This window comes from Mus caroli, unplaced genomic scaffold, assembly GCF_978045245.1.
Source record: "Mus caroli unplaced genomic scaffold, Mus_caroli_1 scaffold_20, whole genome shotgun sequence".
NCBI lineage: Eukaryota > Metazoa > Chordata > Mammalia > Rodentia > Muridae > Mus > Mus caroli.
This window is the reverse complement of record NW_028227275.1, coordinates 26,528,259-26,672,437: the sequence shown is the minus strand read 5'-3', so window position 1 is coordinate 26,672,437 and position 144,179 is coordinate 26,528,259. Positions and strand designations below refer to the sequence as shown.

At 42.4% G+C, this 144,179-nt stretch overlaps 2 protein-coding genes across 5 annotated transcripts in view; both read right to left on the bottom strand.

Moving 5' to 3' along the window:
* The window catches only part of Slc16a12 (solute carrier family 16 member 12), a 78,975-nt gene extending 57,775 nt beyond the window's left edge, over window positions 1-21,200 (bottom strand). Inside the window, exons 1-2 of one of the 3 annotated variants that reach the window (XM_021151694.3) lie at window positions 20,048-20,168; window positions 18,533-18,653 (exon numbers count right to left, since the gene is read on the bottom strand). The gene's annotated coding sequence lies outside the window, so the exon portion shown is untranslated. Of the gene's footprint in view, window positions 1-18,532; window positions 18,654-20,047; window positions 20,169-20,793 lie in introns of those variants that run through there. The other 2 variants (XM_021151692.3, XM_029472554.2) reach the window with 2 other exon arrangements.
* Window positions 21,201-76,458: 55,258 nt separating this feature from the next.
* Pank1 (pantothenate kinase 1) lies at window positions 76,459-143,855 on the bottom strand. 2 transcript variants are annotated; one of them, XM_021152494.2, is made up of 7 exons: window positions 142,963-143,855; window positions 106,725-107,077; window positions 92,851-93,104; window positions 87,586-87,762; window positions 86,975-87,098; window positions 79,288-79,413; window positions 76,459-77,974 (listed from the first exon to the last, which is right to left on the bottom strand). In XM_021152494.2, the coding sequence occupies exons 1-7, from the start codon at window positions 143,519-143,521 to the stop codon at window positions 77,915-77,917; spliced, it is 1,653 nt and encodes a 550-aa protein (XP_021008153.1). In that variant the 5' UTR covers window positions 143,522-143,855; the 3' UTR covers window positions 76,459-77,914. The 2 variants fall into 2 exon arrangements, with proteins under 2 accessions (XP_021008153.1, XP_021008154.1); XM_021152495.3 differs by lacking the exon at window positions 142,963-143,855 and adding an exon at window positions 142,140-142,352.
* Between the last annotated feature and the right edge of the window lie 324 nt (window positions 143,856-144,179).

Sequence of the window (144,179 nt, the reverse complement as noted above, 5' to 3'; positions counted from 1 at the left end):
TAAAGAGAATTGCCATAGAATCCAGCAATTTCCCTCCAATAATTAGATGCAGGCCCTCAAACCATCGTGTTCACTGTATCACTATTCCTAATTGGCCCAGAGTGAAAGCCACCAAACCCAAATGTGTATTGACAGGTGACTGGTGGACAGAATGTGTTCTTTGCACACTATGTGACCAGCTTTAAAGGGAAAGAAATGCTGAGAGATGCTGCAGAACAAGTGAAGCATAGAGGATGGGGCTAAGGAGAAAGGGCTTCATGGCTCCAAGGGGGTGGTGTGTCTGCAATAGTCAAAGTCATACATGCAGGAAGTAAAACGAAAGCTGGAAGGAGAGAGAGAGAGAGAAGGGAATGGGGCCAGTGTATGGGGTTTCAGTTTGGAAACATAAAAAGGCTCTAGAGATGGATACTGATAAGGAATACATAACAACAGTATGAATCTGTTCTTGACATAATAAGAAAACTATACTCGGTCCCTGCCCTGGTTTCCTGGCACGCAACTCTTAAAACACTTGACATTTTAAGAAAACAAAGATCTTGGAAACCATAAGTTCTTGCATGTTAATGAGGTGACTGTTGGTGGGAGACTCCGGGGGGGGGGGTGCCTCCAAATGGAACTGGCTGCCAGAAGAATTAGCTATGTGATTGGAGGGTTGCTATATACTTAGACACCCCACCCTTAACCCTGGAAAGAGAGAGGGTCTGACGAGTGTCTTAATGATCAGAGACTAATTATTTAATCGACCATGCCTAAGTAATCATGCCTCTATAAAACTGTAGAAAGACAGCATCTGGGGAGAAGGAGACCCAAAAGTGCATCCATATACACCAGTTGAGTGTGCAACCTCATATCTCCCCGGGATGTGCCTGCTCATCCTGAGCTCCTGACTGTACCCTACCCTATCTTTTCAATTAGATAATGGTCTATATTCTTGAATGTATCCTTTGGGGTAAACACTTCACATAGTCAAGTAAAGCATTGTCCTACATCACGTGAACTGTTTTAGCACACAAAGACAAGAACCTTTGGACACCCTGACTTGCAGCCAGACTGCTCAAAGCATAGATGCAAAGCTGAGCTCAAAGGGAGGCCACACATCCCTCCTGTAGCAGCTTCTCTGAGTTCAAAATTTCCATCTTTGAGGGAACTGAAGATACCAGATGTTACAAAGGAAGTGAAACAAAAGGATGTTCTCATAGGAGGTAAAGTTTTCCATTCTGCTGGGAAGCTTGTTAAGCTCTGGAAGTTAAACAACTCAAAAGCTTTAGGAAGTCCATGAAACTGACCAGAATCACTAGATTCCTTCTTCTGGCATGTAAACTGTATATAAACTGTAAAGACAGATGCCAGATTCTTTCAGATAAACTAAGATGCTAGAAGAGACCAGTAAAGTCACCTGAAAGAAACAGAAGATCAGCCAAGCTGCCTCGGGATTGGAGGGACAGAGACCAACAGAGCTGCCTAGAAGATGCTCAGACCGACTGGACCAGTTGCTTCACCTGTTTAACTGCCTGCAGGATGTGCTGTTTGGTGCAGGTTTCCCGCTTTTATGAGCTGGAGTGGGCTTTTGGTGAAGCAACTGTCTGAGTCATTTCTGCTCCTGATAGTAATTCTTCATCTATTCTACAGTAAGTAACATATACCCAAAATAAACTGGTTCACCACGGTGGACAATGAGGGTATCTGTACGTTGGTTTGTGTTGTTTGCCTCTCTGGGGTGAGTAGACTTTTGTTAACATTTCCCTAGGAATAGCATTGGACATGTATAAATCTGTTAGGCTGAGAACTTGTTCTGTGGGCACCTTACTATGTCGAGGTAGAGTTAAAAGTTATTGTAGGATCTGAGTAGGCAGGTACAGGAACTCCTTAGAATTCAGAAAAAGCCACTCACCAAAATCAGCCCCTGGCTATGGATCAGAAGTATGATCTTCTATCATTGTCTTTCCCTTAAAAGTTACTCAGTCTGTGGTACTGTGTTACAAGCCATAGGGGAATACACTAGCATAAACAGGTCAATATGAATAAGTTACAATAAATATGTCTTTAAAAGTAGACCATCAGAATACTTTGTAGATAAACTGGACTAGATCACAAGAGGAAGATGGGATCCAGACGCTATGCCTTGCCTCTAAAGGCTCATGTGCTAAGAACTTCGAAGCTGGTGCTACAGTATTGGCCATCGGTACCATTATAATACGGAGTCTGGTAGAAGATAATTAGGTCACAGGGCACTACCTTCATAAGGGGTCAGTTCTCATGTCATGGGAGTTGGTTAAATCCCATAAACTACATTATTTATCACAGGAGAGGTCTGTATAAAATGAAGCCACCCATATACTTGGCCTTTTTAATGATCCCTTTTCTCCTTTCCCTTCTGCTCTGTGTTATATTGCGGCCTGAGGTACCCTATTAGACCGCAATGTTATACCACTTACTTCCTTTATAAATCTTCCAGTTCTGGGCACTTTGTTACAGTAACACCAAAACAAACTAAGACATGATATGTACACTTGGAGGTTGGAGCATGACTGCTCACAGAAATCTTAAAGAACGGGACTGGTTTAACTTCCACTAAAGGACACCTCAGATTTGTCAGCTTTGCATAGACACTGAGATCAACACTTCTAGCAAGCGCCAAGAGAGGCCTCTGTTGGTCCAGGAGCTACACACATTCGGGAGCAGATGTCCTCAGGAGCAGGTGAAGAAAGGGGGAGATTCAGGTTTCAGTAGCTCATGTTTCAAAGGGAGGTTTGGGAACAAGATGTATGGAAATTGAGAACTTCCAACCAGAAAGATAAAGAAGCATTGAGGGCAAGCATCACAAAAGGGCAAGGAAGAAAAAGGTGACCCCTGGGAAGGACTGCAGCTCTCACTGTCTGCTCAGGCAGTCACAAAACAAGTACCAGAGGTGGTGGCTCCAATGGCGGATCTTCCTCTGCATCATTCTGGGAGCTTGGAGGGAGAATTGTGAACCAGAGACCAGCATAGAGGCTCTGGTAAGGGCTCTCATCCCAGTTTGCCTTCTCAGGATGTTCACCTCTCCTCAATGAATGCACTTGCTCAGTGGAAAGTAATATTTCTCCTCTTCTTCTCATAAGGACATTAATCTTAGTTTGCACTCTCTACTCCATGGCCTTGTCTAAACTGAGTAACTTCCAAAAGCGCCCCCACCCACCTCCAAATGCCATCACATTGTGGAGCGGTAAATAGAAGTACTTGAAGACATTGGTCTGGATCAACCCAGCACAAGACCTAGCCAGCCAAAGCCATACGGAATCCCTTGTCCTCAAGTTCTACATCAATAAGCAAAACTAAGTTGTTCGTGTGACTTTTTTAAAAAAATTCACACAAGGGAAACCTCTTAGCTTTGACATGTAAAAAAGAAGTAATTCTGAGTCAGGCATGGGGGTGTGCATGCTTGTAGTCCCAGCACTTAGGCATAGAAGCAGGAGAAACTTGAGTTTGGACCCAGCCTGGATGACAAAGCAAGATTTTTGTCTGCAGAAAGTCAGGGAATGAACCATGCCTTGGTTCTTGAAGAGCCGGTGAAAGGCCCTGGGTTTGATTCTGCACTCAATCAACTCAATAAGCAATCATGTTATGCTGTAGTGTTCAAACAACCAAATCCTCTTTGCTCTGGTTCTGCATTCTATAGAAAAGCATCCTCGGTGGCTGGTTCATCTGACCGCACATTCTGTTTTATTGAATGAGATTCTGTCTGAGTCTAGAGTCAGACAAAGAGGAAGCCAGTTAAGATGTCTCACCTAAATTTGTTGTCAATTTGACTTTTGAAAGTGGGTAGGACTTAAACACAAGTGCCCCCCTGAGCTTTGTGGAGATGTAAAGACATATACTAGGTATTTGGCCCAATAGAAACTTGGCAGCAATTTCAAGGAATTGGGACACATGGATTCCCGAAGGCCATTCCTCTAGCACAAATAATTTCCATGCTTCTAATCGCTCTACAGCAGAAAGTCCCCACACTAAGGAGTGAGTCTTAGGTCTGGCAAAATGCATGTACTCCAGGTACATATCTAAAAAAGCTCTTGGCATAGGAGCCCAAGTAACAAATATCTGCACCCTTACTACAGACTTGCTAGAAACATGAAACCCTTGTAGGGTATGGAGGACTGAAGCAGGACTACCAGAGACAGCCAGTCCATACGAGCCACCTCTCAACACTGACTTTCCTCTGCAACTCAGCAGAATTCCCACTCATTGAAGAAGACAAATAAAGCCACCTATGCTCTGCATCTCCATTTTTTTACAAGCAGCTCAGAGAAGTATACTGCTTATAGGTCCACACCGTTAAGTTTATTGTGATAATTCCACCCATACCCTGCTATAGAAAGCCCTGCCTGGGCACTTTAGACTTAAAGCCTCTTCTGTTTCCATGCTCTGCTTAGTCTGAACAGAATCACACAGCACAGTATTCTCTTGCCACCTTCCCCATGTCCTGGTCATGCTTTGTGGTCCACGGCACTGTGCCCCTTCATGGCAGGTGTGGCCCTGTTCTTTTCTCTTTCTTTTGCCATATCTAACATATTGGGTATTTAAAAGATAAGTGGGTGTCATATTATAGGCAGTATGGTCCCAAGTATGACTTTTATATTAAAAAAGAAAAACTATTTAGGGAGCTGTAGTGATAGCTCAGAATGTAAAGTGAGCATGAGGGACCAGCTTGGTCCCTAAAACTCACATTTTAAGCAACAAAAAGTTAGCAGTGGGGAGGTGGAGATAGTTGGATTCCTGGGGCTCACTGGCTGGCCCACTTCATAAATTTCCAGGCCATAAGAGGTCCTGTTTCAAAAAGCAAGACAGAGAGCATTGAGGAAAGACAGTTGAGACTGCCCTCTGGCCTCACATGCATGTGCACACACATATGCACCTGCACACTTACAAACATGTGCTCTCACAGTTACCTAGTAATAGTGGCAGGACCTATGGCTGGTTTTCCACTCTTACAAAGCTTTGCCAGCAACATTTCTTGAGGTAGGGATGAAGGAAGAATTAGCAAGGCACACCAGGCACTGCTGAAGGGATTGTATGGACATCAAGTCACGCCAATGAAAGTTTTAGCCTCCACCACAGCTCCAAAACAAATATCCCGAATACACACTTGGTCAGCAAAACTTGGAATCTCCCACTTCACGTTTCCCATCAAATTACTCACAAATGGTTTCAGAATATAGCAAGGGATCCAGCATGAGAGCCAGGACATTGAATGAAGAGCAGATGTGTCTGTGAAGCAGGCCTCCAGGGAGTCTGCGAGCACAGGCCTAGAGCCCCAGAAGGAACTCACACTAAGGGAAGGGTGAGTCAAGACACAATTTTAGCTTCTCCCTAGAATCTGAAAGATTAATGGGAAGGAGTTGATATGGGTCATATTACCTTAAAGTCTAGAACAGACTGAGCCATTAAACCAAACCATAAAAAACCCACAAAACATTTTTTTATAAATGTAAGGGAGATGAGAGGTAAGTTATATGGTATTAGAACAACTCAAATTTTCTGGGACTATTTTTGATTACAGTAATATAAAAACATCACGAACATGAAAACAGCATAGTCCAACCATGACATTATTAATGTATGGTGTTTTGTTTATCAGTTAAAGTCACTTGTGCACCAAGTGGCCATCTAGACATAAGGAAAACAGGTGAGCCCTTTGACCTGGCTATTCTTATGGAAAGACAATCTTAAGAATATCAACCAAATATAGAGCAGATTTATATCACAATGGCGCTTAAAGCAATTTGTAACAACAAACATCAGTTCGTCATTTCCTAACTTCATGCCTCACTGATGGCTCCTCTCTGTCACTAAGTCTAATTTAGGAGTGACTTCTTTAGGAAGTTCAAAAAGAAGAGACACACACACAAAAAAAGAGTAAGACCACAAGCCCTCAACCATAGACACACAGGTAGCAAAGGAGCTCTGAGAGCAAAAATAGTGTTCTTCATAGAAGAGCGACCAGTTGGGTATCCAATACCAAATGGTCAGCCCAGAACAAAATTACAAATACCATTATGTGAGCTGAGAAGGTCATGGTTATATATTTAGGTATATACATAGAAAGAGAGAAAAGGGGAAGGCGGAAATAACAAATGATGTGACTATAATCTCAAAAATTGAAAAATTATTTAAAAATGAACAGGCAAATATTAATGGATCATAAATTTCTCTTCTACTCCAAAAGCATAAACATAGAAAAAGCTCATATCTGTTCCATGCAAAGAAAAGCATCAAGTATTTTAAAAGCATTCACACTAATACTCACACGGACACACACACATGCAGACACACATACAACGTACACTCATACACATCTACTATCTACACCACTATATACATATATACATATATTGCTCACATAGAACATACACACAAATACATAGACACACATACATATATATGCATACATATACAGACATTAATACACATGCACACATACAGATATGTACATATGCAGAGGAACACACACATACACATGGCTGACTGGCCCAGATCTTATCCTGGATTTCCCAATACATGAAGGAACAGAAGGTAGGCTAAGCCCAGGTTTCTATTACTTGCATCCCCAAACATCCCATCTGACAGATTTTCTGTTCATGTCACGCAGGTTGATGTCAGACCCAGCCCGCAGTCTGTATCTGTATGTTTGCTCCACAGCCTCTCATGTGGGATTGCTCACAGTTAGCTCAAACCGAATTCCCATACTTCAGAATTCCACTTGGACAGAGCAGGAAGGGAGACCATAGTATGTCCAGCTGTACAAATGGAACACAGACTTCTGATTTCCCATCATACGGCTAACTATAGAAGCAGAGGACACCACACTGCGTGACACTGAAGCTTCTGGCCTTTCTCCCATGACCCCTGCTTCCACATGTCATAACAGTCCCACAGCTGGAAACTAGATGGTCTTCAGATGCCTCTCTCTACCCGGAGAACATCATGCTGCACATTTCCAGGAGAAAAAAAAAAGAAGTATGACAAAAAAAAAAGACAGGAGATTCCTTCAGAGTACAGACTCCTCTTAGAACAATGAAGATGTTTGACTAAAGCACTCCAAGTTACTTGTGCAATGTGTTGTTTTTCCAAGTCAATTCTTCTAGGTCTTCTCCAAAGATTAAAGGCCAAGATGTAAGCTACTGGACTGTTGTTCGACAAGAGGCTAGCTAATCTGTACATCCTTCCTGATAGCTATACGTGACTGAGTTGCAGCATTCTTAGGTCCAGACCAGCCAAGAGTCATTCTTCAGTGACAGAGAGACTCCACTTATTATCCATGCTCTATCTCTGAGGTCACAACTTAGCTGTGTCTTATGAGCTTTCTCTGAAGCCCATCTCAGCCATGCATGAGTAAGTCATACTGTCAACTGATTGTCACAGACAGCAACCCTTCTGGAATCTAGGGATGTTATGAGCATTGAGCATTCCTCTCAGATCTTTTCTTCTCAGCTCTCAAGCTAGGTAATTCTCACTGTATTTGAGTTTCAACTTGCTTAAGTTCATAAGCCCCTTCCTCACCATTCTTCTCCCCACCCATCCTCCTAGCTGGCCCTGTTCTCTCTTTGTCTCCTTAGAGAGTGTATAGACAGTGGTGCTCAAGTTTCCTAACACTGCAACCCTTTAATACAGTTTCTCTCCCACTACTGTAAAGTTCATTTTCTTCCCTTCTGGAGCCTAACCTCTTTTGTAGCTGTCCATAGCCTCTCCCTGCCCCTTTGCCCTTTTACCTCTGTGGAACAGTCTTTGTTTCTGCCTTCCCTAAATGCCACTCAAGCTGGTTTTGACTTTATCAATTACCTTTCATGTCTGCTGGTTAATTTATGTTCTTCACCAGTTAACATTTCTGTAGTGTTGCACTTGTCTCTCTCACTGAAACTGCTCTCCTAAATTCCATGACAGTTTCTCTTATTTACCCTTCCTCCCTACAAAGCCATACTTCTTCCTTCTTGTGCTAAAGTCTTTTCTTCTGACCACTCACGATATGTTGTTTTACTTATTCAACAGACATAGCACTTAACTATAAGTCAAGGAACCAAGTCTGTTTTCTATTGCTAGATAACAGTGACACAGACTAAGAGAGTTATAAAGAAAGGAAGTCTTATTTGGCTCACAGCTTTGGTCCAAGGTCAGAGAGCTACATTTGGTGATGGCTTCCTTGATATCAGAGCAGTAAAGCAGTTAAGAACATCACATAATAAAGATGAAATATGGTAAGAGACCTAGCCCAACTGGATTGTATAGCAGACCCATCCTAGAGACAACCTATACATCCATTAATTTATGAATTACATGATAGATTAATCACTTCATAAAGGCAGAGTGCTAGTACCTCCTAGAGATGCCATGTGGGTCCATTCCTCTGTATCTCATAACAGAAGTGACTTTGCATTGATTTTGGGGACAAGATATATTCAAGCCATTGCATGTACCATGTCAGTTAACAAAGCTGGTTAAGTAGGAACCACTGAAATTCTCTGAAGGATTATACTATTCATGGCACACATCTACAAAAATTTCCCTCCAACGTTCTTTTACAGTGACACTATAAATAAGATAGGGTCTCTGCCCCCAGTCTTGGCTCAGTGGAAAGGGTCAACATATGGCCAGACTGAGTAGTTTTTAAAAGTATAATGGCCAAGACATGGCCTGGGTGTAGTAGGGATGCAGCCTTGTTATTCTCTTCCATTCTCTCTTGGAATTTCACCAGCTAATCACAACCAGGTGTGTGACTTCAACCAACTGTATTAGTACATGGTGCTCAAAATTTGCCTTCCGTGCTCAGAATATCAAACTGCCCATTGATGTCTCTACTAAAAGCCCTGCAGAACAGTGAGCATCAAGAATATAAAGAGAAGTGTTACTATCAATCATTAACTTTAGTTCCTCTCTGCCCAGGTTCAATAGACACCTACCTCATCACCCTAGTGGGCTTCTCTAAAATCCTCATTCAGAGTTATTAGTCTGAAACATGAGCTAATTTTTTTTCACTCCACATCTTTTAAGAAACTATCAAAAAAAGTTGGACATGATGGTGCTCACATTTAATCCCAGGAGCCAGAAAGCAGAGGCAGATGGAGCTCTGAAGGTTCAAGGGGAGCCTGGTTTACATAGTGAGTTCCAGGGCAGTAGAAAGATTCGTCAGAGAAAAGGAGGAGGAAGAAGAGGAGGTGGAGGAGGAGAAAGAGGAGGGAGAGGAGGAGGAAGGGGAGGAGGAGGAAGAGAAAACAAAGATGAAGAGGAAGAGAAGAGAAGGAGCAGGAGGAGGTAGAAGAGGAGGAACAGGAGGAAGAAGAGAAGGAAAAGACAACATAAAGACAAAGATGAAGAAGAGGAGGTAGAGGAGGAGGAGCAGGAAAAGGAAGAGGAGGAGGACAACCAGGAGGACGAAGAGAAACAAATAAACCAACAAACTACCAAAGCAAAATTGAAAGATTGTATAATATACAAGATCCTAACCAGGGTCCTGCCTGTTCCCTAGGACCCTAGCTATGTGCCCTGCATGTGACCCTTCCAGCATCACTTTGAAGAACTATAAGCACTTTCACTCAGTGTGTGCTTTTCCAGCCCAGTGCCTTTGTACCCACTACCCTGCATGTCTAGAATATTTCCCTCTGACATCTACATATCCTTAATGGTTTGACCCTAAAGGCTATCTGAAGTGCCTTGGGCCCTGAACACCCACACAAGGCTGGTGAGTCATGCAGGTTGCTAAACCTGGTTGTTCCTAAGGTGGAGGCCTGCGGGCTACCCACATAGCAAAGAGCCTGGAGCTTGCTGGGCAGGCATCGGCCATCTACCTACTGAGCAGATAAGCTCATTCAGCCACATGAACAGTTGGATCATAATATTTTACTAGAGAATTGAATTTTCACCTGAAATACTAGTGGGAACTTCATCTCTAAAAAATTAGAATATAGAGTTGTCTGAATTATATTTTTTTCTGAACACAGAAAATAGAGATGGCAGCCTAAAGAAGCCAGACGGAAAGAAAGGAATGCACAACACTTAATTTTGATGCAGTGGTCAGTTCTATTAGGGAGACACTAAGACTACTAAGTAAACCGCTCTGGGTGTCTTATTGATAGAGCATATTTTTTACCTTAGTGGTTAGGCTTTTTCTAAAATATACATAAATTTTTGTTTTATTTCTGTTTTTGAGGCAGGGCTTCACTATGGAGCCCTAGGTGGCCTGGAACTCACTATGTAGACCAGGATGACCTCTGAACTCAGGGAGATCTGTCTGCCTCTGCCTCTGCCTCCTGAGTGCTGGGATTAAAGGCACACACCATTATGTCCAGCTCATTGACCACCAGTTTTTAAGTTAACGTAGTAGTAATGTAGTGGCTGGTGATCCTTGCAACTACAATTTCAAGCAGGCTGTAAACACCAATGTGTCTGGGTCAATGAAACACAATAAATCACAGACACACAGAGAATGGGGACCTATGCCAGGACCCCATGGGATCATACCCCAGGCCCAGCAGACCCCATCCTATTAGGGTGAATTTAGATCCAGGGTTAATGGATAAACCATACTACTACTTAACATCATTTTATGTGAAAAAGCTGAATACGACAATGTCCATGTCTGTGTCTCAATCTACCTTTCTGCGTGTCAATGAACATTAAGAAGGGGTCCCAGAGATTTTCCCAGAGATCAGGGTTTTCAAACAAGCGTACTTGCTTTTATCCCATCATGTTACTATACATACATACATTAGCATACACAGTACCATCCAACTTTTTTGACAATTATATACACATATAAATGGGAAAAATAAAAGAATAGCGTATGAGTTAAGTGTGATGACTTATGTAGCTGCAATCCTTGTACTAAGGAGATGGAAACATGAAGGTTGGCGTGTGAGGCTTATCAGGGCTACACAGATTTTTAGGGCATCTTGGGCTACACTGTACGACCTTGTCACTAATCTTTAATTAAAAGTTAAAGTGAGCTCTGTTGACCAAACTTTTGCATTAAGTTAATATGATGTCAGAGAATGGTACCCAGTTTAGCTCAGCTAGTACCCAGAATCTTATATTTGAACCATCTTATTTCTGTCTATAAATATTCTCTCATAAGATATTTATCTTAGACAGAACCTCTATACTTATCAGTCAGATTTTATACTTATTGTCCTGAATATCCAACTAACTACTAGTGCCTCTCCCCACAGATCCCAATTTACAGTCACTAATACTAGAGTCTCCCTGACACTTTTCAACACCGGTGCACATTAGCATCTAGAAGCAGAGCCAATCAGAATCCAAACCAAACTGGACAGATACACACAAAAAACCTGAAATGTAGAAACATGGCCCAGTTACTAAAAACTTGTTTTAGCTGAGAAATTGCTTGTTTGAGAAACACCTTACTCAGAAGCTGAGTCTGTGAAAATTTGGACATCACACCTTCACAGGCTGTAAGGGGACACAAGAACCAGCCTAAGGCCTGAAGCCAGGCTCCTACCCAGGCTCTAGGAATCCTTCAACATATCAGTAATCTGTAAAAGGCTGTTAAACCACCAGACAAGATCCATGAAGATACCACTTTTTTACATTGTATTTATTCGCTGTGGATGTGTGGGGACATGTGGAAGTCAGAAGACAACCTTTAGGAGTTAATTCTCTGAATCCCCCATGTGGATCAAACAGAGCAGAGGTCAGGAACTGGGGCAGCAAGAGCCTTCACTGGCTGAGTCCTCTTACCAGTCTCAAGCATTACCTTTCCATTAAAAGAAACAAAGAAACAGAACAGCTATTCTTGGTTGTATGGTTCTTTTGTTCTGCCTTTGCTGCTATTCTCTGTTTCCTTTGGTATTAGGATCAAAAGCTGGGCCTCAACACTCGCTGGGCAAGCACTCTGCCCTTGAACATATCCCCAGCCCCGCAGTTAATTCTAAGTAATTCCATTAGCAAGTTTTTGATTGTTCTTTGTTTGTTGTTCATTTTCCAGGTTCTGTGGGAATCACCTCGCCACATTTTCTCCAAGATGGAAAGCCTAAGGACATGCACAACCTAAAATCAACAGATCGTGCTAATCACATAGCACAGTGTTTAAACTTCTTTCCTATAAGAGCACAGTATATCTTTTGCATATAAATCCTATATTTTGAAAACCTATTTTGATGCAATCAAATAAAAGAGAAGGTATGCAGAGATAAGTTTGACCAATCAGGTTTACAACTCAGTCCATTTAAAGAAATATAAGGCAAAAGCCAGGCAAGGTGGCAGATACCCGTTATCCTGGCACTAAGAAAATTGAGGCTGGAGTCACAAGTTAAAGCCTAGCCTGGGCTATACAATGACTTGGCAGGCATCCTTAGCTCATGTAAAACCCTGTAAAAGAGAAAAAAGGAAGGGAGGGAAGGAAAGTAGGAAGAAATACCTTAAAGGTATTTCAGAGGAAGCAATTGTTACAGAGACAAAGGTCAGGGTATTAGTCTCAGAATTATGCCTGTAATGAAAAACAATTACCAAAGCCATGTAATGGAAGGCTGGCCAATGAATTAGTTGGTAAACTATGATTATGCAGTTTGGCTAGTGCAATGGTTAAATGAGAATTGTACCCCCCCCCAAAACCCATGGATCTTCAGTGTGACAATATTAAGAGGGGACAGAACTACTCCAAGATGGAAGGAGATAGGCCATTGGGAGCTCTTGGAAACGATTGGTGCTGGTCTTGTCGAATGAGTTAGTTCTGAAAGAGTAGTCTAGTCCTCTCCTGCAACCATTCTCTAGCATTCTGTCAGTATCTCTAAGTGCCTTCTCCTTCTCACATGCAATCCAACCGTGGTACCTTACACCATGATGTGATGACGACCAAATAATGTTTACCGATCTTGGACTTTTAGGCTCCAAAACTTTCAGCTGAATAAGCCATTTTTTTCTTTACAAAGTATCCAGTCTCAGTCATTTTGTAGCAATGGAAAATTTGAGGTTCAGATCTTATATAAAAATTAGCTTAGTGAATGCCACAGAAGAGGAAACTTCATCCCACCACTGAGCAAGGCTTCCCACATGCTGAAAAGACACTGTATAACAAAAAGAATTTTTTTTTACATAAAAGAAAATTTTTACTTAATTTTTATCAGACATGTTTTAAAATACCCCCAAAAAGACATGTTTAGAAAATATCTTAGCAACTGTTTGTTTCAATAATTTTTTCTGAAGTAGAATAAAATTTTTACATGTATAGATCAGTGATCCATATATGGTTACATGGGAGTATTATAAACTCCTGATACCCTTACCTTACCTCAGAGCTCTTTAATGGGAAGATTTGGGGTGGGAACATTGATAGTTTTGCCCCTTCTGGTGATTTTAATGTATAGACAGCACTGAGAACCACTGGCATGGAGACTTGAATGGACACACGGACACAAAGGTGTTACATATCAGCCAGAACAAACAACCGACCGTGATATCAATTAATTACGCCTGTGGCTTTGAATTCCCCTATTGTAAGAACTGAATTCTGACCATTAAGACTGGACATGATAGTTGTCTACCTGAAGTTCTCTTTCTTAAAGCCATTTGGATTGCTGTGAAAGAAATTTTGCATCTTGGTGGCCTCCTCCGTGTGCCACTATATGACTGTTTTGAGATTCCAGATTTAGAGAGCTGAAATTGCTATTTCGAGAAATGCAGCTGTTTTCAATAGATAAATATGATCTCATTTCCATGGAAAGTATTTCATCAAGTGAAGTAGAGTTGCTAAAACAATACTGTTTTTTCCAGAAATAAGTAGTTGTACTCTCAGTTTGTAATATGGCAGATAATCCAGGAAATGCTAAACTGCACTCAAGAATATATTGAAGAATTACAGTGTATGAAGATTGGGGTTGTAAGTTTTAAGGGTTGGTGTAGTTCACACATTATGCTGATGTTCTGTGTCCACACTCGAATGAGGGTGTCACCACCCAGGGTTTAGAGAGAAACACACTCCTGGCTTTTATAGTGATTTATAAGTCTGAAAGACTGGGTTCAGGACTCCCATATAATTTTGAGTGCATATTTCTGTATCCTTGAGAGGTCGGTAAACAAGAAGGCCCGTGCAGATGCCAAAACATGAGCTATTCTAGGAATATACAGAGAAAGCTCAGAATCAGACACTACACAATCTCTCCACGGAAGCCATCAGACTACTAGAACTTAATAGAAAAGCTGATATGATATATTTTCAGCTTCTTATTCATTTTTTATGTAAGTGAATGTAAGTTAATTTGCCAGCCTTTGTATATGTAGTCATGAATGGTGTTCTGTGGGCAGTTGGTTAAACCAAATTCATATTTCTTGGTTCTATTTCTTTAAACAGTGAAGTGGAACCTTAAAGAAATTGTAAAAAAAAAATAAGTTTCTGAGTACAAAACCCTACATATTTTTACTCTGCTTCTCAATTATTTTATAGCTGACCACTCTATGTCTAAGTTGTAGTTTTTCATGTTGACTTGTTTAAACTTTATGATATGTCATTGTATGTACTCGTTCATGTACGTGCAGGTGCATATGTATGGGGGTGTGGAGGTCAGAAGACAATGTAGGGTGCCATTTCTCAGGTCCCATTGGATATTTTTTTTAGACAAGTCTCTCACTGGTATAAAGATTGGCTGGTCAATGAGCCCCAGTGGTCCACCTGTTTGTAACTCTCGAGCACTTGGACGGTAGGTGCATACTACCACAGGCAGAGCGATTGACATCAATTAAGGGGATTTGTGTTGTAACACATATTTGCAAACCAAGCACTTTCCCTATCAAAATATCTCCCCCACTCTTTTCTTAAATTGAGATAGAAAAAAACATAACAGAAACTCCAACTTGATCATCTTCAATTTTCGTTTTCTCATGTCACCAAGAACTGAGCCCAGAGCCTTAGTTATGTCAAGTCATGCCAAGCAAGTATTCTAACACTAAGCTGCATGTCTGATTCCAGCTTAGCCATTTTAAAGTGCTCAATCCATTAGCTTTAGTATAATCATAATCTCTGCAAACAGCTTCACCATCAAATTCAGACCCAAGGCATCATCTCAAGGAACCCTGTACCATTTCCAGTCTCTGCCAGTTCCCCCTACCTCCATTACCTGGATACTACAAACCAATTTTCAATTCACAAATGTGTTTCTGTGAACATCTGGAGTCATACACTGGATGGCCTCTTGTAACTTGCTTCTAGTGTTTTCTACAATGGTGCACTGATGCTCTGTTAGTTTGTCTGACTTTCTTGGGTCGTTCTAATCTCATTGTTGATCAGACCTACAAAGGTCTAGGAGTTAGAGGTTTGATCTCTAAAGTTCTACTAATAGAAGGTTCCAGAACAATTGACAAGTGGAGTCTTATAAGATATCTTTAAGTCTTAAAGGATATCTTTAGGTTACTAGAGATGTGTCTTGAGGAGCATTGTGAAACTCTACCCTTTCTTTGGTTTTGCTTCTATGAAGTGAACCTTTTTCTTTGCCAGCTACCATGCACACCCACATTAGGACACTCACCAATAGGTCTACTCCATTTTGGACTACCATCTCCAAAACATGTAAACCAAAATAAACCTTTCTCTTTATAAGTAAATTTTCTCAGGTAGAACATAATAACTTGAAGATGGGTAAGGCATGGGCCCATGTAGCAATCAACTTATTCATGGTAATAGTACTTTTCATTTAATACTAACATGAAATTAGTTCAGGGACTGTTTAATTCAACAGCAAATTTATAGCAATATATTATAGCCATATTATATAGCAAAAAATTGTAGCAAATCCAGTTGGCATACACAGACTAAATAGCACTCTCGGCATGCACCTGAGTGAGAAGGACCATAGCATACCAGCTTACAACAATGATACTCCAGAGCAATGTCTATGCTTCAAGCAACAACCAGTTTGTATCTCCAAATAAAACTGTTAGCCCAATGAGTCGATTCAGTGTTAGTCAATACTTCATTGCCTGGGATAGGGAAGCATGCTCAGGGTACAGAAGTGATGTGTTTGGAGTACAACCCAACACAGTACCAATTACTCTCTAAAAGACAGTCTTTATCTGTCTTCATAATGAAGCAAGTCAGTCAGGTGTGGTGGCAAACACCCTTTATTCTAGCAGTTCAGGTGGATATCTCTGAGTTCAAGGTGAGCTTTTTCTACATAGCAAATTCAAGACCAGACCAGGCTACATAGTGAAACCTTATCTCAAGACAAACAAAACAAACAAAAACCAGCAAGTGGTCTTATGCATGTTGCTACTGCCCGGTGATTCATATGTGTGACTCCCTGCTGTGTCAGAAAACACTGACTCACTATGGTCATTCACCTCCCTTGGCTCCTACCATCTTTCTGTCCCTGCTTTTGCCTTTTCTGAGACATCCCGTAGGTCTTTGGTGAAGAGGTGTAGTATAGATGTCCCATTTGGGGCTGAGTACTGCACAAGATCAAACTAACAAAATTTCGAAGTGAAAGGGAGATGTGGGTATGAAGTCCCATCTCCACTTGGGGATCTATTGTGAATTGATAGCTATCAAGAGAATGGGCTTTCTTTAACGGTGTGTCCCTAGGTAGGTTAACTACCTACCATTCCAGTGAATGGTTGCATACTCAAGACTGTATTGGCAACACAAATTGAACTCCATAGGTTAAGTGTGTGTGTGTGTGTGTGTGTGTGTGTGTGTGTACAAAGTTGGGTGGGTCTGGAATAGGGGGTGGATCTGGGAGAAGTTGGGAGAGGGGTGAATATAATCAAAAATATAATATATGAAATTGTCAAATTAACTTTTTTTTAAGTAGAAGAAAGAAAGTGGGACTAGTGGGTGGTTCAATCATTGGGTGCTGGTGCAGCAGGTAAGTCTTGGGGTTCAATCTCAGTACAACAAAAGAAAAAGGAAACAAAGCTTTTCCATGCTATTGACCTTTTGTGGAGCCACCCAGTGTGTCCACATTTCTGTTGAAGTCTTCCCCAGCCTTTAACTCCTCACAGCCTACACACAGGCTCCTCCCTTCCCATTCCCAAGTTATCTATCTGTCATGGTAGCCCGGATAAACCTTCAATGTCTTTTCTTCCAGGCCAGGCTGTAACCCACTTCAGCCTTCAGCTGTGTATTCTCTTTATAACCCCTCCTGCCACCAGCAAAATACAGTCTTTACACAAATTATTACTAAGTAATCCAATAAATATCTATTAAGTCAACATATTAGTGTGCTTATGGAATAATTGGTGATGTGCAACATTCTACCTGACTACAACAACTCACTCCTTTGGACCATCTACGATGGAGCAAATTGAAGTAAACAGAGAAAACAGTCAGGCATGGTCACACACACCTTTAATCCCTGCACTTGGGAAGCAATAGGCAGATCTCTGTGAGTTTGAGGCTATCCTGGTCTACATAGTAAGCTCCAGGCTAGCCAGGGCTACATAGTGAGGCCATGTCTAAAAAAAAGAAGGAAAAGAAAAAGAAAAAGAAAAAGAAAAAGAAAAAGAAAAAGAAAAAGAAAAAGAAAAAGAAAAAGAAAAAGAAAAAGAAAAAGAAGAGGAAGGAAGGAAGGAAGGAAGGAAGGGAAAGAAAGAAAGAAAGAAAGAAAGAAAGAAAGAAAGAAAGAAAGAAAGAAAGAAAGAAAGAAAGGAAGGAAGGAAGGAAGGAAGGAAGGAAGGAAGGAAGGAAGGAAGGAAGGAAGGAAGGAAGGAAAGAAGAGACAAACAGTGTAGCAAACACCAAAAATTGTGACCTTACCTAAGCATTTCATAAAGGCCACTTAAAATAGTGCCCTGTTAGATAATGAGATTTCCTGATAGACTTGATGTAAAGGAAATTAAAAATAGAAACAAGGGACTGGGGAGAGGGCTCAGTGGGTAAAGTCCTTACAACTAAAACATGAAGCTCCTGAGCTGGGATCCCTAACACCAAGTAAAAGCAGAATGTGACAGTACTTGTTGGTATTCCCCGTGCTAGGCAGTGGAGACAGAGAGATGCCAGGGGCTTGCTGGACAGTCAGTCTAGCCCAGAGGGCAAGCTCCAAGTCGTGGAAGAACTGCTTCAAGCAAATCAATCAATCAGTCAATCAATCAATCAGGTAAAAGAGATGCATGGGCAAGCTCACCTGTACAAACCTAAACCCGCTAAACACACACACACACACACACACACACGAAACAGAGAATCTTTTTTCGGCTCAAATCCTCCAACATATTCCACTGTGATTTGATTATTCTCACTTAAATCTTACCATAGCAATGGTGAGTTTTTAGATAGTCATGAAAGGTACTCACAAGAAAATACCTTACAGATTGTAACAAAAGAAAAAAAGAAAAACCTAAAGATTAAGTAAAGAATGCAAAAACAGCCCAAACACTGCATTTTTTTTTTTTTGGTGCGGCTCTTTATGACCAAAAACCTGTCAAGTTCATTTAGATCATTTCGATAAGTCACTATTAACAACTACAGACATGCCTGAGCTTGCAAACTGTGCTTTTTGAAGAAAATGCAGCTGAGAGAATGTTAAATCTGGAATGTGTGTAATTCAAAGAGAAAAATTACCATGGTGACAGGTTTACCAATAAGTCACATGACGGTGTAGCCCAAGTCAGTTCATGAACATCAAAGCAACTTTGAGAGCTGTTCGTTTCCCATGATTATAAAATCAGCCATTTGACTGGATCTGAAGACAGAACATTCACATTTGTTTCCCTTTTTAACATAAAACTGAAATTCCCTTCCACCTGGCTAACAGAATTCCAGGGAAGTTCTTGATTAATGAACTTCAAGTTGAGCTCTTCAGAGCCAAAGTCCTTCATTTTGTTCACGGACACCTACCCCATTCTCAAAACAGCACTGAGCATACAGTTGGCACTCAATAAATACCTATTACATCGAATTAAGTTGAAGAAGCATGCAATATGCTGCAGTGGTATTCGCTGATGTATCAGCCTACAGCTTTAAAATCTAAGCCGTGACTTCTGGTCCAGATCACCGAGTTACTCATGACGAACCTCCGGGCCACGCTTCTTGCGACAGCTCAGCATTGCAAATCACTCAGATCATGTCTTCATTACTGGGCATTTATCACCAGAAGGAGCACAGAATCCGAACTCCAGAGCCAGTAAAGGAAACTTACTCCAACTCATCCTTGCCTTTCCTGGGAGTTTATTTGGGAAGTATCCACATATGCATCTTCATATGGGAAGAATTTTAAACATCACTTAAACATGAGGCTACATCTTCGTCCCTTCCTTCCTGCTTTTTCTCCATTTGTCCCTTTTTTTTCTTCCTGTCATCCTTTCTTCCCTCCATTTCTTTTTTTTTTTTTTTTTTTTTTTTTTTTTTTTTTTTTTTTTGAGATAGAGTCTTCCTATGTAGCCTTCACTAGCCTGACAGTCACTATGTAGCTCGGGCTGACCTTGAACTCCCAAGAGTCCTCTGCCTCCGTCTCTGATGTGCTGGAATTACAGCCATGTACCCTCATCCCAGGTTTAAAGTGTTCTTAACTTTTAACACTTACACAACAAAGGCAGTTTGACTGAATCGACCTCTCATCTAGTTCAGAACTCTCTCAGGTTAAAAGCAGATGAGTAATTACAAGGATGAGAAAATTATATGCTTGGGCCGGTCTAGTCATATGGTGCCGGGTTGTTGTTAAAATGCATAGAGGCAAAATGCCCTGAACACTGACCAGGAAGACAGGGAGAAAGCCTGGATTTCAATATTGGTCCCAACTACACTTAAAGATATAACTTTTTTTTTTTTTTTTTTGGTTTTTTTAACAAACCTTGCAGACATGGCTCTGAGCTTCCCAAGCTATTCAACTGAAGGGTTTGAATCTAATAGATTCTCTAAAACTCATTTCAAGTCTAAAATCCTGTAAGTAATACGTGATTGTGTCCAGTCTCTCAGTAACTGATCCAAAGCTCACACTTTCTACAGTCATAAGCCAGGCATCACGGGTGGCTATCACACCATAAGCTGTAGTTTAGTGTGACTTTGTTGGGGTGGGGGGGGGGGGAGAAATTACACAGCCAGCAGCTGCAGATTTCAACAGCTAGTGAGCTCAAATACCTGTAGCCACAGGGTCTTCCTGAACTTGGCAAGCCCGAAGATTTTTTTCCTTCTGGGCTAGGTTTAGCAGAGACGCTGGAATGCCCACATAGCTCTCAGCAAAGCTAGGAAGAACTAACCCAGCGGCCAGACAAAATGCAAGCTAGTGGCCCAGAACGCTGAATCACCAGTTTGCACCAAACATACAAGACTGGCTGCTTTAGGGTAAGGAGCGACTGGAGAAATTAAGCTTAATTCATTCCAAACGGGAAGGCTGGTGTGTTCTGAAGAGATCACATAAGGATAATAAACGATTGGTGGATAGGAGAGGGTTAAAAAGCAAGAACACCGACAACCCAGGGGGAAAGGCGGTCTGTCTTGCCTGGGAAATGCGCATCTGGAAACCACAGGACACAGATCAAAGCCACTCTCTCCAGCCACCTGCCTGGAAACCCAGCCAGACACTCCAGAACACAGGACAAGTGGGCACGTGCTTCCATTCTAAACCCAACAAGTGGCCAGACTTAGGATCTAGACACAGCTGAGCTCCCGGATAGATGTAGAATGGAGCGCCTGCATCCTTCCCGAGGTCTAGGTCCAGCTCTGCCGCCCAACCTGGATTCCTAGCCACCTGTTCTACCGAGTTGGGAAACCTTAAGGACAGAAGCAAAGCTTTCCGCACTGGGACAGCGCCGATTCCGGCGAGCGCTCTGCTGTCCTCTGTCCGGTCTCCGCCCGCCCGCATCCCCGGACCCACGGGTGCTCACCTCGCGGGGACAGCTGCAACGCTGGCGACGGCGAGCCCACATGTCCCCTTCGCGGCGACCCCTTCCCACGGCTCTGGAGTCCGGTCCCGGCTGAGGGGCGGAGAGCGCACAGGGCGGAGGCGCCGTAGGGGCCGGGGCCCGCAGGCAGCGCCCGCTGGACACTGTCACTAGGGAGATCCCACCGCCCCGCCCCGGAGAAGCAAAGCTCTCAGTCACGGCAGCCCCGAGGGTGACTCTGCCCTGCTGGCGGACGGGCTTTGTCCCCGGATCCGCTCTGCGCTGGGGGCTTGACCACGGGTGAGGGGCGCGGGGAGGAGGGGCGCCTCCAGGTTATGTAATGCTCAGGCCCGCGAGTCCTGAGCCAGCTCGCTGGGGACTGCAGGGCTCTCTCTGTAACAGTCTTGTGTAGCTGGGACCTACACTAAAGGAGAAGGCTGGGTGTTCTCAAAAAGATATGTCCCTGCATGGTCAAAGAGTAGAAGCTGTACAAAGTCTCCTGCACGTGCATCTTGCAAGGACCGGGACCCTGGTCAGACTATTACACAGAACAGTCAATCCTAAAGACTTGAGTTCAACTCACCCCGCAAAGCCCCATGACTTTGGGCAGTCAACTTAACTCTGAGTCTCAGTTTCTCTATAAAATAAAAGAACATTTGCTTCTCTCTCTTTCTGAGAGGAGAAAATGGGTTCATTAACAGGTTCATTAACAGTGTGTGTGGGGGGGTGTAAATGGTGTTTGCCCCGCCCTCCAGGAGGCACTGTGTGCTGCAGGTTCCAGGCTAGCCATCCCCTCAGGCATCCTTCTAGGCAAAAGCAAAGTCTCTAAACTGACGAGGTCAGACTCAAGCTCATAGAAGTTATCGCAATTCAGAACAGTCCTTCGGACGGACACAAGCTAGGAACTGGTTAGAAATGCCAACCTCTAAATGTCTTCTTTTCAACAAAAGTCCTGGCTGATTATGACGAACGGCAAAGTTAGAAAAGAAATTAAGCTTTCAGGAAAAATTGAGAGGAACGGGAACCCACTGGTCAATAATAGGCAATATTGTACTTTGAGTTTGTTGTTGTTGGGCACAAAGGTTCTGTGTTTGAAGAACATGTGATACCATGTGGTCCTGAAAGATCCTGACAGAATGTAAAAGGACACAGAAGCCCTAAAATTGGCAAGATAGATGTCAGTGTTAGCAGAACTAGCTTCACTGATTTAGAAAAATAGAGGTGCACAATGCTCTGGCCACTCCTTGAACCTGTGTGTCTGCCAATGTTTTGACCGTTCCTTGAACCCATGTGTGTGCCCACTGATGAAGCCCATTGCCAGGTGTTTGTGATAGTGGTTGCTGAGAAAGAGTCAGAAAATCTCCCCAGCAACCACAGCCCGGCCAATCCTGAGTTGCTACACTTGCACCAGACTCTTTCCTTGTACCCCTCCCATACCCATTTCTTGAGAATAGACATTGTTTAGATCTGGAAATCCCCTACTCCCCCCTTCTCCTTTCTCCCCTGAGGGCCTATAAAAACTGGGACCTCTTTCCCCTCTAGGTTGACTCCTCTACCCCTGTGTGGGATATGAGTCGTCCCTAGAGCTCTGGCTTTCCCCAATAAAGCCTCATGTGGTTTGCATCAAGCTTGGTCTATTGTGAGTTCTTGGGTGTCCGTTATTGTCCTGAGGCCTGAGCAAGGGGCTCCTCTCGGAGTCTTTCAGTCCAGGCTTGCCTTTAACTCCCAGTCCTTCCAAGGTCAGTGCCCTGGTGCTGGCATTCTAAAAACAATCCAGTAGAGTGAGGGAGCAAGTGCTCTACCCTAGACTTTTAAACAGATGTTTCTGAAGCTCTGGGTTCCATCTCCAGTACTGCACAAACAAAATTCCTGCCTGGTTAAGGCCCTTCTCATCCTGCAGGCTTCTCTGTAAGTTTGTTTCCCTCTCTGTTGACCTTCCTACACATTAAGTCTAAATCTGAATTTAAGGACTATTTTCACTTGTATGAAACTAGTTTAGATCTAAGGGATTAGTAAATGTGTGTTTAAAACACATACAAGAAGGAGAATTCATTAGCATTAATCATAAGCTCATAAATGCAGGGTCAGCAGTGAGCCCTGAGCCCTTGGCTATGGAGGTCTTTAGGTCAAAGGCTTGGGAGCTCTGTCTTTGAGAAAAATCATTCTGCCAGTTAAATACTGTTCTTAGGGGCAAATCGGTCTTGTCTTCTATTTCAATAATATAGGACAACCAGTGCTTTTGAGAAGTTCTGGGGAATAAGAGGAATCTTCAGACCTCCTTCAAAGTTACCACTCACAGGGCAGCTGGGAAAGCCCAGAGCTATTTTCTTTATTGGTTTCAGAGCTATGTCTCTGTTGTTTTATCCTTGACAATATTCAGATTTTGTTTGTCTCTGAATGCTCCCTAGCAGGAGTTGTTAACCTTTAGGACTTAAGAATTGGTGATGTGTTCATGCCAATAATTGCTACACTTTGGAGGCTACGGCATGGGGATGGTGAATTTGAGTGCAGTCTGGGCTATATAAGAAGAACTTTGACTTTAAAAAAGACAAAACAAGCCGGGCGTGGTGGCGCACGCCTTTAATCCCAGCACTCGGGAGGCAGAGGCAGGCGGATTTCTGAGTTCGAGGCCAGCCTGGTCTACAAAGTGAGTTCCAGGTCAGCCAAGGCTACACAGAGAAACCCTGTCTCGAAAAACCAAAAAAAAAAAAAAAAAAAAAAAAAAAAAAGATAGCAGCAGGGAAAATTAGGTTAATTCCTAGGATGTGCATGATGAAAGGAAAGGATTGTTTACTGTTTCAAGTTATTCTCTGACTTCCACAAAGTACACATGAGATAGAAATATGTGAAAATACATGAAATACACGAAAATAATAAGCCAGGTTCTGATGTAGCTCCCTTGGCTGGATGCTATTTACCATACACAAAGTCCTGGGTTCAATCCAAGCACCAAATAAGTCAGGTGTGATGGTGCCACATGATCAAATTCCTTGTGTGTGTGAGACAGAAGCAGAAAAATCAGACATTAAAGGACATCTTCAGCCTACTGGTGGATGCTAGCCTGGACTACACAGACCTAAGCTCAAATAAACAAACAAACCAACAAACAAACTAGAGTCTTAGGAATGTCACTGATTTAATAGGCTGTTCTCAAATCAAGTTATTTAGCAGAAAAATCTACAGCATTCCTACTTAGAACCCAACCTTGTACTGTGCAGGAAGAATAAGCTTGGACCCAGGTACAGCATCTCTGACTTCATTTAGCTTATTTCTAGACTAGAAGGCAAGGCCTGTTGAAACACACAACACCATATAGAGGGTGATAAGCCCTCTGAGATAAATAAAGCAGGGTGTGAGGATGGAACACTGACAGGGTGATTATTTAGATGATGAACACAAGGTGGGTCTTAAGTAAATGTGATGTTTGACCACAAACTTAAATGATAATGTGAGTGAGCCAAGGATATCTGGATTGTGAACGCTGGCAGAAATGGGTAGTGCAAAGCCCCATCATCATGGTGCTGCCTTTGACATCATAATGTTGCATTTTACATAACAAGGCTGTATTGTGACATCACTATGCAATGCTGTGCTATCACAGTGCTCCACTATGATATCACACTGCTCTGTGTAACATAACGATGCTGTATTGTGATATTACAAGGCTGTGTGTGCATCATAATGCTCTATTGTGACATCATAGCACTCCATTGTGAGATCACAAGGCTCCACTCTGTCAGAATAGCATTACATCATGACATCCTGATGCTCCTTTGTGACATCACAGATCTCTACTTGAGATCACTGTACTCTATTTATGAGATCACAGTGACTGTCATGCCATACATACTATGACACATGATAGTATCCACTGTGACAAGACAGTGCACCCTTGTGACATCATAGTACATCGTTATCAGATTACAATGCTCCACTGTGACAGAGGAGTGTTCCATTATGTCATCACAATGTTCCATTAGGACAGCAGAGTGCTCTGTAGAGATTGCAGATCACAATAACTGTCCTGTCATACTGTGACATATGACTGTGTCCCCTGTAAAATGACAGTGCTCCGTTGTGACATCATAGTAGTCCATTATGAGATCACATGGCAACTCTCTCTTCAAGTAACACAATGCTATCTTGTAACATAGCTGCTCAATCATGACATTACAGTGTTCCATGGTAACATCACCGTGTTTCCCTGTGACATCATGCGCTCTTTTGTTGCTAGCACAGAGCTGTCCTTCACTATGACGATGCTGCACATGGACATCGCAGGGTTCCACTGTAACATCTCCATGCTCCTTGGCATTAAAATAAAGTAAAAAGTGTTGAGTAATCGTGGGTTGCTCATAAGTGTAACAGGAACAGGCAGAGCCCATATAGAAAGCCACTTCCAAGGGCTCCCCCTTCAGGCTATTGAAGCTACTACTGCTATGGCTGTAAACCATATGGAAGGGAAGGTACAAAGAGGGAAGAAATCTCCTTTCCTTTAAGTTGAAGAGTAGGGAGTTGCTGGAAGTGGGGAGGGAAACCCGTCTGTGGTGCAGATGAATCCAAGCAGAGAAGGAAGCAGCGATGTGGGGTGGAGCTTTCTGCAGTGATGGAAATGTTCTACATTCACACTGTTCAACAGCACTCCAAAATGTGGTCTGTTTACACATATATTTTAAACAAGAGACTAACTAAATTTGGGTTGGGCATACTATTTGTTTTTAGTGCTAGTCTGTTTTGTGGGCTATATTCCAAGGGCTCTAGACCAACCTGTGTCTTAGTGTTTTCTGTGATGGTCAGCAACAAAACACATCCCTCCCTCCTCACAGCAGGCTCTTTAGTCAGTAATGTTTACAGGTGAGGGTTTAGGTGAAGCGGTTAGACCAGATTTGGCACTTTTCTGAGACGGGTCACCTGTTCAAAGGCAGTGCAGAGTGTTAACAGGCCTTGTGATATTTTAAATGAGATAATACATAAAAATGTTCTTAGTGGAATAAGCATGTAAAAATTCTTTACCCATATTACACTTGTGATTGACAAAGATTCTTTGCTGAGCTAATTCTGAACCCCCTCACTCTGCCAGTCTTCAACAGGAATCCGGTAAGTTGGTTTATCTAAATTCTCCTTTATCCCTGGTGTTTTCTCTCAGTGCTTTCCAATTATCTGACCTCCATCCCATACCCTTGCCTATAAAATCTGCCTTGCCCATAGTATATTGAAATGTATATTGTATCTGTTTCTTCCATTGTGATACCCTGTCACAGTGGTCCCTCAACCTGTCAGTATTCCTGAACAAAATCTTCCTTATGATGAATGATTGGATAATGTTTTCTGTTAACAGGAGGCATGGTACTATAGTCAAGTCAGTATCAGTTAAGCAGTCTGGCACTATTGTGATCAACTGACCAGAACACTCAACTGTTCTTCCTCTTCCTCTTCCTCTCCAGCATGGAGCACTGCCTGTGCTCTTCCAACCTGGAGGCTCAGCATACCTGTCAAAAGTCCTACCACTGATATCAGTAAGTAACAAGTGTGATTATTAATGAAAATTAAACTGCATGTAGCTCAGCACAGTGGTTCTCAACCTGTGAGTCATGACCCTTGGCACCAAAAGACTCCTTCACAGGTGTTGCCTAAGACCATGGCAAAACACAGAGATTTACATTACAGTTCATAACAGTAGCAAATTACTGCTATGAAGGAGCAACAACAATAATATTATGGTTGGGGGTCATGATAACATGGAGGACTATATTAAAGGGTTGCAGCATTAGGAAGGTTGAGAGCCCCTGGCTTAGTGCAATTAATCTGCAGAGGAGATTCTGAGAAACATGACACCTCCAGTATATCCATTATGGAAAGAGTATTTGTTCCTGTTACTTAGTCAAACAGAATGTGTGGATTCAGCAGAGTCAAAAGAGAACATGGGCCCCAGACAAGGAACACGCACAGTGTCAACATCAGAAAGCCACCATAAGGCTGGCTAGGGGAGGATAACATTGAGGCTTTTGTCTGAGTAGAATTTGAAATGTTATTTTCAAGGCTAATAAATGTGTTAAGGATAGCTATAAGCATCATACATACAATGAAAAAAATATGCCATCAATTACATCGAAATGAAATTGGTAAGAGAAAAGAGTGAAAATTTTCCGTGGACTCTGTGAAATATCTTTTTGACTACTATCTTGTCAAGAGTCTATTCATCTGGCTTTTAAAATGATATCATGACCCTTGGACCTTTTCCAGATCCCATTTATTGTATTCATTAATTCCAGTTCTACGCTTCACTTCTATTCTTATGAGGCTTTTCCTAGAATTCAGCTTCTACTTTCCTGTGCTCCTGTTCTAGCACATCCCAGGCCCCCTCTCATTGCTGTGGCTAAAACCTGCTGTCAGCAGCATGACACTTACAGCCCTGACCTCCCGCTGAACTCCAGTTCTTGTCACCGAACACCCACTAGACGTTTCCACTTGCAGTGTCCCCACTCCATCACGTCAAGTTTTAAAATACTTATCACTGCAGTTGTCTCTTAGTTTCCCAACAGCTCTTGCATTTTTTCCTTCCATCACTCTGTCTTAGTCTCTGGCACTAATTTTTTTTTTAACCAGGACTAGAAACCATGGAACCACTTCAATCTATTTATCTTCTTCCTGGAGTCATGATAAAATGGAAAAACAGAAAAACATTAGGCTTGTAATAAATCTGTTTCTGCCACATTTTAGCAGTACAAACTCAAAACATCATAGTCCATATCATTCAGATTTCTCATCTATAAAATGGTATAATCAGTACCACATAAAAGAAGAAGATGAGGAAGTGGAGTAAAAAGAAGGAGAAGAAGAAGGGAAAGGAAGGAAGGAAGGAAGGAAGGAAGGAAGGAAGGAAGGAAGGAAGGAAGAGAGAAAAAGGAAGGAAGGAAGGAAGGAAGGAAGGAAGGAAGGAAGGAAGGAAGGAAGGGAGGGAGGGAGGGAGGGAGGAAGGAAGGGAGAGAGAGAGAGGGAGAGAGAGAAAGGGAGAGAGAGAGAGAGGGAGGGAGGGAGGGAAAGAAAGAAAGAAAGAAAGAAAGAAAGAAAGAAAGAAAGAAAGAAAGAAAGAAAGAAAGAAAAAGAGAGAGAGAAAGAAAGAAAGAAAGAAAGAAAGAAAGAAAGAAAGAAAGAAAGAAAGAAAGAAAGAAAGAAAGAAAGAAAGAAAGAAAGAAAGAAAGAAAGAAAGGAGAAATAAATTTACCCTCCTCTGTATTAACTGAGTAAGACTCTAACTCTTCGCACTGTGAATGTTTGGTCCTAATCTATAAAGACACCCTGTGCCTTATAGAATGTTCATCAGTATCTCTGGCCTTTGACCATTAGATGCCAATAGAAATCCTTCTATTCATGTCAAAAACTGTCTTCAATACTGCCAGACAACCCCATGAGGTCAGAGGAGAAAGCTAGGAGGAACTATGGTAGCTTACTGTCTAGATGCTTCACACATTACTTGAGGTGATTAATGGACAGCCGCTGGTGCAGTCCTTGATCAGGGCCACCATCTGCAGAATATGGGTGTCTACTCATCTATGAAGCTCCATCAAGGTAAGGTGTTCTCAAAAAAATTATAAGCAGACACCTTGTAAACATCTTTAAAGGAGAAAATTAAATTGTGTTGACCTGAACTACACATTAGTAAATATTTTGTTGGAATTCAAGGAACACTAAAAGAAATTCCTCATATTCTCTTGCTATGACCTGAATGTCAAGTGTCCCTCAGTCAGGCTTTACTGGAACACTTGGTCTCCACTGGTGGTGCTAGTGGAGAAAGTTCTGAAACAGTTAGGAGGTGCAACTTTGCTGGAAGAAATGGATCAGTACAGATGGATCAGTACAGATGGGCCTTAACGTTTTATAGGTCAGCCCCACTTCCTGTTCACCCTCAGCTGCCAGAGTGTTGACCCAACACTACCACTAGCTTCCTGCTCCTGCTTCGGTTCCTTCCCCTGCTTGCTGCCGTGCCTTCTCAGGCATGATGGACTGTGACACCCCAGGAACCGTAAGCTAAAATAAACCCTGTCTTCTTTAAGTTACTTTTGTCAGAGCACTTTCCTCACCACAACAGGAGTTGAGATGAAGCCCTCTCTGGATGGTTCTATATTCGTGTCTGCTGTCCCTGCACTTTGAGGGTCACTGGAGCTGTTTTCTTTCCTTTGCTTCAGTCTTCTCTCACTGCTTAACTTGTACAACCAACTGGTGTCCAACATCCTTTCTACCACAAACTGTTTCCCCATGTGCCCCATCTCATTCCCTTCCTTCCCTCTCTCTGCCTCTGTCTCTGTCTCTGCCTCTGCCTCTGCTTCTGTCTCTGTCTCTGTCTCTCTTTTGCTTTTGCCTTTAGACAGGATAGCACAATAAAGCTAGCCTTGAACTCACAATCCTCCTGCCCCAACCTCCTGAGTGCTAGGAGTATAGGCACATGTCATCTCACTGACCCTATTTTCTGTATCCAGATGACCCTCATTTGCTAGGTAGCAAAGTGTCTTCCACTCACCCTTCAAGACTGTGCTCCTGAAATGTCACCCTTTGTCAAAACTTGAGCCTCCCCTCTGAACCTAGGGCCTTCCATACTCCAACACTGTGCTTCCTCCTCAATCTTATCACAACATTCTTGTCCTATGAGATCTCTTTTGTTTCCCCATCTCAATGTTCTTGAAAATGTCTAGGGGCTGAACTTTCCTCCCCCTTTCTTTGTCCTACAGAGATCTGACAGCACTCTTCACAGTGCAGTTAGAATCTCAACTTCTGTTGATGCTTGCAACTTCTTTTGAAAGCCATCAGTATGGGAAAAAAAGGATGGCTAATAGAGAGAACTGATAGACAGATATAAAACAAATCACATTCAGTAAAGTACTAATTTAGAATCTACATACTAACCTATAAACACTCACAGTGTAATATTTTCTTTTTTTTGTTTGTTTCAAGCTGTCAAAATAGTCAAATAATAAATAAATAACAAGAATAAACTGAAATTAAAAATAAGCATCTCAATTTTTCCACCAAGCCTCCACCACCCCAAATCTAGTATAGTCATTTAGAAACCAAGTGTAGATATCAGACAGATCTGAGTTCAAGGGCCAGGTCCACTGTTTGTCTGTTGGGTGACCTTGGGCAAGGGATATGCCAACTTTGAACTTTGGTTGCTTCATTAATTTATCTTCCTCATAAGACTGTTGTGAAGGTTAACTGGCAAATATAACTGTGAAGTACTTGGCACAGTAACTGAAGCTAGGACTAAATACATTTTATCTAAAATTACACACAAACATTTTTCCTGTGAACGCCGACAGCATATGGTGCTTGATGGGAAACAGTTCCTTGGCCTATGGACTATTCCTCGCACGCCTACAGAGTGTGTTTTGTTTTATTATTATTATTATTATTATTATTATTATTATTACTATTATTATTATTCACCCACACAGTATATCCCACTGCAGTTTCCCCTCCCTCTACTCCTCCCAGTTCCTCCCCACATATCTCCCCTCTTCCCCAGACCCACCCCACCCCCTGCTTCCCTTCAAAAAAGAGGAAACCTCCCAGGGAAATGGCCTAATGAATTACAATAAGACCAGGCACAAACCCTCACATCAGGACTAGGAAAAGCACCCCAGTAGGAGAAAAGGGGTCCCAAGAACAGGCAAAAGAGTCAGAGATATGCCCACTCCTACTATTAGGAGTCTCACAAAGCACCAAGCTAGCAACTATAGTATATTTGAGAGGACCTAGCACCTTTGTGGCATCTATGAGGCCCTGGGAGCCTTCCTTAGTTGATTTCATAGGCCTCACTCTCCTGATGTCCTCAATCTCTCTGGCTTCTACAATTCTTCCTCACCCTCTTCCTAGATTTCCCCAAGCTACAAGGGCAGGGGCCTGATGAAGATCTCCAATTTAGGTTCCTTCTCTGTCTAGTGCTTGGCTGTGGGTAACCGAGTACAGAATTTAATTAATCTCTACAGAGTGAGTTGTGCAACAAGTGAATACTAGTTATGAATCATTTCTCCTGATGACCTCTGACACTGCTCTGGCAGATCCATTCCACTAGGATTTATTAAGCCACCACTATGCACACTGACAACCCTATGCAAAGCTCTGAAAGGCCTACTCCTAGCCTAATTATTTTTTAGAAATTAGAAACTTCCAAGCTGGGTGCCTCTACATAGTTTCAGTATTCTCTGACAAGGATAAACCCCTTTTGATGGTAATTCTAGACTGAAAATATGTTTATCTGTAGCTTTGTCCCAAAATCAAATATGGAAATAATGAAGCCAATTCCCCAAGGCCTGAACCATAGACTTTCAGATCGATTTTTATTTATCTCACTAGATCCACACTTGGGCTTTGTATCAATGCAAGAGTCAATGACATTGGGCTTAGCTTTCCCATTACTACGCTCAAAATATGCCATTTTGTCTTTTCTCCAAGTATGTGTTTTATTTTAGTATTTTGTTTCTCACACTTTATTTAAATAAAGTTATTTAAATTCTTTAGTGTCAAGAACACCCCTTTAAAGGTAGACTTGTGAAGTATTTATTAATATTAATGTTGAGTGCCTGTGATGTCCCATGCTTTGTGTATATGTTATTTTATTCAATGTTCACAATAACTGTTTGCTATTGATAAAAGTAACTCCAAGTAGTTAGAGAAATCATACAAGATTGGGTGGCAGGTAACAGTGCTAGTCTGTGAAATGAGTCTAACTCTGAGGTAATCAATTGCAAAGACAACTGAGTTCTCTCTACTGTCTTTGCTTCCATACCATTTGCAGTGTATGCATACCCTTTGTAGCTCCTCCAAACAAGAGCTGGTACCTATTTTTCTGACCCTTACATACTGGTTAAACTTGTTATTGTATTAGCAAATAAGGATGAGATATGACAATGGAGCTGACCTATTGGACTATTAGCTATCACATGGGGGCTAGCTTGAGTCAGCCCACTTGTTCATTACAAGGCCCAGACACTGAGTCCAGCCAAGAAGAGCATAGCTGTTCTGTAGCAGACAGCAGGTCCATGAGTGAGTCCACCAAGATCTGATCAGATCTACAGACTTGCCCAGCCGACTAACTATTCATGTGCACAATCAGTAACCACCAAGATATGGCTGTTTGTTGTACAACACTATTGATTTATGAAGTGGAAAACATACATCACACAGCTTCAGGCAGTAAATATATCTTAGAACAGTACTAAGAAAAAAACTTTGAAAACACATCTATCAGATTTTCTTTCATGTTTCCTTTTCCATGTCTTTATTATTCTCATTTATTTATTCAGAGACATGTCAGGGGACAGATAGGGAGGTCATAGGACATCTTGCATAAGTCAGTCTCTCCTTTCACTGTGTGGGTCCTGAAAACTGAATTCTGGTTGTCAAGACTGGAAGCAAGGGTCTTCACTCACTGAGCCATCTTGTCGGACCCTCTTCCATCTGTCAATCATGCTCTTATATTCTTCTCAATTACTCTAGTGTGAAATAAAGCATCCTATGAGTGACATATTAGAAGAGAAGGGATTTGTTTGTCTCTAATGAGCCATTTAATGTGTGACTAACTTACAAACAGAACTACAGCATGTGGCACTCCATTGCTACCATTGGGTGAACCCTAAACAAACAAACCAGCCAATATTCTGGAGCGTATAGTCTCTCCAGCACCCACACATAATACAATGGCGTTTTAAGACATGGTTCCTTCCTCAAGGAATTTATCATCTTTTTGGAAATCTCAACAGTTGTGCAAATAAGAGAAGCTAAATGATAATAAAATATTTTTTAAAGAAATTGCTTTAAATAAAAAAGGGAATATGATCATTTTGTTTCAGAAGAAAAGCTATTTGATCATTTTGGTACAGCAATGCAACTCTTGATAGGAGAATTCAGAGAAATACCATGAATTGAGAACTAAGTCTGTAAGATGGATGCTGGCTTGTTTAAATACTTCAATAAAGTGGGCAAGAAAGCAGTCTTGAAATTGGGGGTGATGATACTTGCAGTGGCAAGGTGCATGGTATATTTGAGAGTGAGTAAACAGCTCATTTGATGCGGACAGAAAAAGTCAATAGAACCAAGTGATGGAAATAGATACAGAGTGGACAAGCCAGGAGACGCCAGCAGGAGTGTATTGATCATTAACAGCCTGTGAACTGTTTAATATTGAACAAGTGGAGTTTAAGGTAGGAGTTAGCAGTTGGGAATTCAGGCCAGCGTCCAGGGGAGAAAGTCCAGGTTTCAGGTATGGTTGAAAAATCTTCAGTATCTGAGAGGTGAGATGAAGCTAAAGCAGAGGGGAGAGGCTGGCCGTGGGAATGCCAACAATGTCTAGTGGAGGAGATAAGGAAAGTGTACAGCTGACAGCTAAGCAGGATGGAGCCAGTCGGCGCCATGTGAGTTCCATAGTGTGGTGACCTCGCAAAGAAGGAAGAGGCATGTGCCAGCAGAGAGGAAACATGCTCTTTCAAGAGAAGAGTAGATGATAAAGAGCAAGACCTGCTTCCAGCAATGCCAGACGCCTTTTCTAAGTCTTTGGATGGTTCCCACGGGACGACTCACGAAAGAAACAGTGGAGACTGATTGGACCTGTTTGGAAAATGGACACAGCCATCTTTGTCTGGGACTAATTTAGCCTTCCAGATTCTCTGTGGAGATTTTAATGAATTAATTCCCCTTTCTTCATTTCATACATTTTGAAAGTACACATTAAAGGAAACAAAGTCTTGGAAGCTGGGGATATAGATCAGAAGTGTTGATCACAAACCCCAGGGGTCAACACCCAGCACCACGAGAGTATCCAGTTAAATGAACAATGGCCAAATCTCCTGTTAGCTTCTGTGACATTAGTACATCTTTTTATAAAGATTTGTTTATTTTTAGTTTTGTTTACTACATGTGAGGTCCACAGAGACCAAGAGAGGATGTTGGATCCCCTGGAACTAGAGCTAACAGACAGTTGTGAGGAACATCCAGAGGTGATTAAGAGGAACTGAATTCTAGAAAGACAATGAATGCTCTTAACCACTGAGCCATCTCTCCAAGCCCCTATAAATATCTTAAGTCATCCAAATGATACAGTCAGGGCATTGTATTTTAATAATAATGATTATTATTATTATTATTATTATTATTATTATTATTATTGACTTTCATTATTTTAAAACAGCAAATTACTGTTCCCTATTATGTTGGATTCCTACTACGGAATATATTATTATACATAATAATACACAGAATTAATTCTTATGACTTTTAATAATATTATGTAAATAGAATAGCCACTCAGAGTGTTTCTACACACACACACACATTTCTACTGGTGTGTGTGAGTGTGTGTGTGTGTATGTGTGTGTGTATACATATGTGTGTGTGATAACTGCTGTTTATATTTTGGTTTCAGTGAAACATGACTAATGAAAGACAACATGAAAATATGCTCCTATGTTCTCAGTTCCTTCTGATACCTAACACAGCCATGTTGACCATTCTGGTCCTGTGTGGTTCAATACTCCACTCCAGGATCATTACATCATGAACCTGCATCTTACAAACTTTCCCAGTGATTCATGTGGCACAACACATTCTGAAGCAGTGTCCTAGGTGTTCTGCAGGGAGACATGGACCTTTGGAAGGGAAAGAGTGTTCTAGTAGACCCACGTTTCCCCCTTTCCCATCGTCTCTTTAAGAGTCAAGCCTGACTTCACACATGAAACCCATCAGCCAGTCAGGCCAATTATCTCATGAAGGTAAACCTCACAATCAGCCTTCCTTTCAGTTAGCTCTCTTGCCCACCTTCAATCCACTTGCCGTGTACTCTGCCCCAGCACTGCTGACCCCTCCTACTGGATCCACTTGCTTCGGTACTTAGTTTCTGTTATCCTTAGGATGTTCTCAAAACTCCACTTGGATGACCTTGCCTACCTGGGATGACAGCTGAACACTACTCTGGTTCTCAGCACACTGTGACAGTCTGCACAGCCCTGTGCTGATGTGCTAGCAGTTGGCTTTCTACATTCTCTATTCATCAGATGCCAGGATTCTTGTCTTGCCACATGGCATTTCACTCAACACCAGGTAAGGCGTGCGGGGGACAGGAAGGACTGCTCCACTTGCCCAAGACAGCCTTCATCCTTGCTACCAAAGCCTCATTACCAATGTCTCTTTCCCAGAGGATTATTTAACCCCATTCTTTTATGCTTAGCCCTCTTCTCTCCATTCTCCCACACACATCAGAGCCCTTTTTATTTCCTTCATAATGTTAATCACAATGGAACTAAAAGAAAGAACCATGTACTTATTTGGTTGGGAGCTACATATGTGTGCCATGTTCTGCGTGTGGCATTCAAAGGACAGCCTTTGGGAGGGTTCTCACCTTCCGTCATGCAGGTTCCAGATATCAAACTTGTCAGCCTCGGCTTGTCCTAGAATTTTTTTCCTTTTGTTTACCCTCAGACACACCCAACCTTTTGACATTGAGACAGGAAGTTATCCATCTACAATATTCACACACAATAACAACAATATGGAACGATCAAAAGACATTATCACCCAGTTGGAGAGATGGCTCAGTGTCTAGGGACCACAGCTGTGTTCTCAGAACCCACTTTGCACAAGTCACAAGTACCTTTGTAGCTCTACCTCCAGGAGATCCAATGCTCTGTTCTGGCTTCTGAGGGCTTCTCCATACATAGATTATTCACTCATACAGCCATAGATAGATAGATAGATAGATAGATAGATAGATAGATAGAAGTAAATAAATATATAAATACGCATAAATAAAATAATACAAAACTTTAAAATGTTGAAATCACCATAAAGATCATGACATTTTAAGTAAACTTATGATTTTGTGCTTGGCATCATTCATATCTATCCTGATGCCCATGTCAGCTTCCGGTCACAGGATGGACCTGCAAGTAAGACCTCAAAAAGAACAGGAGTAGTGCCCATTGTGGTCTTCACTGTGTTCTCGGAGCCTAGGATGATGCCCAGCATCCTTACGGACTGAATGATTAAATGAATGAATGAAAGAACCATATATTCTCACAGTGATGAAGTCTCTGAAATGGGCAAGGTAGAAACTTCCTCTCAGCATGATAAGTTTATGCACTGTAGAATTAAATGGCACTCCAGGGCTACAGGTAGTGACTGGGGAACTAACCTAGAGTCCACTGTTCTACTGATCCAGTAGAGATGGATCGCAGTGCTTTTGGGAAGTTTCTATGGTGATCAGAGTTTGCTTTGAGTTTGCTTTGTCTTATTTGGAAAAGATATATCAATGCTCTTCTCTATGTGGGAAAATATCACAGCAAGGAAGAAGGGTTTTATGTGGAAGACTGCCAACTGACTATATAAAGCAAATGTTATTACTTATTGTGGTTTTATGAAAACATTGTTCAGTGAATCCATGTAGCCTCATTTTCAAAATATAGACTTATGGCCTTAAATACTCTGGCAATCTATTTTGAAGTTAATAAAGAAACCACAACATTTCTCCCCCAAGTATAAAGATGGAGATGAGGACAATCAAAGCACAAGGGAATTCCCTGTTCATCTGGAAGCCAGACAGAGTTGCAAAGGCTAGATAGAGAGCTCTGCTCATGCCCAAACATCGAGTGTAAGTGCTTCCCAAGGCTTACTCATCAGCCAAGAGACAGCAGCACCAACTGCATGTGTGAGCAAACATCATCCTTGTGACAGTTCTACCTCTAGACTAGACCCTAAAATGAGTTTTAATTTTTCCCATTGCTTCTTTAAAACATACTGTGGTCTATTGAACTGCAACTGAATCCAGGACTCCAACTACCCCACTGCTATGGATTGCTTTACCCCTATTGTATGATTACTGTAAATTTTTATAAGCCTGACTCTCTCACTCCTGCCAGTCCAGGATGGTCTTGAACTCCTGAATAGTAGGATTATAGATAGGTACCACTCCACTCCACCTGGCTTGTGGTTCTTCTTTCTTGTGACTCTATATTTCATTTTAGGAATCTGTGACAGTTATAAACTAATGATGTTGAGGGAAATTACATCTGCCTCCTCTTCAGAATTATCTGCAAACAGTCTAGAGTAGTGGGGTTGAGTTAGATCTGGCTACTCTCCAACTGTGGCAGAGAGCATATTGAAGTAGAGAAGGGAGGGGTATCAAATTAGGGAGAGCAGAGGCGGGTAGATGATGAAAACTAGCTTTCAGGACCCTTTCAATTGTTTCTGATAATTCAATTCCATCCAAGTCAAGACAACCCAACTACACAGTTATCGGAAACTTTCCGAGAGTCAGGAAGTAAGCTGAAAACATGCCAGTGAGCAAGCTGGGCATTAACTCCACTCTAATAAAATCAAAAGCCAGCAAAATGAAGAGGAGCCAAGATTAAGCTAGATTAGATGGTAACGTCTTCATGTGGCTTTCCTACCTCACCACCAGCCTGACATAAGAATTAGCCATGTAGTCAACATAAGTAAAGGAGATTCAAAGAGATGTGGCTTTTTAAAAATGTTACCTACTCTTCTACCCATAAAATAACCATCAAATGTATTTTAATAAGCTCTCACATCCACAGCCTTTCATCTGCTCATTCACATCTACATGTTTATTGAATTTCCTATGTGATATTGCACTGGTTTTTTTTCTTAATTTAATAGTAAGGTTCATATGCACTCCTTTTATTAGATTTACGAAACAGAATTTTTGGCTTGCCCAGTACTTCTTGCGACGTCATCTGATAGCTGTTCTCCAGTTGATTATCATGTTTGGAGTTGTAAGTGTTTGACAGAACCATCACAGTGTCTGCGTAAGATCCAGTTACTGTGGCACGTCTTTTGCCTTCTAATTAGCTCCTCTAAGATAATCATCATTTTCCACATTGAGTACCACTGTACACACAGCGTTTGTGAAAATGACATCCTTTCAAATAATTACCCAGTTGCGTGGAAATCCTTGTCCATCTTCAGTTGGTTGCGGTTAACAGTAGTGGTCACCATATTTGTCAGACACATTCCTGTGTTTTGCAGAGATTGTGTGACTAAGTGGGAAAAGTAGATTTTTATAATAATGTAGAGTAAGGTCATCAAATTTCTTGAGTCTGGGACTAAATGTTAACAATGATAATTTTGTGGACAGAGGCAGAGGCAGATCTCTGTGAGTTCTAGAGGCTAGCCAGCTAGGGCTACACAGTGGAAACTTGTCTCAAACAATGATTATTAAAAAATAATCTCATCCACTCATAGCTCTGCTACCTTTTATTTTTTTAATCAAGTAAGTGTCCCTAAAACTCCAGATTTCTTTTGAAAGGTAAAAATTCCAGTACTCTGAGTAAACTTGACATTTTTCTCGTTCTCCTTGTACCTCCTCTTCTTTCCCCCTCTATTCTTTCTTTCTCAATTTTCCTTCTGATATGCTTTTCCAAGGAACACAGGCTGGCCTGGTTTACCAGATCTCTGTCTCAGCCTTGAGAATTTCATACATGCATACAATGTATTTGAGCTTGCTTGCGCACACACACACACACACACACACACACACACACACACACACACACTTTTCCCTCCAATCCATGAGGTCCTACTAACCCATCTCCCCCGAGTTCTATGCTTTCCTTTTTTATTATTAATTTTTATTATTTATTCTTATAGCTCCCCTCAGTCCAATTTGCACCCATGCTTGTGGGGCCATCAGCTGTGGCATGGGCACCCTATCAGAGGCTAGGTCTGCAAGGAAGAGTGACTCTTCCTCCCTTAACAGCCATGCTCAGGATCCTCCTCTCTACCCATGCAGGAATTTTGACCATCTTGGTCTTGTACAGGTCTTTACTTCTCTATTTTCATTTAGTTAAAACTACTTCCTCTCCTCTCCACTCGCCTCCCTTTGCCCTTTCTGCTTCTTTTGTGCCTGTAGTTTCTTTTCTCCACCAAGCCAGTACTCACCAATAGTCATATTGTGATTCTTTTTTTACTTTCTACATGTACTCAGTCTTCTTTCTGCAAACAATTGGCACTGAAGAAGTGGGTGTTTTTATTTAACTATGACTATATGTCATACTAGGCCTATGTGTTGACAATGATAATTTTACAGACAATATTCTACACTTGAAGGAGTATCACATATTGAGACTAGAGCCAAAACAGCAGTCTAGTAGAGGAAAATTATGTCTCAACTCTACTATAGACCATTCTCTTCTGAATGTTGCTCTTTCCTGGAGTCATGAGGGTGAATTTAAAAAAAAAAAACTAACCAATTACTAATCCTAGATATTCAAAAATCAGTGCAAAAACACAAGAAACATAAAAAACCAAAGCAATGTGATTCCTCTAAATATTAAAAAAAAATCATGATAAGGGTCTTCAATGAGAGGGAATTAAATGTAATTCCAGAAAATGAATTCAAAAAAATACTTTTTTTTGGCTGTTCAAAGAAGTCTAAGAAGCTATGTATAAACTCATGAACGAATTCCAAGAGAACACAAATAGCAAAATGAAATAAAAGAACTAAATATAGTATATGAATGTGAAATTCAATAAAGAAAAACAAATACTAAAAGTACTTTGGAAATTAAAAAATTCAATAAGTCAAATGAAAGCTTCACAAAAATCCTCACTAACAGAATGGATCAAGGGAGAGACAAATTACCAGGCCTTAATGAAAAGTTAAAGGAATTGGACCATTCAGACAATGATAAAGATATATTAACAAAGACAGACCAAAGATTCACTGTCCATGGAACACTGTGAAAAGAACAATGACATAGAAAGATCAGACTTTCTCGATAAAAGCCTAAGATCTAGTATATATCTACTATACCAAGCAAAGCTATCTGTCATAGTTAATACAGAACTGCTTTCTAACATTAAAAAAAAAATCACAACCCCCAAGCCAGCTTTTCTAGAGACATATGAAAGAGGCTTTCATTCACAGCAAGATAAACACATCCAGGAAGCTGCAGGAAAGAATAAACTAGAACAGAGTGTGAGTTAAGCAAACAAGGAATAGAAAGAAATTACAAAATGCTGAAAGTTACTATACACCTCTAAATAATAATTATAAATGATAATATCTTCAGTTTTCCTCACCAAAAGACACAGGTTACTCGATTGCATTGAAAAATGACCCATTTGTTATCTCCACGAAGTGCACCTGAACACCAAAGACAAAGGAAACCTTAAGATTAAAGGATGGAAACGGTATTCTAGGCAAACAACCTGGAAAAGAGCCAGGTGTCACTGTCCTAATATGGTACGAAATAGACTTTAAACCAAAACAGGAGAGATAAAGAAAATCAATTCATAACTTGTTAAGGGGAGGATAATGAAGAAGATACTATAATTTTAAACATATGCACCAAATGGAGGTGCATCTGATTTCATAAATCAACATAGTAATGTCTTGTATGGCATGCAGGTGGCCAATACTACATACTAAAAAGAACTCAAAGGATTTTACCTAAAATTGGGAACAGGACAAGGTGTCCAATTTCTGCCATTTATACAATATAGTGCCTGAAACGTTTGCTAGAGAAATAAAACAAGAGGAAAGAATTAAAAGGAATAAAAACAGAAAGGAAAGTCAGAGAAACTTTTTAGCAGATGATAAGGATCAAATGCATGAGACTCTCAAGACTGACATGAAACTACTAGAGCTGATATTCTCAGCAAAATTGCAGGATACAAAATTAGCACAAAATTAGTAGTTTTCTTATCTACTAATGACAAAATTGCATTAATTTATATCTTGTAACATATATTGTTAAAAAGCTACATTAATTTATGTATGTGTTAATATACCAATAACAAAAAATACATCAAACAATTGCACTAACAGTTGCCTCAAAAATATTTTGGAATAAATCTTACCAAGAAAATAAAAGACAAAAAAAGAAAAAATGTAAAAGACTTCTATACTGAAGATAAGTAAACACTGAAGAAAGAAATTGAAGAAGACACAGAATGAGGAAACCCTCCCATGGTCAGGGATTGCTGATCTAATATTATAAACATGAGTTTACTACCAAAAGCAATCTACAGACTCAATGTAGTTACTACAAAATTCCAATGCTATTCTTTACTGATAGAAGGAAAACTATCTTAAAATTTATATGGATGTGGAAAAGACCCCAGACAAAGACACTGACATGGGCAAAGACGGCTGAATAGGACTTCAGTCACTGAAGCAATAATATCAATGACTGAAAGTAAAAGGCTTCCACTGGGCTAGGGAGATGGATATACAGATAAAAGCACTTGCCACTGCAAACTTCCCTAGGAGTTCCCTCCTTGCAATTCACATGGCAGAAGGAATAACTGACTCCTACAAATCATCCTCTGACAAACACATGTGTAACCAATATGTGTTGTTTTGATACACAACAAAGAAACATGTGTAATTTTTTTTGAAAACGGAAAGCTCTACATCAAAGGAAACAGCTAACTAAAGAAAGATACAATTGGATGAAATCAATATTTCAGAGATGCTTACACATCGATGCTTATTGTATTTCTTGAAACAGGGTTTTATGTATGCCACAAACACTCTCACTCTGTAGACAAAGATGACCCTAGACCCCTGATCCTCCTGTCTCCACCTCCCAAATCTCCTGTCTCTACCTGACAAGTCCTGGTATTACAGGCATGCGCCTTGTTTTGGGGGTGCTGAGATCGTGGCCCAGGTTTCCTGAACGTCAAATGAGCATTTTTCCCATGAGCTACATCCTATCTCACTCCAGTACTTACTGGAGCATTAATCAGAATTGCTATGTTATGGGACTAACCTAAGGTGCTCTAAAAAAGAATAATGGGAAAAGAAAGCATGATATATATACACACTGGATTGTTTTGCCAGCCATAGAAAACAAAGCCAAGGCATTTTCAGGAAAATAGATGCAGCCAGAGATGATTACACTCAGTGAGTTAAAGCCATTTTTCCTACATTCTGTACTGATTACACAGAATTGTGTACATGGGATTTGAGAGCAGAGGCAGAGCTATCTAGAGGAATCAATGGAGTAACATTGGGACATGAGGAAAGGTAAACAAAGGGAACATGGCAACGGAGAGAGTGTGGTCATCATAGGATACATACTTGGATGAAAACACAGCACAATATACAATTAATGTACAGAATGAGACTCGGAAAGAAAGGAAGACAAACAAGAGAAATCGAGCTGCTAAATGGAGCCGGTTGGAAATGGTAAATGCTGCTTCATGTGTTCATGGTTAAAACTTTTGTCCCCATCATATACGTGACCTGTACGTTTTCAGCACTTAACCTTTCACTAAGCGTAGGGTGGGAGTAGAGGGGTCAACAAAGCAAAACACGGACATCTTGGCTACAAACACATGGTGGAGAGATAGATAGATAGATAGATAGATAGATAGATAGATAGATAGATAGATAGATAGATAGATAGATAGATAGATATAGATAGGTAGATAGATAGACAGACAGATATATATATATATATATATATATTATATATATATTAGCAAGAGATATGGCTCTGTGACAGAGATCTTTCATGCTTGTGACCCTGCCTTCCTTACTCAACAGAGCAAAGAAAAGACAAAATGAAAAATAAATATCAGTGGTCCCCTAGACTTTGGGTAGAAGAGGGGATATACAGGTGGAACACAGGGCATTTTTAGTAAAAAGAAGCTTTGTGTCATAGTACAATAATACCTAGATTTTTTTCATTTGTTAAAGTGCATAGAATGCACAATAGAAAGGGGCCCCTAAGGTAAACCATAGTCTTTGGAGGATAATAATGTGTCTCTGTAAGTTCATAGAGAAATGTACCACTCTGATATAGAGTGATCACAGTGAGAGACTGCTTTCTGGTCAACTCTGCTGTGCACCTCCAATTGCACTGAAAGACTACTCATTCATTATGTCCACGAAAAAAAACCCAGCAGAAGGCATCCCATGAATTCCTGCACATGTTTGTACTACTGGTCGTCTTGGGAACATTCATAATAATATCCATAATAATAAAGTTCAGATGAGAGCAAGAATCAAAGTGCTGGAGAAAAGCACACAGTAGGATGCTACGTATCTCAGCTGCCTCACTTGACTGCAGACTTCAGAACAGACTGGGAGCCAGTGCCAATCACCTTGCTGAGGGAAACAGAGGTCAAAGATTGGAGGCCTTTCCTGTTACTACAAAAGCCCACCAAACAAGTAAGGGCATGGCAGTCACTGGACTGAAGATAGTAAATATAATCATGGGAATTAAGAAGGGGATTCCATACTCTCTTCACTTCAGATAATCTCAATTGTGTTTAAATATCACAATTCTCTACAAGACCACATACATGGGGAGCATTGTACAAAGGACCCTCTTCCTTTCAAAGCCTCACACATGAAATCCAACCCTCAAGACTGTCAAAGGTTTGATGTGCACAGTCTTGTCCTGTCCGTGATTGAGAATGACTCTATTTGTGTAACGATAGTAGCTCATGATGAAATACATACATTTGTCATCACTGTTCTGAATTGCACTTGCATTCCCTTATCAGGACCCACTGAGGGGAATGCTAGTAACAGCTCCCGTACAGGCAGAGAACCAATGCCCAGGGAGATATAATAATTTTCTCATTAAAATCAGGTCATGTGGTAGGAAGTCGTCCAATGAAATAATGCCATTTAGTTTATATATTTTGTGTGTGCTCATGTGCACGTACACACGCACAAAAGCTTTTTGTTAATTGCCTCATTTTATCCTGCCTGTTCAATTCTCAAAATCACACTGCTTTCTAAAAGAGTGTGTTGCTTTCTGGGGCAAATTTAGGCCACTTGAGCCATTTGTAACCAGCTATGCACAATACTTGTCAAATAATTACTACTTCTTGGGTGACTTTAACTGAGCAATTGCATCAGCTCGAAGAAAATACATAGCTTTAAAATAGGCCAGTAATAATTTCAGAATATAGTTTAGACTTTTTAAAACTCAATACTATGTATTTTAATAGGATGATACCTGTCACTTCTTTGTTTCTTTGGGGTTCACGAAGGAAAAGTAGACAAACAATGACAATTTGTATAACGTCACTTGAAGAAAATGATATCTCCTATGAGTTTATGTATGTGCTCCTTTAAAATTCTTCCAGTGTCAAATTCTGAATCAACCCTAAGTGTACAGAGAGGCTATGAACTGTGATCATCAAACAAGACAAATGTTTCTATATCCAAACCTATTTTCAGAGTTGACGAGGCAGTCAGAGATGGTGACTTGAGTTCACCCTCTGGACCCATAAAAATATGGAAGTAAATGGAAGGAGAAAACCAACTTCTTTCATCAAGTCATCCTATGGTCTCCATACATGGACCACGGCATACAAACACATGCACCTGCATGCATATTTGTATATGAGTATTTAGAAGGTAGTTTGGCAAAATGACAGTAGTAGCCCTCCCACTCCACTCCTATCAGGACCTGTGGCTTTTGACCAAGTTTTTCATACCAGGCATGAATTCTCTCCAGTGAACTGGGCGTCTAATCCAACATGAAAGAAGTTGGTTGTCTCCATAAGATGTAAACCACTATTGCAACAGTGGACACATCTTTGCCTGGCATGATGGTGGTATAGGAAGCAGTGTTCACAGCTTGAATGAGACTGTTGATGGCTGTTCTCTTCCAGCAAGCTGCCTAACACCTTCCAGCACTATGGGAACTATCCAATTGGAGAAACTTGTAGCTTTATTCAGGGTTGACAAGGCAGTCAGAGATGGTGACTTGAGTTCACCTTCTGGACCCATAAAAATATGGAAGTAAATAGAAGGAGAAAACCAACTTCTTTCATCAAGTCACCCTATGGTCTCCATACATGGACCACGGCATACAAACACATGCACCTGCATGCATGCACACAATAATTTAATAATAATAATAATAGTAACAAGTGCTTTTTAAATTTACTTGCAGAGTCAGCAAGATTACTCAGTGGGTTCAGATTTCTCCATGTCTTGTAACTTAAGTGTATGATGTCTTCAACAACAATAGGGCCTTACTACCAAGTTCTTGTTGGCAACCAAGAGCAGTGGCAGTGGCTTCTTTGGGGGCCTCCTGACTCACAGGGAGCTACCCTTCATTTGACTCTGTGGTTTCTGTTTATAACCTATGGCGTCTATATTTATAACAGGCAGGATGTCTCCATTCAGACTGTTTTTAAATTATGCTTTTAATAAACTTATGAAATAATGGGTTTCTATATGACTTTTTCACAATGTTTAAGGTTGGTTATCTGTCCTCCACACTCTCCTCCCTCCTTCTCTCCCATGCCCCTCCACAAAATGTTTGCACACCCAGAGATGTCCCTTTCCACATTCATGTCATTTACAAACTGCCCTCTCCAATGATGGTCTGAGAAGATGCTCAAAATGTCATTTTGTTTCAGGTCATAAAATGTAGGGTACGTCTACATATCATATCATTTGTGATATGACTTAATTATGCTGAGTACACTAAACTAATATACTAATACCAACACGAATGTGAGTTATTAAATCCCTGGGGAGCAGGGCTTCCCACATTACAGTGCCTTTAGATGCTCATAAAACCCCAGAAAGAAGCTGTTGCCTATTTTCAGCCCTTTGTAGAGACTTAAGAAAGTCTAGTGAGGGACTGGAGAGATGTCTCAGTGGTTAAGAGCACTTGCTGCTCTTACATGAGACCTTAGTTCAGTTCCCAGTATACTTATAGTTCATAACTGTCTGCAACCCAAGTTATAACGTGTCTCCTGGCACCTGTGGGCACCAGGCATGCACACAGTTCATGTGCATATAGGCAAATATCCATATACATAAAATAAGAATAATACATATTTTTAAGAAAAATAAAAGAAAGAGAGCCCAGTGAGGTTACGTTGCCTAAAGTCCTTCTGTCGATGGACAGAGCCAGGTCTTATATAGATTTCACTATGGCATGGGGAAGCATTACAAAAAACCCAATACACTGTTTATTCCAGTCTTGATAGAAGTTATTCATTGACAGGTTTCCAAAAAAATCATAATACAATAATTCTTTCAAGGTGAACGAGAGAAATATTTGAAGTATATCCCTCAAAAGTATTCGCTTTTATAGAAGACACTGTTGCCTTTAGCTCACATTTATAATAACTATATCCACAATGTGTGCTGTGTGCTAGTGTGTCAATGTACCCAGTGACTTATCTTTTAGGTAGGCCCCAGTCAGCATTGCAGTGAAAGCAGTTCTTGAGTCAACAAAACTTTACTTTTGTTTGTGGTGGTTTCACTAACTAGCCTGAGGGAAAACAGAGAATTCCTAGGAAAGTGATGCCATCTAGTGGTACAACTAGGCAGAGGGTCACATCCCTGCAACATAAAATGCAACTATTCCGCCTTCTCAGGGAGTGAAATACTAGATTCTAGTGAGATATAAACTGTTGCCTTCACGAATCACCATAAAGCCACACCTTCGTACCTTCCCTGTCGTGATGAACTGTATCCCTTAAATCATAAGTCAACATAAATGTCTCCTCCTTTGAAAAGTGAGGAAAAAAAAAAAATAACAGGGAGGAACAAAATACCAAGCCGTGCTTTAAATGTGCAAGAACCTTGAAAACACTGTACTAATGGGAAAAGCTAAATATAAAAGTTATATGGGACATGATTTCACTTAGGAGTGATGTCTGGAATGGGTAAATGCATGGAGACAGATGCGGGTTTGGCAGGGGCTGAGAGTGGAGATTCTCAGGAGTATGACTCTCTTTTTCTGATGAAGATGTCCTAGAACTAGATCCTCTACAATGTCCTAGCTACTGTTCAATGTTGCATTCTAGGTGTTAGAAAAACATGAAGGTGTAAAAGCCAGTTTCTGTGCTTAAAAGTTAAGCTTCAGGGGCAAAGATAACAACAGTAGAAGACAGGATGGGATCCTGGCACAGGGATACAAAGAATAACTTCTCTGGACAACTGGGACAGGGAATTGGCACTTCTCAGTAGTATCCAGGCAAAGCGTTGTGCAGAAAATCTTCTGGAGAATGGATCCTAAGGGAACCAACACTCTGCAGAACCTCAACTCGTTTCAGAAGCCCCCATACGTCCCTCAGTTCACTCCTTCCTGCCTGTTGGTGCAGTTGGGGAAGTATTGCAGAAGGCTCTTACCTCGCTGCCATCATGTCTAAGCCAGGGTCGTAGGAACTGGAAGTCCCAAGGAGTTGGAAAGCTGCCAAAGCTCTTCTTTGGGGTGCTGAGCTTCAAGGGGATTGATGAGTCTCATGAGCCATTTTAAGCAATGGTGAACCCTCAACAACTGTGTGGTAGTCAGAGATTCCAAACATCAAGTGATGCAGGGGCTTTGGGTTTGTTGTGTAAGCCATTGTGGAGGAAGTGGATGCATTTTTTAATTTAAGAGTCACACAAGGTCAGTGGAAGAGTAGAGGAACCAAAGAGAGCTACACCAAGAGAAGATTCTCCAAGGCCAGATGTTGCCCTATGCCTGAAAAGATCTTAGTTAGAGGTATTAGAGAAGACACCCAAGAACATCACAGAATGGAGAAACTGAAGTGATTAAAATCATGACTGACAAAGTGGAAAAAAGAAAGACTTTTCTTTTGTTCCCTTTGATGGCCATAACGCCGTGGGTAAGATTTTCATTCAGAAACACCATACTGTGTTGGCCACAACTATGAAGCAAACAAAAGCCTCGTGGAAGCAAGAGTTGTCTAGTGTTTCATCCAGCCAAAGAATCCAGATGTTTCCAGAAACTTTGGTGGTGGTCCTGGAGATGGTTTGGGTGGTAATAGCCATTAATGTTGAGGGAACCTCAGCGTTCATGATGGCTTTGGTGACAGCCAGGTGGTTGTGTATGTGACAGCAGTGAGGATGTCTAGAATGGAGGTGATAGTGATGGTGGTTATAGAGGAGGTGACCTTGGTTACTTGAGAGGCAGCAGAGGCTATGGAAGTGGTGAGCAGGGTTATGGAAACCAGGATAGTGGCTATGTCAAGAATGGCAGCCATGACAGTAATGGAGGAGGTGGAGGACTTTGACTGAGGTGGTGGAGATGGTGGAAGCTCCAATGATTTTTGGCAATAACAACATGCAGTCTTCAATTTTTGGACCAATGAACAGGGTGGAGATGGATTGTTAGGGGCAGAAACTCCAGTCCTGATGGTGGGGAAGGATGGTACTTTGTTAAACCACAAAACCAAGGTGGATGTCGTAGTTCCAGCAGCATCGGTAGCTATGGTAATGGCATGAGTTCTAATCATTGCCCGGAACCAAAGCTCAGCAAGAGACAGGGAAGCCACAGGTTACAGATGATTTGTGAACTCAGCCAAGCACAGGTGGCAGGGCTTAGCTTACAAAGAAGACATGTTTTAGTCAACATTCATTTAATTGGGGGGAAATCCTGCAGGAATGTATTTGTGACTAATTATACAGCAAGTTATTTTTGCTCCTGTTCTGGTCAAAGGCATAAAGCTTTCTCACAAAGGGTTTTAATGTAGAACTTTTTTCCACCCATGACGTTAATTGCTAAACATATAATCTTATGTGATGCCAAATACAGGTGTCTTTAAAAAATTAAAAAAAAAAAAAAGGTTTAAAAACCCCACAGAGTAGTAATGTGCACCTATGTTGGTCTTTCAGCAGCGATATCCAAGTACCAATAGTCTGCTCCTACCTTGAAGACACATGGACTTGCTTCAGTTAACAATGAGAAATAATTTGTGGAGTCCTTCCATACAGTCATCCAAAGAGTATGGGCTGAAAAGAGGAAACGGAAAGGAAAAGGTTGCAGTAGAGAAACCAGACAATGATTTTGTCCACCAGGGTATCAGAGGCAATATTATTGCTGTGAATCAGGTTGGGAGTTTATACCTTGACACAGTATGGGAAAGATGATGTTCTGTCTCTGGGGTTTCCCTCCCCCAGTCCCATAACCCCAGCCTACTCAGGAAGCAACAGTCAATCCCAGTTGAGAGACAGGCTACAAAACACTTAGCAAATATTTCCCTAGTTTTCTCAGTCTTTGAAAACAGGGAACCTCTGAACCTGTCACAGCTCAGCTTCATCTAAGAAACAATGACTAACCACAACATGGCAGGATCCTGAAATGTAAAAAGAAGAGTATGTTAAAAGGGTGCAAATATGAATAATGTATGAACCTTATGCAGAATATACTGATAATGGCTTGATAATTGTGACAAACATGTTAGCCTAACAGAGGATAGTAATGGAGGAAACCTATGTCAGGCATGAGGGATCTTCACCATCTTCACCCTTTATCTAAATTGAAGACTGTTATAAAAATAAATATATTTAATGTATACTAACATAAAGCATAGTAATTTCACCTCATATCTAAGTCTAAGAACAAAAAAAGAAAAAAGAAACGCATCCTTTCTCATCAACTATCCTCAGTATAGTGACATCATCTTTAAACCCTGTGTGGCAGTCCCTGACACACTTCCATGATACTCCTGAAACTTACTTCCATGATATACTTCCATGATACTTATACTTATACTTATACTTATACTTATACTTATACTTATACTTATACTTATATTTATACTTATACTTATACTTATACTTCCATGATACTCAGGGTGACCTGGAAGTCCAAGTACTTACTTAAAGTCACACAACTTCAGAGCGATTAGCCAAAATGCACTTGTGGGGTAGACTATGTAGTGTCCCAGCAGATGCCACAGACCTGCATGCCCCATAGTAGGATAGTTATGGTGCCACTAAGCAGGAATGCTAGGATGCCCAAGGTCATCCATCACATCTCAAATACGGTGTTTTGTCTGCAGGTTCGTTGCCTGACTGCTGCCTGCCTGGGTGGAAGATTCTATCCTAGCAGATGCCAGTGTGTACTGGCTTTGACTGTAGAAACTCGGAACATCTTCCCACTTGCTGAAAAGGTCAAATCCTTCTCTATTGATCCATCCCTGTAGCAGTCATCTTTGAGTCTGCTGCCAACACAGCTGCTCCTGTGCCCTCAGCCAAAACTAGAGTCAAGGACTCATCTGAGGATTCAGATGAGGATATGGGATTCATTCTCTGATTAATCTTCCACAATCAACCACTCAGCCAGCTTTATTTGGGAAACAGAGAAACAAAGGTCTACTTCTCTTTCAAAAAGTAGATGATGGGTGCTGGAGAGGTGGCTCAGTGGCTAAGGATACAAGATCCCCTGGAGACCCAATGTCCACTTCTAGACTCCTAAAGCACTTGTGTTCACATGCACAAACATACACACAAGCACATGCATAGACTCATAATTATTAAAATAATAATAAATCTTAAAAACAAATGAAATAAAAATATTTGTCTACCCCAAATTGATTTTACTTCTTACGATTCTTTTTCAGTATTAGAAATTGAACCCAGGACTTGGACATGCTAAGCCAAACACTACCACTTAGCTAGGTCACCATAACTCGTTTTATCTTTTGTCTTGAGACAAGGTCTTGAAGTGAAAATTTCAGATTTCTTTGGAGACTCAGTTGTGTCATATGATGTTTTTCTGGAAACTGACCTTTGAGAGGATGTTTTGCTGAAGCAGACACACAGGAGAATGTTTTGCTGAGAACAAAAATCAAAAACATGGTGTTTTTCTGGAAGCTGCCTGGAAAAAAGGCATGGGATGTTTTGCTACAGTGGATACACACACACACACACACACACACACACACACACACACACACACATATAAACAGACAGTGGACAACACTATGCCATTGGGTCACCTTGCCTTCTTCACTGATCATTTATTGTGACTTTGTAGAGAGAAATGCACCAAAGAACTTCTTGTGATATTCCAGTGGCTTTGTTCTGCAGACTGAAGCTGATTGGAAGAGCCTCGCTGTTTCTTCTGGATTGAACTGCTGTTGCTGATTCACGACAACAAAGATTGGAGTCACTGCAAAGAACTATTTGGAAACAGTTCCACATTCACCTTTGCCCTATTAACTTTTCCTGTCCACTACCTCTGGTAGGTGGAGGGATAGAAGGGAGCTTTAAATGTTTAACAACTCTTATTAAAGTAGATTTTGAAAAATTTAAGCCTACAGGGTCTTATCACAGTGCCCAAGCTAGCCTTGATCTCACTGTGTAGCGTAGGCCTGTCTTGAACTTGCAATCTTCCTGCCTCGACTTCAAGAACAATAGGATCCCAGGATAGCAACAAGCACAGCTTAAATTCTCAATATTTGCCGCCACCTTCCTTTCATCTTCTAAGCCTTTTTCTTCCTTTCATAGGCTTCTCTTTCATGTCTTGATTACAATTTCACACTTTACTTACATTTCTAATAAATGTGGGTATTTGCAATCAATTTATGGTGTAAAAATTTTGTATTTCCATAAATATTTGTAAACTCAAGTACACAGGGAGAGAAAAAGAAAAAGAAAAGGAATTGGATTAACCCTAGGGTTTACCTCAGGAAGGAAAAAGAGATGGGGAAAGAGAGACTAGAATAAGCAGAAAGCAGAATCCTCATCTGGCATGTTACTGTGATTACAAGGCAATTGTGTTACTTTCATAACTAAAATTAAGTGAAAATGAGGAAATACTATTTTGGTCACATCATCTTTCTACTCAGAAAAAGAAAACATAATTGACATTCCTCACCTCCCCCATACCCTGCAGCCAGTAGCTCTCATTGAACCTTTATCAGTGCCAAAATCTTAGGCATGCTAGTCCTTAGCGTTCCTTCCTGCCTATTAATTAAGTGGTTTCATGCTGGACCACACATTAGAATCACTTAGTGAGACTGTTAAGTGCTGAACACTCACAATAAATTCATTGGATCTTCTTGGAGATGGAGGCAAAAAACAAAAGCAAAAAAAAAAAAAAACCCACAAACAAACAAACAAATAAAAAAACCCAAACAACAACAACACACCAAAGCACTGTATTTTCTTTGCTCATTAACATCTACATCATACACCAAAAGTTTAGATAGACTTGTCACATGACAGAAGGCATCTGAATAGCCTTGGCTTCCTTAGGAAAGCGAATATTCTGGGCTGTGAAAAAGCTACTGGTTGTCAATTAGAAAATGATAATAGGACCGAGGCAGGGGTTCCAGTGGTGGGACTGGGTTGTACTGAATTGATATGTTGGCCAAGGGGGTCCCATGGAAATCCCCAAAGAACCTATGCTGATACTAAGACAAAGGTTCTCTTCCCGAAAACTGACATGGGTGGGTGACGGTTTCCAAGGGCAACATCATTTCAACTCAGTGAACATGGAGAAGTTGATCTAATGCCTAGATGGAGCTTTCACCCCATGTTCTAGTGTCTTTGCTGTAGGAAAGTACTCTGGAAGCTACCAAAAAAAAATGTGGATACCAAGCCAGCCAGAAAACCTTTAATCTGTCCTGCCTGCAAAATATGCTAGGGCAATGATGGGAGAGACCTTGTTGGATTAACCAACCCATGTCTTATTTGACTTAAAGCCGATGCCACAAGAGGGTCTGACACTGCTTGGGTAACAACCAAAGACTAGATAGCCCAGAGACTAGATATTATAAAACCAAAAACCTCAGGAAATCCTGAGAAAGAGAAGGGGATGGAACACCAGGAGAACACAGAGCTCTGAAGCAACTAAGCAAGGTACATTTGAGCTCACACAGACTGAAGAAGCAAGCACAGGGTCTACATGGTCTACACCAGGTCCTCTGTGTATACATTATAAGTATTGGCTTAATGTTTTTATGGGACTCGCGATTGTGAGAACAAGTGGGGCTCTGACTCTGGTGCCTGTTCTTCAGCCTCTGCTCCTCTTGTTAGGTTGCCGTGTCCAACTTTGATATGAAAGTTCTTTTTGTCTCATTATATTTTATTTTGTCATGTTTGGTTGCTATCTCTTAGAAGCCTGTTCTTTCTAATGAAAGATATTAAGGGAGTGAATCCAGAAGGGAGGGCAGGTTAGGAGGAACAGAGAGGAGTTGGGGGAAGGGAAACTGTAATGGGAATATATTGTATGAGAAAAGAATCTATTTTCAATTTTTAAAAAATGAAAAGAGAATTATGATTAGAAATTTTCATGTTTATGTTTTTAACTTTATTAGTTTCTATGTCTGGTGAGGGTGCCCACAATCCACATGTGGACGTTAGAAGGGAAATTTGGGGAGTTAGTTTTGGCTTTTCACCTTTTGTGAGATTGGATCTCTCTTGTGTCTGCCTTTGTGCTGTGTGCAGAGCCAAGCTGTAAGCTTTAAGTCATTCTCCTGTCCTCACATCTCATCCCTCTGTAAGAGCACTGGGATTGTAGGTGCACTGAAATCAGGCTTTTCCCCCTCATAATGTGAGGTCCATGGATCTGAACCCACATTGTAAGGCTTTCTTAGCACTTTCATTTACCAAACCATATTCCTGGGCCAGAAAAAAAATGTGACTATTTTTATGATACAGATCTGTGCATAAATGGCATCACATCCTTATAATCCCAGCTCAGGAGGTGAAGACAGGAGGGCCTAGAGTTCCAGGCAAGCCTGGGCTACACAGTTAGATACTGTCTCAAAAGCAAAGCAAAATAATAATAGCACGGAAAGGAAAGGAAGGAAGGAAGGAAGGAAGGAAGGAAGGAAGGAAGGAAGGGAGGGAGGGAGGGAGTGAGGGAGGGAGGGAGGGAGAAAGTGGAGTAGAAAAGAGACATTTCCTTCACAAGTTAAAGGCTAGTATTCAGATAAACAGAAAGCAGGATCATGAAGACAATTCTGCTGGTCACACCACACACGTTTGTGTTTAAGGGATGTGAAGTGGTTGAAACAGACAGGCTGAAAAAGATTGGCAAAAAGAAAGTATTCTGCTTTCCATGAGTGAACAAAATAGGAAAACAATTGACCTTTCCATTCTATTCTGCTTCAAAAAGTCTCCTGCACCAGGCGTACCCATACAACCTCAACAATCCAGAGGCTGAAGCAGGAGCATTGTCATTAGTTTGAAGCCAAACAAAAAGGTTTTCTACTCTTAAAACAAAACAAAACTTTACACTTAGGTTACATATTGGATTTGGAAATAATATGGCTTTAAAACATGCTATTAACCAAATTTCATTTTGTCATCTGGTTCAAATATTTCTTGAAGAATATGTAGTTACAGCACTCATACTTTAACCCAGATGACCGGCTATACTGATATTGTATGAATGCCAAAAGTAGTCTTTAAATTGTTATACAAAGTTGTTACTTAAAAGCTTGAAGAACTTCAGTGTAATTTCCCTTATTTGACCCTTTTCTTAGGAGCATGCAGTTTTATATTGCTGACTTAGCAGTAAGGACTCCAAACATGCACACAGCTGGTCTGGAGAGAGAGTAAGCTGCCAAGTAGCCCTGGGCTGAAGATCTGAGACATACTAAACATAGTAAAGGTAATATGTAGCAAGGATCAACTTCAATGGAGAGAAACTCAAAGCAATTCACTAAAATCAGGAATAAGGCAAGGCTGGCCATTTGATACAGTACTTGAAGTCTTAGCTAAAGCAGTAAGATAACTGAAGGAGATCAGCAGAATACAAAACTTATGTTATGATAATATACATAAGTGACCCTAAAAATTCCCCCCCACACACCCGAGAATTCCCACAGTTGATAAATACTTTCAGCAAAGTAACTGAATGCAAGATTAACTACAATGGCAGACTGAGAAAGAAATCAGGGAAATAACATCTTTCACAATAGCCTCAAATAATATAAAATATCTTGGGGTAACTTTAACCAAGCAAGTGAAAGACCTGTAGGACAAAACACACACACACACACAAAACATTGTGTTTTTAAAAAAGTAATTGACAAAGGTAGCAGAAGATGGAAAGATCTTCCATGCTCATGGGTCTGTAGGATTAACATAATAAGAATAACCATCTTACTAAAAACAATCTACAGGTTCAGTGCAATTCCAATCAAATTCCAAAGCAATTCTTTATAACCTTAAAAGAAAAATTAAAACCAAAAAAACCTGAAGAGTTAAAACAATCTTGAACAATAAAAGAACTACCGGAGGTCTTGCTGTTCCTGCTTTCAAGTTGTACCACAGAGCTGCAGTCATAAAAATCACATGGTATTGGCAGAACAGACTCATTGACCAATGGAATAGAATAAGAGACATGAACATAAATCCACACACATATGGACACCTGATATTTTATAAAGAAGCCAGAAGTCACACTGGAAAAAAAAGACAGTATATTTAACAAATGGTCAAGCTAAATCTCTGCATGTAGAAGAATGCAAAGTGACCCATACTTATCTCCCTGCACGAATCTCAAGTCCAAGTGGATCAAAGACCTCAATATAAAGCCAGATACATTGAGCCTGATAGAAGAGAAAATGGGGAATAGCCTTGAACTCACTGACAAAGAATATTTTCTTTTTTTTTTAAGAATATTTTCTTAAGAGAACACCGTGAACCCAGTCAATAAGATCAACAATTAATAAATGGGATCTCATGAAACTAAAAAACTTCTGTAAGGCAAGGGACTCCATCATTCAGAAGATGCAGCCTATGGAATAGGAAAGGATTTTTACCAACTCCACATTCGATAGAGGACTAATATCCAAAATATAGGAACTCAAAAAATTAGATATCAAAACCCAAATAATCTAATTTAAAATGGGGTATAGATCTAAACAAAAAAAAATTTCAATAAAGAAAACTTAAATGGCTTAGAAATACTCAAAGAAATGTTCAACATCCTTAGCTATCAGAGAAATGCAAATCAAAACTACTTTAAGATTTCATCTTTCACCTGTCAGAATAGCGAAGACCATTAACACAAGTGACAATTCATGTTGGCAAAGATGTGGAAAAGAGGGAACACTCCTCCATTGCTCGTTGAAGTGCAAACTTGTACAACCACTTTGAAAATCAAGATGGCAGTTCCTCAGAAGGTTGGGAGTTGATCTACCTCAAGATCCAGCTATACCACTCTTGGCATATGCCCAAAGGATGTTTTATCCTACCACAAGGACATTTGCTCAACCATGTTCATTGTGGTTTTACTCATAACAGGCAGAAACTGGAAACAAGCTAGATGGTCCTCACTAGAAGAATGGATAAAGATTTCCAGTGGCAGGACTACATTGCATTCAATTGTGTTGTTGGCCAGGAGGGTCCCATGGAAATTCCTAAACAACCCAGGTTGTTGTTAAGACAAAGTTTTGTACTCCACAAAACAACAGTGTGACCCCATTTGCTAACAACACCCACACAACTCATTGAACATAGATAAGTTGAGTTGATATATTCATGGTCTCCACACCCATATGTTCTAGTTTCTCTGGTGTGGGAAGGTACTCTCTGGGCTACTGAAAGTGAAACATGGGCATCAGCCCAGCCACAAAACCTTTGACCTACAATCTGTCCTGCCTGCAAAATATGCTAGCACAATGGTGGCACAGAATGTGTAAGAGTTGCCAACCAATGTTTGATTTGACTTAAAGCTCACTCCATGAGAAAGAACCCATACCTGACACTGCTTAGGCAACCAAGAACCAGAGGGGAAAAGACCTCTGATGATATTCTGCTGGACTCCTAAATTAATCAGTTCCTCATGCAGTCACCATCAGAGACGCTGTAGATAGGAACAGATGCAGAGACCCACAGCTAGACATTACCTGAAAGGGAGTCTGAATGGTAGGTCTCCATCAAATTCCTCCTCTCAGAACTCAAAGAATCCAGAAGAAAAGGAGGCAAGAAAGATTGTTAAGAGCCAGAGAGGATAGAGGACACAAGGTCAACATGGCTCTCTGAATAAACTAAGCAAAGCACATGTGAATTCACAGAGACTGAAGCAGAAGCACAGGGCCTATCTGGAACAGCACATATACTATAGCCATCAGTTTAGTATGTTTATGGGACTCCTGACTATGAGGATAAGTGGGTGGCTCTCTGTCTCCTGTTCCTACTCTTGGGACCCTTGTCTTCCTGTTAGATTGCAGTCAATAGGATAGTTTTTGCTTCATCTTATTATATATTTATTTTGTTGTACTTGGTAGTTATCTCTTTAAAGTTGTCTCTCTAATGAGAGACAGAAAGTGAGTGGATCTGGAAGGGTGGAAGGTGGGAAGGAACTGGAAGGAGTAGAGGAAGGGGAAATTATACTTGTGACATTATATGCTAGAAGAAGCCATTTTCAATGAAATAAAAAAATAATAAAGACCCTCAAACCCCCCTTCCTGCCTCTCTTCCCTCCCTTTCTTTCTTCCTTCATTTTCTCTTTCTTTCTTCCTTCATTTTCTCTTTCTCTTTTGGAATATGTGAACCATGATCTCACTCTCGTCCTGTGGCCTAGAACTTTATGTAGATGAGGCTAGGTTGAAAAAAAATTTAGGGTTTTTTCCCCGATTCTTTATGTCCTTGTTATATGCAGGGGGTGGAGGTGGGCTTTCATTCTGGATAAAAGAAATTACCCTAGAGAAAATACTTAGCAATTAGCTAATAAAAGCTAAGGACAATATGTTTGTATGATTTTGTTTTGCTTGTTGTTTGGTTTATTTATTTATTTATTTATTTATTTATTTATTTATTTATGTTAGTATGTGGGTATGTATGGGTGTTTTGCCTGCATATATGTCTGTGCACCATTTGTGTGCCTTGTGCCTGAGGAGGTCAGAAGAGGGTGTCCATCTTTCAGAAACTGGAGCTACAAATGGCTGTAGACTGCCATGTGGCACTGGGGATCAGACTGGTGAGGTCCTCTGGAAGAGAGCCAGGGCTCTTAACTGTTGAGTCATCCCTCTAAACCCCTGATATGTTTATTTTTAAAGTCTTACCCAAGTGTGGTTCAGGTCTTCTCAAGATAACATGGTTTCAGGATTCACCTGCTGTGCTTTGGTGGAGCTCTCTAAAGCTCATCTGGATATGTAAATGAATATGTGACATTCAGTCACCTGGGGATTTTGATATACCAGAGCCTGGAAATTTAAGGCACAACCACCCTCTCTACTATGCATGGGGAACACTACTTAGTTTTTCAAATATGTCATGACTTCTTTTTTTTTATTAGATATTTTCTTCATTTACATTTCAAATGCTATCCCAAAAGTCCCCTATACCCTTCCCCCACCCTGCTCCCCTACCCACTCACTCCCCACTTCTTGGCCCTGGCTTTCCCCTGTTCTGGGGCACATAAAGTTTGCTAGACAAAGAAGCCTCTCTTCCCAATGATAGCCAACTAGGCCATCTTCTGCTACATATGCAGCTAGAGACATGAGCTCTGGGGGTGCTGATTAGTTCATATTTTGGTTCCACCTATAGGGCTGCAGACCCCTTCAGCTCTTGGGTACTTTCTCTAGCTCCTACATTGGGGGCCCTGTGTTCCATCCTATAGATGACTATGAGCATCCACTTCTGTATTTGCCAGGCACTGGCAAAGCCTCACAAGAGACAGGTACATCAGGGTCCCTTCAGCAAAATCTTGCTGGTGTATGCAATAGTGTCTGCATTTGGTGGCTGATTATGGGATGGACCCCCGGGTGGGGCAGTCTCTGGATGATCCATCCTTTCATCTTAGCTACAAACTTTGTCTCTGCATCTCCTTCCATGGATATTCATTCTCCACTGTGTTCATAGCATCCCTATTTATAATAGCCAGAAGCTGGAAAGAACCCAGATGTCCCTCAACAGAAGAATGGACACAGAAAATGTGGTACATTTACACAATGGAATACTACTCAGCTATTAAAAACAATGAATTTATGAAATTCTTGGGCAAATGGATGTATCTCGAGGATATCATCCTGAGTAAGGTAACCCAATCACAAAAGAAGTCACTTGATATGCACTCACTGATAAGTGGATATTAGCCCAGAAAGCTAGAATACCCAAGATACATCTTCCAAAACACAAGAAAATCAAGAAGGAAGACCAACTTGTGGTACTTCATTCCTCCCTAGAATAGGGAATGTCATAACTTCTTAAGTTAATTCTATGATTCAATTTTGGGGAGAACATAAAGAGGTCTTGAGATAACCAGGAGGATTTGGGGGTAGTCAGCTTTGGAAACTAAACACAGAGTCTGGCTCCTAACAGACAATTATAAATACTTGTTAGCAGCCCTTTCATGAAATGCAGGTGAACAGACAAGGGGTCCATCCTAACTCCTGTCAGAGACCTTTAGAAACATGTTCTGCAGCTGTTAGAAAGCTGAGGGTTTGTCACACATTTTTGTTTTCTATTGTTGAAAGAGTATGGGAACCCCTAGGTGAAAAGGACTGTGTGATTCAAGATGTGCCCTCTGTTTTACTATAACCTCAAATATCCCTAAGAAAACACTCCCCCTGCAGTTCAGCATAACAGTCTGTTTGCAAGAAAAGAAATCTTAAAATCACTTTGCAAATTGTCCTTCAAGTTTTTAATGTGCTGGAAGGGCATGTCCATAATGCAGTGTGTTTACTTCTCCCGTCTCTGGAGATGGCAGCTGCAGTAGGGCAGGCTGATCTGGTGTGACCGTCTTCTGTCACTTCTGAACGTGAAGGAAAATGGCTCACCTGAGATGAACTCTGGATCATCTTGAGCAGAGTAAGTACCCACTAAGCAATCCTTCCCCCCTGCAAACTTAACTCAGAACATCGCCTTCCTAGCACCACAGGAGACATTAGAAAAATGAAGACAAACCCCAAACCAAAAATCACATCAAAAAGTTATATTCACAAAATCATTTTCAGTAAGATATAGAGGAAACAATTCATCTCTCTTATATTAAGAGGCACTAGTCTCACTAGCCTCCATTCAGTGGATGTGGTTGTTTGGCAATGACATGCTGGAATCAGCTGAACACAGAAACCAAGTTGGGCTAGGATGTGTAGCTAGTAGCTAGCCATCAGTAGAATCTGCTTGCCTACACCTAGATATAACTTGTCACAGAAACAAGGAGTATTTTGTAGATATGGCTAAAGATTTTCGGGATGGGTTCTAGGGTACTCAGAGACTATTGCAAGCTAAGAGTATAAATTCTACTGCTGAGCTATCCGTATAGCACCCTAGATATGGCTTTTAATTTAAAAGAAGAGATCCAACACAGTGTTTAAGAATCAACCATCTATGGAAGCTTTTAAAGATACTGTCTGGAGCCCCACTCCTAGAGATTCAGACTCAGTAAGTAACATTTTGTATAAATTTGTAGGTTTTGCTAAGATGCAAGTGTAAAGCACACTTTACTCACAGTTACCAGCCTTCATCCCTTCAATAAAATTGACTTGACATAGAAGGAATGCTCGCTTTAGCTGTGGCATTGGGCTAAGATGTTGGGAACACAAAATTCAATTTTAAAATGAAAAGTAGGGTTGGTGAGAGGGCTCGGTGGATAACCGCAATGGCTGCCAAGCATGGAAATCAGAGTTTGTTCTCTGGCATGGATGTGGTATACGAAGCTATCCTGCTGTGATACACACAAATAAAACCATGCTTAAAACTTAGCAATAACTGTCTTCAGTTTACATCATTCTTAGGGACCATGAATAAAAACAATTTCTGTTTAAACTATTTTTGAAAGATTGTAATGAATTCAGGAGATACATTTCTCACAATACAAATTGTATTCCAGACCATTTTAAAAATTAATTAGGGTACCAGAGAGATGTCAGTAGTGAAAAGTATGTACTATTCTTCCAAAGGACCAGAATTTGGTTTCCAGCACCTGTCAGGTTGCTCAAAATTGCCTGTAATTCCAAATCCTAGGGATCTGACACCTCTGGCTTTCATGAGCACCCATACTCACAAGCATACACACACACACACACAGACACACACACACAAACACACACTTCAAAATATGTATAATATAAAGTAAAATGTAATGAAATTTTATTTTATATTGATAAATATAATGAGATTCATATGATTAAAATACATCGTATAGACCTGGACCAGCAGGTCACTCTTTAGTGACAGAATCCTGATCAGAAGATCAAATGATGATCAGAGATCAGAAGATGAGAAAATAGATAAATCTGAGATCAGGAGGCCCTGAATAAGCTATGTTGTATGCCAAGCAAGCTTACCAAGAAGTATAGTATTTTATGTGTTATTTCTAGCAGCAAAATATGATGAAGTCAGCAAGAACTACCATACAATGGAATTAAGTCAATATGATATATATTATGTATGTATGTATTTATACATAAATACATACATACATAGAGTTAAGCATTGTGATCTGCCTCTGTAATCCTAGTACTGGGGGAGGTGGAAGCAGAAGGATCAGAAGTTCACTCTCTTTGTCAGATACATAGCAAGTCTGTGGCCCACCTGGGCTATGGGATACTGTCTTCTCCTTCTTCTCCTTCTCCTCCTCCTCCTCCTCCTCCTCCATCTCCTTCTCCTTTTCCGCCTCCTCTTTCTTCTAAGTTAATTAATCCTTTAAAGGAATTGCTGAAACCAAAAATCACATCACACCCTGTCTCAACCTCCTGAGTATTAGGATGCACTCTGAAGATCTGAACCTGAGTTCTCCTTCTTACATGTTAAGTACTTTCCTTATTGAGCCATCTCCCCAGATCCACCTTCAACTCTTCAAAAAGAATTCTGGTGTAGGTCTTTAAAGTGATGCAAGTATTTCTTCCTGGACAAAACAAAACACACATTAACTTAATCCAACAGCAACTTAGTAGGTTCACTTTGCTGTTGTTTTACTTTTTTTCTTTTTTCTTTTCTTTCTTTCTTTCTTTCTTTCTTTCTTTCTTTCTTTCTTTCTTTCTTTTTCTTTTTTTTTTTTTTTTTTTTTTTGAGACAGGGTTTGTCTGTATAGCCCTGGCTGCCCTGGAACTCACTTTGTAGACTATGCTGGCCTCGAACTCAGAAATCCGCCTGCCTCTCCCTCCCGAGTGCTGGGATTAAAGGTGTGTGCCACCACGCCCGGCTTGCTGTTGTTTTTTCTTATGTACACCTTGTTAGGTTCTCATCTATCACCAACATTTAGAGTGTCAGAAGTCTGAAGAGGGAAAGAAGAGGGGTGATATTAATGTCAGCTACAGTGCAAGAGGAGGAAGGAACTTAATCCAGGACCCTGGCACTGATCCTCAGGGCAAAATGTTAGCCTGAGTATGCCAGACATTTTGATCTGGTAAAAACATCAAGTGTGTCATACCTTGTGGAGGTCACACCTCGATCCTGAAGGTCATTGTCTTTATGAGGCTTATCCACTGCACTTGGGAGTTACTGCCTCTGTGATTTATCCAAACACTGTGAGCTCAACTACACAATCCCTGATCAATCTCGGAGGATTGCGCTCTCACTCACTCTCCCCTGATAAACAATAAAAAGAAGTTACGGAAGTGACATGTACATGTTGAGAAATGGTTTCTGTATGTATTCCTCCCTTCTGGAGGATCGAAGATGATCTCTAGAAATTTTAATTTTCTTTTTAAAATTTTTTAAAGATTATGTTTACTTATTTTGGATAGTAGGAGCTTGTGTGCCTCAACACCCGTGTGGAGGTCAGAGGAAAACTTATAGAACTCATTTCTCCCATTCTATCACGTGGCTCCCAGGGATTGATCATCTGTGTGGCAGCAAGCACTTTACCCACTGAGCCATGTCACCTTCCCAAAACCTAACTTATTCCAGAAGGCTGCTTGAGGTCTCTTGATTACTTATTAACATATATGAATTATGCACAACAATGGGTTTCATTATGACATTTTCATGGGTATATAAAACGTATTTTGATTATATTTACACCTGACTATGCTCTATTGTCCCCTTCAGACTCTTCTTGTTCCATTTCTTCTTCCAAAGCTACCCCTTCTCCTTTCATGCCACTCAGGAGGAGGTGGACATGGAGGGGGAGAATTTTACAGACACATGGATAACATCAGTGGCCACGCCACTGAAGAAAATCTCTCCCTCTTCATCAGTAATCATGAAGAGCCAAATGCTTAAGGTGGCAAGTGGGAAGAACAGCTAAAGAACCCCTTCTCTCTGGCAACAATTCAGTGCATATCATTTCTCAGAGAGCAGTACAGCTTTGTGAGCCCCTGCCCATCCATGACCAACTACTGAAGAGTCTGATTCTGTGAAGATTTTATGCGTCACAGTTGCTATGAGTTCAAAGTTAGATGTCCATAGCCTGTCACGTCTTAAAGACAGCCTTCCACATGATACCTCTCTTTCCTAGGTCTTCTCAATTTTTTCTATTCCCTCTTCTGCAATATCCTCAGTTCCCTTAGCCTTGGAAGAGGGTGATAGTGTCTGTCCTAAGCATTCAACAGTCACTTATTCTCAGGACTTGGAGCAGTTGTGAATCTCTGCTGTGGCTTAGCTCCCACTGGAAAAAGACTCTCCTCTAATCAAAGCTGACAGCGACATTCGTCTGTGGGCATAAATATAAATATTTAAGGCACTTTGACAAGCACATAATTTCCTAGAGTGGAACAGACATTGAAGGTCGTATCTGATCCAAGCTGGACCACTCCATCCAGTGCTAGGTCAGAACCCATAAGAGTTGAATGCAGAAACCTTCTTCCCTTGCTGACACTCTCTGCAGGGCTGTTCAACTTTTACTTTATTTTTTTATGGGGATGGCTGAGACACTCAGAGCTGAGCATTCAGAGCTGAGCACTTGCCAGGTTCCCAGTGTGAAGACAACTCTTGTTAGATTACTCAGATCATATCATGTAAGCTAATGATTTTCTTATTGATGTACATTCATTCTTTTTTTTTCTTTTATTGGATAGTTTCTTTATTTACATTTCAAATGTTTTCCCCTTTCCAGGTCTCCCCTCGAGGACCTCCCATCCCATTCCCACTATGAGGGTACTCCTCCACCCACCCACCCACTTCCCACCCTGACATTCCCCTACAATGGGGTATCGAACCCCCTAAGGACCAAGGGCTACTCCTCCCACTGATATCCAACAAGGCCATCCTCTGCCACATACACAGCCAGAGCCATGGGTCCCTCTCCATGTGTACTCTTTGCTTAGTGGTCCAGTCCCCAGGAGCTCCTGGGGTGGAGAGTGGGTTGACATTGTTGCTCCCCCATTCCATGGGGCTGCAAACCTCCTCAGCACCTTCAGTACCTTCTCCAACTCCTCCATCGGGGACCCTGCGTTCAGTCCAATGGTTGACTGCAAACATCTGCCTCAACTTTTATTTACAAAATTTGAACATTAGAAAACTCGGATGAACATAGTTTCCCTACTCTTACTTGACAGCTCTTCTTTGGCAGAAGCCATTAGCATGGTTTTGCAACTTACCCCTTGGTGATAAAAATCTGCTTCTCCTAAGTTGAAGTGTGAAACATTTATCATTTCCAATATGTCTAGCAAGACTGGGCCAATCAGCAAACACTGACACTTATATACATATAGCGGTTATTTGATGATTAACACTATAGAGGGATTGGTAAACTATATCTTCGAGTTTGCATGGCAACATATTTAGGATTTCTGTGCCATTCCCAAACTATACAAAAGTCTGGAACTTTTAACAAGACAGATATTGGTTAAGGAGTTGGCTCAGTCCATAAAATGTTTGTCACATAAGCATGAAGACCTGAGTTTGAGTCCCCATCACACACATGAAAAGCAGGATGAGGTACTATGCCACTATAATCCCAGAGCTGGAGAGTGTGTGAGTGAGTGTGTGTATGTGTGGTGTGTGTGTGTGTGTGTGTGTGTGTGTGTGTGTGTGTGTGTGTGTGTGTGTGCAGAAATAGAAAGATCCTTAAGATGTTCTGGCTAGCCTTCCTAAGCTAATTAGGCAAGTTCCAGCCCAAAAGGAGACCCTGTCTCAAAAGGTATGGTAAAGAACAATTGAGGAAGATGCCTGATGTCTGTCTCACTCCTTACTGACCACCCCGATCTTGTGCATGCACATCTGTGTACACATGAGCACACATACAAATCTGGGGGACTGGCTGTGTAACTTGATGGTACAGCTGTTCTTAATATACTCTGAGCCTCATCCAAGCCCTGGGAACATGCATCCCCCTCCCAGTTTCAAATCTTAATGCCATGTTCCCTTTTAAAAAGATTAATTTCAATGTTTATGTAAAGTCATATTATTATGATGTCTCTACTGATGATCAATAAATAACCACAGACAAAATTATCCTTAAAATCATCTGAGCTCAAGCTTGACGATGGATGCGGATTCTCACAGCTGGACTTGGCCAAGACAATCCTCATGTTTATTTCATGAGCACAAAGGACTGTTTGGAGCCAATGTAGTCAAATGTGAAGTTCAAAACACAGGCTAAAGTACACAAAGGACTGCGCAATTACTTACACATTCTGGGCAGAGGAAACAGAACTTAGCTGTTGTAGACAACCAGCTATTTGCTCTGCTGTTTTCAAAAGCGCTCTCTCTCTCTCTCTCTCTCTGTGTGTGTGTCTCTGTGTGTGTGTGTGTGTGTGTGTGCAGGCGTGGGGGGCAGGGAGCTATAGATAGATAATTGCCTCACTTCCCCATTTCCTTCTGCCTGTCTAAACATTTCGAACTTAGCTGCTTGCTGTCAGCACTCAAGCTGACAGTCAGGAGAATGACTGCTCATTTTAGAATTTAGAATCTAATATAAATGTAATCGAACCCCAAAGGAGGATGTCTAAGAGTGCTGAACTTAAAATTCATGAGGGTGTTGACTTATCTAATTTCAGCCCATGAACTTACAGAATTTAATACAAAACCACTCCCATCTTATAGTCAAAATAATGTGGTGATTAAGTAACTATTCAGGTATTACATTTGAAAACATGCCCTTCATCAGGTGTGGTGGTGTACACCTTTAATCTCAGCCCAAGGGAGGCAGAGACAGGCACAACTCTAAACTCAAAGCCAGTGAAGAACCAGCCTGCCTCCAACTTAGGCTTAAAAGTCATCTTACAGTAAAGACAAACTAGGTTTATTCCTATTTATGCATAAACTTATGATTTTGAAGAATTGGGCTAAGCCTGTAACCATAACTACAAATGATTCTATACTTCATGTTTCAGGAATGGCAAGCATGTCTTTGTTTCAAAAAGTTGTAATCATAGGTGGTCATACAATGTTTTAAACCAAAGTAGGGTTGCAAGATGGTTATAAACAACTTTTGAAACAAAGACATGATTGCCATTCCTAGAACAGGCAGTACAGAACCACCTATATAGATGTGTGTGTGTGTGTGTGTGTGTGTGTGTGTGTGTGTGTGTGTGTACATGCTTTGAGTAAAATAGTTCTAGTATAAATTATACATCTGACTCTTCTCCTGTTTGTTCTTTCTTGCCAGCACGTCTGGTGGAACCTACTTCTTCAGAATTAAAGCTTATACACATGAAATGCCTAGCCTCATGGGACTGAGCAACTACTACATCCTTGGATTTCCCATTCACAGCTGCCTATTGTTGGGTTAGTTGGGCTGCAGACTCCTCCTTCTGGCCTGGGCCAGTGGCCTGAGCAGATCTTAGTTGTGAACTCCTTAGCCAGTCCCACAACACCCAGAGGAAGATCCACTCCCAGGTGGTCTAACACTCCCAGGATCATAGGATCAGAGGTGAGAAGGACACACATCTGCCCCAACACTGGAAGTAATTGGGACCAGCAGGACCCAGGCACCCAGGAATTCCCCCTGACCAGTGGTACAGGTTCCTTCTGGTCTGAGAAGATCTTAGGTGTGAACTCTGCAGCCAGTCCCACAACTCCCAGGAAAAGCTCCACTCCCAGGCACTCTAACAAGCCCAGGATCCCAGGAGCTTGGTCACACCAGGATCTCAGGGTCCAGGGGCAAACTGACTCCCAGGAGCTCTGAAACACCCAAGATCTCAGGATCACAGGATCCCAGAATCACAGGATCACAGAGACAGCTGAACTCTGAAGAGTTCTGACACAACCAGGATCACAGGAAGGACAGACTCCAGTCAGATATACCAAGGGCAGGTAGCACTAGAGATAATCAGATGGCAGGGGGCAAGCATAAGAACATAAGCAACAGAAACCTAGGTTACTTGGCATCATCAGAACCCAATTCTCCTACCATAGCAAGTCCTGGATACACCATCACACCGGAATAGCAATATTCAGATCTAAAATCACTTCTCATAATGGTGATAGAGGACTTTAAGAAGGACATAAATAACTCCCTTAAAGAAATACAGGAAAACACAGGTAAACAGATAGAAGCCCTTAAAGAGGAAACACAAAAATCTCGTAAAGAATTACAGGAAAACACAATCAGTCAGGAGAAGGAAATGAGCAAACCATCCAAGATCTAAAAATGGAAATATAAACAATAAAGAAATCACAAAGGGAGAAAATCCTAGAGTTAGAAAACCTAGGAAAGAAATCAGGAGTCATAGACGCAAGCATCACCAACAGAATACAAGAAATAGAAGAGAGAACCTCAGGCACAGAAGATACCATAGAAAACATTGACATAACAGTCAAAGAAAATGCAAAAAGCAAAAATCTCCTAACCCAAAATATCCAGGAAATCCAGGACACAAAACACCAAATGCACTAAACAAATAAAGAATATTAAAAGCAGTAAGGCAAAAAGGTCAAGTAAGATAAAGACTTCTCACCAGAGACTATGAAAGCTAGATCAAGGACAGATGTCATATTGACGCTAAGAGAACACAAATGCCAGGCCTGGCTACTACCACAAAACTCTCAATTACCATAGATGGAGAAATCAAGATATTTCATGACAAAACCAAATGTACACAATATGTTTTCATAAATCCAGCCCTACAAAGGATAATAGAAGATAAACTCCAACACAAGAAGGGAAACTACACCTAAAAAAAGCAAGAAAGTAATCTATCAACAAACCCAAAAGAAGATAGCACATAAATATAATTCTACCTCTAACAACAAAGATAACAGGAAGTAACAGTCACTTTTCCTTAATATCTCTTAACATCAATAGGCCCAATTCCCCAAAAAAGACATAGACTAACAGACTGGATACGTAAACAGGACCCAGCAATTTTCTGCATACAGCAAACGCACCTCAGTGACAAAGACAGACACTACCCCAAAGTAAAAGGTTGGAAAGCAATTTTCCAAGCAAATGGTCCCAAGAAACAAGCTGGAGTAACCATTCTAATAGCAAATAAAATCAACTCTCAACCAAAAGTTATGAAAAAAAGATAAGGAAGGACATTTCATACTGGTCAAAGGAAAAATATACCAAGATGAACTCTCAATTCTGAACATCTATGCTCCAAATGCAATGTCACCCACATTCATAAGAGAAACTTTACTAACGCTCAAAGCACACATCACACCCCCCACAATAATAGTGGGAGACTGCAACACCCCACCATGCCTTTTGCACAAATATTACAGCTTTCAGTTTAGTATTTTTGTGGGGACTCCTGAGTGTGTGAATGGGTGGGTCTCTGATTCTTGTATCTTCTCTTGGGGCTCTTTTACTTCTTTTGGCTTGCCTTGTCCAACTTTGATGTGATGTTTGTTGTTTTATCTTATTTTGTTATGGTTTGTTGTTATCTCTTAGAAGCCTGTTCTTTTCTAGTGAGAATCAGAAAGGGAGTGGATCAGGATGGGAGAGGAAGTGGGGAGGAACTGGGAGTGATAGAGGGAGGTGAAACTGTATCAGGGTATAGTATATGAGAAAATAATTTACTTTAATAAAAGTGGGGGTGGGGATCACTAATTGATAACTTCAAGATCTGTTTTAGCCAAGCCTGGTTGCAGTATGTGATTTCTCGGACTTCTGCTTCCTTCCTGTTTCTGGGAAGGTCTTGCAATCTTTTAAAAGCTACCCAGGAAGAACTGAGTAATAGAGACAGAGATAAAGATCCTGTAGTGTGAAGTATTATGCCAATTTGGCTAGGACTTGACCTGTGTTTACCTCCACCCTACAAAGTCTCCATGGCTTATTCACTACAGTTACAGAATGTTTTGGGTCTCCTGGAAACTAGTTAACCATGGAGAGTAAAGGAGAGAGTGTTCTCCCTTTTAATCCATTTGACCAGGTTAGTATAGCCTCCAAGTACAGTTGTGTAACAAGCCCCAGACCTTAGCACACTGGACACCATATTCATGCTACCATTCTGATCTTAAAACCCAGAACATAGGTTCCAGCAACTGCCAACATAGGAACAAAGACCTACTCCATCAAAGATATAGTCCGTATTCCAGGGAATGTACTAACCTTGCTTTCTGATTTCTGCAGTTCTGCTCCTTGCTAACTGAAGAGTGACAACCAGGATGTGAGTTTTGTGCATGAAGAACAAAGGGCCCATAAGGCTCAGGGTTGCATGATTTTTGAGCGAATTTCCCATGCAGCCACTGGCCAGCAATACTTTCCTTTTGGCTTTAAGAATGTCTGAGTGGTAGCGTCTGGTGGGCTTACATCACCCCAGTTGCTGACCATGAAGGTCAGCATTTTTTTTTTTTTTGGTTTTTTCGAGACAGGGTTTCTCTTTATAGCTCTGGCTGTCCTGGAGCTCACTTTGTAGACCAGGCTGGCCTCGAACTCAGAAATCCGCCTGCCTCTGCCTCCCGTAAGGTCAGCATTTTTAAGTATTGCCTTCCAGAGCATCCTCTGGAGATGTAGTCATTTTTTTTTTTTTACTGATGTGGATGTAGGTACCAGTTTGGATTACTTGGTCTAACTGACCTGACTCTTTAATACCCTGTGATCTTAATAAATTCCTAATCTTATAAGATCCATCATTAAAGCAAAGCAAAACAAAATAAAACACCTGGAGTAATATTCCTATTAATCCTTTTTTTTAACTCAAATTTACAATCTCTAAGCAAGCATGGTAAACACTCAAGGGGCAAGCCTTTCAAAGATGAGTTCCAGCCCTCTCTCACACACATTGGCTGTGGAATGCTCAGCATGGCCAGTTCTGGGCCCAACATCCACCAGCCTCAGTTCTTCGTCATGTCCCACTTCTGTGCTTACCTGGATAAGAAGCACAGCACCTTTGGATGAGTTGTTAAGACTTTGGACATGCTAGCAGGTATGGAGAATGTAGAAAGTGATCCTCCAGACTAATTTCCCCCAATAAATGTGCATCTGTACAACCAGTGTAGATTCCTGAGGTGACTGATGCCCAAATACCCCAGGAGCAGAAGACACAGCATCAGGAGCTTGCAGGAGCCAAGGTCAAAGTGGGTCAGTCCAGCCTAGTTTCTAGTAAGGTCCCTCAGATGTACTTCCAGGGGTTAGGCAAACACTTCCACTCAGAAGCAAAAGAGACATCGACTAGCACAACTGTCCACGTGGCCAAGAGAAAGCCGGGCCAAGTTTGAGGGACTTTAGCACTTGGTCCTGATTCCTCCTGTTTCTAGGGTGTTTTCTGTTTTCGGCAGGAGCAACTGTTGATATCCTTCCTTCCTGGCATGGCAGCTACATAGCAGGTAGGTGAAAAGCCACAGGGAGGGTCCGCCTTTAACGGCCACTAAGCTGTGGAAGGTCAACCTGGAAAACTCCCGACTTTCCCCTTTCCATCTCCTATCTCTACTAAAATCCTAACAAAGGCAGGGGTGCTGAGGATTTTTTTAGTCAGAGCTTAGAAATGAAGCCTCCTGGCAGAGTACTCAGTACTAGTACTTCTAGAAGAGTACTGAGGCCTAGTAACACAGAGGCTGTGTGAGTCTCTGAGTGGTGACAGTGGCACAGGATAGCTGCACCTCAGCTCTCTTGTCTGGCAAAATCAGCAGGGCCCACACAAACCAGCAAATTGCTGGACATGAGCTGTGCATATAGAAGAATACCAGAGACCTGACCTATGGCTGAGCACCAGGCTTCAGCTTTACCTTACAACATTTTTGGCAAGAAACGGATCTCTTTGCCCCAGGCTCTGATCTTGGCTTAGTGCTATTCTTTCCTCTTTAAAAGTTTGCTGAAAGGACCCTGATATAGCTGTCTCTTGTGAGACTAGGCCGGGGCCTAGCAAACACAGGAGTGGATGCTCACAGTCAGCTATTGGATGTATCACAGGGCTCCCAATGGAGAAGCTAGAGAATGTACCCAAGGAGCTAAAGGGATCTGCAACCCTGTAGGTGGAACAACATTATGAACTAACCAGTACCCCGGAGCTCTTGACTCTAGCTGCATATGTATCAAAAGATGGCCTAGTCGGCCATCACTGGAAAGAGGCCCATTGGAAACTTTATATGCCCCAGTACAGGGGAACGCCAGGGCCAAAAAGTGGGAATGGGTGGGTAGGGGAGTGGAGGGGAGGGTATGGGGGACTTTTGGGATAGCATTGGAAATGTAATTGAGGAAAATAAGTAAAAAAAAAAATTAAAAAAAAAGGTAAACCCATTTAAAAGCCCTTTCCTCCCCATGTATTCTGTTTGGGAAGGAATTCTATGCAGTTTGTTACCAATTGTGGATAACAAATGCTTAGCTATTTTCATCTAGTAAGCTGTGATAGTCACATCTTTGAGCAGTTGCGCACTAGATTATTTTTTTAAAAGAGTTTTAGAGACAGTAATAAATTAGAATCTAGAATATTGGAGACATTTTGGATGGTGAAGAGAGTGTCACAAGTTAGTAGAATGGGTATGAGAATGTGTTCAGAAAGTGAGTTTATTATGTGAACAAAATTAAAGAGAGATTCTTTCCTTACACCATGAAAGACAAAGACAAATCTTAAATAAATGAAAGCTCTAAACAAAATGTAGGTAAGTTAGGCCAGTGAGCACCCAAAGATAGGCTCAGTGAGTGTAGACCCAGCATGATGGAAGTCACGTTCTTAGAGTCCTATGCCCCCCCCCAATGAAAACAAATTATGCCTCAGCAACAAGTCTTTGTGTCTCTCTCTTCTTATCCTCTCCTATCAAAATGACATGAGAGTAGGGCCTGGAGATTCAAACATGAAGATTACCATTTGAAAGAAACCAGACTGCAGAGTCTTGAAGCCCTACCTCTATTGGGCATGATGTATAAGCTTGGTTGCCAACTGAACTACACCTAGAATCAACTAAAATCCAAGCAACTGGGCACATCCAGGAGGGATTTTCTTGACTAGATTATTTGAAGTGGGAAGACGCACTCTAAAATCTGAGTCACACCTTCTGCTGGCAACACAATACACACACACACACAAGAGAGAGAGAGAGAGAGAGAGAGAGAGAGAGAGAGAGAGAGAGAGAGAGAGAGATAAGGAGGGGAGGGGAGGAGAGGGGAGGGGAGGGGAGGGGAGGGGAGGGGAGGGGAGGGGAGGAGAGGGGAGGGGAGGGGAGGGGAGGGGAGGGGAGGGGAGGGGAGGGGAGGGGAGGGGAGGGGAGGGGAGGGGAGGGGAGGGGAGGGGAGGGGAGGGGAGAGGAGAGGAGAGGAGAGGAGAGGAGAGGAGAGGAGAGGAGAGGAGAGGAGAGGAGAGGAGAGGAGAGGAGAGGAGAGGAGAGGAGAGGAGAGGAGAGGAGAGGAGAGGAGAGGAGAGGAGAGGAGAGGAGTAAACTTTTGCTTTTTTGCCTGCTTATCTTCACACTCAACAAGAGCATCTATCCTGGTGCTTCAGGTTTGGACACAGGCTGAAGACCAGCCGCTCTTTAGGAATGCCCTGGGACTCCATTATCAAACTGAAACTGCAGAGACATCCAGTCTCATGATTTGAACAACTATCAGAATCTTGGCGTTTCTGTCAAACAATAGCCACTGTTGGACTTCTCAGACCCCAGCCTGTAAGCCACTTTAATAAATCACGCATGCGCATACACACACACACAATCAATCATCACTGCCCCTTTGCCTTTTCCTGGTAAGGCACTATGTTGAAAATGATTAAATAAAACAAACAAAAACAGCAAGAAAGGAATACTTGGCTCCTCATATTTTTCATATTTAGTGCATCTATTCCCTATTAAACTACATGCATATAAAATTGTGTTGTTTTTTTTAAAAAAAATGCTTAAAACTAAAAAGAAGAAGAATCCTTGGCAACTGGCTGAACAGCTTGGTGAAAACGCTGAGTCATTCAGCTAATTCTGGATGGGAAGATTCTTTATTTATCTGAGAAGACCCAGTAAAGAAAGAGTCAAACACTTTTAATGCAAAGTTTATGTTTATTTTTTTCATATTGCAATTGACGAATCCTTGAAAAGCAGCCTTCCAGGGTTGCCTTGGAAGGGCTCTACATAAATCGTTACACCGGATCGCTGGCAGAGACCTTTCAGAAACTGTAGTAACTGAGTTCATTATGAGTGTAAGTGCTTGTGGGACGGTTGAGGAAGAAAAGATCAACATATCATATATAAATCCACAAAGTGCTGAAGTTATACATGGGAAACTCCGAAGTGACTCTGAAAGTAAAAGCATCAACAGTGAAGATTCAAGTGAACAATTCAAACACAACCGTCCCATGAAAGGATTCATTTAAAAAGGAAACCAAGGAGAGCATGCTATTCCCCCCAAAGACCAGACCGTGACTCCATCATATCTGCACATCAGGGCCATCTGACCAAGCGGGTCCCTCTCCTCCCCCATCATTTCAGTTCCTTCCCCTTTTCAGGGCATCAAATGCTCTGAAAGTTTCCTGTGTCTTGTCTTATACACATAATATCTACCTCCCTACCAGAAGGAAAGCCCAAGAAAGCAGGAGTCTGCAGTCTTGTTCTTGGCTGAGGTTACCCTGAGTGTTGCACGGTGCACCCCGAGTCATGAGCTTCCAGTAAAATTTAAAGCATGGGAAAGCGAATGAAAGAGCACCTAGTTAGCCCAGTGAACACAGGACGGTATACAAATCTTTCTCAGAAATTGCAGTCATCTGCTGGTCACTGGGAGAAAATTTCTTTCCATACAACAATCCTTGCAAGTGATTAAGAGTTTAGGGTGAACCCCTGGTGCCAGAACCTTCTTGTTTATTCACTGACCTGGTTCATGGTAGAGTTGTAGCCCTTTCAGTAACTACAGTGAGAACAATGTGGTCCATCATGCAGATTTTGCTTGAGACTTGCATAATAGGAACAGTGAGCCAGATAATGGGATGGTGGTGTGTGTCTGTTCAGTAACTGGCTTATAGATTTCCCTCCGGAGGACAATTTGCTCTGTTACTTCGAAGGCAGGCTACTTCTAGCTTCCCTTGACTTGAAATGCTTCAATAGCCTCATGCTGACTACAGAGAAGTCTAAAATCTTTAGCACGGGATAAAAGCCCTTTCATAAGCAGATGGCTGCCTCTCTCCTAGCACCCAGTTTCTTGTCTGTAAACCAGGCAGGCAGGCTATTTTTTCCCTCATTTAGCTTCCTTTAGCTGAGACTCCCTCCCCTCCTGATCCACACTTGGTTAAAATTTCACAAAACCTCTCTCAGCACTATTACTGAGGAGAAACCTCCAGCCCCATTTCTCCCAGTGTAGCCCTGTCTGTTTTCTTGTAAGTCCTACTCTGAGGAGGACGTGGTCCAGGGATGCTCCCGAAACTGAGTTTCCCAGCCCTCTGGCAATGATTTACCCTTTATGACAAAGCCTCTTACAGATCCCCTAAACACCCACTCCTATTTACCTGGAGTGGGAAAAATATCCCCACCCCCCTACCCAGTGGATCAGTATGGTTCCATTTTCAATTAAGTCTCTGCTCAGGCCATTTCCAATGAGAGGTTGTCTTTGATCAACTTCATCAAAGAGTCTCCTCCATTCTCTTTTCTATCATATAACTATTCTCCCCAATAAAAGGAACATCACCTTAACCTACTTTTTCCTTGTGGCAGTGATGTAACATGACATTATATATTTATTATGTATTATATAAGGACCTATTTTTTCCTTCTAGAATGTAACGTTTGTGAGCATGGGACCTCCCTTCGTTTATTGCTGCATTTGGGAAGAATGAATGTCTCTGTCTCATTACACACTTTGCCTTGCAATCTTGCTGTCTATTCTGCCGGGCAGCGGGGTTGTATCCTGTTCATCTTGGTTTCCAATCCCTCCCCAGTTCTTTTAAGTAACCTGGAGTAACTCTGTAATAATCTTCATATGATTGACCTTAACAGAAATTCTCAAGACTACCCATCCTTTATAAAATTCAGAACCATTTTATCATTTACCACGCCCAAAAGACTGCCCTGAAATCATACATTAACAGTTCTGTTACAGAGTATTGGAGACGTCTCATTGTTATAATAATGCCCAAGCAGCTCTGGCCGCCAAGTCGATCATGATGGCAAACTCTGAGAGTGTGGGATTTTAGAATTGTGGTCACGTTCCGTCATGGGGTTCTTTCTGTACCATGTCTCTCTTCACAACTGAGAAAGCACGAAATGACTTATTTAAGTCATTGATTTAAAGTATCTTTAAAAAAAAACAATAAACACAGATGACACATTTTAATGCATATTAAAACATGAATGTAAAACTATTTGCTGTATTTTACAGGTGAGCAAACTTGAGTTTAAAGAGAATTTTGGCAACTTGTTTTCAGTTAGTCATTGTCTAAGCTGTATCTGAACCGGAGCTATCTCACAATAACAAGCCACACTCCTCAGGGTCTGACTCTCCTGATTCACATAGCACAAGATTTTTATTTGTTTGTTTGTTTTTAATTCTTGTCATATTCCTTTGTGATGGTGAATCTAAGGAAAGTCATTTTAAAAGTGTGAAAAATCTTCAGGACACAAGTCCCTCATAATAAAAACAAGTTAGCTCTATATAACCAACACTCTGGGTTGATAATTTAATAGAAAATTTACTTCTTCATCTACACCAGTGGTTTTCAACCTTCCTAATGCTGTGACCCTTTCATACAGCTCCTCATGTTATGATGACCTCCTCCCCCTCATCATAAAATTTGTTGTTGCTACTTCATAGCTGTAATTTTGCGACTATTATAAATCTTAATGTAAATATCTGATATGTAGGATATCTGATACGCTACCCCAGTGACTCGTCTGACTCCCAAAGGTGTCATTTACTCCCAAAAGGTTCACAATTCATGGATTGAGAACTGTTGATTTATATCAACGGTGTGTGTGTGTGTGTGTGTGTGTGTGTGTGTGTGCGCGTCAGAAAAAAAGAGGGAGATGAAAAGAAAGGGAGGAAGAGACTGAGGAACAGAGATGGGTGGACGGAGAAAGAAATAAACTGGGTGGGATGGGAGTGGTGTGGGGTGCATATGAAGACTAGCCTGGAACTCCATATAACCCAGGCTAGCCTTGACCTCACACTGATACTCTTATCTTAGCCTCCTTTGTGCTGGGATTACAAATGTGCACCATCACACCCAGCTCCAGGCTTCTGGATGTTGGTAGGGAGAGACCAAGTGATTTCAGATGATTAATAAACATAGGCACAGTTACTTGCCCTGGTTTCCTTTGCAGGACCACGACCTTCAGGTCTCAGGTCTGCTGTCCCCTGAAAGACTAAAGAAGGGAGGAGAGACCATTAAAAGGCACTAGGGTAGATAATACAGAGATAATGTCTTTCAAGAATACTGTAGTTGAGTGAATCTTTTAAAGCTAAGCAGAGGTTGACAGTGTATTTGTAACAAGAAAAAATTGAAACTGGTTCAGAATCACCAAAAAAATCACAGTGGTATTTTGGCATTAAGCAGTCAATAATAAAAGTGCAATAAAGGACAATTTTTAGAAATCCTTCTGCTGGCCTGCAGCCATAGCTGAAGGCTGTTTGGACCACCCCACACTTGTGGGGAAGCCTCGTGTTACAGAGCTATGTAGCAGAAAGGAAAACAGCAGCAGCGATCACAACATCAACATACAGTTACTTTACATGTAAAACAGATAAATATACAGACGAGGTATAAGAAATGAAAATAACATGTACACTAAGAACATCCCAACACAAACCGGCTTTATTTAAACCAGACAAGTGAATTCTTTCATTAGCATCAGCTTCTTCAAGACTCAAGGAAATGGAAATGAAGAGCGGGGCTCCACAAGGTAGAGAGGTGAAGACTGACCAAGGAGTAGCCTTTCAAAAAGCCCTTGGAAGGGAACCCTTGATCCAAAAGATCACTAGATCTCCTGTTACAGCGTGTGTACAACATCCTCATTTGAAAGTGACTCATCTATCTTAATGAAAACCTCGCAGGATGAAATGTCCATATATGCGAGCGTATCATAAATTATATTAAAGTTTTAGAAATGAAATAAAGTACCAATCTCAGTTTAAATACTAAAACAGAAAATAGGAAAAAAAGAAAAAGAAAAAGAAACAATCGTCAACGTTATTACTTAGGATGTCTCGTTACACCCTTCCCAGGTACAAACATATATAAAACAGACCATTATTTCTAATTGATATCTCGACCCAGTACTTTTGCCCTGAGTCCAGGGTGATCAATCAGATCAGCTGTGGGAGACCCTCCAAATTTACACAGGGGTTTGCTGCCCTTCATAAGGCATATGCAAATGAGGACAAGTCATCGCAGACTATTACAGTGTAGTGTAAAGTAAATCCGATGGGACATGACAGTGGTGAGGGGTGTAAGAAGACAAAGATAAAACTGCACACAATGTTCAATATTCGCCACTTTCATTAACCCCTTTGTCTAAAGTCTTCTCACTGGGTCACATGTTTAGAACTGCAGATATGTGTTTAACTTTGTGTTGAGTTGGTCAGCACCTTGATTGACAGGAGCAATTACAATGAGGAAAGCATACAGACAGAGAAGAGAGAAATTACGAGGAACAAAAACAGAAGGGAGGGGGATCATTTTTTCTTTTCTTTTCTTCTTTTTTTTTGTCCTAAGACATTGCAACAGAAAGGATGTGAGATAGAGAGAGAGAGAGAGAGGGAGAGAGAGAGAGAACAAAGTGTTCACAGTGCAACATACCAGATTCGTAGTTTCATTTGAAACCAACAGCAAATCATGAAACGTCATGAAAAAATACAAGTAAAGGCAAAATCTCCTAGAGTAATTACTAAATGAAGTTAAAATTACCACACTGATCAGTAAACCCCAGAAGAAAAATGGACAGCGCTTTCATTTCAGGCCCCTGTGAATGAACATCATACAACTTTTCAAAGTTAATGCATGAAATTGGTTAGGTTTGGCCACGCTGCACAATTTCTTGTTCTTTTTTTTTTTTTTAAAAATACAGTATACAGAAAAAAATTCTTATATTCCCCATTTTGTATCATAAGCTTGAAAGCTAAGAGCAAAAGGTCTAGGTTATTTACAAATACAGTAGGTTCATCCACCAAAGTGGCTTGGTTTCTGCCCCACGGAGATGTCACCTTTTCTGGCAAGGCCCGTCAGTCCTCTGTCCTCACGAGGGGCTGTTCCTCTACTGTGTATCGGTCATTTTGAACAGTTCCAACAGGGCCCCAACAGCTCCAAAATAACCCTGCAAGAACACGGAGAATTCCTGTAGAGTTGTTTCTGAACCGTAACCAAAGAACAATTGAGTCCGTTAGTTCTAGGAAGGCTGCCCTGCACTTTACAGATCTATAACATTAGAAACGGAATTCATAACAGGAGATACAGGCCTGTGTTTAGCACACGCAAGTCTACACAGTTGATCTCCCTAAACACAAAACAAACACTGATCTCTTGGATAAAAAACAAAAAACAAACAAACAAAAAATCTCAAGATCGAGTAATCAAATAACTGTCATTAGTCTGAATGTATATTTATCTATATTAATATAGTAAAGTGCTTAGAACTGTATCTGGCACTGCCTTCTTATAAAATAAAAGCTCATATTTCTGATAATGAAGGTTTCTAAAACTCAGCTATTTTAGGAAATAGCGTCTTAGTCATTGGCTTGTTATATGTAACAAAATACCACACTCTGAGAGGCTTATAAAATAAATAAACACTATGACTTCATCTCATAGCTTTTTGGATGCAGCGCAGTTCAAAGTCAAGGTGTTTGTCAAAGCCAGGCTCCTGGCAGACTTGGTCGTCACTGTGAACTGGTACAGCAGAGAGTACCTCTTTTATAAAGGCGCTCATTCCTTTGTAGAACTCAGCCCTGGTGACCTAGTCTCCTCCCCAAGGTCTCACCTACTGACACTGTCATCTTGGGGATTAGGATTTTAGTGTATAAAGGGATGGCATACAAACATTGAGTCCACTAGCTACCTGGTTCCCAAAGGGCTAGAGAGACACAGCTCCTGTTTTGCCTGGCTCAGCAGTTACCGTAGAGATGGCGTGGATAAGTCAGGACCTTTAAGGCAATTTCTGAGTTCTTATCACATGTTAGAAAATTTTCCAAGCACTTTACATTTAAGTCTAAATCACTGTCAATCGCAAGGACAGCTCCTACTGACTTCACACGTGCTGGATAACTACACAGAAGTGCTGCTACTGGGTCATTGAATTCTAGCTTTGGGTTTTTCTAAGAAATTTCCCATACTGTTTCCCATAGTCATTTGTTATCATTGTTTATTATTATTGCTGTTGTTGTTGTTATTATTATTATTTCCAAATGACATTTTCTTTTCATTTCAGTAACAGTCTTCAAATCTCCACTGTTGGCTAAGAAAACTTCCATTATATACATGACATTTTGGCAGGTGGGGTGGGTAGGGTAATAAATACTAAGTTTAAAAGGCAATTTTCTTCTTGATCAATTTTAAAATACAGATCTGACTCATATGGCAGACAACCCAAAATACATGCAGGACAGTTACGTCCCCGTGAGCTTGACCTACCTCATGTTCCAGAAACAGTGCTTTCAGCTGTCCTTTAGACCAAAAGTCCATGGCATATGCTAGCAACTTCATTGAGACCATATTGATTCTGAGAAAGTTCCCAACAAACACAACTCTGTCAATATTCTGAAGGAAAAAGAAAGTTACAGGGAAACAATTAAACCATGGCTTTAAAAGAGCATTTAGTAAGGACCCAGTATTCTATATGTGGTTGTATAGGACCACACTCAGTCAATATTTGCAAATGGAACGATTTCAGCATCTCTAAAACCAATGTTCAACCAACAGAACATTCCACAGAACAGAAGGCGTAAGCTTTGGTTAACTTGACAAAAGCTTGAATCAGTTGGGAAGAGGGGAACTCAACTGAGAAGATGCTACCATCAGACTGGCCTGAGGCACGTCCGTGGGGGCAGTTTTATGATTGATATAGGATGGCTCGGTCCACTTCAGGTGGTGTCATGATCTGTATGAGGCAGAGTACCTCAGTAAGCAGCCTCCCTCTGTGGTCTCTGCTTCAGGTCTTGCCTCCAGATTCTTACTCTATTTGGGTTCCTCCCTCAGCTTCCCTCAGTGTTGGAGTTTTATTAGGAAGTATAGGTCAAGTGAACCCTTTCCACCTCAAACTGCCACCCCATGATCTTTATCACAGCAATAGAAAGCAAACCAGGACATGGGCAGTTGCTTACAACTATCATGCTAGGTTGCATTGGGTGTGATACATATTCAGTTTACAACACACACACACACACAGCCCCCAGACTCCAAGGATAAAATACTATTAGAATCAACTTATAAATGAAATGAATGGCAGTGGTGTGGTTTGTTCAGCTACTGAGTTTGGGATATAATAAAGAAAAAAAATATTCAATCTCTGCCCTCAAGAGCAAGGTAGAATATCCTGCTTGAGCAACAGAAGGGTTAAAATAAGGTAACAAAAATGCACACCACTGATGTAAAATTTCATTCTGTAGTCACACTTATGAACACTCCTCTCACCCTGTGCACGCCGGGCTCCCAAGCCCCCCAGTTCCTGCAGCTCTTCCCATTCTTCCCCTGGGGATGTCTGAAGCTAAAGACTGGGCTCAGCCCACCTGCCATGCAGATGCTGGATCATGCCCAGTTGCCATGGTCACTCAGATCAAAGGCAACAGAGCCTCTGGTGCTTATTTTCTGCTGTCTATCAGGAGTAATCAAGGTCTAGGAACACCATCTTTTGAATGTCTCAGATCTTAACAATGTGTGTTCGTGAAGACATTAGTCACTGAAAATATTCTGTAGGTAAAGGACTCAGAGGTACTTTCAGTAAATTTCCATTAGAAATAAAGTCTGTAGCTGCAAACTGACCAGACTACAGAACATACACGTTTTTTGTTTTTTGTTTTTTTTCAAAAAGCACATCAAATAGGAGTTTAACTAAATTTAGGGGGCTCAAATTTAGAATTCTCAAAGCCCTGTCTTATATTATCCTACCAGGAAAATGGAGAAGTCAGCATTAAATTTTGACAAGCCTTTCATATTTCAAATAAAGGCCAGGTGGGTCAAAATTACAAATGTTTAACAAAGAAGGAAAATGAGAGGTAACAAATGAGAATATAAGCAAACTCTTACTAAAAGTGGCTGGGGCTGGGGCTGGGGCTGGGGCTCAGCAGCCAAGAGTGCATGCTGCTCTCACAAGGCACCACACAGGGTTCCCAGCACACACATAACTGCCTGTAACTCCAGTCATTCAGTACTTCTGGCCTCTGCCATCACCTGCACTCACTGTCACATCTCCACACAGACACATACAAACACACAAACACACATCATATATATAATAAAGGAAAACTAGTGGGGGACATAGAAAAGGGATGATATATATACATATGTACACACACACACATACACACACACATATGCAGGAATAATAAAGGAAAACTAGTGGGGGACATAGAAAAGGGATGATACTCAGAATCCGTACTTGGATTTGTTTATTGAAAAGCTATCTTCGGTACACATCAGTAACGAAGCAGGAGCATCAGTCCAGAAACACAGCTGCTGAACAGTCTATTCCCAGGCTAGTCACAGGTGACCCGAAGGGGAATTACTGAGACAGACAGCAAGGGTGCTCAGTGGGAAAGGTGCTTCTGTTAAGTCTGAGGACCTGAGTCTAATGTCTAGATCCGGCACAGATAGCATAAGGAGAATATTGACTCTCACTACTTGTCCACATAGACCACCGTATGTTTGCACCGAGAGAGCGAGAGAGTGAGAGAGGGAGAGAAGTAATTTAAAAAGCTCTGAAAGGGGAAAACACTAATAATTATTAAACATATGAAAATACATAACCTCACTTAAGGTACAGTTTCTTTTCTATTAGATCAGAAAATATAAAAAAGGTTAACTGACACCTTGGAAATTTATTTATTATGCTTGGTGGGAATCTAAATTAGAGCTGCCTTTATGGAAGAAGTTTTGTAATATCACTCAAAATTATAATCAACACATCCATTGATTCAGAAATTTATCTTTTTAATTTATTTAATTACTTTGTCTGAGGCAAGGACTCACTACGTAGACCTGGAGGTCACCGTACAGATCAGGCTGGCCTCAAACTCACAGACATCTACCTGTTTCTGCCTTTTGAATTCTGGTGTTAAAAGTATGGGCCCCCATGCCCAGCCATTTATACAAAATTATATGCTATATAAATGTGTGCACATATATTGCAGATTTTTTTTAAGATTTATTTACTTTATGTATATGAGTACACTGTAGCTGTCTTCAGACACATCAGAAGAGGGCATCGGATCCCATTACAGATGGTTGTGAGCCACCAAGTGGTTGTTGGGAATTGAACTTGGGGCACTGGAAGAACACTCAGTGCTCTTAACTGATGAGCCATCTCTCCAGTCCCCTTACTGTAAGATTTTTAAGAAAGCAAAAGGCTTTCAGACAGAATCAAGTATGAGTCAGAGGTGTGACCATGGGATGGCAACCCCATCCCTCAATTGATGCCCTGTCTCCCTGCTGGAGGTGAGCTCTCCCTACTGTCCAGAGGTCCCTCCCTCCCTATGAGTCCTGAGGGTCTCTCACTTCCCAGTCCTCTAGTGCATTCTGGTGGGGTCCCCCCAACCTCCTATTTCCTGAGGTTGCCTGTATACATTCTTTCTGATGGCCCTCAGGGCTTCAGTCCTTTTCCCTCATCCAATACCAGATCAGGTTCCCCCTCTACTCCCCACCACTACACCTCCCATCCCATCCACTTTCCCTCTCAACTCTCTCCCTCCCTCCCAACTTGTGATTGCTTTCTTCTCTCTTCCAAGTGAGGCTGAGGCATCCTCACTTGGGCACTTCAGCTTGTTGAGCTTTTTGAGTTCTGTGTTCTGTATCTTGGGTATTCTGTATGGGTTTTTTTTCTTTGTCTTTTTCTTTTCTCTTTTTCTTTCTTTCTTTCTTTCTTTCTTGCTTGCTTGCTTGCTTGCTTGCTTGCTTGCTTGCTTGCTTGCTTGCTTGCTTTTGGCTAATATCCACTTATTAGTGAGTACATACTATGCATGAGGTACAGTAACAGGCCCAAAGTGGGATCCAGCTCAAGGAGAGGTCCCAAGGCCTAACACTGTTACTGAGGCTATGGAATGCTCACAAAAGGGTCTATCATGACTGCCCTCTGAAAGACCCAACAAGCAGCTGAAAGACTCAGATGCAGTTATTTGCACCCAACCAATGGACAGAAGCAGCTGACCCCTGTAGTTGAATTTGGGAAGGCTGAAAGAAGCTGAGGAGAAGGGAGATTCTGTAAGAGAACCAGCAGTCTCAATTAGTTTGGATCCCCAAGATCTTTCAAACACTGGACCACCAAACAGACAGCATACACCAGGTGATATAAGGCCCCCAACACACATACATTAGAGGACTTCCAGGTCTGTTTTCATTCAGAGATGATGCACCTAAGAGACTGGAGGCCCCAGGGAGTTTAGAAGTCAGGTCGGGTGGGGGTGGGGGCATCCACATGGAGAAGAGGTGGGGTGGGGAGGAGGTGTAGGATGTGGAGCAGTCGGAGGGTGGATGGGGAGGGTTGGGGAATAGAATATGGAGTGTAAGAAATGAACTACAAATAAAATTAAATTAAAAAACAAACAAACACAAAAGAAAGTAAAAGGCAAAAAGGAAAGAAAAGGAAAGAAAGGAAAGGGAAGGGAAGGGAAGGGAAGGGAAGGGAAGGGAAGGGAAGGGAAGGGAAGGGAAGGGAAGGGAAGGGAAGGGAAGGGAAGGGAGGGGAGGGGAAGGGAAGGAAAAGGAAAGAAAAGAAAAGAAAAGAAAAGAAAAGAAAAGAAAAGAAAAGAAAAGAAAAGAAAAGAAAAGAAAAGAAAAGAAAAGAGAAAAGAAACGAAACTATCCTAAGTATCATTAGAAAGGTGGTGGTGGCACATTTAATCCCAGCACTCGGGAGGCAGAGGCAGGCGGATTTCTGAGTTTGAGGCCAGCCTGGTCTACAAAGTGAGTGCCAGGACAGCCAGGGCTATACAGAGAAACCCTGTCTCGAAAAACCTGAAAAAAAAAAAATCAAAATCTTGCTAGTGTATGCAATGGTGTTAGCGTTTGGAAGCTGATTATGGGATGGATCCCCAGATATGGCAGTCTCTAGATGGTCCATCAAAAAAAAAAAAAAAGAAAAAAAGAAAGGTGATCAAAACACCAGCAGCATCTAGAGTGCTAAACAGCTATTATAAATGCTGAAGTACAAATATCGCAATCTTAAGACACACGGTGTAATAGTGAGAGGCAATATTTTCAGTGGTGCTTATCTGACGCACGTGTAGACCGATAATGATGGTAGATGTAAAATGTCTGACTTTTTTTTTTTTAAGCTAAAAAGAGGAGTCGAGGAAAGAGAGAAAAGAAAGGTAGACAGGCATATGTGTGGTCTTGGAAACTGATCAGAATGAACTGCCAGATGCAGGGGAGCCTTTTACTCTCTCTCCTTTATGAATGCTTAGAAATTTCCATAATAAAACCCGAGACAAACAAAGCAGGATGCAGAATGGTATGTAGTGGGTAGATTGTACAGTTTTCAATTATTCCTTAGCGGATTCTTCCAGAGGATCTATCTGGGTTTGATTCCCAGTACCCACAAGCTGGTTCACAACTGTGAGTCCAGGGCATCCAACTCCTTTTTTTCTAATCTCTGTGGGTGCTACACAAACACAGAACACAGACTGTGGGACTACACACACGCAGCACACATGTAGCACACAGACTACATGCAGTTGAGACACCCATACACATATGAAAAATTAAAAAAGAGAGGGGGGGGGACAATGTTCTGCAGAGCTTGTTGTCTTTGAAAGCATATTATTTCTCCTGTGCCATATAAAACAGAATAAAAACAACCCAAAATCTGAAAACAAGTGGACCTTCTCTAGTGGGGTTCAAGCTGAGATGAGTGTAGAAGTGGACTTACTTCTCTGACTCCTTTCTGCTATCTTCGAGTCTCTGAATTATCTGTTCAAAACTAAATAAAAGGAGCAACGCAGGTGGCTGAGAGAGAGATGACATCAACAGCCTTAGGGAGCTGTGAACCTTGAGTGTATGTAACAATATCGACTGTCCAAACAAGAACTGCCCACAGGTGCCATAGTGGAAGTTTCTTGTGGGAGCAACCTACTGCGTTCAGACTGGATTTGAGGTGCACTTCACAGGAGAAAAGTCACATCTGAAACTATACACCTGGTCAAAACGTGTGCCTAGGGAGGTCATAGGCCCTAGTTGGGAAGCTATTTTTGCTAGGTGGATATAATGTGCCTCTCAGATTATCTTCTAAACAGCTGTTTGTGCCCATGGACTAGTATTGACGTCAGCTTTAGTCAGAAGAGCTTCTTTTTGTGGATGCTTGTAACTGGTCACTGTGCTGAGAATAAATGACTGTTGAATGTTCTAGCATAAATAAGGTACTCCCCTCTAAGGCTCATGGAATATAGTGGGAGAAGGAATGGCAAGATGTAAAAGCCAGAGGAAGAGGGTGAGGGCACTGCTAAAATCCAGGCTGTTGCACTATTCCATTCATGGCAGCTTTGATACCTTGCACAAGATCGGGCCTAGCATCCTGTCATGGAGTTGGGTCCTACCTCTCCCTGAGGATTTATACAGTCAATGGCCGATGGAGAACGGACCAACATTGTCTTCATTGCTGTGGCCACTGGTTAAGAGCCCAAGCTCTTGGAAATAAACCTTCACCAATGCTTCTGTTGCCTCACCCAAAGGGATTATGATACCTGTGTTTAATAGAACTGGCTCACTCCAGCCAACTGTGGGGCAGGAGGGGACTCTGGAAAGCAGGGGAAAGGCCACAGTTGCTCAGTGGGGCAAAGATTTGTCACTCTGCAACTGACCTTTGAGAGTCATGAACACAGCCAACCTACCCACATGTTAGTCTTACAGCTTGTTTGGCTACTTGGAAAAACACCATGCAGAGGTTAATACTAGAAAAATAAACCCGGATTTCCAGTGCATCTCATGACCAAAGTGGACTTTGAGAAGACATGTCTCGGGAGCCTGATCACCAGCTTCCTATTTAAACCCAGGTGGACTAGGGACTGCCAGTAAGTGCTGACTGCTCTCCAGGTGACAGGAACATACTCTACTCAGGGTTGTGTGTGTGTGTGTGGGGGGGGTGTCTCTTTTTGTAACCACAAAGCTCAAATCCAGAACGAGCATGAAAACAGACACACAAACAAACAGAAGTGCTTTGTACCCTAACACTGCTTGGCAGCGACTCCACAGATCCCCTGGAGCTGCAGTTAAGGGCAGCCGTGAGCAACCAGTCATGGTTGGATGCTGGGAAACCAAACTCAAGTCCTCTGCAGGAGAAGCACGTGCTCTTAACTACTGACCTGTCTCTCTAGCTCTCAAAAAGGCTTTGAAGTACCTTTAAAATCTCATTTTTTGATCTAGGTAGTGACTGTGTGTGTGTGTATAATATTTATGATACTTATGATTTGAACTATCTTTTGCATGCATGTCATATTTCTATTACAAACTGCATATTGACCTACTGTGCTTCGTATACATCTTTCCTATTACCTGTTTCACTCTTTTGCTTGTCGTCCTAACATGTCTCAAGGAGAGGACGGTTCTACTTCTCAACCCTTGTTCCTTAAAGAGGGGTTGCACTTTTCCCTTTCCCAAAAGAACTTAGCAATCTTTCAAAACTTGTTAATAAACCTATGTCTGTCCTCAGTGCTACGTTCTCCTTACGCCTGGGGGCTCTGGCTGGCCTTGGCTGTCGCAAGCTCTCTGTGCTTTGATAGCCCTGTACAATGCTGCTTGAACTCCATGCCACAAGGCAACACTGTAAAGAAGCTGAAAGCAGAGAGAAAGAATATCGAGTATTGCGGGTGGAAGCATTTTCTTGTTCGGATATCTGTGCATACACCCAGGGCTTTTCTCACATCTCCATGGTCCACGGCAGTAATGGCAGTTAGAGAGAATGGAAGGTAGACTGGAATTTTAACCTGCTTCCATGCGGGTATTCATTGAAAAGTAAATTCTAATATCTCCCCTCTCACTCGCTGTACCCTTCTCATGTTTGAGAAGGTGTAACCACCTAATAAAGGGCAAGTTTCCTGAGAATGACAACAGTTCTTATATTGCCAAAGATGATGCAGGGGGGTGGCCTCTGGCCGTCTCAGGGTTCAAGCCTTACCTCATTCAGTGCACACATCCGAGCAATGGAGCCAATGTTGTTGGTGATGGTGACCAATGTGGCCCGGGCGAGGTCTTCTTTGCTGATGGACTCTCTCTTTTCTTTGCTCATCATGTTGCCAAAGCTATGTTGGGAATATCATTGAGAGTGTCAAAGTCATCCCCAGGCAGGACCCAAGCTTCCACCAAGGTACTCTGGGAAGCACTATGAATAATCCTCCGGAGAGTCAAATGAGCGGACTCCGCTCACGGCTTATAAGCAGACAGTATTACACTATGAATAGCTGGCTGCCTCCTTCTTAGCAAGGGACAGAGTAGTATGACTATTAACGGGAGAGAAACTTGTAATGCTTCTAGACTAGAATGGAATGGGAGAAACCATGGGCCTTTTCCAGAACCTTCTTTCAAAGTTGCCTTATCTTAAGCACAAGTATCCAGCGGCAAAGGTTTCAGCGCTTCACTAAGGACAGGAATCAAGTCTGAGGTCTGACATGATAGATATTTGCACCAGGCTGGTAGGCTGACATGTATGTGAAAAAGCTAGATGAATGGTCCGGGCAGAGAGCCTGTTTTGTGTGGATTCTCTACAGCTCCTAGCCACTTAGTCTCTACCTTGATGCTACAGCAGATCCTTGAAGGCCAAATCGCTCATAGTCTCCTCCGTAAATGTCCTTCACCAGCTTATCCACATTGGTGCTGTCGCCTTTAGCTGCCATGTCCAGAGCTTCTTCAAAGGTCTCACAACCAGTCAGCAAGCAACATAGGCCTAGGAATGTCCCACCTCCAAGACTGAAGGAACAATAAGGTTGATTTTTAAAATTGTCGCTTTGTGATATGCCCATCCAAGTCCCCAGCTACATCAAGACTATTAATATGGATTCATAAAAATGCAGAAAGACAAAGGGGCGCCTTGGTGAAGAGCAGCGGGGCACCTGAGTCAGGGGCCAGCGTTATAACCGAACTTAAGGGTGGACTGGATCAGAAAAGAGGGCAGCGGGTATGATTAATCATCAAGGAAAACATGCCCCTAAATTTGAGAATAAAATTGAAAAGGACTCTCACTGATTTCTGTTGTGAGACCTTCAGCCAGCTACTAGCCTAAGTGTGGTCTGCCAGCCTAAGTTCAGTGTGCTCACCTTTGAAAGGCGTCAAATCATGGCTTCTTCTGTTTGGGTAGTCTGATAGCAGCACGGTACCAGTGAAATGGATGATGTCAAACATCACATTCGACTGAATGCAAATTCACAGGGGACGCTATGTTCATACTTCCTGACTACAGAGCCAAGGCCCCGGGATGACAAAGTCGACTCGTGGCTCTGCCCCAGCCGCGAACCCAGGAGGCCTTTCCTGACCCTACTTCTCTAGAGTATTCATCTCAATCTACCTCGGAAACTTTGAGAGAAAACTACTGCCTCCCTAGTAAAATAATGTTTTCTACTAGTCTTTGGGAAAGGGCGTTGCTTATTTCTAATTACCACCCAACAGTAAAAGCAAAAAAAAAGTCACAAAACGGTTTCAAGGATGACGAATGTTCTAAAAGCTTTCCATTATTTCAAAGGCTTTGGTTCCAAAATAGTCCTTGTTGTCAAATTTAGAATTAATTATAGTAGCTGAGAATAAAATTAATTCCATATCAATATCAAAGCTACCCGGTATCATGAAAACACAATTCAGGGAACTAAACTAACACAATTCAGGGAACTAAACTACAGGTAGGAAAGTCATGGCAGGAAAGAGAGCCTCAATTCTTTGCTACTGCTAGCAAAGTGTTCTCTCTGATTTACCATGATGATAAATAGGGAAGAGTCATCTGCTCCCATCAACTGGTTCTGAAGCTTCAAAGAGCTACTAGTCCAAGGGGGAGAGGGGGAGAGAATTTGGACACCATGTTTTAATTGTAAGGGTGAGTAGGAAGATTAGCAGAAGAAAATGTATGACAAATTATACTGATTATCAATAACTGTTACCAAGAAGACACCAGACTATAGACAGGCACATAGTTTTGAAAGTTGCATTTAAAATAAAGCTGTGTCATATTCTCAGACTGTGATTCTTAGACAGAAAAAAATTCTTCAACTCCAAAAAGAGTTCTTTTTCAAGGGCCATATATGTCATTGTGTACAACCAGTAAAATCTACATGTCACGGGTCTGGCATTATGAGATCCCAAGTGAACCAAGAGGCACATACAAAGACAGTCTACCTTCATCTGCACCGCAAACCCCACAGTGGGTTTAATGAGATTGGGTGCTGCGTATGTGTGCTGCCTACATTTTTTTTTGTTTGCTCCCTAAATACATTTTTTAAAAAGTCTGTTGGAATTTTCAGCTTCGACACTTTTTGCCCCTGATAATCTCTGTTTGAACAATCAGGCATCCACCAGGACCAAGGCATTCAACCACCATGTAGGCATCTCAAGACATTGGCTGACTTAGAAAGAAGGTAACGCATTCATGGATGTGTTGGTATAACTGAGAGTGGGAAGGAGGAAGAGAAAATGGTTCCAGACAAGAAGCTGACTAGGAAAGCAGGCGTGTACCTGTACAGCTGGGGCTGCAGACAGGGGAGAGGAACGTAACGTCACAGGAGGGCCAGGCTCTCCTAGCACTTGTCCTTACTCTCGACCTTCTTATTTAGTTAAGGCACTTCCTTGCTCACAAGTTTCTTCTGGCAGACATGCAGAAAAACATCCTCAGTATATCAGAGGCAAAATATATAGATAAGAAAGGGCATTGGATACTATCACTGTCCGTCCGTGAGAAGAAATCTTGTTACTCAGTTTAGAAATTGAATTGGCAATGCCTGCTGAGCAGTGCCCATCGATGGGCATTCGAGTGTATTCCCTTAAAATAGACTCCTGAATGACCAGGAGAGATGCACTGTTCCTTCCACTGAGGTTACACAGTTATTTTCTTCTTTTTAATAGACTATATGCTGTAATGTACTCATTTTCCACTGATTTTCATACATAGAATTGGATTTGTGTTGGGGAGAAAAAATGCCTAATCTAGGAAGCAGTGAAAGTATACAAAATTGACCATTTAAAACATGTTAATGGGAAACGGATACCATGAGGTAACATGGCTTTTTACAAACACTTACTGGGGAGGTGGCCCCATTGGTGAAGTACTTGACAAGCAGGAGTGAGGACTTGTGTCCCAATCCCTAGCAACTATGTAAAGATTTGGGCATGATCATGCATGCACGCATGCACACATGTGCCTGCACGAACTCGAGCGCACGCGTACACACACACACACACACACACACACACACACACACAAATACAGGCTATGAATGGTGTGCTGTGGAAAACTCAAGGTAAGTTCTGGCTGCATAGTGAGACACTGCCTCAAAAAAAAACAAAATAAAAAATGAAATCCACCAAAATAACAACAAGAAGCTAACAAGAAAAAAAAAAGCAACATCATACAAGAAAAGGCAGAATTAACAAACACCTAGGGTTGCATCTCTCAGTTTATGAGAAGCAAAAAAAACTTTTAAAGTTCACACCATTTGCTCACATCAGTGGTCCCCAAGGGTCTAGGAAAACAGCTCAATGGGGGAGAGCTTGCTTAACACCAGTGCTCCCAATGTCTGGGGATACAGCTCAGTTGTAGTGAGCTTGCATATTAACACCAGTGGTCCCCAAAGTGTGTCTTAGATACTAATTTTTACCACTCTCCCTAACTGTGTACATCTTCTGTTTTCTAACATATCACAAGAGAAACTTCTGGGCTGGAAGTGGTGGCACACACCTGTAATGGTAGCACTTGGGAGGCTGACACAGGAGGCTCACAAAGGGCAGTCATCAATACCTTCTGCAGGTACTCCTTATGTGTGAAGAAGCCACACCCCACAATTAGCTCCTTAGCAGCTTCTCAAGGTGATACAGATTCCTGGAGCCTGCACATCTGAGGCTGGGTCTGTGATATCATTCATTAGCTACTGTGTATGCATCAACAAAAGGGTGACTATTTCTAACTGGAAAATGTGTAGCTTGTTAGTGCCTGGAGAGCAGATTTACCAACTCAATTGCTCCTAGGAGAAGTCTGTAGTTATTAGAAAACTTACACCTCGGCCAGGAGAACACTCTAAGGTAGATCTGTCTAGCTGAGTATCCCTAGTCTGACACTCCTGGTGGTCCTAGTGAGACCATGGCATCAATGTTTGTTCCTGGCCAAGCAAGTAAGCCACTATATTCTTAATAAAAAGATATATGCTGTGCCAGGAACTGTGGTGGGCATCTTTACTCCCAGGACTCAGGGGGAAGAGGCAGGTGGATCTCTGTGAGTATGAGGTCAGCCTGGCTTACATGATGAACTCCAAGGCCAGTCAGGGCTGCACAATGATAATGATAATGACAATGATATTAAATTAAATAAATAAAATCACAACTAAAAAACAAAAAGGTGTGTGTGCCTGGTAGCAGTTTCTAAACATATCAGATACTACATTCTGAACCCACACAGGCTTCAGTGTGTGTGTATGCACCAGGGTTTCTCAACTGTAGCAACCCTGGTTTAGGGGGACTTTATATATCTTCTGCTATTGGAGGATCTTCCCTAGGCATTACCAAATTTTATCAGTATCCCTGACTTCAACCTACTATGTACTGTTGGGTCCCACCTCCAACTGTAACAGCTAGAAATGTCTTAAGACGCTGGCTACCATCACCTTCCCCAGGGATAGAGAGAGACACTAACTGCTCAACCCCAGTTGACCAAAGAAAGAAACATTGAAAGGGCGGAGCTTTCCTGCTACAGGTGAAGCATGCTACAGAGTTCTCAGTGCTGGAAGCAAAACAAACCAACAAACAAATCAAGCAACACCTTTCATGGCAGAAATGAGAACCCTGGGGTCCAGACAAGTAACGAGCCATGTTCATCTGTCAGTACTGTTGGCACCAACAACGAATGGTCTCAACACCATATGCTAAGGACACACTGCATGGCACCAGTCCTTTTTAGTTCCTCTAAAGACAGGTTTTTATGGTCTAGTAAGTTGAAGGAATGCTTCTTACCAAATCAGCCTAATTTCGTTCACAGTGGGCTCTCTTAATGACTTTTGACAACAGGTCCTTCGGCCATGTTGAGCTGCCCATTGACAGGAAGCTGAGCCTGTTTGCCCTACATGGGTCTTTGAGTGCAAGAATAGATAATAAATAAAAACAAATAAAAAAGCTATGAAGTATTCTGACCACCAGGGGTCGCAGGGCTGTATTCTGATACCCTGCATCCCAACACCTCTATGAGCTGCTCTGACTCCTCGCTTACCTGAGAAGAGGAAAACCATTCCTTGTAAGCCTTCTGTTTGCTGGTTGGAATGATATGCTGTTTCGAGCCATCTTTCCTGCCTTGAGACCACAAAGGTTCCAAGAGAAAGTTTCTGTGAAGCGTCTCTGACCAATCCAAGGCTGGCTGGCAGTCTCTGCCATCCTACGGGCACTCAGTACACCTACAGGCTGGCAAACTAATGTGCGCCACCCTCCTTCACCCAACCTGAGCAGGACACCTCCAGTAGACATAGATCTTATGCTATTAACCTTACCATGAATCAACTTCTTCTCCTCTGATGTATCATCCAGTAAACTGGTTATTGGCTCATGTCTATACACCCAGCACTCAGGGGGCAGAGGCAGGATTGTGAGGCTTATACACTAAGCTTCAGGATAGCCTTAACTACAAGGGAAGACCCTGCATCTGAAACCAAACGAAAACTAACATCCAATAAACTGCTCCTTGGCAATACAGGAGCCCAACGTAGTTCTTTTTAAAAAAATGTATTCGATGATAATAACCTTTTACTAGATACTGCTCATCAAGAATTAGGCATGGTTTAAGCATGAAGAGGCTCTCCTGGTGGAGAGCATGTTTACCTGGTCCCCGTCACTCTTTTGTAGTTGTCCTTGGAGTACACTGCCAGGATGCTGACGCCTGAGCCCATGTTAACCAGCAACATAGGGTATGGGTTATCCAAACAGTATGGCTTTTTTTGACACAACTCGGGATTTGTGGGGTTTTCGAAATAGTAACATTCTGGCTTGCCATTGAAGCCAACCGAGTCAACATAAAGAAGGCCCTGAATCAAACAGTCCAGCTCATCCAGTTTATGCAGCTGCAGGTCCGCAATCTACGAGAGAACAAAACCCTGTTAGATGCTGTAGTCTAATACGTGGTTCGAGGCGACTGGGAGGTGTGTGCTCTCTATAAGATTCACTTTCAAAGCCAAGAAATGCACTCAGAACCCCCTCCAGCGTGAAAGAGTACGGACCAGCAGTCATAGCCAGAAAAATAGCTGTGCTACACAAACAAGAGCTGCCTGGTTGTCAGGAAAGCACTCATTAGCATGTAGACTGGTGGCCTGGATGTGGGCCTTTGTTTTAACTCTCAGAATCTGTGACCATGGTCTCATGATGAATCATCCCAATGGAGCCTAACTCTAATGGCAGGAGACACACACAGGAAAGGTCTGAAAGCTAGAGGAAGAAGCCTTTGAAGAAGTAGACAGATATCTTAGTGTTGCACTCTGATATCTGGGGTACAAAGAGTAAACAGACCCTCGAAAAGGCAACCAGTGTAATCTCCCCACGACCTCTACAGAACTGTGTTGATCCCAAGGCTTTAACTGAGGGCTGTCAACCTCAAGAATTTTGATGGAAGACATCTCTGTAGTCATAAGCTGCCAAACATGTTGTCACAACAGTGAAGAGTGGTCATTGCAGTAGAATATTCAGAAGCGAATGAGAATCCTACATATGTGTGACAGAATATGGGGTCAAAAGGCCTGGGAGTGGAAAAGAGTCCCCTCTGAGTCCACAAAGCCTCTTGCCACACTTGGCTCTGGAGCAGCTGGGCCTGCCTTTGAACTCCAGGTCTAAAACTTAACTTAACAGGGGTTATCTGGGGTGAGTTATTTGGCTTCTCGGTGTTGCTGTGAAGATTCCATGATACTCTCTGCATGGCACCCACCACACACAACAGGCTTACTAGCTAAGTGGCCCAGGATTGTCCTTTCAGAGGTCTATGAGGTAAGACATCCTCTTCTTGGGGACAGAAAGAGAGGTTGGTCAAATATATGTGATAAAAAAGAAGAAAGGGAGGCTATTTGGAGAGGAGGCAGGTCAGCCAGAGACAAGCGGGAGATGGGACACCATGGAGAAGAAGGTTAATATGAACAGATAAACCCTCCTCCACCACTCTAGATACAGAGAACAAAGGGCTGTTGGCTGGTCTGAGCAGCTAGTAGCCATCCTGTATCCTTAAAAGTTTAATTCCTAATACTGCTGCCTCAGGTCCAAGTTGGTGATTATTTTCCCTGACAACAAACAAACAAACAAACCAAAAAAAGGACTAGGGCTGTAGTCAGTGTAGAGTACAACATGCATGAAGCCCTTGGTTCAACTCCCAGTACTGAAAAAATAAATCTATGAAGTGATGGTTTGATTCACACACACAAACAGACACATAGACACATAGACACAAGACCCACAGACAGACAGACACACACACACACACACACACGCACACACGCACATGCACACACAACGGAAACAAAAAACCAGAAGAATCCCATGAGGCTGGACTAGTGGCATGTCTGCAGTTCCAACACTAATGATGTTGACAGGGGGACATCATTAGTTCAAGACCTGCCTTGCCTATTCAGCTGCTAAAATAATATAAAGCAAAACAAAAACAAAAATACCCCAAAACCAAAAGTTACCATCATGGACAAAAAAAAGTACAAGTAGGTTGTGTTAGCCTTACTCAATGGTCGGAATAAGACATTAGGTGAATTTCTGTAAGTGACACACTAGCAACTAGCAGACATCTCCCCGTGATTCTGTTTTCATCTTCTTTGCTACTGCTGTTCATGGGGCTTGGGGAAAAAATCAACACAAATGCTAGATAGACTTATATACTCTACTTTTAAAAAAAAGACATTTTTGTTGTTATTGTTACAAAAGGTAATAAAGAGCTACATCCTGGAAGATGGTTTGGGCCATAAAGGATTCAAGTTTGGGTTCTCCAGCACTCAAGTTTAAAAGGGTAGGCATTATGGCTTCAGACATGCAATCCTAGCTTTTGAGAGGTAAATTCATGAGGATCCCCCGAGCTCACTGGTAGGCTAGCCTTACTGAGTCTATATGCTCCAGACTCAGTAAGAGACCGGCCTCAAAAACAATAAGGTGACCAATACTAGTGTGGGCATTATGTGTTACATACTGTGGGCCCACTTGCCCACACATCCCACACACAGACATGACTATAAGGTGACATATGCATGTAAGGTGACAGCTCCAAGGAAACTTGACTTCCTGTCACTCATCTGGATTTTCTACTTAACGTTGACAGAATTCTGTAAGTGCGCTACAGAATCAGAATAGGTCACCGGCCAGGTGACAGAAGGACTATTGATACACAGAAATAAGCATTCAAAGTGGCCCAAAGCTAATGCATCCCATGAATGTTTCCAAATCTTTCATTTTTATCAAGTATTGAAATGTTTCAATGAGATACACACCATTTATATTCTAAGAGGCATCAATGACAATGCTATGGGTAGAGAAGTGTCCAGAGGCCTGAAAAACTAGAGGGGACTCCCACAGCAGGGTACATATTATATCTTCTGATCTTCTTGGTTCCTCAGCCTGAAACCTGCATCTCTGGTCACAGCCTGGCACCTCAGAGGTGCCTTGGTTCTGCACTAAAGACTGCTCTTAGTCACTGCTTAATACACACTTAGTAAATGAACAGGGAAAGTTATCACCTCAAGGGTCAGCCCCAAGCTTAAAATGGTGATTGCATAAGCCAGTCTTAGAGATATAAATTAATCTGCTTAAATGTTAATCACAGGTTCATCAACAATATTGACAGCCACACCTAGAGCCAACATCATAAATATGGACAGAGACAATGTGTCCAGCTAGATGCCCTGAAACTACCCTGGGAGGAAGAAAATCCCTTGTCAGATAGAAGAAGGAAACACATCCAGCTTTGGTCTGAAACACTGTTTCCACCTTCCAAATACGGCAAAAGCAGAAAGCACACACATTTTCAGAAGGATAGATATTTTTTTGGAGCCTAAGGTCATGAAAGTCAAAAAAAAATAGTAAACATAGGTCACAGGTCACTTTTGTAGAGACCCTGCGGATAAAGGAGGGATTCCCAGGTTCAAATAGTGAGCCATACTGATAGCAGAGATGTCCAAATAGGTAATCTGAAATTCAGGATACTTGACAGTTTGTCTGTACACCTGGATTTACTTGGAGAAGAGCTTAAAACTGGTCTTTAAGATCCCAGCTACAGAGAAATGTTTGCCTTGGGCTGGAGTCTCCAGTCACGACAAAGATGCCAAAGGGGAGGGTGCCATGGACTGGCTAAAGGTAAAAGGCGGCCCAGGACTGTATCAGCAAGACGATCTGCTCAGGTTTGTAATTCACCTTCTGCAGGTGCTGCAGTGGGTGTGTCAATGGATCCAGCACTGCCTCAGGAGCCTATGCCTCAAGACCCAGCAGCTTTTCAAGCTGCTCTGGTTTAGATGTTGGGGGTTTTTGGTTGGTTAGTTGGTTGGTTGGTTGGTTGGTTGGTTGGTTGGTTGGTTGGTTGGTTGGTTAGTTGGTTTTCCTCTAGATTCCATGCTCTGGGAGCACGGTTCCCAGGGTGGTGATGAGCAGGTGGAACTTGCCCCAACTGGCTCTCAATAAGCACATGCAGCCCTGAAGAGTGCCTTCCCTGAAAACTGGAAGCTGACTGAGTTTGTTGAGTCTCTCTTGCCAAGAGAGTCCACTCCACCACCAGGGTATCATGATGTTGGACTTTTAAAGTCTGTTATGGTAGCTTATGCTTGTACTCCAGCCCTAGGAAGGCTGAGACAAGAGATCATCCTGAACTTCAAAGACAGATCCTATTAAAAAAAAATTCAAGGTCCCAAACTGCAAATAAAACATTTTTTTTCCTTAAAGGGAGAGTGAGAGGGGGAGGGGAGAGAGAGAGAGAGAAAGAGGAACAGAGAGAATAGGGAGGGAGAGGGGGAGGGAGAAGAGAGGACACACGAGGGAAGAGAGAGATAGAGAGAAAGAGAGGAGAGAGAAGGGGAGAGAGGGAGAGAGAGGAGAGAGAGGAGAGGGAGAGAGAGAGGAGAGAGAGAGAAGGAGAGAGAGAGAGAGAGAGAGAGAGAGAGAGAGAGAGAGAGTGTGTGTGTGTCTAGAGTAGGTGACTTGAATTCCTGAGCCTCCTGCCTCTGAAGTGCTGGACCATTATGCCCAACTACACTCTTCTCTATAAAGTTACACTGCCTGAGGCATTTTATTCTAGTAACCAAAAGTTGACTAATAAAACAATCATGCATATAGCTTAATTATAAGGCTACATTCTGAGAAATGTATTGGTAGGGAATTTCATCACTGTGCAAACAGCACAGAGCAAAGTTACACAAACGAAGTCAGTATAACATTCCTAGACAATAATCTTTGGGAATCTCTGTCCGCTATGTATGTTATTGTGAATAAACACTGTTATACAGCACATGGCTGTATATGTCCTCATCCTGATCTTGAATGGGCCTTGAATGATGGCAAATTTAATTACCAGAGCCAGCAATCGTGCCATGAAGTTTCCAGGAGTTTGAACACAGCACAGTAAGCAAGGTGGAGTGCAACAGTAGGCTCTGGGAGCAATAGCGTTTACTGATTCCTATGGTGTAATTCCTTCTGACCAAGGTCAATTGCAAAACCCCAAGCCAGCTTCACTAAATGCAGATACAGAAAGAGATGTGTTCCCGGAGCCTTTAAAGCCAGTAAAAGTGGGCTCTGGTTCCCCATTACTTGCAACTCTCAGCACTGAGAGGGGCCTGAGTTATTGTGTAAATTCATGGTGGAAAAGAACCCTCCAGCAAGCTGCCCTCTGACTCCCCAGGTACCCTGTTGTACACCCTTAACATATTCCACGTAAATAAAGTAAGTCTATTTTGTATTGTTAATGTGGAATGAATTTTGGCTTGAGATTTGGGGCAGGATTTCCAGCAATTTCTCAAATCTCCCCTAAACATATTTTTGCCATTTTGAACTACATATTCATGCTAAGCAGTGGTCTCAACATTGATGGTTATACAATCAAAGTATAAATCGTATGTCTGAAAATATTTAAAGATGTGCTGTGTCCTGCAGAATCAAACATTCAGTCAAGATTTAATCCAGCATGCAACATTAATCAGCACATTCATCTCCGCATCAAATTTGCTTTCCTTTTTAGTAAAGGTAAAATTATATGTATATTAAAGAATTGGTTGAAAATGATTGGGGGAGGGGGTGAGTGGAGAGATGGCTCCGTGTTTAACAGTATGCACTCCTCTGGGGGAGAACCCAAGTATGGCTCCAGGTATTAACACCCCACAGTTCACAAGGGCTTGTAACTCCAGCTCCACGGGATTCGAAGCCCTCTTTAAACCTTCAAAAGCACTCACATGCTCATTCCCTCCCCTCCCCCGCCCCCAAACACACACACACACACACATACAAATATACATAACTAAGAATAAATATCCAAAAATATAATTAATTTCTTACCAGTAAATATTTTATTTGAATGCCTATGCTACACACCTATATACATGGGATTGCAGAACAACTCCTTAGGGTGTTGGAGAGATGTAGCAGCAGTTAAGAGGACTAGCGGCTAAAGACCCAGGTGTGATTCCCAGCATCCATATGGCAGCTCACAACCATTTGTAACTCCAGGTCCAGAAGATCCAATACCCTCTCCTAGCCTCTGTGGGCAGCAGACATTGAAGGGTTTCTAGCCAGCCTGAGCATGGCTAACACGGATCTGGCAGACCTTGCTTTACCCCCAGTTCCCTCTGCCTCACTAAAAAACCATTAGATTACATTCCTAAATCTAGTATTAGATTACATTCCTAAATCTAGTCGCCAAGGTCCATTCCCTTATTTGCCCACTCCCCCCACCCCCCAAGGCTGACTTCCAAGGTCCAGCTATCAAAGTTTTAAATACAGCAATTGAAAACTGCCTTTTGGCTACCCTAATTAACATGCCCAATCTCAATTAGACACTTTATCCTAACACAGGGATTTTCTTTATACACTACCACTTGCCTCTGGGCCACAGCTCTCTATCCAAAGGCAGTCCTTTGTCCCTCTGGGGTAAATATCACCCCACTCCCCTACTTCTACACCCTCTGTCTCCCTTCTTTGTCTCTTATTCCCTGCCCTTTGTCTCTGAGCAAACAAATTTTTGTGCTAAGAATTTGGTCTTAGGGCGTCTTGTGCCGATACGGGTCCTTTCACATATGGTACACAGACATACATATAGACAAAATATCCACACACATAAATAAATAACTATTAAAATTTTAAAATTTAAACTTCGTAGGGGAAAAGGGGAGTCGTGAGTGGAAAGGTTTAGGAGACCACGCACGGTTAACAGTGAAGGCGCTGGTGTGGAGAATGCACTTGAGAACCACAGATGAGGAAAGAGGTGCATGATCGTTGCAGCTGCAGAGTGGAGAGAGCCGTGCCCATTACTGTCCGCAGCAAACCCACCCTACCTAATTGAAAGGGCCGTTTTCAAGAGTCGCATGAGATGGCTGCACTGAAATGTTTTCAAAATTACTCGTGACTAGTAAAATAACTCATGTCGTGGCTGGGGATACAGTTCAGTGGTAAAACACTTGCTTAGCATATGTGGAACCTGCTGAAAAAAAAAAAACAAGAACGCATATAATCTCAAGTTAAAATACGTTTAGGAGGCTGAGCAGTTGTGATGCCAGCTCTTGGAAGGCAGAAGCAGGGGGATCTCTGTGAGTTTGAGGCCAGCCTGGTCTACAAAGCAAGTTCCAGGGCAGCCAGGACTGTTACACGGGGAAATCCTGTCTTGAAAAAACAAAACAAACAAACAAACAAACAAAAAACTTTTGGAAACATTTCCATATGATGATTAATTTTTAGAGGGCAGAGCAAAGGCTCCTTATGTGCTAAATACAGGTAGGCAGGCTCTATTTGCAAGAGGATTTCCTTGCGTGTTTTAGGATCATTAGTCAAAGAGGTGGATTAGAGGTCAAGAGCACTGGCTGCAGAGTTCACACGTCAGCACCCATGTAATAAACTGGTTATGGCCCTGCTGTTACGCCAGCACCAAGTGGGCAGACACAGGAGGATCACTGGGGCTCATTGGCTCCAGGTTCAGGAAAAGACCCTGCCTCAAAGGAAAAAGAAGAATTGACATAGAACACTAGAGACCCTCCTCTGGCCACCCATCCACCCACAGGAGTATACACCACTACAAAGAACAACACACACCTGCTCCCTGGGAAGATTCTATAGACCTGTCCCTAAACTACTTTATATCACTTAACCACAGCAGAGAAATGAGTGGCCAAATATTCTATATATGTATGTGTTTATTTATTATAAATATTACAAATATTTGTAATATTAAATATTAATATATTTAATTTAACACATAGTAAATATATATATATACTATAATGAGCAAAATATAAATTCATGTTTTTGTTCATTTTCTTTCCTCTTCCTCTCATTTGTGTTTTTCATTTTGCTTTGTTTTGAGACAGGGTTTTACTGTGTGGTCTAGAACTACTTACGTTTTTCAAGCTGACTTTGAATTTAAGGGACTCTTCCTGCCTCTGCCTCTCTAGTGCTGGGTGGGATTGAAGCTGGGCTCCACCATGACAGACACAAAATATGTAACACATTTTACCTCCAGCATGCTTTTCAAAAGGACACTGGCTCCAAGAGTCAAATCATGATAGAAATGGTTATTTTATCAAACCAAAAGCAATATGCACATTAACTCTGAGTGACAGGGTGTAATTGGCAGGATTCTTTTTCTTTTCACAAGACAGACCTAAGAGAGGTGAGAGAGATACCTTTCAAGCAAGCTTAATGAATGAGAATGAGAATTCTAATCCCAAAGATAGTTTTTTTTTCTTCTGTATCCAATAAAAGAGACCAATTATGAGGTGGACCATCAAACTGGAAGAGAGTGGAGAATGTCATTATTTACAATATCTTACACCTGTAATACCACAAATCCATTCCCAGGTTAATAATGAGAACCAAGCTATCAAATATGCATAAATGATCTGCTTAGATGAGAAGTCACATGTTCAAAAGAGCCAATCTTACCCTTTTCTCTGGATTTTTCCACCCAACCTTTTTTACCTTGTTCCTTTACAAGGTTTTTCTTTTTTTCTTTTTGTTTTTCCCTTTGTGTAGGAGGGAGGTATATGCATGTTGCATGTGTGTATGCCTGTGAACGTGTGTGCAGACTAGATAGAGAAGGGCCTAGGGTACCTTCTATCACTCTCCACCATTTCCTGGCTAGGCTGAGAGTCAGCAGGCCTCAGCAAGCCTCCAGTCTATGGCACTCCCTCCCACCCTGGGTAGGGGTTACAAGTGCATGTGCAGCCACGCCTGGTTTCCTTACAGAGGTGCCTAGGAGCTGAGTTCCGTGTTTCATGGTTGCACAGCGAGCACTCTGGACTGCTAGGCTCCCAGAAAGTCTTAACATTGAAACCCATATAATGAAATCATCTTTTTCCCTGATTGCATCAGCCAAAGATCACCATCATCTTGTTCAAAGCATAGATCTTACTTTAAAAAAAAAAAAAAACAATCAAAAGAATATCTTCTAGTGTCTACTAATGTTAGCCTTGAACTGAACAAAACTCACACGTATCCTGTACAGAAAACAATGTGGACTCCTTTTCCTCTATATTTTCTGTTGTTCAGAATATGTTGCATTATTAATACTCTTGTTACGAGTATTAATACCCTTGTTAAGAAAAGTATGAAACATGGCAGATAATGAGATATGATAATAGGCAGATAAAATATCCCTCTACAAAATTAAACAAAATCTACACTGTTTTGTGGTGTTATGAATAACCAGATCATGTAGAGAGTCGTGTTTCAACAGTGGAAGTGTTTGTTGGTGTATCAATGTCATTTAGTACCTAACATTAATTTTATTTATCTGTTTGTTTGTCTGTGTGTGTGTGTGTGTGTGTGTGTGTGTAATAGTGTGTCTAATAGTGTGTGTAGAGATCTAACTACAAGTCACAAGAGTTGGGTCTCTCCTTCTACCATGAGGGTACTGAAGCCTGAACTCAGGCTGTCAGGCTCATTGGCAATCATCTTTACCCACTGAGCCATCTCACCAGTCCACAGCTTACATTAGCTTAGGTATCTATGTTCCAGCTTACTACATCACTAATTTTGAAAACTAATATGCACCAATCATAAATTTAAGTCAGGACTAGTGATGCATACTTGTAATCCCAGCACCTGAGAGGCAAAGGCAGGAGGATCAGGAGTTAGGTGACACTGTAAGATCCTGTCTCAAATAAGAATTTTGGTTAGGACCATGATCTTAATATGCTCAATAGAAAATAGTTGTTTTTTTTTTTAAGGGAAGTGGGGCTGGAGAGATGGTTGAGTGGTTAAAACCACTGGCTGCTCCTCCAGACGATCTGAATTTGATTCCCAGCACCTCATAGTGGATCACAACTGTAACTCAAATCCCAGGGAATCTGACCCTCATTTCTGGCCTCTATAGACACTGGTACTCAGACCTATATGCAGGAAAAAAACCCATACTCGTAAAACAAAACCTTTTAATTAAAACTGAAGAAAGAGACTCTACAAGAAAGAAATAATAAAATTGAAATAGAGCCTACTTGACTGAAAATATTTCATAGAAGAGTCTAATTTAATGACTATCACATCAGTTATAGGCTTTTTGGGTTATTCTAAATCAGAGTAGCAATTAACACTTCCTAAAAGTTTAGGTGCACCGGGCGTGGTGGCGCACACCTTTAATCCCAGCACTCAGGAGGCAGAGACAGGCAGACTTCTGAGTTCGAGGCCAGCCTGGTCTACAGAGTGAGTTCCGGACAGCCAGGGCTACATAGAGAAACCCTGTCTCAAAAAACAAAAAACAAGCCGGGCGTGGTGGCGCACGCCTTTAGTCCCAGCACTCGGGAGGCAGAGGCAGGCGGATTTCTGAGTTCGAGGCCAGCCTGGTCTACAAAGTGAGTGCCAGGACAGCCAGGGCTACACAGAGAAACCCTGTCTCGAAAAAAACAAAACAAAACAAAACAAAAAACAAAACAAACAAACAAAACAAAACAAAAAGTTTAGGTGCATTTACTATTCTATGTACGATATAGTTGTCACAACTAACAACTGCCGAAGAGCTTTTATGTAGCCATAATAATGGAGTTCTCAAACTCCAAAAGCAGTGATTCTACAAACAACATGACTTTACAGGCATATGCTTCAAGGTTGGTCAAACCATTTAATGTGGAGAGGCATACATATATATATATATATATATTTTTGCTTTATTCCTGCCCCACCCCATGTGGGTGGGGGGTGGGGTGGGGGTGTTTATATGTGTGTATATCAGAGGGGCCAGAAGAGGATGTTGGATTTCCCAGGTGTGGAGTGACAGGTGGTTGTGTACTGCCCAGTGCGGGTGCCTGGATCCAAACTCTAGATCTCATGATTGAGCTGCAAGCATCCTTAACAGATGAGCCATCCCTGGAGCACCTAGAGCAGTGGCTCTCTCCTTCTAATACAGTTTCTCCTTATGTTGTGGTCACCCCCAGCCATAAAATTATTTCTTTGATACTTCATAACTGTAATGTTGTTGCTATTGTTATGAATTGTAATGTAGACATCTAATCTGTGACCCACTGAAAGGGGTCATGAAAGGGTTGAGAACCACTGCTTAGAGTATATCTTGACCCTTCCTAAATCTTCAACTTTCTAATCTACAACACCCAGGAGTTTGGAGTCTGGATAGCTTCATGCCTTAATAGTTACTAATGCATTTGACTAAAGGATTTATTTGACTGAAGTATTTATTACTCCTCCAGGTTTCTATTTCAGTGTTACCTCATCATACAGAGACCCTCCCAACACTTCCTATCCCTCTTACTTTGTCCCTATTTCTCCTTCATAATACAGATACACAGAGGCATAGACAAACACACAGATACACACACTCACACATACACACACAGACACATAGACACACAGGCACACATACACACACACAGACACACACATAAGAACACATAGACACACAGACACACAGACTCACACAGTAACACATACACACACAGACACATAGACACACAGGCACACATACACACACATAGACACATACACACACAGACACACAAACTCACACAGTAACACACACATACACAGAAACACACATTATAGACACACACACAGACAGACACACAGACACACACACTCACACAATGCATATTCACTTGTATATTTGATCATTGACCACAAGAGTAGTCAAGAGATTTGTTTTGTACATAATACTACTTGGCACATAGAAAGGGCATGATAAATTATTTGTTGAATAGATGAATAGCTGCACACAGAAAGAAGGCAGGAGAGCCTATCCATTCCCACAAACATTAGATACAAGCACATCATTTATTCCAACAGGACGCAGAAAGAAATCTTTCTCAATTTTGTCTTCACATTGGCCAACACCTATCATAGAAATATATTGATGGAAACAGCTTGGCCAAAGGGCTTAGCAAATACTCCAGTCTTGCCCCCTGCTCTGGTCTATTCATTAGGCTCCTCCGAGCACTGCCTGAAGGACTATATGACCTTTCTCCATGCAGAACCTTAAGAAACACACTTGCTCATGGCCAACACAGATTGAGTAACTCTTTCTCCTAGGCCATGAGTAAACCCTGCAGAGGGATGGAGGTGTGACAGAGGTTGCATAAAGCTGCCAGGTCACCTTGGTTCACTTCAGATCTCCAGTGCACAGACAGGATAGCATGTACTTGCGGGCTTGAGGAAATTACCACATTCCCACACAAAGTCAGCTCTCTTCTGAAGTTAAATGGAGTCCAAGCCCAGTTCTTACCCAGCAGGCATTACTCTACAAACACATATAAAGGGCCCGAGAGCCACAGAGCGATAATGTTATGACCAACCACTTCCAGTTTTTTTGTCCTGTATGCCTTCCCTGTCTTCTGTTCTGCAGATGATGAAATTGAGGCCCACAGGAGAAACTCAGCAAAAGACACCGAGCGGGTTAATGCAGAAACAGGACTAGAATTCGGGTTAATTCCCCTCACCCCCACTATGGACTCAAGTCTAATTCTCACATCTACGCTCCTTAACTGTTCCACGTGTATAAACTGATTGGTTGCTGAGTCTTCCTGTAGGGGAAGGGACCCCGTGTGTCAATTTAGTAAACGCTTGTATCAAATTCTATACCTGTGCAGGGGAAGGGTGACACAAAAGAAAATGGCTAAAGCCAGGGGCTATTCAATCTTACTCAGAATACTGCTGGAGGACAACTACCAGCTCCTCTGGGAGCATCCACTGAAAGTTCTGTTTGTACAGTGCGCGCACCGCAAGCCCGGGCCTGGTTTTATTACCAGCAGCACACCCACTCCATAAAATGACTCACTGAAATCAGCGAAGTGAATGGTGTTCCTTTTGGTGACATAGTTTGCATCTTACTGCTTTATTAAACACCACGGATAATGTGTTCGCTCATTATGCAAAGAGTGACAGATTTCCTACCAAGATTCAGTGACATTTGTGTGTGACAAAACACAGTGCTACAGGCTTTGAAAAAACGCATCCTACAAGACATCTCATGGGTGTTCGACTGTGAAAAGAACGCACCGTCCTGGAACCTTCCAACCTTTCCTTCACCCGTGTCCACACACTTATCCAACTGCCTATACTTTCCGAGACAGACCTACACCTGTACTTCAGTTTTATGTTCACTTTACCCCAGGAGATGAAGCTGGACAGTAGAGAGATCACTATCTTAACTGAGGAGATGGAGAGATTAGAAGACAGACGTTAAGGGATTGCAAAATAGCGAGAAGCTGGGCTGAACGTTATTTCTCCATATTTGACACTAAGCGCTCTGCACTTTAAAATGCTACTCAATAATGAAGGAATTCCCCTATGAATCACAGTGAAGTGGGTTTTGGTTTTGTCTGTTTTGAGACAGAGTGCTAGTCTTGGTCCTTTCGCCTCTGACTCCCAAGCACTAGGATCGCAGGCACAGGCCATCACGACCAACCAAGTATTTTATTTTTGCTAAGAGAAACTTCTGAATGGCGTTCACAGAACTGAGTTATGTATGAGAACATACAGGAATAAGTAACCAATCATTCTTAGTTAGATGTGTAGAAAGCCTTCCTGTGGACCTCAGTCTATGTACCCATAGAACCAGACGCAAGCTTATGTATTAAGTGTCTCGGGAAAACCCAATACTAACTGAGTTAAGTGTCTCTGAAGGTGATATATATCATCTTGTTTCTACATATGACATAGGAGTAACTGTCCAATCCCAGCACCATATAAACACTCACATGGCAGCATATGACTGTCACACCAGGTCTTGGAGAGAGAACCATTAGTTTTGGTTATCTTTAGCTACAAACGGAGTTCAGGGCCAGCCTGTGCTACAGAGTGATGATAATAACGGACGTTGAGTACTCAGTAAGAGTAGGGACATAGTTCCTCATTTAACCTTTCTTGAAACAACCCTATGAAAATGTCATATATTTATTATCACATGGAAGAGGAACCCACGGCCCAGACATGCCCAGGTCCCAAGGTTAATGGTCCAGGTCTTAGCATGAGATGAGCACACTGTGATCACATGAGAGAGAGCTGTTCTAAGATGGGCAAGCCCAACCTACCATTCTGAAGTCCTCCTCAAACTTGAAGGCCCCACCTCCCGTGGCACAGAGGGTGGTGTGGAGGCTGGAGAAGTTCTTCTCGCTGCCCATCTGGATGAACAAGTGCATGGCACAGGTGGGGAAGCGGATGAAGTGCAGGTTCCCTTTGCGCCCACACATGGTCAGGTTTTTCAGTTCCAGATGGACGTCCCGGATCCCAGTTTTGCCATAGGCAGTGTTAGAAGTTAAATACTTCCGGATGCTCTTCAGGTTCTCCACTTCTTCCTGTTCTTCTTCTGCCGTGATATCCTTCGGTTCAAAGTAAACCAACTTAACCAGGGTTCCACCAATATCCATGCCAAACCACGGGAATGCTGGGGAACAGAAGAGAGAAGGATGAGGCCACAGGATGTGACATATGAAAAGCAGGCTCGGTGTTTGAATACTCAACGAGGAAAAAATGCATTCCGCACTAAATTTCCTTTCCGTCAAGTACACAGATCTAAAGGAAGGTGCAGAGAGATGGAGGTTCCTACGGTACAGCTGTTCACGGGCACTCAGAATGAAGTGAGCCAGCGCAGCATTCTGCAGAATCCAGCCTCAGTTGTGCTTTTGAGACTCAAGTACCTCACCAGTGCTATTCCAGGGTTTAGAGACATGTGTGGCATAGATCATGCTCTACATGGTACTTTATAGAAACCTTACCCAAAGGGTGGTACACACCTCAGCACACAGGAGCTGAGGCAGAACTCTGAGTTGAAGGCCAGTCTGGGCCACGAGTGAGACTGTATCAAAGAAAAGCAGGGAGGGAGGGGGGGCGGGTAGGGGAAGAAAAGGGAGGGGAGGAGAGAGAAGAGACAAGACAGACTGGTTTGGGAAAAAAAAGGCATCTATGAAAATTTTTCTTTTGTTTCAGCACTACAGATTATTATATAAACCCTTGTTAAACTGTGTATCTTGAGATCTCGAAATTTTTTTTTCCTGGTGGCAGATCCACCTGGTTTTTTACCCTGGAGGTGGAGGGAAAAGTGTAGAAGGAAAATATGCACACAACGTCTTTCCTAAACCTTGCTGCTGCCTCATTTATGACTTAAATCACCCAGGCAACAGCTGGCAAGCAGTTATTTCCCAATTAACTCTACAAACACGGGGGTTGGGAGGCATCTTGGTTGGTAAAGTGCTTGTGTAGCATTCACAGAGCCCTGGGTTTCCTCCTAGCGTTGCAGAGTGACACAAGTCTGTAATCCCAGGGCTTGCAGAGAGGCTCGGAAGCTCTAGGTTATCTTGGGTCACATAGTGAGTGAAAGGCCATTCGGAGACAGAAACCCCATGAAGAAGGAAGAAAGACAGAGAGGGAGGGGGGAAGGAGAACAACAAATTCCACTAACAAGAGCAAATTAGCAAAGATGCTATCATCTTTACAAAAGTTCACAAAGAAAATGTCTCCAGCGCAGTGCACTAACAAGGACTGGGCAGCTTGCTTGTCCTAGCAGGTAGTAAGAAAAATACGGAAACTGTTTGCCCTTATTAGACGATTTGGTTCAAGATGACACTTGCTGGCCCCGTGTCTAAAATCCACTCCTGCGTGGTTCATAGTATAGGAGCAGCAGGATGTGATAGGAGAAGCCCAGATTAGGACTCTGAGCCACGGCTTCCTGGAGCAGCTCTCTCTTCTGCCTCTGTGGGTCTTAGCTTCCCTGTCTCTGCAGGGAATGAGCGTGTTAGAACAGTCTCCAGCTCTCTCCTGCCTTGAACATCACGAATCCTTTAAGAAACATAAAGCACAAGCCATAGATTTCCCAACTCTAAATGCTGCCAGGAGACTTTCTTGGTGAAATAGTCTGATGTGCTTGCAGGTGCCAGAGCAAGCCCCGGTGCTGCAGTTGAAGCCTGACTCATCAAAGGACAGGAGACATTTGCCAAGGGGACAGGATGGGGAGGGGGGTCTCCTGCAGTATTTTGAGGATAAGAGTTTTAGAGAACATGTGTTAAGACGACAAGTAGCCAGGTGTGCTGGCGAATGTCACCTAGCGCCAAGGAGGCGGAGGCAGGTGATCTCTGTGAGTTCAAAACCAGCCTTGTCTACATAGTGAGTTCCAGGGCACAAAGAGAAAGAAAAAGAAAGGAAGGAAGGAGGGAAGGAAGGAAGGAAGGAAGACCCTGAGCTAGACATGGGGTTCACATCTAGAAATGTCTGTAATCCTAGAACCCTGGGCAGAAAGATTTGCCTGTTTTGAGTTTCAAAAGAGCCTGTGCTACAGAATGAGAGCCTGCCTCAACAAAACAAAACAAAATATTTTACGTATTCAAGGACTACATCTAAGCCTGTTTGTTATAGTACCTATAAGAATGATCTAATTGTGGATTATCTCTTCGAGGAGTTAATTAGACCTGCCTCTATTCCTAGCAACTATGCTTGGTGGCTCACAACTATCTGTAACTCCAACTTTGGAGGAATTCAATGTCTCTGTTGGCTTCCTCAGGCACAGGAGCACATGTGTACACACAGACACACAGACACATAATAATACACATAATTTAAAGTTAATAAAAATAAATCTTAGCCGGGCAGTGGTGGCGCACGCCTTTAATCCCAGCACTCAGGAGGCAGAGGCAGGCGGATTTCTGAGTTCGAGGCCAGCCTGGTCTACAAGAGTGAGTTCCAGGACAGCCAGGGCTACACAGAGAAACCCTGTCTCAAAACAAAAACAAAAAAAGTAAATCTTGATAGAATGGTCAAATTAACACAACTAATTAAAACAAAATAAAAACTGAGGGTAAGCCATTTAACAAAGAAACTAAGAACACGACTTCCAAACTGGGGACACTAGACAGCTGTAAATATGATCTCACTGGGATTCCTTTCCTCCATTTTCCATTTACAAGAAAAGCAAAAAATGGGGCAGTGTATGCACAGACATAGTTACAATGTTTATCTCATTTCTATTTTGCTTCTTGCTTTGATGCAGGGTCTAATGTAGCCCGGACTGGCCTCAAACTCAGCATGTATCTGAGGATCACCTTGAACTTTTTGACCCCCCAGCTTCCACTTCCTGAATCCTGGGATTACAAGAATGTGCCCCACGCCCAGTTTTTGTGGTCCTGGAGATTGAACTCAGGTCCTCATGCAATCGGGGCAAGCACTCTACCAAAAGAACTACAGTCTTTTCTACTTGTTTAAAAAAACAGGGAAAGAAAAGAAGAAGGATGAGAGAAACTAACTCCTATTTTATGGATGCGAGCTTACAGAACGTTACACAAGACTCTACATCTCCTGAAGTGCCAGGGATGTCAGGATGAGTGACTGTCCAAGCAGAGGCTAGACAGAAGGAATGAGAAGACGATAACCTGGCAACTTCCTGTGCATGCAGCAGTTAAAGAATTCAGCAACAGTGGGAAACCCTGTGCGGCCAGAACAAACTACATAAAACCTAGAGTGCATTACAACTACACGGGTAATCCAGAACCAACCGAGCCAACAGATGCTAGGCTCCAGGAGGAAGAGTCCCCTCATAGTTGGTTAAATCGTGATAAGCACCAGCAACTGAAAATGCCTGACTCTTAAAAGCACAGCACAGATTCCTGAACACTCTGCAAATTAAATAGGAATCTTGTCATTTCAAAGCTTCTGTTTGCAAAGTGTCAAAACAACAGGGAAAAAAAAAGTATAGAGTTATGAAAATTCAGCACAATGTTTTATGAGCAGTTTGGGCTAAGATAAAAGAGAATAAAAATTGAAGGAGTGTATTTATTTAAACAGCAATGGAAATCCGGTTCTGGGGATGGGAGAAAAGGAGACAGGAAGGGAAGACTGAAGGTCCAGCGCAGGAGCACAGCTCGGGCCTGGGATGAACTATCCCTGGGATGATGGGAAGTGGGGGACAGAAGAGGAGGAAGGAGGGATTGGTTTTATTTACCTACATCACATCTTTTTTTTTTTTTAAAGAGGATAGGTGGTTGAAAGACAAGGTCTTGTCCTATAGCCAAGGCTAATGTGTAATTTACTATGTAGCCCAGACTGATCTGAAACTTCTGAGCCTCCTGCCTCAGATTCCTTACAGCTGAGTCTGGTCACTGTGCCTGACTTCCATTTCCTACCATCATAAAGGAACACAGCAATGCTCTTCTGCTCACACTGCAAGGCTTTTCCAGGCATGCGTATAAATTGTACTCGTCATCCTGATATCAAGATCTGCTTCAACCCAAGCTTCCCTTACAAGCTACCCTGGCAATGGAGATAGGAGAGAAAAGGAAGGAAGAAGGAAGGACATCCCATGTAGCTGCCAATGCCCCCACCCCACCACCACAGATGGATGGCCAGATATGTGGAACAAACTCAACTGTTAACTACTGTACCTACCAGAATCCGTGCCCATGCTAGACACAGAATGCTAGCATACACCCCTTCTTCTTCCTCCCCAAACTAAATGTCATAACCAAAACAAAACAAAGGGCTGGTCAAACTCAGAGCTAAGAATCCTGTGTAACTAGTGCAATGCCCTGGGTTAAACCCCCAGTGAGGGAGGAGGTTGAAAATAAATGCACTGGAGTAATCAACAATAGGAGACCATGTTCAAATTCCACAAGGACACTTCCATAAACAAGTGCTAAGTAAAAATTACAAGAGGCCACTGTTTGGACCTGGCACCTCCCCTACTCCCCAAAATTCCAGGCTGGCAACCTACTTGGAGTCATTCACACGCATCTGAAACTAAGCTATTGGTTTGACCTTCGGAAAAATCTGAATTAGAAAAAAAGAGTTGGGCCAGGTGGTGGTGGCACACGCCTTTAATCCCAGCCCTTGGGAGGCAGAGGCAGGCGGATTTCTGAGTTCGAGGCCAGCCTGGTCTACAAAGTGAGTGCCAGGACAGCCAGGGCTATACAAAGAAATCCTGTCTCAAAAAAAAAAAAAAAAGGAATTGGAACTCCACTCCACCCCACCCCAAGCAAGCCAGCTCCTCTGGCTTAATCCCTTTTTGTTTTGTTTGTTTTGTTGTTGTTGTTGTTGTTGTTGTTGTTGTTGTTGTTTTGGGACAGGGTTTCTCTATATAGCCCTGGCTGTCCTGGAACTCACTCGGTAGACCAGGCTGGCCTTAAACTCAGAAACCAACCTGCCTCTGCCTCCCAAGGGCTGGGATTAAAGGCGTGAACCCCCACTGCCGGGCTCTCTGGCCTAATCCTTACACAAGCAAGTAACCTAGCTATGAGTTGTTCATACCTACAAGCCTAGCCTTGGACACTGAGACAGGAGGACTGTTACAAGCTGTGGTCTAGCCTCACCTATTTATTGAGATCTAGGCCAGCTAGGGAATATAAGTGAGATCCTTTTCCTGGGAGAAATAAAACAAAATCAACTCGGGAAGAAATGACTTGATGTGAAGGAATGACTTAATGACGTGAAGTTGTCAACTAGATTTCTAGTCTGTTTTCCTTTCTCCGCCATGAAGGAAATGGCTTTGAAATAATAGGTTTATTTACATTCTATTATATCTGCTTTCAAGGCCCTTTCTGCCTGTAGCAAACACCTTTGGTTGGCCCCCTGGAAAAGTGCTAGACTTTAAAATCGAAAACAAAGTCAACTGAGCTCAGCAGCCTTGAGATCTCGAGAAGGCTCAGTGGGTGAAAGTGCCTGCTACTGAGCCTGAACTAGATCCCTGGAACCCACCCACACAGTGAGGGAGAACCCACCTCAGACCTCCACAGGTGCACTCTGACATGCACACAGCCACCCTGACATGAGATAAATAAATGTATGTCTTTTTAAAAAAAATTAATAATCTCATCTGTTGTGATTCTGCCCTTTGACAGCATAAGTAAATAAACTTTTGTTCTTCAAGCGTAATAACTCTGGGAGGTGAGCGAACAGGCCCCAGAGAGTGGGAGACAGACCTGGGAGATGGGCACACACCTGGTAGAACAATTATCTGTGACGATTTGAAATGCAGATAAGGAGAACACCTGAAGAAGGAGCTGGCCGACTGAGAGTTTGAAAGTCAAATGTCAGCAGCATGCGCTGGCTCACTCCAGGTACCACTGACTATATTTTTAAAGTGAAAATAATTGCCTGGTTTAAAAACAAGAAGCAAAGAGGATGTGGTCACTAGCCAATCGCAGCGGGATGCAAAGTCGGGGAAAAGAACACTCCAGGAAGTGTGAGTGGAAGTCTCTGTGGTGGCGCTCATCCGTCCCAGCACTCAGTAGGAAGCCTGTGAGGTGGCGCAGGCCTGGAGGAGTCCCAACACTCAGCGCGTGGAGATGGAGGATCAGAAACTCATGGCCACCCTCAAAACCACAAAAACAAAACAACACTTAAAAAATAATAATCAACAGGAAATATGAGCAGGACAGAGAAGGAGAGCCCAGGAGTCACTGCAAAGCAATGTCTCCTCTCTAAGCTAACCACTTTAGGTGGGTGGGCATATTCTTGAGCATGCTCAGTTTCGGGGCATACTTCAAGAAGGAAGACCGGTGGACGCACTTCAAGCCACGTTTACCTCCAGGTCTGGGAGTAACTGTCTAAAGGGTTAAAATGCTTCTGGCCATGCTCAGCCTGTGCCATAGTTTTAGCTGAAGAGGGATAGAGTGGTTTGAAGGTATACTGTTAATACTTAAGTCGGTCTGTCATGCCTAATGGCTAAGAGTCAGATACACAGAGTAGGGAGGAACCATCCGATGAAAACCAAGTCTGAGTGACAAGGTCCACGAGCACTTCATGCTTTCCACCTCATTCCCAATGTGAGAGCTGCTGTCTCTCACTGTTAGCTAAGACGTCCACACCAAGATGAGTTAAGGTGGGGGTGCTCAGACTTCCGAATTCGGTGACCCTTTCAGACAGTTCCTCATGTTGTGGTGACCTCCAACCATAAAATTATTTTCACTGCTACCTCATAACTGTAATTTTGCTACTGTTATGAGTCATAATATCTAATATGAATCTGATATGCAAAATATATGATTTGCAACCTCTGTAAAAAGGTCATTTGACCCCCCTCAAAGGGGTAGATACCCTCAGGTTGATAACCTCTGAGTTAAGGTGATGTTCCTTTTGTTTTGGGTTGGTTGGTTGGTTGGTTGGTTTGGTTTTGAGTTCAGCCCTTGGATAAGAACTGGGGCTAGGGTGGGGGTGGGAGAAGCTTATAATGTCAGCTCCCAGCAAAGTCAGACTGATCCAAAGAAGCAGCCATTGAGTCAATAGAAGCTTGGAGGAAGCAAAAACCACATGCAAGCAGCAAACTCAAGGCAGGGAGTGTTACCAGGCGGGGTGGCGCATGCCTTTAATCCCAGCACTCGGGAGGCAGAGGCAGGTGGTTTTCTGAGTTCGAAGCCAGCCTGGTCTACAAAGTGAGTCCCAGGACAGCCAGCCAGGGCTATACAGAGAAACCCTGTCTCGAAAAAAACAAATAAAACATTAAAACAAAACAAAACAAAAAAACAGAAGGAGGAGGAGAAGGAGAAGAAGAAGTCCGGGATTTATAGGGATGTGGAAAGGGACTGGAATCTGAGGTACGAAACTGTTGAACCGTATGAAAAGGTGTACAGCCAAGGAAAGACTGAGCCTGACCATAACCAGGAAAGTGGCTCAAGACTATAAGGAACTTGGATCCTCTAAGTCAGAGAACAACAGATATAGGTAAAGGGCAAACTCTCCAGTGTTTTGTCAAAGGACAAAATTCTCTCCCATGGGGACAAGGGGAACAATTCCAGAGCCACGGGCTTGCTTAGCCAGGCCTCTACTCTCAGCCTGACTTTATTTTTGGTTCTAATTTCAGTTGGACATTTTATTCTGCAAAACACAGTAAGCAGCCTGGTGGCCAAAGCAAAGAAAGTTGTTATTTATAAAGTCTGAAGAAACCAGAAATAAAACAGCAAAGAGTAGACTGGTGGTTCCAGGACCTGGACAGGGCCAAGGAGACAGAACAACAAAATGGCTAGCTAATAGCTCAACACGAGGTTCTTTCTGGTTGCACCTTGTGCGTAAAGATAAAGCTCTCGCTACCACCAAGGGAATCCCTGATCTGTCGGTTCAACTTGTTCGTCTCATTATTATCTTATTTGGTGTTTCAGGTATACTTGTGAGTGCAGGCGTGTGTGTGCTTCGGAGCATATGGAAGTCAGAGGTCAACTTTTAGGAGTTGGTTGTCTTCTTCTACTATGGGATCCAGGGATCAAACTTAGGGTCCCCAGGCTCGTGGGACAGGTGCTTTTTATAAAATCCAACCATTTTACTGGCCCTCAACCTGGCCTGGTTGGAAGACTAGGATATTATTTTCTGTAATCTAGATTTCGTGGTAGATAAGATAAATAGCTTAGTTTCGGGTCAGTGTTGATAACTCCAGTGTGGGTGTTAGCTTCTGATGAGGCTTCATTCAAAACAATAGCTGCCTGTAATTGTTATCTAACAGATAGGGCTAAAAAGGGTAAACACAGTGCTCAGGAGAGATGAAAAGCTCTCCCTCAGGCCCCAAAGGGACATTCTCCACTTGGGGGCAGATCTCCCAGGAAGATTTTAGAATTCTTTCTGTATTTTAGAGTGGTTCCAATCCACTCCTTTCTAAACAGCACAGCAGTGTTGTGTGTACTGACTTCTCCAATCTTCGTTTTTGCTACACTAGTATACAGTGGGAGGGGCGAGTAGAACAAATAGCTTGTCTTTTGTTCAGAAGTTTTGAAATCAATACGTAAAACACCCAAGTTTATTTAGAAATGACTTTATACCACCTAATTTAGAGCCCTGTTTAGGTGTCACCCGGATGCTGTGACTCGCCAGGACACTGTGGGACAGTCTTCCTTTGACGAAGATTAGGATTTATTTCATCTGTAAGATGAATTATCTGGTCAGCAGAAGGGGCGAGATGTGGCAGTCGCTTGGGCCTCTGATTGGATAACTCTGGACTTTTCCTTTTAGGCCCAGTGAGGTTAGATAGCAACTCCTGCCATTTGATAACTGACCTGGGCAGTGTTCCCAATCAGGCTACTGAGTTATGAATGTGCGTTCTTTCCAGGTAAAAGGGCATTCAGATGGTTGGAAACTCTGTAGGGCCCTTTGCCAAAACAGCAAGACGTAGGTTGCTCTGTCAGCTGAGTCTCAGAATGAAGACAGGACACAGTGGACTCCCTGTCACCCTTCAGTTGACTTGCCTTTTTAAAAAAAAATGTGTAATTTTAATTGTGTGTGTGAATGTCAGTGTGCGTCTGTGGAGGGCAGGAGCAACCGATCCTTTGAGGCTGAAGTCACAGGCAGTTGGGAGTCACCTGAAGTGGGTGCTGAGGAGTGAATTTGGGTCCTCTTCAAGACCAAAATACGCTCTTAACCAGAGTCACCTCTCCAGTCAAATGGCTTTTAAAAATCAAAATAAATTTAACACATTGATTTATTTGCATGTGTGTGGAGGTCAGAAGATAGCTTGTAGAGTCAGTTCTCTCCTTCCACCGTGTGCGTCCTGGCTTTCCAATTAAGTCATCCCCCAGCTGCGGCCTGAGTTTTGTTTCTGTTAAGCCATTGAGCTGGTTCTTCATTATCATAGGCCAGGCCTGCTATATTAGTCAGTACTGAATTAGTCCAACGCCATATGAGATAATCTGCTTACAGAGAGAAAAGATTGGCCCACACTCATGGTTCCAGATTAAGAACCAGGTAGCCGCTTTGCTCTGGACCTATGGCAAACTTGTACATCAACGTGTGAACATGAAGAACAGCAACGACCCCTCTATCAACCTGGGAACAAATGTCAGAGAGGCAGCAGTGACCAGGGTTCACAATAGGACATGGACCTAATGACATGAGGACTTCCACTTGTCCTCCGCTGCCAAAGTTCACTGTCTCTCCCCCATGGTTAATGACGTGAACTCTCAGGGGGTATATACGAGAATGCAGGCTTTGTTAAGAATTATTTACAGAGAAACTGGAAAGATGGCTCAATGGGTAAGAATACTGACTGCTCTTCCAGAGGACCTGGGTCTGATTCTCAGCACCCCAATGGCAGAAACCACCACCTGTTTAACATCAGTTCCAGAAGATTCGATGCTGTCTTCTGACCTCCACTGCCACTGGACACAGTTAGGGTGAACATACAGGCATGCAGGCAAAACATCCATATACATAAAATAAATAAACATAAATGATAAAGAATAAAAAAGAATTGTTACATAAAAGTGAGAAGTCAAGGAAACTGAGAAACTAAGATAATGAGACAAAGGCCTGAGATTAAGGAAATGTTTTCCAAGAGGGGAAGAGACCATTGAATTTCCTTTATTTGGTGTTGTGTGAGCAATGGCAGAAACTGGACAAAGGCAGAGGTAATGAATCTCTGTTGAAACCAGTTAATCTCTGAGCTATCATGGACTGAACCAATGGAGGACTTCCATATTCTATGTGTGTGTTATCCATATGCTACACATCCAGGTAAGGGTGGTGGCAGTTCGCCCCCAAATCCATCTTAGACCCTGGCTTAGCTATTGGCTTAGCTATCTGCTAGCTATTAGTCACTTTGCCAGCATTACTGCCTTTTGACCTTGCAGGTGTCTTACTAATTGTTAATTATTTTCAAATCTCTGGCTTCTTAGTGGTTGATCTTGACTGACGGTTGAACATCAGTTACTAGCTGGTGTTATTTCCTCTGACCTTGAAGGCATCTCAAGTGCTGGCAACTGCATGGAGCTCTCTTTGATATCATAACTACTAGGGAATAGATGGCTGCAGTGTTCTTGGTTATTTCTACCTACAGGATTTTTAGTGGTCTTTTTCCTGAAATGGAACAAGCTTGTTAGAAACCATCTTCACGTACAGCTTAGTGTAATATACCGAATTGCATTAGAACCAACATATAAAAAATCAAGAATAATTAATAGTGCGGTGCATGTGTTTCCCAGAGAAGAAAAATCTTGTAGACATTATCCAGATGACCCACCATAACTGGCCTTCTTCTTGGAGCCTGCTCTTCTCTTGGCTAGTCCATATGGCTAGCTCATACCCAGCTACAAGCTCTCTTATCCATCTTATCCGTCTTCCTCGGTGCCCCACTCTGCTGGGTTTGCCATTAGTTTTCCTTTCAGTTGGAGCCTCGGTTCTCACTGTAACATGCGTGCCTTTGCAGGTGTTCACCTTTCCTCCTCCCTACAATACCTACAGGTATCTGGCTCCTGATTCGTGAGCTTCACAGCAAAGTCTTTTTGTTCCGTTCAACACCCCTTTGTTGCTTCTTTCTTTTCTCTGAGGTCAAGTCTGTAGCCCAGGCAATCTCTAAACTGGATCTAGCCAGGGATGGCCGTAAACTCCTGATCCTCTTGCCTCTTTTGAGGGCTGGGATTTCAAGTGTGCACCACCATACTGGTCTCAAAGTTGTTCCTTAAAGTCTCTTTGAATACTAGGACCATCTGAGATGGTCTGTTTCCTGTGCTGACTTTCAAGGGTACATGGTGACCCCAACAGAACATAAAGGGTCAAGGACAAGAGGAAGAATGCAGACTACACTGGAACTACAAGAAGTTTCCTACTGGCTTCAGGGCTGATTTTAAAGATATAAAGGAGTCTAGCAAGAAAAAAAAATCTATCTCCTCTTGACTTCACAGTTCTTTAGAACTCCGGGAAAATCTGAGGCTTTCTTTAGTTGGCTACAGAGACTTGAATGTCACAGTGAGACAACACTTCCTAACACTCAGTCAGCAGCATAAATTTTTGGTCAATGATAGTGGTCCCCTAAGATTAGCACCAAAGTGACAGTACAGCTATCTTCCATTGTGTAAATTTTATCACCCTTGCACAGTGATGTAATTGCCCAATGACACTTAACACATCAGAATACACCTATGTTTAAGCAGTACTTTCTGATTGTTAATTAGACACCTGTGTGAGCAATTATGGCTCCCTTGGGCAGGTGCCTGCCTCAATGACCTTGGAAAGTAACAATTCTTTCAAAGTTGCAGGAAGTTAGAATCATGCTATGGGGTGTTGAAGTTGTTCAGCAGGTAGAGGCAATTGCTGAACACACAAGAATGGTTAGAGTTCAATCCTGAACAGGACTTGTACAGTAGAGAAAAGAAAAGAAAGAGCCAAGTGGATAATCAAATTGTATGCTGAGGTACAGTACAGTGATAAAGTTCATAGTTACCATGTATGAGGTCTTAGGTACAATTACAATACCACTCAAACAAACACAATCTCTGTAATTCTATCTTGTCTCTGAGAGCCAGCCTTCCCTTCATAATGTATAGATTTGGTTGATAGTTCATTTTAATTATTTGTTAGTATATAGAGAGAAAACTTTAAAAGACAGAAGGGACCTCAAACTCAATATTCTGTCTAATAAATGAAGGTCAATGAAGCCTGGCATAGTGGTAGATGCCTGGAATTCCAGCCATACTAAGAACCCAAACACGATGAGTTCCAGACCAGCATGAAGTAACTAATGAGACAGTGTCTCAAAAGTAAATAAAATACAAATAAAGGGATCAAGTAATTCTCCAAGATCAGCAATTAGAACAATAGATATCAGATCCCAGTTCGGTTTCAGCCACGTCAGCTATTAGAACAATAGACACAAAAACCCAGTTCAGTGCCATGAGCCAATCTTCCATTCTGCTAGGACAGTCTGAGTTGAGTTATCTGATGCTTGCAACTAAGGGTCCTGTTGGTGAAAAGTTATATGGAAATGTTTCTTAACTGAGCAACTTGCTGATGTGTATATGGAGGCAAACTGAAGGATTGCTGAAGTTCTGCCTGGTTCTTATACTCCAGCATTCCAGATGCACACACATTAAGTCCTCTAAAGCTATATGTCAACAGCATAAAACCAAGAGTTCAAAAACTCTATCTTTAAAGACCTTAAAATTTAATAAAGGGTTTCTGTAGCACTATGAAGAGACCTATAATTATTGCACACAGATGTGTTAAACTTTTCATCCTCTATACAAAGAAACCAAAGTCAGTGTTTCTCTAAAGTTAATGCATGCTGGACTGCCTGAGTTTATATTGTAGTCATGTGGTAACTGCCAATACTGTCAAGGGTACAAGTACTCACACCACAAATGGGCACCTAAACGGCAATCTTTTTCATGGGGCCATTCAGAAATCTACACCCAAAAGTCCCAGATTCTCAACCATTGATTCTTCATTCCAACCCTGAGAACATAATTATAAATGTGTCCAAAGAAATTAGCATAAAAATTTCAAACTTTGGCCAAGATGTGCCCCAGCTGTAGAATGCTTGCCTCGTGTGTATAAGGCTTTAGGTTTGATCTCTAGCAATTCAAACAAAAGACAAACAAACAAACAAACAAACCTGAAGCATCAATGTCTAAAAATGCAGGGCTGGATAAACAAATGACTGTCCATTGGCACAAAGGAACAACACATTCCGGTCTAAATAATTTGGTTTGGAGGCTGGAGATGGCTGAGAAGGTTGAGAGCACTGGCTGCTCTTCAGGAAGACCTGTGTTCTCTTCCCAGCATCCATGTGGCAGCTTACACTCTGCAACCAGAGCCTTAGGGAATCCAGTCTCCCCTTCTGACTTCCATGGGCACCAGGCATGCACATGATGCAGAGACATACATGCAAGCAAAGCACTCATACACATGATAAAATAAATTTTAAAAAAGTTGGACATAATTTAAGGACGTTAAAAGAAACTCTGGTTAAGGTTGGGGAGGGTGATTAAATGGCACATTTTGTACAATTACAGTTTTATCAACAGATAAAACTGGCCTTGAGCAATTACAAGAAATAATTCTTACTATTATCAATAGGTCACAGAATGGGGTGATCTTTTGTCCTCTGCTGAAGTTTTGACTTTTTTCGATTTTTAGAAACAACACAGCTAAACTTAATAATCCGAGTTATTTTTAAATTCCTGGTTAAAACCTCCGTAATAGTGGAAAAAAACAAGAAATTGCTATAACTTCATTTCAGGCAGCTAATAGCCAATCACTGGTTTCCCACGGAAAACAGAATGCCTGTATCCCCCAATTCAACTTTTTTCCCTCTGAGCCAAGACCTTACTCATACCTACCACCATGATAGAGCTGCTGTCACATCCACTGGATACTAGCCATCAAGCATGGCTGAGAAGTCAGGTGAGTGGGGCTTGCCTGTAATCTCAGGCCTCAGTGGGCTTGGACCATGGGACCAGGAGGTCAGAACTTCCTAACCAGTGGATCAGGAAGGAGGACCATGAACGTGGGGCCAGCCTACAACACATACAAAGTTCCTGTCCCCCCCCAAAAAAAATCAGAATGTGTGGATATTAATTAGTTCCCTTAAAATGAGAATCTCCAGGCAGAGAAGCACATATCCATAACCTCAGCATTGAGAGCTGAGTTAAGAAGACAACCATGAGTTTATGGCCAGCTTGGGGTACATAGTCCAAGGTTATCCTGGGCTACAGGGTGAGGCTCTCAAAAAAAAAACAAAGCAAGACAAAACAAAACAATAAATCTAAAGAGACCATGAACACACACCTCATCCCTTTCCCGCCTCTCTGAGACACAGTCTCACTGTGCAGCCCTGGCTGGCTGGGAACTGGCTATGCAGCTCAGGCTAGCCTCAAACTCATAGAAATCAACCTGTATCTGCCACTTGAGTGCCAGGATTAAAGACATGTGCCAACATACTCCACAAAACCATTAACTTTTAGGTTGAAGGAAACAGATAGTTAACACACAAACATAATCACAAAATACATCTTCCTTTTACTTTGTCTTTTTTCTTTTCTTTTTTTTTTTTTTTTCGAGACAGGGTTTCTCTGTGTAGCCCTGGCTGTCCCGGAACTCACTTTGTAGACCAGGCTGGCCTCGAACTCCGAAATCCACCTGCCTCTGCCTCCCGAGTGCTGGGATTAAAGGCGTGCGCCAGGCTACACAGAGAAACCGGGACAGCCAGGGCTACACAGAGAAACCCTGTCTCGAAAAAAAAAAAAAAAAAAAAAAAAAAGATGTGCGCCACCATGCCCGGCCCTTTTACTTTTTCTTGATGAAACAGACAAAGGCAGATGGGGACGGGGCCCACAAAAGCTGACCTCTTTACATTTTGCTGTATATTTAACCTCAGCAACAGAAATGACCGCCACACCAGAATCTACTGTGCACTTGGAATTTAAACTGGGTCTCTTTGGCTTATTTACAATCATATTTCTTTAAAGCAACTGCGACTCTGGTGTTCAGTACAATCAGACTTGAAAGTAAGAATTTATTATTAGTGTATGCCTGGGGATGTGATAATTTCATGTGACAGCACAGGTGTGGAGGTCAGAGGACAACTTTGGGGGAGTTGTTCTCTCTTCTCACTGTGGATTCTAAGGATCAGACACAAGTTGCCAGGGTCATGTGACAGACACCTCTGCTGGCTGAGCCATTCAGCCAGCCCTAATTACGGTTACTTTTTTAAAACTGCGGCCATGCCCACTCAATTCTACCAAATCGTAAAGCCAAAAGAAAAATAAAACCAAAAAAGAAACACGTAAGGCAGAGACTAAAAATACAGATTGCCAGACGAGGAGTAGGTCTCAGTGGAAGGGTACTTGCCCACAACACATGAGGCAAGTTCAATTCCACGCCCCCCACCCCACATACACACACCATAAGACATAAAAACAAAAACAAAGAGTGCAGAATGCCAAGCTATCACATCAAGATTTGGGTTCCACGGGACTGTAGCAGTGCTCAGGAAAGGTTTTCAACAAGGGGCCCCTTCAGTCAAACTCAGAACTGCTACACTAGCTGAATCCAGATGAACGGTATAAATAGCTGGAGCACATCTTAAGTGAGAAGCTGGCACGGGACCAAGCTGCCCCTTCTGACAACTCTTGAGAATAGAGCCCTGCAGCTGACAGCTGAGGGCAGTGCCACCGCAGTGACCCAGCGGCCACCGAAGTTCCCAGGGACACGTCTGACAGCATCTTAATAAGATTCTTCATGAGCAATTTACTTTATGAATATTGCGGGTGATTTTCAATTTTTAACTCTAGATTCTGACGTTGAAGGCATCATCCCATGCATGATTAACCCCAGGGCTGCAGCTCGGAACGCCTCTGACTTTCCCTTGATGGCTCCCCTCTCTCAGTGAAGACCATTGTCGAGATAAGCATGCATTCCTTCAGACCGAAGCCAGGTCTGGCAACAGTACTCAGTCAAATAGTTAGGAAGTTCAGGTGCCCAGTTCTTTTATTTGCAGCCCATGTGGCTGACCTTAACACAGATAACCACATGAAATCAAAACAGGCTGAAAGGTCAACATCAAAAAAAAAAAGAAGAAAAAAGTCTGTTTTGAGGCTTGGGTTTAAAAAGCAAGATGCTCTTGCAGGGGCAAAGGAGACAATAGACCGAGGCTGCCTTCTGCTAGAGCCAGTAAACAGACTCTCAGCTTAGATTTGGACCAGACAGAAACAAGATGGAGCTGGAGGTGATCCAAAATACCAAACTCAAAAGTTCCAGAAACATTTCTCAGTTGGCCATGCTGGTCTACACCTATAATTCTCACACTGCAAAGGGAATGGAGCATCGATGTATGTTCTTTGAGGTTAGCCTTGGCTACCAACTCAAACAAAACAAGCACTCAGAAAGAGCAGCTTTTACTCCTGAGGTCCTGGAGACTCTCCATGCCACCCTTATGACAGAAGTCACAGAAGAAAACAGTGACCTTATCTTCACCACAGAACCATAGATGTCTGTCAAGCTCCTCATTTTCAAATCCTGGTTATAAGGAGAGGAAATGGGGAAGTGGGGAGACTAAATGCAATTCCTATTCTACATTACCATTCCTAGGCTGTCTAGAGGGGGAATGAAGTTACAGACAGCTGCAGGCACCACTCTTATTTTGCACCAAGAAGCTAATGGTTCTGCCCAAAATAGAAAATGAATATCAACTTTCCTTTAATAATACCGTGTTGTGCAGCTCTTTCCTTCACAATGAAAATCTCCCTAGAGGGAAGAAAGGGGCTCTGAAAACTAGGAATGTTCCCAAAACTTAGAAGATTCACAAGGCCCCACACCAACGCTACAGATGCAGTGATTCGTCACGGGCATAAAGGAGACTCTCTAGGTCTGACTACAAGGTGTTCAGGGATGCAGCTCTCATGAGTCTTTGCTCTTTCCCCACAGGTCTTTTAATGAAGTAGCTGCCTTTGAGTCACCCACACACCTACAAGCAACCCCAGTAAACTCACCAGCTCACTATGCTGGAGCTGGGTCTCCTCACTGGTGGGCCTGTGGTCAATGCTCTATCTGTAGAGGATAATAATGTTTGCTCCTGTCTCCCTAGGAGAAGGCACATAATGCCTTACTTTCTTAATTAGGAATCGTTTCTGAATGAAACAAAAATCCCAATGATCTGGCCACACTTGGATGTAAAGGGACTTGTTCACCAGACACCTGTGTGACTGTCTTCGATGTGACCAGCTCCACCAACCAGAGCTGGTCAGGGTCCACCCAGGTAGAGCTCCTTCTGCTTTCTAATGCCCTGTGCTAGGGCTCAAGATGGTAATCTCATTACCTGCTTAGACAAATCCCAGTTTAAACCACCAAGGGGTTTAGCTTTCTGTCTGGACAAGCCACCAGAGCATGCTGGCTTACCCTAGGGATGCTCTGGATAATTTAATGTTACAGAGTCGCTAATTAAAGAGGCGTTGGAAAGAACAATGCTAAGTGGCATCACCAAGCACAGCAAATCCACCAAAATAAACTTCATTCATTTCAGCCTCAACTATGAAAGTCTAATAAATCTTTACAGCTTGTCTGGGGTGAAAGAGAGAAAGACCAAGAGTATACCAACTAACTGCTCTTGTGATAACGCAAGCTGAAAGACACGGTCACAAGCACCTACCCCACAGAGGTGGAGAACAGATACGTTTTTATTCATTTACCCACTGAATAGGATTTTCGCTTGTTTGTTTTCCTAGACAGAGAAAGATATTGTGGCAAACAAAGTTCATACATAGTAAATGCATATGGTCCCCTTAGTGGTTACATTCTTTCGAATCCACAAGGACTAAGCATTAATTAAGAACAATAGTCTAGAAGGAAGAAATGAAACTCAGTCTGAGACCCGAACCCTATTTAATTAAAACAGTTCGTCTGTACTTGGAAGGTCAGCCTCTTAAAGCTAGTGACCACCAAGCAGAGTGCAGCACTTTGAAGCCATGGCAGAAACATAATTTAACTAGACACAGGACTCAAATGTACAAAACTTATAAGTCATAGGCTGTTAATGTCTGAAGGGTTTAAGGAGTCTAGCCAGCAATAAGTACATAAGATGTTTAGCTCTGGGAAATGCCAGTGAAACCCAAAACAACAGCAACAGCAGCATCAGCAGCAATAGAATAACAACAACAACAACAACATAGCATTTCAAACCCAATGGGGGGGCAATTAAAAGGGAGGGGTAGCACCAAGTGTTGGTGAGGACGTGTGAGGACCTAAAAGAATGTTCATGGAGCCATTATCATCATCTCCCAAGTGGAAACAAGCCAAAGGCCTACCAATTGATAAACGTGAATAAGTAAGGTGTGATATATTCATAGAATGAAGGGCAGCAAAGGGGGCTGGGAGGAGAGGCACATGTCACTATGCCTGGCTCTTGAAAACACGTTCAAGCAGCCAAATGCTGGGAAGAAAATGACATAAGAGATGCTCACGTAGCTTACACTTGGAAGTACCTCCCTTGCCCTTAGGAGTCTCATAGTTTAGCTTTGGTTTTTCCTTTCACTATTAAGCATTGAATCCAGAGCCTTGCACCTGCCAGGTAACTCTCTACTCCACTCTTTAAAGTTGGTATTTGCTTGTCTTTGACACACGGTCTATGTGAGTGAATCTCTGTAAGTTCCAGGACAGCCACAGTGATGTAAAGACTCTGTCATAACAAGGAGGAGGAGGAGGAGGAGGAGGAAGAGGAGGAGGAGGAGGAAAGAGAAAAGGAGAAAAGGAGAAAAGCGTTTTCGGGGCTAGAAATGTGGTTCATTTGGTACAGTGATTACCCAGTTTCAAGTTACAGCAGTGAAAAAAAGAAAAGAAAAGAGAAAAGAAAAGAAAAGAGAAAACAAAAACAAAAACAAATAAAAAAACAAAAACAAAAAACAAAAAACCAACCAACACACCAGAACATGGTGGTGCATGCATGCCTACAATCCCAGAATTCTGGAGGTATAGAAGGAAGGTCAAAGTTTAAGGTCATCTTTGACTGACTATGGAGTTCAGAGCTAGCCTGAGTTATAAGAGACCCTCTGTTTAAAAGAAAAAAGGAAAGAAAGAGAGGGGGAGAGAGAGGAGAGGAGAGGAGAGGAGAGGAGAGGAGAGGAGAGGAGAGGAGAGGAGAGGAGAGGAGAGGAGAGGAGAGGAGAGGAGAGGAGAGGAGAGGAGAGGAGAGGAGAGGAGAGGAGAGGAGAGGAGAGGAGAGGAGAGGAGAGGGCTCTTTCTGCTGAGCACTACATTAGGATCAGTAATCCAAGCGCTTCAGAGGCTGCAGTGAGAGGATCCTCAACTTGAGGCCAGACTGGTGATGTGGCACACCCCACCCCAGATAAAGAAAAAACAGACAATGAAAAAGAGGCAACGTTTTCAAACTCTGGCTTTGGAATTCTTTTGTTCCGTTTTACCTCTGAAACCCACATAAGGCAGATAAAAGCAAGCCTCCTTGCATAAATTTACAAATCATACCACAACATTTAAAGATAATAATGATGGTCTGAATGAGAAATGTCTCCCATAGGCTTATGTATTTGAAACTCACTGGCTGTTGGAGAGTTGCCCACTTCCGGTCTCTGTCTGCTTTGTGAGTATGGATGAAACTGTAACCACACAGCCTGCCTGTCCTGATGGATTATATTACTCTAGAACCATAAGCCAAAATAATTTCTTTCTTCCTTAAGTTGCTTTTAGTGCTGGTATTTTACCACAGCGATAAAAGTAAATAGTACAATGATTAATAAGAATAATGATACTGTTTTGAATAAAGGCAAGAAATTTGTCTCATAGAACAGCTTCATTTTCATGAATTCCAGCACGTATTTATTTACCAGTTTGTTTATTTGAGACAAGATCTCCCTCTTCAGACCAGATTGGCCACAAACTCACTGCCATCCCTCTGCCTTGCTGTCTCACACTCCATGTAGAGGTATGAGGTCTCATGCCTGGCCAACCCATTTGTGTACTCTACTGCCTTACATAATACAGACAGAAACCCAATTTCCAGAACCAGTGCAAATCCTAAGTGTTTTTGAACAGCCATTTTCCCCACTTAGAAATTTGACTCAGAATTGATTCAGTGGCGTAGAAATGTTTATAGAAAGTCTTCCATAAAAAGCTGAATACGAAAAATATTTAACAACTCTTCACTCTGCTCATGATAAATATAAAAATCAAACGGAAGTCATCCAAGCCTTTTAGCAAGCGCTCACATAATAAGAGAGTGTTAGCCAAGGCCTGGCAGGTTATACGTTGACTTCTTAGGCAACTGCCCTAAGCCATAGTAAGAGCAGTGGCCACACAGAAATGCCCGAGCCTTGACTAAGCTTTAGCTGAGGCTGGTACATGCACAAGTGGTGTAATGGAGTGTGGGCTACTTCTTCATGTACTGCTGACATTCATCTACAGGCCACCAGGACTCCAGGACTGTTCATAACAATTCAGAAGATACTTACCACAGGTCTTGTAAAACCCATCCAACAGCAGAACTGCAATAGCCAACTAATATGACCAGCATTGCCAGAATGTTATCATTAATTAGGGGGGGCTTTGTTGTTTGTTAGATTTTGTTTGGTTAGTTGGTTTTGGTTTTGTTTTTTTGTTTGTTTGTTTGTTTTTTGAGATAGAATCTATGTATCCCTGGCTGTCCTGAAACTCATCACATGGAGTAGAACAGACTAAGCACTATCCCATCTGAGCAATAGCTCCAAACTACCACCACCACCACCATGACCACCTACCACCACCACGAGCAACAACAACAACAACAAAATAAAGGGTTTTGAATGTAATATTTGAACCCTTCAGGGTTTTAAGCTGCCATAACTCTATACAACATGCTCATTGAATGAACTAATTTAAATAACTTATTATGTTAGACTTCCCTCTATTGTAATTCAGTATAAAATTGCTATTGGTGATACTTCTAAATTGTTAAAATGTATTAAGTGATATTTATTCTATCAAGAAAGGGAGGGGTGTGTAAAATGCCTTTGAAGCATATTTTCATAAAGTTGACAAAACCAAGCCAACTCTGGCAGTTACACAGAGAAGAGACAGATAGCCTATACCTCATGTCCTTCCTGGGAATTCTTAACAACAGCAGCACTAAGCACATTCAGTTGTCTGTCTGCTTTTGTGCTTGGTTTTGAAACACCAACACAGTATCTAAAGATCAGTGTGGCAAATCCACAACTCCCAGTAACCCAGGACTCCAGACTCCAGGCCTAAGTTCAGCTCTTGGACTTAATGATTTTCTAGATAGGTCTACCTGTTTCTACTGGCCTTGTCCCAGTGACCTTGGAGAAAAAGAGGAAATGTAATTGTTTTACTACTGTCCCTGGTCTAGCACACTTCTCAAATTACAGTTCTTAGGAGACTGAAGCAGGAGAAGTTCTGGGAGTTTGAGGGCTACATAGCAGGACCTTGTCTTAAAAATTGAATATACAAATACTAAAGATTTTAAAAAGATGGTAGGTAAGATGGCTTAGTGCTCAAGCCCTCGCTTTACAAGAATAAGGACCAAAAATCTGGATCTGTAGAGCCCACAGAAAAATCCAGGCATAGTGGAACATGCTCCTATTTCCAAAGGCAGGTAGCAGACAAGCAGATCTTTGGAGCTCTCTGGCCAGTTAGACTAGCCTACCTGGGGATTCCAGGCAAATGAGAGACCCGGTCTCAAACAAAAGGTGAAATATGTTTGAATAAGAGGAATGGCACAGCTGTTCTCTGACCTCGAAAGTACACAGATGCATAGATATACCCTCACACACCAAAACATACATACACACAGGCACACTCCTACACACATACCAAAAATATATTGTTCTTTTTCTCTCTCTTTGAGGTTCCCACCCCACCCCCCACTCCTACCCTCCCCATCTGCCTCTGTGTGTGAGTGTGTGTGTGTGTGCTACAGGGCTGCTTTCTGAGACAGGGTCTTGCTATATATGTAGCCTTGGCTGGTCTAGAACCTTGGCTACGGAGATCAGGTTAGCCTTGAACTTGTGGCAATCCTCTTCCCTCTCTGCCTTGGGTGTGCTGAGATTAAGGACATGTGGAAGCACTCTGGCTTGTTTCTTCATTCTTAATCACTCTCTCAAGGCAGAAATGATAAAGAAAATATTAATCATTTCTAGTCTAGTGAGTGATTTGGGAGCTCTCCCAAAGCAGCTTTGTCACAATAGTATTTAATTCCAAGAATGCGGTTGCTGATCTCAGACCATGAACAAATGGTTAAAAATTAATCACATACAAATAACAACAGGCACTTGCAAACAAAGGGGCTCTCTGAAGGCAGCAATAAGCAGCCAGGCTTTTATTACTTGGCTTGTAATAGTTGCACAAGTTTTACTGTGATTAAATAACTTAAACTCATGTATCTAGTTACACCTTGTATAACATATCACTAATTTTAAGGTAATAACACGTTGCACTTTTAAAGAGGTTATCTTTCAGAAAAATAGACAAAAACACAGTAACTGAAATGAAAGGATCGCTGGGATTTGCCTTCCTAACATGCAGGGTGCAAAAAGAAGAAGCTGAGCTGGTAAGGGGGAAAAAAAAAAGATTTCAAGTGAGATATAGTCACAAAAGCTGAGTGTAGAGAACCTGCCAGTCCCTAACCCTCTGCTCTCGGGTTCTGAGTAAGGGTTACATTTTTCCTAAATGAGAAAAGTTTCTGAAACCCCAGCACTCCCCAAATGGCTCTCAAGACAAAGAAGTTACAACATGTCACTTCTGAGACAAACTCTGAATGGTTCTTGGCCTGGGTAGTGTCTATTTTGCCTCCTGGATTCTATTTATAGAAACAAACAGGAACATCTCCTTTGCACTTGGCTACAACACACTTCAGCTTACCTGCCACGACAATAAACATGGACTAAATAAAGATGGCGCGGCCACAGCACCCTGACACTTCGAGAGCAATTAGTCCATTTAAGTAACGGGTGACAGAGGCCTGACCACAACACTTGGAAAGCAGAGGCAAAAGAATCGTGCATGACTCTTGAGGTCAATCTGCTATATCACAAATCTGGGGCTCGCCTGTATATGACCCTGCTTCAACTAAACCAAAACTCACCTCAGAATGGTTGATGGGCCCAACGGATGCCTCCTTTACAACTATTTAAAGGCAAAAATCCCTTGCTGTTTCCTAAACCACAATGAACAAGGACCTCAAAACAATTCAAGTCATTCAAAAGCAACAACAGTAAATCGTGAAATGAGTATAAATAAATCCAAAGTTATGACTTTCCTGGGACCCACAGGCACAAGCTCTAAGAGCATGAAGAAACACATTTTCTTTTCTTTCCTATGCCTCCCACCCCGAGCGCATGCACATGAACTAGCCATACCTTCTTGACCACCTCAATCTAGCAGCTGGCCAACCCAGCTCCGAGCCTAACTATGCTTGGAATAGGAATTTAACGAGAAGAAAGGGGCTATAGTTTATATAGCTAATTATGTATAATTAAATGTATGTAATTTGTAATGATTCTGAAGCACGTCTATCCTCATGCTATAGTGGACCCTCACGTATTTTTAGACTACATTTCCCCCCAAAACAAGAGTCAAAGCCAAGGCTCTACATGCTAGGCAGGGGTCTCCCTCTGAGCTACACCCTATACTCTTCTCTTGTCTGTTCTTTAGAATTAATTACTTTTAGTTAGTTAGTTAGTTAGTTAGTTAGTTAGTTAGAGGCAAAGTCTTGCTCTGCAACCTGGCCAGCCTACATGTGCTTTATAACTGAGAGTGGGGACCCTGAATTCTTTCTGCCTTCACCTTCTGGATGCCTGCTGGGATTGCAGCCATATGCTACCTTTGGCTCCAATAATTGTCTTTCTTAAGAAATCCAGCCAGGGCACAGAGGTAGTGCCCTAAAACCCTAATACATGAGAGGTGGAAGCAAGATGATCAAGACTTGAGGTCATTTTCAGTTACATAAAGAATTCCTGGACTGCCTGGGACACAAAAGGTCCTGTCACAAAGAATAAAAGCTGAGGAAGAGGGGGCGAGGGAGGAGGAAGAAGAAAAGGAGGAGGAAAGAAAAAAAGAAAAACCCAGCTGGGTGTGGTTGTCTATACTTATAACCAACCCAAAGGGCCTAAGGCAGGAGGATTACTTTGAGTTTATTTCCTGGGTTACATAGCCAGTTTAAGGTCAGTATTAAGGATGAAACCCTGTCAGAAAGAAAGAAAGAAAGAAAGAAAGAAAGAAAGAAAGAAAGAAAGAAAGAAAGAAAGAAAGAAAGAAAGAAAGAAAGAGAGAGAGAGAGAAAGAGAGAGGGAGGGAGGGAGGGAGGGAGGGAGGGAGGGAGGGAGGGAGGGAGGAAGAAGGAGAGGAGAGGAGAGGAGAGGAGAGGAGAGGAGAGGAGAGGAGAGGAGAGGAGAGGAGAGGAGAGGAGAGGAGAGGAGAGGAGAGGAGAGGAGAGGAGAGGAGAGGAATAAGAAAGGAAGGGAGGAAGGAAGGAAGAAGGAAGGAAGGAAGGAAGAAGGAAGGAAGGAAGGAAGGAAGGAAGGAAGGAAGGAAGGAAGGAAGGAAGAAGGAAGGAAGGAAGGAAGGAAGGAAGGAAGGAAGGAAGGAAGGAAGGAAGGAAGGAAGGAAGGAAAGAAGAGCAAGCCCTGGTCCATTGTCTGATTTTCATCTTCAAGAACTTCACAAAGCAGGACCTGCTGCCCTTTCCTCTAGTTCTTCACATCAATTGCTCCAGCAACTCAGCTGGTATTCCTGATAACTCCTCTCTCATTCTGTGATCTATGTCCCATTTACTGGTGTACTGCAAATGCAGAACTGGCTTGACACTTGCCAATTTTCATGGTGTAAATACAACCACCATAGCCAAAGACAACAAATGCAAAGTTACATCAACCTGTGCACATTCAAGTCCTACCTCCAGCATGCCCTGGCTTGCGCACAGCATCAGAACTCCCAGTTTGCTTGGGATAATCCCAATTTATGCCACAGTCGGGGTCTAATTTATGGCCTCACTACTACAAGTACACCTCAAAGAATAAATCTCATGTGGACTTTTCTCAGAGTAAAAACCTTCAGCAAGGGGCTTAGCATGTAGCTCAGTGGCAGCATGTTTGCCTAGGATACAAGCGGCCCTGTGTTTAATGCACAGAACTGTATACAGCCAGGGGTAGTGCATGCCTATAAGCCTAGAGTCATTACAGGGAGAGTCTGAAGCTATCTCATGAAACTCCATCTCAAAAATAAAATTAAAAAGAAAAAAAAAAAAAAACACAGTCCGCTATTGGATGGATCACAGGGCCCCTAATGGAGGAGCTAGAAAAAGTACCCAAGGATCTGAAGGGGTCTGCAACCCTATAGGTGGAACAACAACATGAACTAACCAGTATCCTCCGGAGCTCATGTCTCTAGCTACATATGTATCAGAAGATGGCCTAGTCGGCCATCACTGGAAAGAGAGGCCCATTGGTCTTGCAAACTTTATATGCCTCAGTACAGGGGAACGCCAGGGCCAAGAAGTGGGAGTGGGTGGGTAGGGGAGTGGGGGGGGGAGGGTATGTGGGACTTTGGGGATAGCATTGGAAATGTAAATGAAGAAAATACCTAATTAAAATCAAAAAAAAAAAAAAACTTTTCTATACAGGGAAAGGACACTCCCGAAGACAAAATCTGATTATCCCCTTGGCCGAACGTCTATTTATTTTTTATTTTCACTCATTTATTTATTCTGTTTAGGTCTTGTTATGTAGCCCCTGGCTGACGTGGTGCTAATGATTCTCTTGTCTCAGCTTCCTGCCAAGTGCTATAATATTACCAGCATGCCACCACCATGGTTTTCAATGTCTTCATGGCTACAGGTAGTTGGAAGACAACAGGATGATGTCCATCTATAGCTCCAGCCCCTTGATAGACTGACACTGGAGGATCTCTCGAGTTCAAAGACAGCTGGGCAACCTAACGAGACCCAGTTCCAAAAATATAAATACAGAATTTTATAGTATAGGCATTGCAGAAGCATGATAGCAAACACACAACTAATTCAGATCCTGTCATACACTCAGGAATTTGCTGACCTTGGAAACTGCTAAGCAACTACTGCAGGTTCTACCCAGCTTAGAGTCACACGAAACTGAACAATATCAGTAGTACTTGGCCAGTAGGAATAAAATCGATCTGTTCCAATGGGTCCCATTGAAATCATCAAATCTGAGTTCAAGGCCACCAAGGACAATGCCTTCTTAATCCCCTTTACATCATTCCTAAAAAGGCTTCTTTGGGTCTTGGGTCAAGACTGGCCAGTAACTCTATACAATCCACTCTGAACAACAAGAGTGGAGTTTGGCAGGTAAGAGCATAGGCCAGTCTTATTTCTTTAGGGACTAAGGATCCAGAGGAATACATTAAGCTATCTTAAAATATCTAATGGGCTGTCATATAGAAGACTGATTAGATAAGTTGTGAAGGAATACAGGGTAGAGGTCATGGGGAGAAGAGGAAGGTTTTGACATAGAACAGCTATATAATCACCAATAATAGCTAACAGATATTGAGTGCCTGCATTTTTTTTTTCAGGAAGCCTCAATATACTGCTGACTCTTGTATTGACTGAGTCTCTTTATCCCAGAGCAGTCGACCTTGGAAGATTAAAGGAGTTGTTTATACAGAGTCCCAGAGAACTTCAAATAATTGGCATTGTCCAAACTGGCTACAACCCCCGGGTTTATGCACACATGCTCTTCCTGGTTTCTAGAGTCCTTGCAGCCTCAGTCCCAGAAGAGATTCAAGGCCAGAGAACCAGATGGCCTTGCTGAAGGCGATATGCACCAAGAAAAGAGCACCTGTCACCTGTCACCTACCGAAAGACTAGAAGGCAGGTGTTTGTTTTGTTTCATTTACTGTGGAATAGGTTAAAAGGATGACCCAAGAGCTAAAGGCAGCTGTTCTAAAATCTTGTTCAATTCATGTAGCTCTTCAAAAGGAAAGTTGTGATCTTTGTAGCCCTTCTCATCTCCTTCATCTTTACCTGCCTCATTCAAAGGCTGAGAGATCAGTTAAGATCAAAGGATGCTGGGGTTCTTTAAAACAAAAACAAACAAACAAACAAAAACCAAACAACTTTGTTGGGTGGGGCCGACGAGATGGTTTAGCAGGCAAAAGCACTTGCCGCCAGGTCTGAGGGTCTGAGTTTTATCTCTGGAACCCACGTGATAGAAGGCCAGAACCGACTCTTGAGAGTTGCCCTGTCATGTGTGCTGTGATGTGCTGTGGTGTGTGCATGTAATGCAACTTAAATGCAACTTTAAAAATAGTTTAACATTAAACAAAAACCTTGTCCTGACACCAGATTAGCAGTTAAATAAAGTACTCAGTTCTCTTATGCACTAAGTTGCCAACATCACTCTTGGACAGGACATGCCTGCTTGTCGTCAGGAGTTGCAATGGGGCAATCTCTGACTGCTACCAAGACTTGTGATTGCCATATAGTCTGCTTATAAAAAGGTCAAAGGGCGCCAGGAAAATCTCCTTCGGGTGGTGATCGAAGATGGGACTGAAATCTGGTCCTCAAGTGATCCAAAGCGTCATTACGCCATTTTCCTTCTTTGGTCCAGGTGGTAGGATGGACATCTTTCTTCCCATTAATAAAAGCGCCTCAGACAAGTTTGGACCTTGCCCAAGTCTACACTGCTAGTGAGTGGGAGGATCAGAGTCTGAATCCAGAGCTGAGCTTTCCAAAGCTCTTTCCACTATAGAACACTTAGGCCCTGGGGCTCCCCAAGCCTCCTGCTCAGCAGAGTCAAAACCCTGAGTCCTCAGTTTCTTCATCTAGAGATAACTGTATCCCTCACCTCGCAGGCTGACATAAGGGGGGGGGGATCCACTTAGCATTTGGCACACAGGAAGTTGAGCACTCCTTAGTGTAGACTACTGTTGTGTCCAAGGACACGTGGTTAAACTCACTGCCAAGGCTGTTCCAGCTTCATGCACCTACCTGTTTTTAATTTAAATGGCCCCTGACAATCATCACCTACAGGCTGCTCACTTCACTGCTCTGAGCCTCTCCCTCCCCACCTGCAAAATGGGGAACATGTATGTGCTTTCCTAAAAGCAAACTTGGAACAAAAGGTGCACAGGCCTTGCTCAACAATGCAAACAGGCATCCAAAAACACATCTCTTCCCCTTCTCTCCAAATGACAGTGAAATCATAGTGACCAGGATCGTGATTTCTACAGCTATCCCTAAACAATGAGTGACATTTCCTCGCCCTTTTGAATCATCCAATATGCTCAAATACATTCCCAGGGAGAAGAACATATTCATAAATAAACATTCAACTGGAGGCACCTAAAAGATGTCAATAATTAAGTAATACTATACCAAGCTTGGCAACTGTACTATCTAGAAAACATTTTTTTTTTTAGTCAAATTCTCTGTGTCACACTGAGTACACTGAAGTTTCTATATCTGAATTAGAATATTGTCATTTCAAGGTGGGTGAATCCTGGCAGATATATATTGAAGCTAAGGCTTTATTTATGACTAAATTTGATAAGAAACAAAACAGGGCTGGAGTTGTAGCTTATGAGAGCGTGCTTGTCTAGCATGAACAAAGTGCTGGTTTCAATCTTAGGTACTGGGGACACGGGGAAAGCAGTTATTTTGTTTGTCTATTTTTTCCACCCTTTTGAGAGACTGCCATTCTCAGTAACCTAGGCTGGCCAGAAACTGACTGCACAGTCCAGGTGGCCTTGAATTCTGGGCAATTCTCCTGCTTTAGCCTCTCTATTGCTAGGTTTACTTGTGTAAATCATCATACCCAACAGATAGTTTTGTAACACACACACAATTTAACACACAAATCAGGATAGGTTGGGATAGATAGATAGATAGATAGATACATAGATAGATAGATAGATAGATAGATAGATAGATAGATAGATAGATAGATAGATAGAACAAAACCAAAACAAAAGACCTGCTAATTAAAACTAATACTTCCACTACAGACATAGCTGTTTCCAAAATTGCTATGGGTTTCATCTTACTTGTACTATGTCCCTCATGCTAAGAAATAACAGCATTATTTCCATCTCTGGTCAACACACCAATCAAATACAGACCATGCTAATGCTGAAACTCACTTACTGGTCTTTGGGGGGGAAGTTACGTTCCTGTGTTTGGTCTGTTGGGGGACAGCGTGTTTGTGTGCTTAACAGAATGCTGATCATTAACCACAGACAAAAAAATATTTAAACTTTTAGTGTGTGTGTGTGTGTGTGTGTGTGTGTGTGTGCGCGCGCACGCGCGTGCGCTTGCGCCTGCGTGTGTAAAGGCTGGAAGATAACTGGCAGAGACAGTTTTTCTCCTTCCACCATGTGGTTTCCAGAGACTGGCTGTTAGCTGTTAGGCTCAGAGGCAGCCCTGCTGAGCCATCTCATCCTAAGCCTTGAACCTTAATCTATAACTTAAATGTCTACTTAGAACATAATTGGCAAACTAAAGCTGGGCGTGGGAGTGCACACCTGTAATCCTAGCCTTTGGGAGGATAAGGCTGGAAGGTCACAAAGTCTAAGACCAGTCCATTCACCAGAGGGAATTCATGGCCAGCCTGGGCTAAGAACATTTGTCAAGGAGTAGAGGAGGGGCTGGCAACCTGACCACGTTCCAGAGGATGGCTCCTGCTTGCATTTAATATTTTGTAACTTGGTCTGCATACTTCTTGTCTGTCTGGAAAGATTGACTGTGACGAAAAGAGAAAAGAAAGGCAGACACATCTGGACTCTGAGGATACAACCAGAAAATTCTCCCCATTTCTCTTCATGCTGGCTTTTCTGATTGGCCAATTCAAAGATAAAGTCCAATCGTCCAAGGACAGAATCTCAATATTTTAAAACTCTAGGCCTTGTACTGTAACAATTTTAGCTAAAGCTGGTAACTGACTTAGTGTGATTCAACTGTGTACCCATGTTAATACATAATGGGTTTATCCATTTTCTGCTACCAGAATGTCCTCATTGAATGATACAAGAAATCAAAACCTCTTATTCAAAGGCTGGCAGCTTGCACCTCCCATAACTCCTGCTTGCTACCATGCGATAGAAGGAAAAGGGTAATGGTGTCTATCTCCCCTGCCCACTAGAAGCTGCTCGGGGGGCTGCCTTCCACACAGTACTGAGTGTCCACTTATCACCAAAGCATTCTTCTCTGTTCGCAAGTGTACTGCCTCATCCAAAAACAATATCCCGTGTAACTAAAAGCACCAGGTTTCATTTCCTTTGTTACTTTTCCCCAAATTAATTTCTCAGGGTAACCTGGAACTCCTTACATAGCATAAACTCACCTAAATCTTGAGATCTTTCTGCTCTGCCTCCTGAGTGATGGGATTATGGACAAAGTGACACCACATCTACCTAACACACACACACATCAAATACACTGATCCCAACACACACACACACACACACACACACACACACACACATATATATATATATATATATATATATATATATATATATATGTCATGATGGAAAGACCTACCTACAGACTAAAGCTATAAGACAGGGTACAAATTATGGCTCATCCATATAACAGAATATTGGGCATATAAAACAGTATTGTGTTAAGGATGATATTTAGTGAGAAGAAGATGTTTATTCTGGCTTGCCGGGATTGGGCGACGGCTTTGTGAGGAAGAGTTTGGGCTCCCCAGTGCTCATGCTCCTTGCCAGGCCTGGGACCTCAGCAACAGAGGGAGGCGCGGCAGGGGAGGCGCGGCAGAGAGATGAGTAGGCCACCTGCCTAGTTACAAAATGGCCAGCTTCAGGTTCAATGAGGGAATAAGGCAGAGAGCACTCGATAACTCAGTGTCTTGCTTTAGCCTCCACACATACACAAACCTAGATACACATGTATACAGCATGAATACACTGCACCGGGGGACAGAGAGGCAAAGAGCTAAACGCTTTGATTTCTCTTTAAGTTATCAATAGGGGGTCAAGAGGTTGTGGAGTATACAGTGGATCAGTGGATAAAGATGGCTACTCTCTTTGGCAACCTGGGTTTGGTCTCTGGAGCCCATGTAATTAGAGAGAAATCACTTCACAAAGGTCGTCTGAACTCCCATGAGTGTCATAGTACATGTGCACCCCCACCCCCACCAACACACACACACACACCTACACACACACACACACACCTACACATACACACACCTACACACACCTACACACACACACCTACACACACACACACCTACACACACACACACCTACACACACACACACACAAGCCAAAACAATATCAACAACAACAAAACCCCAAGTCCTTGTCATTATGTGTAGATGGCGCATGGTGTGTGTGTTCTGTATGCAGATTTTTACCCATCTTACTTTGTGTATGTGTGTATATGGGTATTCACATGTACCACAGTGTGGGTGTGGAAGTCAGAGGATAACTTGCAGGAGCTGGCTCTCTCCTACTATTTGGGGGCTGGGGGTCACACTCGGGTCACCAGGCTTTGCTGTAAGCCCCCTCACTTGCTAGGCCAGACGCCATATCTAAAACAGATGTTTTCTGAGGGATGGAGCCATGAGAACTTTTTCCGGCTGTTTTCCCACAGTTTTGTAGGAATGCCCAACAAGTACGGGACTAAGAGTGCTATAGCTGTAAAATCCAGTCTCTTTTATTTAGGCACTGTGTTTCTTTTTCAAAGGAAGTCAGTCGGAGGCAACGTCTTCTGCCTCAACTACTTGTCCTGAGATTCACGGTGGACAGTGTTTAGTGATGAGAGCTGGCAGGTATGGAGTAAACTCTCTCTTGTTGTCCTCACACAAGCTCTATGTGCTCTGACGACCTGCCTTTTCACTCATCCTGAAGCACAAAAGTTGAGTACTGGCTCTGACCACACACAACTGAAATTCAAACTCAAGGTGTTTGGATGGACGGACAGGTGAATTTTTACAACCCCATGTGTTCACAGCACCTTGGAACTGTGTTTACGACCAAACTTTTGTAAATGTGTTGACCACCTCAGCTGTGTTACTTCCCGGGTTCCTCGGCATCAGCATCAGCATCAGCACAGCCGGGCTGCCAGACTTGCTCCCTGGTATGAGGAGTAGCACCCCAGAAAATCTAAACCCGCTTTGGGTTTTTGAGCCAGCTTTTCCAAGTGAACTTTCTGATCCATTTATGAATATATGTAAAATAAATCATCGGGGCTATTTTAAACTTAATGTTGGAAATAAAATGGCTGACAAGTATTAACTACCTGTTAACCAAAATAAAATAGAGAGCTGTCAAGCAAAAGGTAAAATAAAATAAAATCCGCACAACGGAATAGATCAAAGGACCCTCTCTACTGATGCTTCACTGGGAACCACTGAAACTCTTGGGACCAAAATCAGCTACAGAAATAGAGACAGCTATCCATGAAGTGGTGACGCCACCTGAATCACTTTTTCTATTTCAACATCAATCACATGTGTGTGTGTGTTCCTCCATTTCAAAGTACGTGAGAAAACATCATTTCTAATCAGACTTCCAACTTAATGGGAAAGGAGGTAACAAAAGGCAGTCAGCAAAGGTGGGGGTGGGGGAAAGGTAGGGCATAGGAGCAGCTCCGTGGGAGAGTTTGCTTTGGGCAATGGGAGGCTCTAGTTTCCATAGCCAGCATGTGTGTGTGTGTGTGTGTACACGTGCGCACATGCGAGTGCACACACACACACACACACACACACCATGAAAACATAACAAAATGCTCACTCCTGTGGCAGGCTAGATAACTAGTATAAAGATCACATAGTAAGATTTGTCACATGGAGTTCTGCAGGTATCAGGAACAACACCTAGTTTAACTCTAACATTTCAAGAGCACTGATACCAGATCATGACTGCCAGGTAGTAGGGGGCGGGCAAAATAATAGAGGAAATCTGAAAAAGTTAGTCTTAGGGAAGGTCTCCAGGGAGTACTTAAGGGGAAATGACACTTAGATGGACATTAAGTCGACAACTTTCTCCTTTCCTTGCTTAGTAAAACCAACACACAACTGATTTGACTTTTGGATGGTGCTGGGAGATAAACCCAGGGAGTTTTGAAGGCTGGATGCCTCCATCTTCTTTGACTGAGCTATTTCTCCAACCTCCTGACTTGATTTCTAGATTAGAACACATTCAAACGGAGAGAGTGGGTTTAAGATTTTCATTTTAAGATTTACAGGTTGTTGTTGTTTGTTTGTTCCTTTTTAAATTTGTATATATGCATGCATGCCCCATGTGTGCAGACACCCTTGGAGACCAGAGGAGGGTTTCAGCACCAATAGGGCTGGAGTTACAGACGGTTGTGAACCTTCTGGGGTGGGTGCTGGAAACCAAACTCTGGTCTTCTGGGAAAGCAGCACATACCATAGTCTGAACTGCTAAGCCACCTCTCTTGTGCTAAACCGAGTTTTAAGTAAGAAATTTTGGTAGTGAAATATGCAGATGTATGCCTTAGGGCATGCAAACTGTATTTCAGAACTGTATGTTCGGAGTTGAAGAGATGGCTCAGTAATGAAGCACATTTGGTTCCAGCACCTAAATGGTGGCTCCCAACCATCTGTAACTCCACTATCAGGTATCTGATACCTTCTTTTTACCTCTGATGGTATCAGGCATGCATGTGATACAGAGACATACACGTTGGGCAAACACTCCTATGCATAAAAATAAAAGAAAATCAATGTGTGCTCAAATCTAAGAAAATTAAACATAATAGAATAAGGAAAATAAGTGTTGATTCAGTCTTTTAAAAGACTGTAAATACAACAGGCTGCTGACACACCCCTTTTAATCCCAGCACCCAAAAGGCAGGACCAGATGAATCTCTATAACTCCCCTATTCTTGGTCACTGAGAGTCCCTAACTCAAAAAACAAACAAACAAAAGCTGTAAATAAACCAAGTGTGATGAATTATTTTAGAGACAGAAGGATCAAAGAGCTCAAGAAGATTCTTGGCTGCACGTGGCGTTTCAGGCCAGCCTAGGCTACATACGGTCCTATCTCATGAAAACAAAATAAGTAAATAAATAATTTATAAATAACTTAATAGAATGTATAAATAAAAGAAGAATTAAAAGCTTTTATTTTTTATTTATTTTTTTGTAAGAAACACAAACCACTTAGCTTCTGACACTAAGTACACAGGCAAAAAACTACATTTCCTTGTCTTTTAAAATAATTCCTATGGCTTTGAAAGCATAGTTAAGGCTCAGATTAGTTTTGTATTCTTCAAATCATTGTTAGAGATTAAATTTTAAGCAGTGCAGAGTAAGGCATGATGATCCTAGCACTTGGGAGGCCGAGGGCGGAGGAATATCAAGAGTTTCAAGCCAGCCTGGGGTTGTATCACAAAACACTGTCTCGAAAATACCAAAAGAGGCCAGAGAGACAGCTCAGTAGGTAAGGGCCCTTGTCACCGTCAATGTGAGTTTGATGACCCGAGTGTGATCACGTGTCAGGAGAGACCAGCTCTTCCAAGTTGTCCTCTGACCTCCTGGACTGTTAAGCACGCTCGCATCCACATACCCACCACCACACAGTAAGCGTTAGAAAACAGGGGAAAAACACACACACACAAAAAGAAAGGTCTTCAAACCAGTGACTGCCTATCTACCATCCCACCCCCAATTCACCATGTAGCTCAGGCTGGTCTCAGGCTAGGGAGTCTCCTTACTCAGCCTCCCCAACTTTTCTCTTAGAGTCTAGTTACTGTTGTTGAAAACTATAATAAACTCTTTAAGATGGAGATCAGAGAAATAAATAAAATGTGGATTCAGGGAAATAAACGAAATAAGACACGGGTATCAGCCAATCTCAAATCCATAAAATAATTTTCCTAGAAACTATAAAAAAGTGTGTAAAACAAAACAAAAAAAAAAACCAAAAACAAAAACAAACAAACACCGCAGATGCTTAATAACCGTCTTACAGCCATGGCCAAATCAAATCTGCTGGGCAATTCCCAAACTCCACACACACCTTAACATTTCAAAATGTAAGCACTGGATTCACCCAGACGTGTTAAAGCGGTTCCCAATGTTTTAAAAACGAATGCATTGCAGAAAGGCTATGAAAACTATGAACAGAAAGATAAAAATTATAAGCAAAGACAGACGAAGGAGTTATGCTGTTTGCCAAACATCAACCTTTTACAGAAATTCAAGCCCAATTTAATCATTTCCCAACCTCGAACAGTTAATTGATACGCAACAGGTACGCTTTTGAATCCGATCGCTCACTACCGTGGACTCTACTTACTTTGCTTTCTGCCATTTACAAGCTTCATTAAAGACACCCACAAAGAGGTAACCAGTTGAATGGAGTTAGGCTCAGATAAGGAAAAAAAAACCAACAACAACAAAAAACCTCGTAATCTCTACCTACAAACTGACATCCCAGAATGTCAGGTGGGGAAGGTACCTTTTACAGTCTACCATTATATATACAAGTCTCAGGTTGTGAAACAACGCACTTTTCGGAGCTGTACAATTACAAACACTCAACTCGACCCACTCCAAGGGGGGGGGAAATCCACCTGCAATCCTCATTGGTCCACACAGTTCCGGCCCACATGGTGTCAGTGGGTGTTTCCCTCTACACCAGCGGTCTCACTGGCTGTGTGGAAACACTGTTTAATAGGCTGTGATTTGGGGGATTGTCAAACTCCACGCCTCCTTAAGCTTGCCAATGGGCCCAAGGTACTGGCGGTTACTCTGCGATTCAAAGGGCAAACTGGTAGCCTGAGATGCAAGCCCCAAAAGATGTGCTCGGAGAAGGGAGCAGTGAGCCCGGGGCTGTGCCAGCCCGCCCTCCTCCTAGTCCCAGACCCAAGATCAGTCGGGGTGTTTGCCCCACGGCCACCAATAACAGCGGGCAGTGCGTTCTCCCAGACACTACGGTGACCGAGGGAGCAGCTCCAGCTAGTGTCTGACCGACCCAGTAGGCGGATCGGACTAGACAGGCGCCACCGCGGGCCGCCACCTTGGGCGCCCGACGCCTCTAGGGAGGACACAGTCCAGAGCGGCACTCTGTCGCCCCCCTCGACCGCGGGCACCGGCGCTCCCCTGCCGGCAGGACTTACGCGGCCTGTTCTTCCTCCCGGAGTCCATCCTCCTCCGCAGCCGGCATTTCTTGGCCGGAGAATCATGCTGGGCGAACAGCGGCTGCGGCTGCGGTTGCAGCTCGGACGGGAGCTGGAAGCGTGGGGCCGGCGGGTCGCGGCTGCAGGCGGCCGACGGGTGGAAGCCGTTGTGCAGCAGCCCGTTCACGGCGGCCGCGGCGCCCTCGGGGGCCCCCGGGGACTGTAGGGCCGCGCGCTCGTGTTGCGCGCCGCGGTCGCCCATGCCCGGGACCGGCGGAGCGGTGCGCGGGCTCCGGCTCTGGCAGCCTCGCTGGAGGTCACGGTCGGCCGTCCCCCGATCTTCCGATCCACCTTGGGGCTTGCTCTCCCGCAGCCTCGGCGCCGCGGCCGGGGGCTGGCGGCCCCGGCGCTCCTCCCCTCCTCCCGTCGGCGTCCCCACGTCTTCGGCGAGCTGGGCCCCGCGCACCGGGCTTGCTGCTCCCGCCCGCAGCGTGTCGGCAACGCGCGCCGCTGCGGGAACCTCCGTGGACCCCGGCCGGGGAGTCCGCCTCCCCCTCATCCCAAGGCCGAGCCACTTCAAATGCGGCTTCCTCGCCTCCCAGACCTGTCCCCGCCACTGAGCATGCCCAGTCCTACCCGCCACCGCCACCGACGAGTTTCAACGTGCGGAATGAAGTTCTCGGGGTTTGCGAAGAGGAGATAGGCGGATCGGGCTTTGTGTGGCGGAGCGAGCCTAAAGGGTACTGGGTGAGGTAGGCACGAGACAGCCAGAAGCCTCGGGAGGAAAGCCGGAGGAAGCCAGATATTTACAGAGGTTTCAGGTTTGCTAATCCTATCCCCAGTGGGCTAGTACCTTCACAAGGTCACCCATGCTACATCCCCGCCCCCCGAAAGTGTGAGTGCCGGCGCGCGTGCGTTAATGTGACCAAACTACTCCCAGGTCTGAAGGGAGGGAAGAGAACAATTATTTATAGAGAGGTAGGCAGCCTTGGAGAAGGAGGGGAGTGAAATTCCTTGGTTGGCACACTCACACAAACAGCATGTGTTCTCGAGTTAGTTGTCGTTTGCAGAGAGGAAACCTAGGAAGAGAGAGTAAGGACAGTGAAGGACAAAACTAGGCAGGAATAACCGGTGCTAGAAAGAAACCAAGTAAACAGAACCGATCCCAAGCTATAAAAAGCGCATTCCTCACCCAGAAAAGACCGGCAGGGGACAAT

What these genes read in the sequence shown, in the direction of transcription:
- Pank1 (XM_021152494.2), bottom strand. Translation starts at nt 143,521, where the DNA reads ATGAGGGGGAGGCGGACTCCCCGGCCGGGGTCCACGGAGGTTCCCGCA. An exon ending in TTGAGGAGGACTTCAGAATG is followed by an intron (nt 93,105 to 106,724) that starts GTAGGTTGGGCT and finishes GTTCTCTCGTAG; the next exon opens with ATTGCGGACCTGCAGCTGCA. An exon ending in GGATCTGCTGTAGCATCAAG is followed by an intron (nt 87,099 to 87,585) that starts GTAGAGACTAAG and finishes TTCCCAACATAG; the next exon opens with CTTTGGCAACATGATGAGCA.